Below are 141894 nucleotides of genomic sequence, written 5' to 3'. Positions count from 1 at the left end.
GATTTATTTTCGTGTAAAGGTGTGAGTAGAACTCTTTTATTTTGTTTGTTTTACGTGACTCTACTTATTGAATAACCCATATTTCATCCATTGTTTTTGAATGCTACCTTTATAAAGCTCAAATAGCCATATGTATTTTGTTCTATTTTTGTTTTGTTTTTTATGTTCTATTGATCTCTTCATCTATATTCTAGTATCATACTGTTGTTTAAAAATTGATATACATTATGTATTAGTTACCACAATGAAAAATGGATAGACAATATACATATAGAAAAGTGCACAAATGAAAAGTATACCTCTTGATGAATTTTCAAAAATGAAACACATTTGTGTAACCAATGCCTAGTAGGAGACAGAACATTCTGCACACCTGAAGCCACCCTTGTGTACCTTCCCATTTATTATTCCCTTTAAGAGTAGCCATTCTACTGACTCCTAACAGCAGAAACTAGTTTTGCCTGTTTTTGTTTTTTATTTATTTTATTTTATTTTTTTAATCCTCACCCGAGGACATTTTTCCATTTTCTGTTCAGGTAGAGTGGGAGGGAGAGAGAGGAAGGGAGAGAGAGAGAGAGAAACATCGACGTGAAAGGGACACATCGAGTGGCTGCCACCCGCTCGACCAACCAGGGCCGGGGACAAACTGCAACCGAGGTATATGCCCTTAGCGGGAACCGAACCCGGGTCTCTCTGGACCGCAGGCCGACGCTCTAACCGCTGAGCCAAACCGGCCAGGGCTGTTTTTGTTTTTTATATGAAGAGAATCATACAGTATGTACTGTGTCTGGCTTCTTTTGTACAATGTTATTTTTATGAGATTCAGCCATATTGTTGTTTGTAGTTTTAGTCCATTTATTCGCATTACTGTGTAGTAGTATATTGTGGGAATATACCACAATTTACTTCTCAATGTACTGTTAAGGCTGTTTTGATTGGAACACATATTTTTAGATTACCCACGGAAGAATTATTATATAGAATATTCCTATATACATGTTTAAGTCATTGATGTCCAATCAACAGTGTTTTAAAGATTTTGTCATATAGAATTTACGTATTTCTTAAGATCATTCCTTGGTATTTTTTTATTTAAAAAAAAATATTTTTTTCTTTTTTGATTTTAGAGCGAGAGAAAGGGGGGGGAGAGAGAGAGAAAGAAAGAAACATCAATGAGAGAGAACATCAATTGGCTGCCTCCCACATGCCCCCCTCTGGGGATCGGGCCCACAACCGGGCATGTGCCCTGACTGGGAATCAAACCGGTGACCTCCTGGTGCATGGGTCAGTGCTCATCCACTGAGCCACACCAGCTGGGCCCTTGGTATTTTTTAAAAAATATTTTTTCTTTCTTGAATTTTTAGAAAGAGGAAAAGAGAGGGAGAGAGAGATAGAAACATCGATTAGAGAGAACATCGATGAGAGAGAACGTAGATTGGCTGCCTCTTGCTCGCCCCCTACTAGTAATCAGGCCCACAACCTGGTCATGTGCCCTGACCGGCAGTTGAACCGGTGACCTCTTGGTGCATGGGTCAGCACTCAATCACTGAGCCACACCAGCTGGGCCATTCCTTGGTATTTGAGTGCCTTAATTGCTATAGTTATTTTTACTTTTGAAAGGGTAAAAGACTTTTCAGACCAAGGAAGAATGTCCACTGTTGCTATAAAAAGTACAGACCTGCTTTATGGGCCCATCATCTTCCAGCTCCAATGGGAAATGGTAGGCAAAAAGAGGAAATGAAATGGAAGTCCAAAAAGAGGGATTAAAAGTTAAAAATTAAACCACAGTAGGAACTTCTTAATAAGAGTAGTGTAAAGCAGGTATAATAACCTTTTCCTGGAAATTTTTTGAAGGAGGGTAGATTTCTAATTGGTTGGGTAGGGAGGTTGGGGAAGTGATTCCAAACTCACTTTCAAGCCTCTGTGTATTTGGGATTTGTCATGTAATTCCCCCTCTAAGAGCCCAAATCAGGATTGAAAGATTGAGTTGTGAGAGGCTGGCACTGGATGAATTGTCATTTTTAAATTCTCATCCCTAGTTTCAAGGAGTCCATTCTCTTTCCTTGAAGGATTTTCTGAACAGCGTGCAGGAGGCAACAGGTGAAACTAGTTAACATAAAGTCTGGGTTGCCTTTCAGTGGGCAGGTGTTTCTACTCAACAAGCCAAGTTGTGAAAGTAGACTTAGCTAGAGGGCTGGGCAGTGCGGGGTTCTCAAACACAGCAGCCTGGTTCAGCTTTGGCTGATCAGAGTTCCCTTCCTGGACAACATGCAAACAATCTGTACAAGTGATATTCAGCTGTCTGAGTGTTTTGGAAAAACACTTTGCCCATTTTAGGTGTCAGTCCTTCCTTCCCCATCACTCAAGGCTCTTTACCAGAAACCAGCAACTAGGAGCATGGGCCATATTATCAGAAATTATGCTGGTGCTACTCTTTAGTCTTTAGATTAGATGAATGAATTGTGGCGGGTGTTCTAAGAGAGAGAGAGAGACATTCTCCTCTGCCTTTCTAGCCACAACCATCCAGCTCTAAGTCTTCCACTTAATTCCCCTTACAGAGGAGTTTGGAGGAGGAGGACTCAGGAGTCTCTGACCTCAGTGCTCTCCAGTCTGAATCACCACCACACTCACTTCTTAGAGCAAAAATCTGAGCCAAAGTTGCCTGCCTCTCTCTCTGAGAGATGGGTGCTGATGAGAGAAGGAGAACTGGCAGGGGAGAAGCTGGAAGTAATAGTATATTATAATGGGGTTCATCCTACCATCTGCTCTTACCTGTGTTGACATCTGCTTCACACCGTAGTCCTTCCCAGCCTTTTCCCCTTGCCTCTCGTGGACCCTGAGGAGCACAGGCAGCCTCAGCCTCAGCTTTTCCCCTGCCACTGAGGCTTGTCACAGCAGAGGTTCTTTACCTGTATTCTGTGGGATCTGTGATGGCTTCAGGACGACTGTGGAAAACGTATAAACATTTTGTTCATAGCCTGCATCAGAGGGATCTGTGATTCAAAAAAAGGTGACAATCATTGCCTTGCTAGCTTCTCATTCCTTTTTTTTTTTTTTTTTATCCTCACCCGAGGACATTTTTTCTATTTTTTGTTCAGATAGAGTGTGGGAGGGAGAGAGAGAGAGAGAGAAACATCGACGTGAAAGGGACATGTCGAGTGGCTGCCACCCACACGACCCAACCAGGGCCGGGGACAAACTGCAACCGAGGTACATGCCCTTAGCGGGAACCGAACCTGGGTCTCTCTGGACCGCAGGCCGACGCTCTAACCGCTGAGCCAAACTGGCCAGGGTGGCTTCTCATTCCTTGAGTCAGGGACTCAGCACAGCAAAGGAAGCAGAGAAATTAAAGTATATCAGGGACCAACATGCGGAGTGCTGAAATGCTGCCAGGGTATCTTTGGGTCCCAACATCTCTTAGTTTATATGGCAACCATGTCTGAAATGGAAGAGAGGAGGGGTTGAGGGAGGGTGGACAGAATGACCTCAGAAGGTTCCATCAAGCAGGAGAAGGCAAAAGGTGGGCCGAGTCAAATTGCCCTCAAATCTGAAGCAGCTCACAAATTGTTCCACCATACAAGAAATTCCTGAGCAGCCTCTCTGTAACCTACGAGGATATTGAGGTTAGAACTCAAAAAAGGACCTACGTAATCCGAAGCATCCGTTTTTAATCACGAGAAGCTCTGTTGCTGGCAACCAGGTATTTCAGTTCAGTCCATCTGATCCCTGGACTCTCTGCTGCTTTCTGCTGGGCCCTGGGAAAGAGGCAGCAAGAACATTGGGAGAGAGGACTGAGAAGAAAGAGTAAAAACCAACCAACCCTTCTGGAATCAGTTGCATTAGAGTTACTGAAAAACGGTGAGGATTAACAACTGGCTTCAGTCCCCCTAAAAAACGTTGTTCAGAGCTAGTGGGGTGGAAGAGGACCCCTGGGTTTTACCCTTCACAGGTGAGGTCGTGCAGCTGAGAGGCCCTGGGGAAGGGGCATGCAGTGGCGAGTATAGTGTACAGTGTGGTCGAGGCACTTGGGTTCCGAGTCAGCCCTGAGTTCAGATGCAGCTCCCTCACTAACCAGCCCTGTGTACTCAAGCAAGTTACTTAATCTATGTGATCTTTAGTTCCATGATCAGCTAAGATGCCCTGTGTTATAGGAATGATGGGAGGATTAAATAAGAAAACAAAGATGAAGCCACTGACATAGAATAGACCCTCAATACGTGCTATTTTTCTTCTCTCTCCACCTCTGTTCCACCCTGGAGAGAGCTCCATTGGATTAACCCAAAGAAGAGGACCACGACATCCCTGCACAAGCACCCACGTGCACAGAGCCGCATGTGTTCCTGGTTGCATTTACACACTTGTTCACACACACACACACACACACACACCCCTGCCTGTACAGTCACCTGAGCTGAGGGCAGCCTTCCCAGACAGGTGCATGAGGACTGGCTTGCTGATTGTATAAGCCGTGTATGTGCTCACCTGGGTGACCTTGCTACATTGAGGGGCTTCACTTCTTGGGGGTCTCTGGAAAAGCTCTTCTGGAGAATAAGGGAGGGCGTGGGGGGCAACTCCTTAGGCATTTCCCCTAGCTCCAATGTGCTTCTCGAGGGATACTTTGCCCACCTCTGCCAAGGAGGTCCTGTTTATACCCAGAGTTGTAGTGTCTGGAGCTGTGCTGTCCAATACACTGGCCACTTGAGGCTATTGAGCACTTAAAAGGTGGTTAGTGCTGCTGAGGAGTGGGGTTTTACATTTCTTTCATTTTAATTAATGTAAATGTGAAAACTGATACTTGATTTAGTTATTGGAAAACTTTTAATATGTTTGGAACAGCTTGGATGTGTGAATCAAATTTTTCAACAATGAATTTTATGAAACCTAAATACAGATCAGTGATTTCTGGTGACAATGTAGCAATTGAACTGGAATGTGCTGTAAGTGTGAAATATACACTGGATTCCAAAGACCTAATATGACAAAACACTGTAAAGCATTTCAGTACTCATGTTTATATTGCTAATGTGTTGAAATAATAATAGTTTAGGTACATTAGGTTAAATTAAATAAAATATATACTAGTAAAATAAATTGTGTCTGTTTCCTTTTGCTTTTTAAATGTGGTATTAGAAATTTGAGCTTATATATGTGACTCACATTCTATTTCTATTGGGCTGCCCTGGAGACTCTGGGACACAGGCAGCAGCATCCTCTGCTCCAGACGCGTCATCTGTCATCTGTTCCCCACCGCCTCAGGGGGGCTTCTCAGAGATTTCTCTGAACAGCAGTGCGGCTTCGTCTCTCTTCTGCATTGCAGAGTGAGCAACTCGAGTGAGACACGCTAGCACCTGACCCCCAACTCCCAACCTAGTAAAATGCTGGTGGAGAATTTGGAAAGGAGGGAGAGGGCTGTGACCCACCAGGGAAGTCCTGGTATCTCATAAGCTGCAGAGGGAGGTTGTCAGGATGCGATGAGAATTGTGTGTGTACGGTGGGGGTAGGGTTGGAGGCTACCCGTTCCTCCAGCCTCAATCTCCAAACTTCGGGTTCTCATGTTCACCTCTGGCCCCACGCCCACCTTCCCACCTCTGCCCCACTGAGGAGCTACCCCTGTGGTTAAGTACCCCTGTGTGCTCCTGGTGCCCGCTCCTCTCACTTGTTGGAGACTGTAATGAGTGGTCTCCTCAGAACAAGGACAACAGCAGCAGGAACCAGCCAGGAGGCTCATGGTGCTTGTGTATTGTTGGTGAAGGGTGGGTGGGGGCTCTTGAGGGTGGATGTTTTGCAGATGCTGCTGCAGAGAGGTTTTCCAGGGCCCCTCCCTGCTCCTGTTCCTTCCCTTCACTCCTCCCCTTCTGATGGCATCTAGGCTGCTGTCCCCCGAGCTCTCAGCATCTCTACTTTTTCTGGCTCCACTTTGCCCTTTGTCTGAAGACACTCAGAGGCAGTTAGCATCTTCTCCTCCCACCCTGCCTCTGCATCAGAGGTCTCGGTCAGACAGTGACCTCTCTCCAGAGACAGCTTCCCGCTGGGGCTGCACTAACCCCAGGGCAGGAAACTGGGGAAGGGCAGTGAACTAGGAGGCTTTCCTGCTGCTGCCTCTTGCTCTACTTTCCCCTATACAGCCCGCAGTGCCCGCCTGCCCTGTTCCTCCAAGCCCAGTCTTGCTGTGTTCTGGGTCTCTCTCTTCTGACAAGGGCAGACTCTTGCTTTGTTAGTCGTTTTCTAGGAGTTTCCTTCTTGCCTTCCCTCAAGGACAGTAGGGATCTGTGACACAGGAGTGATAGGGAGATCCCAACAAGAATGAGAAAGGAGGGATGGAGCTGGGTGTCCTGGGTTGGAAGTTGTGCTGGATCTCTTGGCAGGTGGAAGATTGCCCCTCCCACCCCGGAGCTGGAGAGCACGGGAAGGGGTCGAAGCTGAGATAGGCTGGGCGAGCTGCTCTCCCCAGGCCTGGCTGCTCACCTTTTGCATAAAGCCCTGTTTATTAAATTCAGGCAAGGCTACTGGGATACATGCTCAATTTGGCAGAAAGTGTAGGAAGAGGGAGATTTGACAGCAATAAGGGGCAGGAAAAATCTGAAGTAAAGAAAACTCCAGAAATCACGTTTAGTTTGGGCTGCTACGGTCATGGCCTTCGGGCAGCAGGTTTAATAACGTAACAGACAGAGGCAGGTGGTGGAGGCTCATCGGACACAGTTCCGGTGTGTAGTCTGTCCTCCCCCAGCCCACACCCAGATCCTCTTCTTCAGCTTGAGGTCCTTGGCCCCAGTTCCTTGTGCTTGGGGAAGGGGACAGAGTAGAAAGAGAGGGAGACCACCTGATTGAGGAGCAGAGACTCCAAGAAGCAATTGCACTTCCTTCTGAAATAATGTTATAGCTGTGGTTGGCAATTGGTATTGGTTATTAAAGCGTATAAGTATATGTAAAGAAAGCCTGGTGGTTAGATGCGCAGAGTGTACACTTGGTTATATTTCCTGCTTTGTGTATTGGAGGGCAAAGACTGGGCTGACTACAAAGGCTGGGCTGCTAGCTCCCTGGGACCCTCAGGGAAGAGATGACAGTACTGTCCTCAAACTGCCAAAGCATGAGGCAGACTATCAGGACACATCAGAGCTGTGGGTGTGGTGCAAGCAGGTGCGGGAGGCCTGTGCTGTTAGGGACTGGGTTCTGGTTCAAGCGGCCATGGTTCCCTTCCCCTTTGGTATCTGAAGCTGGCTTGGCTGGGTGCCCAACGTGAAAGGAAAGGTCAGAAGAGCTTGGCAGTCACCCGGTTACCCCCAGAGTTCTTATCCCCAGTGGGCCGAGGTGCCACAAAGTCAAAGGTCATGTGATGCTTGACCCGTCCTTTGCCCTTGCTCCAGAGGGCAATGAGGCCAAAGCAGAGCGTCACCGAGGTGAGGAAGGGGAGGAAGCCAACTGCCAGCACCATAGCTACACCTCTGCTGTCCAGGAAGAACGGCCCCGGGACGCCTGGCGTGGTGATGTTGGGGTCAAAGAGCGTGCCATTTGGTGGCTCCACTTGGATTACTTCCAGCCAGGTCCTCAGGGAGTCATTCCCAGCGACATTGCTGACCACACAGACATAGGCCCCTCTATCCCGTAGCTGCACTGAGCGGATCTCCAGTGTCCCATCCTGTAGCACCCTTACTCTCCCAGCCCTTCCCAGCCAAGTCCCCGGAGGCCTCATCCAAGAGACAGTGGGGGCTGGGTCTCCATCCCCAGAGCAGGAGAAAACAGCGCGCCCCCCCTCCTCTGCGATGACCCAACGTGGCCCAGACTTTTGGATCAGGGCTGGTTGACAAGTGAAGTGCCCTGGAGGTAGGATGTCTGAGAACTCCCTCAGGCTCATCCCCTGGACATGCTGAGGGCCAGCGCAGGCAGGGGGGGATGTGCCAAAGTCCAGGTGGCGGCGGAGCCGGAGCAGCCAGAGGAGGCGGCAGTCACAGGTCAGGGGGTTGCCAGACAGCTTCAGAGTGACCAGTTTATCTGGAGAAGGGAAGGCTGTTTCCTCGAGTGTCTGCAGGGCGTTGTCCGCCACATCCAGGAGGTGGAAGGCGGTCAAGCCATGGAAGGCATGGGCGGCGATGGAGGTGAGGCAGGCCCCTGACAGTCGCAGCTCCTGGAGTCGCACCAGGGCACTGAGCCTCCGGGCTGGGATGGCCGAGATGGGGTTCTGAGATAGATCCAGGACCCTGAGGAAGCTCAGGTGGTGCAGCGCCTGGAAGGGCACGGAGCTCAGGTTGCAGCGGGTGATGGCCAGGCTGCTAAGATTGAGCCCAGCCAGGCTCCCAGGCTCTAGGGCCTCCAGAGCTGGCCAGTGGTGGATCTCCAGTTCCTTTAGCTGCCCCAGCCCCTGGAGCGCCCCTGCCGGCAGCCTCCCAATATCCAGTTCTCGAAGCTTTAGAGACACTAGTTCTGGGAGCCGGGCCAGGGCCGGGCCAGGCACTGTGCTGAGGTTGCAGCGCTCCAGGGTAAGGGCGCTCAGCTTGGCCAGCCCTGCAAAGGCCCCCGGAGCCACAAACACCAGGTGGTTGTCCCCAACCTCCAGTTGCTGGAGGCTGCCCAGCTCCCCAAAAGCTCCATCAAGGAAGAGGACAATCTGGTTGAGGCGGAGGTCCAGCAAGGTGAGGGCAGACAGGCCTGAGAAGACCCCAGGCCCCATGATTCGCAGCCGATTGCCCTGCAGTCTCAGGGTGAGTAGGCTTTGTAGGCCGTGGAAGGCCCCCGGCTCCAGTGTGGACAGCTGGTTGTAGCTGAGGTCCAGTTCCTGGAGCAGGCCCAGGCGAGAGAGCATCCCCTGCTGAAGCCCCCACAGGCGGTTCCCACTCAGGTCCAGGAGCTCAGTGTCCAGTGGGAGCCCCCCAGGCACAGCCTCCAGCCGCCGGTGGGCGCAGAGCACGGTCCGGGGCTGGGAGGTGCAGTCACACACAGCAGGGCAGCCGCCACAGCTCCCTCCAGGCAGCAGGAGCAAGAAAAGGAGCCGGGGCCAGGGAGGCCAGGCTTGCTTTGGAGCTACTGTGGCTGCAGCCATCCCCTCTTCAATCCTGGAACAGATGATGACATGGCCCTTTTGGAAAGTGGATTCAGATGATGATGACCCTGGATTCCCTGGGCCTCCTTGGAGCAGAGAGAGAGAGAGACAGAGAGAGAGAGAGAGAGAGAGAGAGAGCGCCACCCATCTCAGCACTGCCGGGAAGTGGGGCACAGACGGGGAGGGATTCTGGTATGTACCTCCCTGCGGCCTCCTGGGGCTCCTCTTGGGAAATCTCTACTTTCTTCCCGACCCTGGGTGCCTGCTGGCCAAGTGAGACTAGCTCATGGAACCCTAGTCAAGCCTGATATCTGTGGGGAAGTTTTGTGGGACTGGGACTGGGACAGAAAGCAGCAGGAGGTAACTTTGAGTCTCCCTGTAATGGGTGTTTCCCTTTATCTGTGAGATCCAAAATGCTTCAGGTCCCTTCTCCCTGATATCCGCTTTCCCCAGCTCTGCTCTGTCCCTTTCTTTCTACCCTCTCCTCCCATATTATCTACCTGTAGCTTTGTTGAAGGCTGGGGGAGGACGGGGAGACGGGGTGGGGGCAGATCATAGCTTTGGAACCTGATTGGAGAGAGGTTTCACCTTGACTCAGTCACCCCAGGCTGGGAACCGTGCAGGCCTCAGCCCCCCAGTCTCCACTTACTGCCTCTCTGCCCTCCTTTAACCTGGCACAGAGCCGGGGGCCCTGAACTAGCGAGAGCCAATCTCCCGAGAATGGCTGTGTGGACGACAGCCAAGCTGCACATTAGCCGTGGCACAGGACACGGGGGCCATTTGAACCCCGTGCAAGAACCCTAAGGGCAACCCCTCCTCCCTGATAGATGATGTTGGGGTATGTGAGGGACCCAAGAGATGCCCAATTTTAGAGTTTTGTTGCTTGGTCTTCAGACAAGATTCTCTTATGTCCCTCCTTCATGGTGTTTTCATGCAAGTCCAGTATGTGAACGGAGGGAAATCTCTTGCCCCTTTTGGCTTCAGCTGCCTGAGCAATACACAGGGACAGACTGTGAGCCAGGGAGGCATAGACGAGTACAGAGGGACACCCCTGATCAGACATGGTGGGTGGGAGCAAGGCAGCCCTTGGCTGGCACAGCAGACCTCTGGGCACAGGCTGTGTGCACAGCTTAGTCACTTAGAGTGGGATTCTGGGTGACAGGGGTCTGGACCAAATCAGGAAGACTGTGATTGCAGTGACCACTGGACACAGACTGAGGTGACAGAGGAGAAAGCTGTGAGAGCCCCTGATTCACCCTGTTCAATGCCAACAGGGACCCCCAGGGAGAGGAGGGTTTGGAATTGGCAGTGGATGGCTAAATGAAGGCAGGATGCCCAGGTTTCTTTCTAGCTGCAGATCCTGATCACCTTTGGGCTGTCAGGCTGCAGGCTTTCTGGGCCCTAACAGGGTTAGCTGGCTGCTACATGCCTGGTTTTCTCCCACAGGGAACTTAGGAGAGCAGTTTAAGGGATGGTATGGTTTATTCTCCTCTCCTTCCCACTCTGCACCCTCCTCTGGGAGGGTCCTGTGGGGGCTATCCGACAGCTACTTCAGAGGCTGTCGGAACTGGAAAACTGAAGGAAGAGGCTGAAACCGTAGAGGGATGTAGGACACTATTCTGAGGCTTGAGCTTGAGAAAGAGTGGCGTGGGCTCTCTGACAGTCTCCTCTCGCCCCTGTCCCAACCTAACAGCTTTCTATGGCATGCTAAGAGTTCTCCAGGGTGACAAATGCCCCAGCCCTCCTTGGTGCCCCGGAGCCTGTTCTGGGAAGTCCACCTGACAGCTAGTCTTTGATCGCCACCGCTGCAGTTTCTGCTTGTCCTTGCTCTGCATTCAGCAGCCCGGCTTCCCCCTTCCCACCGCTGTCCCCTCTTAGTTCCCAGAGCCTCCTGGGCCAGGGGCTGGGCATCTGGGGCCAACCCCTTTCTTTATTTATAAGGTGGCTAATTTAATCACAAACTTCCCTTGCCAATTGCCATGGCTACAGGACTGGCTTCTGGCCACTTTGCAGGAAGAAATAGGTGTCAGAACCACTTTTCTCTCTCCTTAAATGGGCTGGGGTCTGGGGCACCATCCCCTCAAGGAATGGAGTGCTTTCTTCTTGTCTCTCTGTGGCAGTCCAGAGACGCATCTGAACCTAGATATCCTCATTAAAGCAGACCTGATTGAAGCATGAGGACTTGCGTGGGGAGGGGGCTTTCGGAGGAAAGATTTCTGGGATATTCTGGGAGTTGGGTGGGAAGTCCCTTTTCAGAGGTAGAGGGAGCACTGAGGAGATGAAGGGAGGTCTCCTTGGAGTCCTTACCCCCAGGGGCACTTGGGACTTTTTAGTTTTCCCAGAAAAGTCCTGTGGGGTCGGGATCAATGGTCGCTTGGGGGTGGGGTGGGGTCGGGCCACAAATCCTCTAGCCTTGACAGGCGCTCGAGTGGGGCCTTTGCTCTGAAAATGTTATGGAGAAGGGCAACTGCAGCACTGGGACAGGAGGTGGGGGCACTTACCGGAGCCGCTGGAGGGCCGCCTCAAGTTGGGCACTGCATCTGTCCGGGGCTGGGGCCGTCCCATTTGAGCTGCGCTCGCCCACACCTCCCTGGGCGCTCACTCCCACCCCCCTGCCCGCCCGCCCGCCTGTCCGCCTGCTGCTGCTGTTGCTGCTGCGGCCACTGCTGCCAAGACCGAGGTAGAAAAAAGAACCAGAAAGCATTTCTCCTTTTTTTTTTCCTCTCTCTCTTTTTAAACCAGGCGAGAATGAGTCTGCAGCAACCCTGTTGGTGCAAAATAAATAAATAAAGCAACCAGGGAGGGCTGCAGCACGCGCCACTACTGGATGGTGAGTGAGGGGGAGGGGGCATGGGAGGCCGGCTCTGGAGCACCAGGGGTTGGGGTCAGGCAGTAGAAGCAGCTGGGCAGCTCCAAAGTGTCTCTTTGACATCCCGATTCTCTTCTGGGGAGCTCTGGGGCCAAGCACCTTCCTTAGGGTCGTCTTCCCAGAGGCAGGGCACTTCCGTGCAACCTCTCAGTGTAAATGTCCCCTGTGGGTATCATTTGGGGGGAGAGGTCTCAGCCCAGAGAATCCCCTGCAGAGCTGAGTCTGAGCCCCCACCATGGAGGTTCCTGAGGGTCTGCTCCCAAGCTTCCGAGGGGGATGATCAGAGTAGGGGCCAGAGTCCTTACAGCACTGACGGCTGGCAGGGCTGGAAACCTGGGTCCACATAGGAATGAGACTGCAGAGCGGTGTGTAGGTGATCGTATTTAAGGCTCCCCTGACACACACATCTCTTGCCTTTAAAATCGTTTTATAAAGAACGGCACAAGTTGAGGTTTACATTTACCCAACTCACCCCTTCCCTGACAGGCAAACCCCATCCTGGGACCTGCTGCTAATCCCTTAGCAGAGGGCTCGCAGCTGGTTATAAAGCCAAGAGGAATGGTTGGGCTGGAGAAAGGGGCCTCCTGCTCCCTGCTGGAGTCCGTGGTTCCAATGGCTGAGTGGCAGTCCTGCAACTGCGCCTGCTTCCTTTCTCCCTAAAGAGAGCAGGGCTGGGGGATGGGCGGGGGCAGGGCGGGGGCAGGGCGGGGGCAGGGCCCACACGGCCCTCCCCGGGTCTGTCCTTGGCCTTCTGACTGACCAGTGTCCAGTGACCTGCTTCTCTTCGATTTTCTTGTGATGGGAGACAGCTGTGCTGGGACAGAGTTTGGAGTACCCCCGCTCTAAGACTGGTGGATGGGGCATCATGGGAATGCTCTGGGGTCCCTCAGGATTGGTGTTCTTCTTCAGGCCACTGAGCTCCTCTGAGCCGTGACCTCAGGGAAGACAGAGATCGTGTCAGATTAAATGTGTCTATAGAGCTGCATAGTTGCAGGTTGAGTGAGTGTGTGCTTCACCTGGATGTGGACCGGTGTCTCTGATCAGATTTACGCTAACCCTTAACGTCTATTTTCAAAGTGCACATAAGAGGTTTGAGTTCTAACTCTCTCTGTCTATGATGCTCCTGGCTTTCATTGTACCCTATCCTATACCCAAATCTCATAAAAAAAATTCTCCCCTGCCCCTTGTATGCAGTTTTGTTTGTTTGTTTTTCAGACCCCAGGCAAAGGGAAGGATGCCCAAACATTTCCTTGCTGAGCTGGGAGGAAGGGGGAAGGCAGAATATCTAAAGATCCAGATTCAAGTTCTATACAGGTCCTTTTGGGCTCCAGCCACCAGTCTCTGAGTTTGATGCTTCTCCCTCTGCTGAAGCCCACAGGAAAATGCAATGAGGTATTTCAAAGGCCTATGCTTAGCTTCTGAGCCCAGAGTTGAGTTCCATTCGTCCAGGGTGTCCTGAATCCCCCCTGTTGTCCTGAGGACACCTTGGTCCTCCTAGAGATCCTTAGAGTCCCCAGCGCTCTGCTCCAGAGGCTGGGGTGAGGGGCCGGGGAAAGAGGACAGACAAAGCTGAGGCTGGCGATGGGGTTCCTCTCTCCCCACCCCCTGGATCTTGGCCCACTGCCAGGCAGGCCTGTGGGCAGACAACCAGTCTCAGCATTTGCTCCGTCCCAAAGAACGGGCAGGGCCGCCCTCCAGGGGACATGGGACAAGAGAAGGCTGAGGGTGGGAGGGGGTCCAGGGAGGTGGTCCAGCAGGCTGTAGGGAAGGGAAAGGAGCCCCTCTTCCAGGTCACTCGGACAGCCCCGCGGGTGACTCGATTTCAGTGCTGAAGAGTTCCTTGTAGAGTGGGGGGAAAGCAGCTTGGACCACAATGGGGTGGAGATGCTGGAAGGTCTGCAGCTTTTCCACGTGCTGGCTGCACAGGCTCCGAAGCTTCCCCTTGGGTGGCAGCTGGAGACGGGTTAATGGGGAGGGAGGGTCAGTACTTCAGCACTCTCCCCAGAGCAACACAGTCCTCTCCTCTCCTGGCCCAGGGCGACCCTCCGTGCTTCCCTGTGCACTTGGCGGTGGAACAGCCAGCCCCCACTGGTAGGGCTGGGTGCGTGTCCGGGAGGGGAGGCAGGGAACACTGGTGTGGGCAGGCGCACGCTTTCCGGGGGGAACCCTCAACCACGTTCCTGCTCCTCCTAAAGAGGACCCTGTTAAAGCTTTTAATTCACACATTACGCTCTTATAATAGTGAAATTCTGTGACTTTCTGGTTTATATACTGTCACATGGCTCTGCCTTTGCTGATTCTGTTCCCCTCACCTGGAATGCCTTTGCAATTCTTTGCTTGGCTAATTCTTACTTTCAAGGGCCACCTCCTCTGGGAATATTTCTCTAACTAGCCCCTCCACCCCCCAGATTAAGGGTCCTTCCTCTGTGTAGTACTTAAATCCCATCTTGGAAAAATGATCCAATTTATCTGTTTTCCTACCCTAGGTTTAAGCTCCTTAGGTAGGGTTCTCTCTCTTTCGTTCCCTCTCCCCCCCCCCTTCTCCCTTTTCCCCCACCCCCAGCAAATGCTCTAATAACTGTTTGTTTGAACTAAACAATTTCTGAGCAGGTACCCAACACTACCAGGACTCAGCCAGCAAGGGGGGGCGCCCAGAGACCCATGAGGAGACGTTGGGAGGGAGACCTCGTCAGAGAAAGGCTGAGAGAGAGCCATTTGTCTTCTGCTCGTCCCTCTATCAGCAAGTGAGGCTTAAAAAGCCCTCTGGCAGCCACCACCCCGGCCCCTCTGCCAGCTTCACTTCCCAGGAAAGGGGCAGTCAGGGAAGAGCAGGAAGCATGTGACCCTTGATTTATTTTTGTTAATCCTCACCTGAGGATAATTTTCCCATTGATTTTTTAGAGAGTGGAAGGGGGGCGGGGGGAGAGAGAGAGAGAGAGAGAGAGAGAGAGAGAGAGAGAGAGAGAGAGAAACATCGATGTGAGGAGACACATGGATTGGTTGCCTCCCTCATGACCCCAGCTGGGGTGGGGGATTGAACCTGTAATTCAAGTACATGCCCTTGACTGGGATCAAACCCGAGACCCTTGGGTCCATGGGTCAATGCTCTAACTGCTGAGCCTAACATTTCAGGGCTTTTGATATTTCTTGAATTCATTGTCTTTTCATTTGTACTGCTTTACTTTGAGTTTGTCTGGGCTTCTGAAATAGCTTCATTCATTCATTCTACAAGTTGTTGAGAACTTAACCAGATAGGCCCTGGGATGGGCTGTGGTGATACATCAGTAAATAAAATATCTACCTTTATTAAATGTATATTCTAGTGAAGGATCCAGAAAATAAACACATATATATCAGAGAATTTCTTTAAAGAACAATAAAGCAGCGTGAAGGGGTTTCTGTATGAGGAGGTCTGGGAAAACCTTTCCAGAATGAAGGACGGAGCAAGCCGCTTAGAATCCACAGAAGAGCCTCCCAGCAGCTGGAACAACAGGCACCGAAGCTCAGAGATACAGCTGTGGGACGTGTTCGAGGAACAGCACGGAGGCCAGTGTAGCTGGGAGGGCAGTGGAAGGAGAGGTGAGGGGAGCAGTTGGGGGTCATATTGTGAGGCCCGTAGGCCAGTACACAGACTCAGATTTGACCCTCAGCACGATGGGCAGCTATAGGAGGACGGAGAACAGTGCTGCGAGGCTGACAGGACAGACAAGGGGGCAACAGGGGTCCGGTTAGGAGGCCTCTAACAATCCTAGTGAAAACTGGTAAGGGGTGGGTGGCGTGTGTGTGATGACAGTGGGGAGGTGATGTATTCCAAAGGTGGGTCTCTATCTCCTCCTCCTAATATCTATCCTGCCAGACTTGAAGTTCTTTTTTTTTGTTAATCTTCACCCAAGGATATATTTTTTCCATTGATTTTTAGAGAGAGTGGAAGAGAGGGAGGGGTGTGGAGAGAGAGAGAGAGACACACACACAGACAGACAGACATCAACTGTTTGCCTCCTGCACAAGCCCTGACCAGGGCCAGGGATCAAACCTGCAACCCAGGTACGTGCCCTTGACCAGGAATCGAACCTGCGACCCTTTGGTCTGCAGGCTGATGCTCTGACCACTGAGCCACACTGGCCAGGGCCAGACTTGAAGTTCTTTAGGGCAGAGACTGTTGTTTGAGTCATTGCTGTATCCTCAGCGCCGGGCACTGTGCCTGGCACACAGCAAGGCCCGTTGCTTGAATGCTTACATAAGTGGTTCCTTTACACTGGTTCCAAATTAAATTGCCTAAATAATAGCTCTGATGATATCATTCCTTTAGCCCTTGGGGCTCGCCATTGCCTAGAAATAAAGCCTTTGCTCTTTAATATGTCATTTAATGTCCTCTCTGATTTGCTCCCTGACCTAATTTTCAAGCTTGTCCCTGCCTCCATCAATCTATCCTGATCTTACACTTTAGTCAAAATGTATCACAAATTATATTCTCCATATAGGCATTATTTTGTCTCCTTATTTTTGCTGATATTGTTCTCTAAACTTGAAATGCCTGCCCCACCCCCATGGATGTCTGTTAAAATCTTACCTATTTCATGGCCTAGTTTAAACGCTACCTTCTCTAGGAAGCATTTATGACTCACTCCTTTTACCCCCAAATTATTTTTAATCCTGTTCTATGTTCTTGTAACATTTCCCCAATATCTCTTTTTAAAACAAAATTTTTTTCCCTTTATTGCTTTTACAGAGAGAGGAAGTGAGAGGGTGAGAGAGAGAGATAGAAACATGAATGAGAGAGAACATCGATTGGTCGCCTCCTGCATGCCCTCCACTGGGGGTTTGGCCCACAACCTTGTCGTGTGTCCTGACCGGGAATCAAACTGGTGACCTCTTGGTGCGTAGGTGGATGCTCAGCCACTGGGCCACACCGGCCAGACATCCCCAATACCGTTTCTCAAAGTAACGTATCAGGGGCACAGGGATACGCTAAAGAGCACTGGGGCTAAATCTTGCATTTATCACTTACCTATCGTGTGAACTTGGCTAAGTCACTTACATCTCCTTAACCCTACGGGAAGATAGTAATACCTGCCCTGTGGACTGAGCTGCCCAGAGGATGAGAGATCACTTCTGCGACAGACAGCACTTAGTTCATTGCATTATTGTTATATCACAGATCACATTCTACTCTATAGTACAGCTATTGGTGCACGAGTCTCTTCACAACAGATTGAAAACTCATGGTGGGGACAAGGACATGTCTCTGTATCTTTCCATTCTACAGTGCCTTGTACAAGCAGGTGCTGGGTAAAATGTTGGCTATATTAAACTGAATTGCTCCCTGGAGGTCCCTCCCAATTCCAGACTCTCTAACTTTCCATCTTTACACACATAGAAGTGACTGCCTGTTCCCTTAGCTCCTGGGCTGTTGCAAGCTCTCTTATGCATTGTGGCAGATGCTTCTCTGTACCCTCAGACCCGGGGCCTCAGAAGCCCTGATGCCACAGCTCTGGCACTGGGCCTGACCTCTTCCACCCCAGGGAATGCTCCTACCTCTGCCAGGATGCCTTGGCGATGGGTCTTGCAGAGATGATGGTGAAAGGCCAGCTCCAGGTTGGACTGAAGCTGTTCGACTTTTCTTTTCTCCTGGAGCCCCGGCCTGCCTGGAGGAGGGGATGGGACCATAGTGAGAAGAAGAAGAAACATGGACATTAGCTTCCACCAAAAGGGTGTACTGTTTGGGACATCTGTGCTGGATGAGGTTTTTCAGCTGAGTGTGTTGTGTGTGTGTGTGTGTGTGTGTGTGTTGATTTGTTAACGGTTGCTCTGGGGCCTTAGGCTTGGCTAGTTGTCTACAAGGAAAACTAGGGAGAAAGATGAAAGGGATAAGTACTTCCAATCTCCCTGCTCCAAGCTGTCTTCTCAAGGCACCCTGATATTTCTCATAGCCCGTCCAGTGCTAGGCACTAGGCTTCTGCCGTGGGGAAAAATAAAAAGAGATTGGAAGAGAGCCCACTTTGCCGTGGCCAGCGATGACCTCAGATAGGAGATGGCCTTCGCGAAGCCCCCTGGGCCAGCAACAGGCCTCTAGCAGTCTGTAGCAAACTGCCTTTCAGCCTGGCTCATCTTTTAAATCTTTATTTCCAGTTTAAGGAATATTTTTAGGTCTCTACGCATTGGCAGAGCCAGAAGACTGATAATTTTGATCTGTCAACTCAGGTTAGTTGCTTGACCCACTTCCCCAGGTTCTCTGAATACTTGGCATTCTGCTGGCCCGGCCCGGGCCACTCCCTTCGAGTGGAGTGGATGTCCAGAGCCCCGCTGCGTGGCGGGCAGTCTTAAAGTTGGTCCGTACAGAGCGGAGATTCTCAAGTTTGGTGGCACATCATGACTGCCTGCCTGCAGGAGGCTACACCCCAGATGAATAACCTTGGAGTCTCTGGGAGGTAGACCCAGGTAGCAATCCTTTTCAAAGCTCCTCAGGTGATTCCAACCCAGGTGATTCCAGGGTGTAGCCACAAGGGCGTGGCTGACTGGGATGCACAAGAGAAATCCCTGATTTCTCTCAAGGAAGTGGCTCGCTTCCCCTCATCCTCACATTTCCCCCACTTCTCCAACCCCACCTGGGTGTCCTCTTCCCTCTCTCAGGCTCCTCTGAATCTTCGTTTTCACTCATTTTATTTTACAGCAATAGTGGGCCTTAAAGCAATGTCCCAGATTTAACCACATTTGAAGGTCTAGACTCTTCAATACCTGTCGCACCTCCACCAGCTGAATGTCCCTTCCCCCAGCCCAGGGACACTCACTGGCATTGATGAGGACAAGGGCTGTGTAGAGGGCAATCTCGTCCTCGGAAAAGTGCAGCGCACTCAGGGAGCGGGAGAAGTCAAAGATGGAGCTGATGAGCTCACTGCAGCCTGGCCGAGAGAAAAGGACGGTGAGCCAGCTGGGCGGGGCCACGGTGCCCAAGGACGCCCACCCTCTTGATGTTTGGAGCAGAGGGGCAATCTGCCCGGAAGAGAGGGCACCTTGGGTCTTGAAGCTTAGACCCATCCGACTCCTCTCTCTCATTTCCCTCTGCTTCTCACCCAAGGCTCGGAACAGCTCTACACCACCGTATTTGCCTTCAAAGAAGACTGTGTGGTTGTTGGCATTGTAGGCCCGGCACATCCTCACCAGCACCACCTCCATGGCTCCTGGGAGTGGGGAGGAAAACGCAGGTGTAGCGGCACACCAGGCCAGGCATCCCTCAGACCTGCTTCCTGTCTCCCTCGGCGTCCTGGTCCTTGACCACCTCCCTCCACTCAGCCCTGCCCCGGTCCACACTGTCCCCCTTCCCGCCCAGCCTGCCCCCTCCCTGGGCACCTGCTTTGAGCAGCACAATCTGGTCATTCTGGCAGAGCTCCATGAAGCCGGAGAGCCGCTTGGCGAACTCCACAACGTACTGAATGGCCTCGGTGAGGCGGTGGGCACAGCGCTCCCACATCTCCCACATCGACTGCAGGGAAGGACCAGGGTCCCGCTGTAGCCTCTTCATGACCCAGTGACCGCCCCAGGCCCCTGGGAGCCCAGACTGACACATGGCAGGGGTGTTTATGAACCCCCACATGCTCTCAACATGGCTGTTTTAGCCTATTCTTAGTACAAATGCACACTTGGGGTCAGTTCCTATCATTGGGTCCCACTAAGCACCCACCAGCTGTTGGCACGGACCAAGTTCTTGTGGGAGAATTTAAAAAGTCTAGGATACAGCTTTTCCCTTAAAGAGTTTGCATCTTGTTGAAGTGAAAAGGCGATGCTGAACCCCCCGCCCAAAGACATACCCAAAAGTCTTAGTAACCTGGAGAGGCACCAGTTCAGTGCCAAACGAGTGTTTTCAGAGCAGGTGCTATTGTCAGTGCGACAGAGGAGAGAACATAAGCTTTGGAGCCAATGGACCTGGATTTGCCTTTAGCTCCACCACTTTGGGACCTGCAGTGACTCTGTTAACCGCTCTGAGCTCAGTTTCCAGGTCTGTTAAAAATAGAAATATATACCAATCTCGTAGGCTGGTTGTCAGAAGGGTCAAGGATAACTGATATAAAAAAGCATTTAGCACAGTGCCTGGCAGAGAAGGGGTGTTCAACAAGTGGCAGTCAGGGCTCTGACCGTTTGGTTGATAGAGGAGGGAGGGTGCACCAAGGTGGGGTAGTGGAGGCTGAGTAAATGTCACTAGGCAGAGGCTCAGGGAAAGCTCTCATCTGTCTGCTGGGATGTAGACTCCCCCACTTCAAAGTGGGCACACATCTGTGTCTTTCTGTGATGCCCTGCTTTGCCCCAGCCCACAGGGTGTGCAGGTAGCCATTTCTGGGCTCCCCAAGGGTGGGATGTCCTCCCTCCTGGCAGGTCCCCTGGCCTCACCTTCCTCTGGTAGCCAGCCACCTCCTCTCGGGAGAAGAGGTTCGCGCGCTGCCGTAGCAGGTCCTCCAGCCGCAGTTGACAGGTTTCTCGATAGGACTTGCACACATTCTGCACCAAGTGCTCTGGAGCCAGCGGAGAAGGCAAGGGCTCCATCTCAGCCAGCTCCTACCTACACCTACGAAGGGCGCCCTCTGCCTGGCCTGGCCCTTCTCCCCCTCCCCCTCAATCCCTCGCCCAGGACCCGACTCCCTGGGGCTCATGTTTGGTTTACATGGGGTGCCAACTAGGACCTCTCTCTTGGAACCTCCTCCCTCATCTTCCCCAGCCCCTCTGCCTCCTCAGCTGCTCACCAATCTCCATCATGGAGGTATAGGGTGCCTTTGGGGTGCCGCGGAAACTGGGGCTGCAGTAGCTGTCCAGGCGTTGTCCTGGTTCCCCCAGCCCAGGATGCCTGGGATCCTCCAAATGAAGTCCATATCTGTCAGGGGTCAGCTGGCTGCCCGTGCTAGAGAAGCTCTCTCTGCCCTCAGCCTTGCCCCGCTCAGGGCTGTATTCGAGGTGGAACGAAGCCCCGTTGAGCCCGGCCTTGGCCAAGCTGTTGGAATAGGAGGGCCTGGAGCCTGGGGTTCTCAGGAGGCCAGGGGGACAAGCAGAGGCCTCAGGCAGGTCAGGTGAGGCACCCAGCGGCAGCTGCCCATCTGGGAGCCCCAAGGTGCAGGAGAGGGGGTCTGCCCCTCGGCCCCCTGCAGGAGGGGTTCTGGCCACTTGCTCCCGTTGCTGCTGCTGCTGCTGTAGTTGTTTCTGCACCTCAGCGTGTAGGCTGTCCCTTTGCTTCTTGGACATGCGGCCGAACTTGACAGCTAGAAGAGGCCGGGGATCGGGAGTTTTTCAGGCAGGAGCACAAGTACTGGGCAGAGTCAACAGGCATTTTGATTACTGCGGGATTAACTTGCTGCTCCTTGAAGAGCTGACTCCAAGCAGAACTTTTCTGGTCTTGCCTGAGAACCGCCCTTCAGCAGACTTTTGTTCAAGCCCCCTCCCGCCTCTCTCTGGCTTGCTTCAGGGCTCTGTCCAGCCCAGACACTTTGGTCTCCTGAGCACACTCGCGGAGCTTGAAACCAGTTTCTAAATGTGGCAGAAGTTAGGCAATGAGTCTGTACTGAGAGTTCTGGCCTCCTGATTTGGGGGCTGGGGGTGGTCGAGTAGGGGGCCTCAAGCTGTATTGGGGTCACCTCGCCTTTCTAGGAGGGTCGGAGGAAGAGGAGAGCTGAGAACACAGGTCTCCCTGTGGTCAGGCCTGCAGGCTCCCGGGTGACCTAGATACTCACCACAGCCCAACCCAGGCTCCGCGGCTTGTTTCTGAACATCCTCTTCTGCTCTCTCTTTCCTGCCTTTTCACTCCCCCCCACCCCTCCCAGGTGTGGGGGCACAGCCCCTCGCCCCGCCTGCCCCTTGCACCCCTGCGTGTTTCCTTTCACTTTGTTATTTTGGGCGCTGAAAAGTGCTGACAGGCTCCTTCTGGCTCCTCATCACCTCATGCCTCCCCAGCCCGGCCTCGGGTTCCCTCTGTGGTGGGGGTGGGGGTGGGGTGAGGTGGGGGGCGTGAGGAAGGTGGAGCACAGCCAGGAACAGCAGGCCTCCCAGCCTCATGGCCTCTGGGTTATTTTCAGGCCACCATTTCTGCCACAGTCCTGTGTTCAAGGATTGGGATGGGGCGGCTAGGGAGGGAGCCGGGCTAGGACTGGAGTGAGGGGCAGGAGGGAAAGAGGTAGAACCTGGGTGGTACTAGGCCAGGGGGTAGTGGGGTGAGAAGAATCCGTCTCGAAGAGAAAATAAAGACTTGGGCCTTGGGAAAGGAGGGTTTCCTTGCAGAGCCCAAAGTTGGAGACTGTGAAGAGCTATGATGAGCACAGCCTGCCTCCCCCACAATGGACAATGGAAGAGACACGCCTGTCTGGGGGGGCGTTTGTACAGACCAGGCTGCCCCTCAAATCAAGGCTGTCGGGAAAGCTCGGGGGACTGCCCGCTTGGCCTCACCGTCTCGGGACATGCCCAGTGCCAGGCATTTCTGCAGACGGCAGTGCTGGCATCGGTTTCGGCTGGTGCGGTCGATGGGGCAGTTCTGCTGGCGGGTGCAGGAGTAGGCCACGTTACAGTGCTGGCTCCGGCGGAAGAAGCCCTGGGGGAGGCAGGTGGAGACCCGGCTGCTGGTCTTGGCCAGGCCCAGCTCAGTTCGGGGCGCCCCAGCCCACCCACTCTGGCCCCAGCGCTCCCAGATCCTACGGTCAGTCTTCCTCCTCCATTTCTTAGCAGGATTGCAATTTGCCCTCCAGTCACTCCCCCAGCTTAAGACAAGGCCCCACTGTGTGCAGGGCCCTCCAGGTCAGGCCCCATCCTAGGTGCCTCGGGGGCCCATCCCTGGGAGTCAGTGGCCACCAGCCCTCTCTCATCTCTGGGAGACTGTGTACATGTGTACACTCACCTTGCACCCCTCGCAGGTAATAACCCCGTAATGGATCCCAGATGACTTGTCCCCACAGATTTTGCAAGGAATTACTTCAATTTGTGCTGGAAAGGAAAGAGCAGAAGGTCAGCCCAGGAGCCTTTTGTGGCTCCTACCCCGTGTTCCTGGCTGACACGGGGACACGGTGCTCCCCCACCCCCACGGGCTCCAGCTCGCTGTTCCCTCTTGCAAACTGGAAGAAGTGAAGTGCCCAGTGCTGCTCAGCCAAGGGTCTGTGGAGGCCGTTTTTGTTTGTGGGGTGGCTGGGAGTTGTTCCAGCTCTAGGGGGGCACAAAAAGCAGCTGCAGAGAGGCCACCTGCTCAGCCCTTCAAGTTGAAAAGCTCCAGTTGCCTCCCTCCCGCCTGGGGACCTAGGAGTCCTCACCACTTTGCAACACCTGCTTCCCGCCCAGGGGGCTTCCTCTGTGCCACCCTCCCCCACTGGGCCTGGCTCCCATGGCAGAGTGTGCAGTATGGCGGGGACGGGGTGCACCAGGCAGGGGCACCTGGGGGCAGGTAGAGATGCCAACCATCCTCAGCAGGGTAGTGAAGGCTCAGGGAGGGGCAGGGTGCACACAGTGGGGCCCAGAGAGTGTAGGGGAGACCAGGTGCAGCGCAGGAGAGTAGGGCTAACCTAGCCAGCTCTGCTGGGTGCCTGAGGGCAGGGAGAGAATCAAACAGGGCTCCTAGGCCCCTGGCCCCAGAGCAAAGAGAGGGTGGCCCTGTGCGTATGCACATGAGGGCCTCTGTGTTCAGCTGCGTGCCCCAGATCGCGAACTGCAGTGCTGCCTGGGACTCGAGACCATCTCATTCAACCTTTCCTTTCCAGATTAGATGAAGGAAGAGGCCAGGTGAGGAAGATGGTGGGCCCAGGTTCACACAGCTGGTTTGCCCCAGAGCTGGCTCTACCTCCCTGAGCTTTCCATATGCTATTCTGTGTACACGGCTTTTGGGGTGCACATATCAGTGGGCATGTTTGAGTGTGTGTGTGCACACATGAAAGGTACATGTGATTTTTGAGCCAAAGGCGTGTCTGCTTGAGCCAGGGTGCACACGTGTATTTGTGTGTTAGTATTTGTTCACTGGGCAATAAGACCCCCTCCTGCCCACTGAACTTGCTGTAAGCTGTGCCTGCGCCCCCCCCCCCACCAGTGCCGGTCCCAGGCTCATTGCCTCTGCTGTGCCCTTTCCCTGGCAATGCCCACAGCTCTCTACCAAGTTTCAGGGACCAGCAGTTGGCATTCCTCCAGGCCATCTTTGGAGGGGAGCTGGGCACTCCCAAGAGCATATAGGTCTCTTCTCTGCCATTGCTGACCTGCCGCCTCCCCTCTGAGCTCCCTTGGGCCCAGACCTAGACATTGGTCAGGTGTGGAGCCTGCTGGGGGGAGGAGGGAGGGTGACCAGGGCTTGTCTGCCATTCCCTGAAATATCGTTTCCATCAGCCTTGAGGTGAGTTAGAGTAAGCAGCTGCCTCATCAATGGGGACAGGGACATAGGTGTCTGAAACCCTCTGCTGGGACTCTGTTCCCCAGCCCCCCCGCCCCCCAGCCCCCTAGTCCCCCAGCCCCCCGTGCCTGCGCATCACCCACACAGAAAGCTGCCATCCTCCAGGACAGATGGAAAGTGAGCTTTTCAGATTCTTTCCAGTAAATTAAGAGCAGATTGGAATGAATGGAGGGGAAGAGGGAACAAGAGAGGTTTGGGTACTTGGAAAAAGGGCAGAAAATGTGGGGGCACCTGCATGTCAAATCACTTAGATTCTCTAGGCCTCAGTCCCCCATTGTCAAATCAGGAGAAAACAACACTGCCTATCCATGGGGTGGTTGTAGGATAGTTAAGTGATGTTACCTGTGGAAACGCTGGGCTAGAGGGGAAGCCCTGTTTCTGCTGGTTACAGCTGAGCTGAGCTGAGGGCGAAGAGAGCCAGTGGGCACCTGAGGTTGAGGAACATGCCTGCGCCCCATCGAGTCTGCCCTGGCCTCAACACCTTCCCCCAACACTGTGGTATCTCTCTCCTCAGTGGACCTAAGCCCAGAGAGGGGAGAAACCAACATGGGTCACCTAAAAATGTAAGTGGGAGAGAGATTAGGCCAAGCCACAGTGGGAACTCAGGCTTTGGCCCTGCCATCAACCACAGGCCTCCCTGCCTGTTCCCTTCTCCCAGAGCCACATCCGTGTGCGTGTGTGTACTGACCACACGGGTGACCCAGACACATCTCCCTGCCCCACGCCTGACCTGCTGCTGGTCCTGGCCCTAGGAACCTCACAAGAGTGTCACCAAGACCTCGCCTTTCTCATGGGACAATATGGCCAGCCACAGGCCTCCGTCACAAATACTGTTTTGGGGAGATATCTGAGTTTGGACCTCAGCCAGTAGGCCAGCCACTCCCCACATCCCCAAGACAGTGGTACCCAGGGAGACACAGAGTCAGAGGGTCCAAGCTAGAGGGTCAGGTTAATAGAGACTTAGACCCAGAGATGGAGAGACAGCCAAAGAAACAGAAAAACCCTCATGTCCTGGCTCTGTCAGCACTGTCTGGCCCTTCTGTCTTACTCCTGCCTCCCTCCCCTGCCACCTGTGTCCCCTTCCCTGCCCTCTGCCCAACCTCAAAGAGAGCGTCCTGGTGCTCGTGAGTGTGCCCGTGGAGGAGGGGAGGGCAGAGGACGAGGAGGGGAGGGCAGAGGTGGCAGTGGGGCAGCAGGAACTGAAAAACACCTCGAATACCTCACCTTCAACACACCCTGAGCCACTGCCCTGAAGTGGCAGGTGCTGGGAACCCAGATTGGGGAGGGGGAGCTGAGTAATCACAGGATTACTCAAACTGTTGCCCGGGAGCCTGGCCTGCCAGGAACTTACCATCTAAGGGCCTGCCGGTGCCAGGAACTAGAACCAAGCAAAGGTCAGGAACTCGAGGCCAGCCCTGCGGCGGCTCCCACAGCCCTGCCTCTGCCTTGGGAAGATCTGCGCCGCTGCTGTCCCCCAGGGCCCACCAAGGAAGCCTTCTCCAGATGCCACATGTGCATGCTGTCCCTGAAAGCATCTAGCGACTGCACGACCCTAGCCCTTTGTGTCTCGAGTGAGACCGTCTAGGTATCTTGTTCAAACGCAGGTCTGGACCCTGGAGGTCTGCGGTGCGGGGGGGCTGGCTCTGCCTTTGAACAAACTCCCGGTGGGCACCAAGCTTGCTGGGTCTCAGCCTACACTTTGGAGTAGCAAGGATTTTCTCCCTCTTCCTGCCAGGCTGTTCCCACCCGGGACGAGGGCAGTGTTGGTGGTCCCTTCCCCAGCTCACTCTGGTGTCTTCTCCATCATCCAGTGTGACCGCTGACAGTGTCATTCTGATGTATACTAAGGAAAGAAAACGAATCTCTCCTGGATTGCCCTAGACATGGAAGGGTCACCAGGGAGCACATCCTACATGGGGAAACACGGTAGAGACAAAGTAGTCTGTGCTTCCCTCCCTCCGACCTCTAAGCTCTCCCTTCTCACAGCTGTGAGATTCACTGATAGCGCTCTTTGAGTACTGGAGGGCTGGGCCTATGCCGCCCTAGGGAGCCAGCCCTCAGCCCTGTCCAGGTGCCCTATGCCACAGAGAGGAAATGGTAGGTGCAAAGTGGGGGCTTCAATCTTGGGGGATATCTCCCCTCAAACCCCAGAACCACCCAGGCCTGGTGGAGAAGGGATGCAGACAGAGGAACCTGGGGTCCTCCTCTGCTCTTGGTGCTCTGTCAGTCCAGAGGGGGAAGGGGGGACTCCCTCTCTTCTCTTTCCCCTTTTCTTTAATTTAGGAGGAATAATAATGATAGGCATAGCGCTGGCTGAATTCTAGCTCTGTGCAAGGCTTTGTATACATTTTTCATTTCATGATCACACCAACCCTGTGAAGTAGGTACTACTTATATTGTCCCCATTTTACAGATGAGAAATGACCGAGTCCAGGAGACAGTAAATGGCTTGACTGAGGTTACACAGCCAGAGGGGGCAGGTCTGGCATTTGAAGGCAGGTCTCTCTAACTCGAGAGCCAGGTCCTCACCTTTTAGCTATATGCCCTGCAAGAGTGAGCTGCCAAAGCACGGAGGAGGACGGGAGAGGGGGTGGGTTACTACTGGCCGTAGGGAAAGTGGGATGTGGCGGGGGCAGGCTGCGAATGGGATTCAGGGAGGGCCTGGAACTAAAGCCAGGACTCGTGTCTACGGTAAAGCTCCAGAGAGACAATATTCCCTGGGTCCCAGCTCTTCCCCCGTGGTGTGGGTCTTCTCCTGCCTTTACCCATTTCTCAGGGGCAGGCTTCCAAGGTGGAACAGCTTGCCCATCCCGACAGAGCTCCTGACTTGGGACTCCTCTGAAAGACCGCAGCTCCTTTGGGGTGTGGAGTGGCTTTCATACACCTTAGTAGACCTCTCTGCAGACTGCAGACACGAATGAGTGAATGGGAAAGGGGAAGGTGTCTTTTCTTAGCTTAGGCCCCTCTCTCCCCGCAGCCCAAACTCTCAGTCCTTTTCCCCAGGGAGACCACAGCGGGTCCACTCTGTGCCCCAGCCTGCCGCCGGCCTCCCTCCTTCCTCAGCTCTCAGTTCCTGCAGCTTCTGCAAAGCTGGAAACCACGGTGGTGGGTACCACCACAGGGGCAGGGGAGGGGAGGGCTGGGTGGGGGTCAGGAGAGAAGCAGTTCTACCTGGTGAGCCCTCCTCCCAGCCCATGCCCGAGAAATTTCTGCTGATACACCCAGATCCCAGGGCTGAGAAAGTAGCGAAGCTAAAACTCAGGTGGGCGAGGGAGAGTCTGGGGTTTTGAAAAGCCACGAAAGACAGCCAGCCACCTGAAACCCCCTCCTTGTGCCCCCGCCACCCCCGCAGTCTGGGACAGGAGAAAGGAGGGGAAACAAAAGAACTGGGTGAAAACAACCAGCGAGTGGGGGAGGGGATGAATCACCGGGAGGAAGCTCGGAGGAGTGGGAGCCCAGATGTCACACTCAGCTGCCTTCCCAGCCTCCAGGGCTGTGCCTCCTTTCCAGAGGCCTCTGCTGCTCCCAGAGGCCTCTGCTGCTCCCAGAGGCCTCTGCTGCTCCCAGAGGCGCAAGGAGTCAGAAGGTCCCTGGCTCTGGCCCTGAGGCCTGCGCTGTTACCATCCCTCCCCCCAGAGACATTTCTATCCTTTCTGAGCCCAAAGTCCCGGGGAAGGTGCCCTGTCCCAGCAGCAGGAGTGGACCAGCCATGGAGGGCAGGAGACCCCAGAGCTGCCTTCTTTGGAGAGCTCTTCATCAGGGGAAAGCCCCTGTTCCCCGTCTGAGTCAGTGGCACAGAGGCAGGGCAGGGGAGCCCCTGGGAGGACCAGCAACAGCAACACCCCTGTCTCATCGTGCTGGGGCGGCCTGGGAAGCTCCAACCTCCAGAGCCCACAGGGGTGTTTGGGATCCTAGTTAGGAATGGGAGGAGAGGAAAGGGCAAGCCCAGGACTTTTGCAGGGAAGGGGGCGCCCCCGTGTCCAGTCCTCAGCCGGCCCTGGCTCTCAGGGTGAGGCCTGTGGCTCCCTGGGGAGAGGACTTCTTTTTGGCCCAGGCTCCTCAGCATGATCGGACCTGAGAAAGACCAGGCACAGCGAGACAGGCATGCACCTGTGCCCCTGGTCCCCCTGCCTCCCCATCCAGGCCGAATGCCAGTGCCTTATGCCTGTGGGCTCCACAGTGGCCATCGCCTGAGTGAGACAGATGACCGGTCCGCCCTCCCTCTGGGCGCCTGGGGACTTTTTGGCTCATGGACATTTCCTCTACGTAGGAGCAGGGAGCCCATACCATCCTTCCAGAAGCTCCAGAAAACCCATGCCTCCTGCTTTCCACCGTCCTAAACTCCATTGGTGCTCAGAGTCTCCCCGATACTGCCAGCATGCTTCCGCTTCGTCTCTCCGAGTCTGTGTCTCTGCACTCTAGCAACGCTTTGACTCTTCTGGTGTCTCTTCATTTATATCACTATCCGGACATCACTCTGCCCCATGTGCTCCTTGGAATTGGGCTTCTGCATCTCTCTCTATTTCTTTGTAATTTTTCTTTTTAATCCTCACCCAAGGATATTTTTCTAGAGAGAAACATCAAAGTGCAGACTGGACCAGGGCCAGTGAGGAACAGCAACCGAGGTAGGTGCATTTGACCAGAATCTAACCTGCGACTCTGGTCTGCAGGCTGACGCTCTAACTGCTGAGCCAAACCGGCCAGGGCACTCTCTCTATTTCTCAGTCTGCTTCTGCTCCTTGGTCTTTGGAGCAGGAGACTGGTCCAATGTCACAACCCCAAACCTCCAGTGCTCCAACTTGCCCCAGCTGTCATCAGAGGGCATGGTGAAGACTGGCACTCGGGGGGTGGGGGTGGATAGCAGTCAGCTACGCTGGGGCTACGAGGAGATACCCAGAGATGTCCAAGTGAGAAGAATCAGTGTCACAGAGTCCCAACCAGAAGAGACCACCTCTCCTTTCTACCAGCCTGGATGGAGCTGTGGGGGGATATAATGAAGAGGTGCCCCGGAGTCTCCCTCAGCCAGTCCTGGGGACTGGCTGTGAATGGGATTCGGTGCCGGGCACTGAAGCACATCCAGTCATGGGGTTCTAGGACGGACTTGCTAATTTGAGGCCATTTCTGGGAGGATGACTCTGCTAACCTTTGCTGCTAATGGGAAGAAGCTGGAAGGGAGGCTGACACTCCAAGGGATCCTCCATCCTGTGGACGTTTTTGGCTCCTCTCCTGCCCGTCCTGGCCCACCCCAGCTCACAAACCTGCACCGGAGTCCCCACCCAAGCTCGGAAATGGAGCCTTTCCTCTGCTTTCCTCCTTCACTGCCCTTGGGGGTGCCTAACTCAGGGACCAGGGCTCTCTCCTTGGTCCTGGGCCCTCAGAACTGGGAGCCTCTCTAAAACTGGTTTTGTTTTTAAATTCGGCTTCCTTATTTTGCAGATGAGGACACCATGACCCAATGACTTGCCTAAGACTACATGGCTAGTCGGCGACAGAGGTGGCAGCAGAACTTGGTCTTTAGACTCTCGGCCCATGGGTCTTTCCGGGTCCTAAGACAGCCTTCCTTCTGTGTCCTGGGGAAGATGCCAGGTTGAGGCCCGGGCTGCCTCAGGATCCAGGCCTCAGGGGCACGGGACCTTCCTCTCTCTCCTTTTGCCCCCTGCTCTGAGAGGTTCTCTGGCTTTCCTATGTGAACACGGGGACCAGGGGGTCTGCCCACTCTTGCTCTACTAGAAGGCACAGGGACCCCAGGCACCTGCCCACCAACTGTTGGCCCATGGCTCCAAGCCAGAAAGGGGGTGAAGCTGAAAGCTTTCTGCTCCCCTCTCCACTGCCTGATCCCCCTCGTCAAGTGGGTGACCGAACCTGGGGGTACACACACACTCACGGCACTCTGGCTGGATTGCACTTGGTCCTCACGTCCTGGGCTGGGCAGAGAGCATGGTGGCTCTGCGGTGGGTGCTGGGGTTCTGACCCTTCCTGCCTGCTGACCTCACCCGCCTCTCACCGTCCTGCTTCTCCCGGGACAGCAGCTCCTCTGGCCTCCCTTCCCACGCCGTTGGAAGGCAGGCGGAGGCAGAGAGGACAGCACACTGCATGGGAGCTGAGCCGGGAGACTGTGTTCAGGATGCCTGTTAATCACCTTCCATCTACTACCACTGTCTGATCTGGAGTGACGTCCTCGGCCTCTCTGGGTCTCAGTCTCTCTCTGAAATGAGGGGGCAGGGCACCTCAGGTACTCTTGGAGATCCTTTCCAGAGCTTACGACAGAGGAGTCCCTTGGCTATCACTGCTCTAAGAGAAATGCCTGGGAACCAGACTGCCAGCTGCTCCACTCATTTCCCAGCAGACGTCGGCCTCACCCAGGACATGCCCACCAGGGGAGAGCACTCAGCTGTGCTCACTTTGCTCCCAAGACACTTTCTTTCCAGAGGGCCTGGGGATGACGATGGGACCCAGGCTTCCCCGCTCCCAGGTGGCCCCGTTCACTTACTTCTCATGGCTGAGCTGTAGGCTTTGCCACCTTAGCTCCCTTTCTTTCTCAGCAGGGGGTGGTCCAGAGGTGGGCACAGCTGGCAGCAGGGTTGGGGGCGAGGCCTCTCAGCAGAGCCTCAGCCTGCAGCTCTGCACCCAGCTCTCCCCCAGTGCTTCTGGGCAGGGGGGTTTAAGCTAGCACCACACAGGTGGCCGAGTGACAACCCCCCAACTCCGCCACCCCCTACCCCTCCCTAGGGTGCAGCGGGAAGGATGACAGGCGCCCCATGTGGCCAATCTGGGCCTGGGGCAGGGTGTGAGGGGCGGGGCAGCCAATGGCAGGGGGCGTTGGAAAATTCCAAAACCACATGCGACAGCCACACGCGGTAAAAGCTGTTTCCACCTGACAGGGTAGCTCTGGCTGGGGAGCCCGAATGGAGCTCACACGAGCCTGGGGCCAGTTTCCTACTCTCCCTCCCCCTGAAGATTCCCAAGTCTGACCCTCTTTGCCAGGTGACTCCAGGGACAGGGATGTTTCCAGAGGTAAGTCACAGGATGTCTGCCTGGGGTGGTGGCGTGTTCCACCTGAGACCCTCTGGACTGCCAACAGCCGTGCCCACGGAGGTGCAGTCAGAGAGGCTGCCCCACCACCCACCATGCTCATGCCCTCCCTACAGACACGATGTATGCCCTGGGGTAGGAAATAAATGATAATAGTAGCAGTAATAATCATCAGACAAATGCCCACTATCTGTAGGAAGGGTTAGTCCGTCAGAAATTTTCCTCGGGAACAAAACTGCTGAAATGATGATGATAATTATACTATGTGCCAGAAATGGTTCTCAGTGTTTGATGTGGATGATCTAATCTTTACAAAATACTTGATGAGATAGGTACTGTTATCACCATTTCAAAGATGAGGAAAGTGATTCACAGAGAGGTTAAGCAACTTGACCAAGATCACACAGCTTGTAAGTGGTGAAGTCAGGATTCAAACTCAGGTAGTTTGGTCCTGGACCCCACTTGATGAATGGGAGGGTTTCTCTGGTTCAAGACTGCTCTTGAGGGTGTCTCAGCTTGCGAGGGCACCCCTGTGTGTGCCCATAGAGTTTCTTGGACTGGGGGTCCTTCTGCGGGGCCGATCAGTTTTAGAGACCCTCTCAGCTCATATCTGCTCTATGGGGTACCTTCGCCTGGGGGTTCCCTCTTCAGGGCCTCTTAGCAATCAGGTCCCCTCTTGGTCTGGGGGTCCCTCCTGGGTTCCTCCCTTCTTGGCGTTGTCTCAATTCGGAGCCTATTTTCAGGGCCTCTCCGCCTGGGCAAGGTGCTCATCTTTCCTGGCTTCTCTGGGTCAAACTTCCTAAGAGGTCTCTGATCTTGCTGGAGCTGCAGTAGCTCCTCAGCTTGGTACAGAACATTCCCTGCTGGCCTTCCTCAGCTCTCAGGAGCTGGGCAGCAGACGGGGTGAAGGGCTGCCAGCGTGGGTTCTCGGGAAGACACTCATGGGGGGTACAGTTGCACAGGGCCAGTGGGTATCGCAGGGTGTGGCCCTGGCCGAGGTTTCTGTGGTAAGGGGTTAAGGGTAGGATGGAGTTTAGCCTCTTCCAGTTCTAGCTGCTCCGAAACTCCCCCTTTACCCCCCACCCACATATGGTCCCTGGCTCCCTTCCCCCAGCTCACACGTCACTCCTTGACCCGCTTTCCTCCCAGAGCCCTGCTCAGCATTTCCGTGGGGCCCTGTGGCTAAGGGCAGGCGAGGCAGCGATCAGGATTGTGCTGAGCAAAGCAAGCCCCCACCCAGGAAGGTGCAGCATCCCGGAGGGCCCCCAGCCCCTATCTGCCCAGCTCAGGGAGAGAGTGGTGCTCTGCCCTCTGTGATTCCTCTGCCCGGAGCAGGAAGGTTCTAGACAATTTTGGCAGCAGAAGGGGCGGCAGCAAGCTCTCAGGAGGCCATTGAAGGGAGTCTCTCCTGCTCCAGGGTTGTCCTCGTGAAGCCAGGGACCCCTGCTCAAGGAGGCTTGCCCCAGAGTGCCCGCAGGCTGCTAAGGGCACGCGTGGCTCCGAGGGATAGAATAAGCTCTGGGACTGAGGGGAAGTGGATGCATTTTCTGGGAGAGTAGCTTCTCCCACAAACCAGGAGTGGTCCCTAGAGAGGATGCTTACTCCCTCGTATCCATGGGGAAGTCCTTCCTGAGCTCTAGCCCCTTCTCACATGCTGTAGCCTCAGTCTTCCAGGGCCCGGGGACCCAGAATGTCCCTGTCTGTTGTGTTTCCTACAGAGATGAAGGCTCTCCTGCTCTCCAGCCCTGCACAGCCCGGCCCCAGGCTTGTTCACACCTCAGGATGTGTTAACCACAGAGATGAACACCAAACCTGGCTCTGCTGCCACAAAGCCTTGTGCAGGCCACTGAGCCACGCTGCCCCACCCACTTCAGCTCCTGTGTCTCTGTCCAGCATCTCCCCTCCTTTCCCCGCAGCTCCCTTTCCATGGTTCCCCCTGCTTCTTTGCAGTGTCCTCTCTCACTCTTCAGGCTCCTTCCTTATCTCCTCCACTGCCCTGATCTCGAGGTTTCGTCATCCCTCCCCCTCTTTTCCTCCTCTCCCCATCTCCCCTGCTTTTCTAGGCTTCGCCTCTGCTGAGGCCGGGCCACCTCTGCACGGCTCCTCTGTCTCTGTAACCGGTGGTGCCTTTCTTTTACGAGAACCTCCCACAGCCCTGGCTGACTCTGTGCCATCTCTCCACACCCCAGCAACTGCTCTTGCCCCAAGTCTCTACTCACAGGTGTGGGTCTTCTTTGCAGCCAGCAGCTCTGTAAGGAGAAGAGAAGGAGTCAGGCTAACAGTTGAAGACCACAGGAACCAAGAGACGCTCCCCTCACTGACTGGCTCCCATCCCCACCCCATTCCTTCCCAGTGGACCCTGGTGTCTGAGGAGAAGGTGGGACCACCCTCCACAGTACCTCCTTTTCTTCATTCTCTGCCATTCAGTCATACTGGCCATCTTCCAGGTCCTCAAGAGTGCCAGGCACCTCATCAACTCTGGCACTGCCCAAGCTAACCCTTCCCCCCGGAATGCCCTTCCCTCACACCCGCTGTGTCTAGCCAACTTCTCCTTAGTGCTCAAGTTTCCCGTTACATCTCTTCCTTGCAGAAGCTGTACATGCCACTCACCCTGCCCTGGTGCTTACACACTTAGCACCTTGCAGTTGACTTCCTGGCAATGCATCTCATAACTGATTTAATGGTGTCATTATCCGGGAACCAGGCTTTCCTGCTAGATGGTAAGCCCGAGGGAGGCAGGGACTGTGTCTGCCTTGCTCACCCTGTTACTCCCAGAGCCTTCGATAGGCCTGGCCCGTGACAGGTGCACAGTGATATTCTGCAGCCAGAGTTCAGTCTCTACGGGAGTTACATTTTTTGGTTGGTTGTTTGTTCCTTGAAGCACCTGGGCCTCCCAGAGGTATGAGGTTGAGAGTAGGGTGGTGAGGATGTTTGGAGGAAGGGGACAGGAGAGCTGCAAGCACAGAGCCTGCTCTGCCTTCCACAGGCCCGGCTCCCCGGCTCCCCGCCAGCCAGCCTGCACAGGAAGACGCTCTTTCCCACCTGCTGTGTGGCATCTGTCTGGGTGGAGAGCGGGCAGCAGGAAGCACAGGTGGGTTGGCGCAGGGTGAGCAGGGGGCAGCTGCTGCGGGGAAAGCCTTAGCCAGAGCATTTTTGGGGGTTGTTCATTCATGTGGTTAGCATTTTTTAAACATCTACCAAGGGAGCCCCTGAAGGTGCTTACCCCCCACAGACCTGGTTCATTTTCTACGTCTACACAGCAGCTCCGCACAGGGCACAGGGCCAGTCTTTTGTCCCAGAAAACCCTGCAGCCCTGCTTTATGCCCCCTACGGTTTCCCTAACCTCTGAATCTGCTCTCCTGTTATTTTTTCCTTCTGCCGTCTCATCCTGGACACCTCCCTCCCCCAGGCCCCCACTGTCCCTCTGGCAGGCTTCCTCCACTGGGCCAAGTGGAGGTGAGTGGACTTGAAGGCCTGGCCTCTGCTGGGGTGGGGTTGGGGGCAGGACTGCCCAGAGAGGGCGTGGCTCCATCAGCCCCTCCCACCTACCCGCTGATCCTGCCTAGCCCCACCCGGCTTCCTCCCTGACGTGGCACCCTGGCACTGCTCTCTGGCTCCAGCCTTGCACCTCAGAGCAGTCCTGGGGTGGGGGTGTCCCCTTGTGTCTGGCAGCGGTGTTCTTCCTCCACCAGGTGGTCCTGGAGCTTGGCAGCTCTGGCCTTCAGGCTTCCCCCTCAGTGTTCACAGCTGACCAAGCATGTGGCCATGGGATCTAGTCTGAGAGGGTCTCTGAGTAAAATCGTTGGTGGAACAAGGACTGCCTGACTCTGTCCCCCGCCGCACTGGGTTCGGTACCCCACCTAATCTGCAGAAATGAAACCCCACGCCCCCGGGCCAGCGGGAGCAAGGTGCCAGGCTCGCGGGCATGGGGAATTTGCTCTCTCCCCCACCCTTGACTGTATTCCTCAAAGGCAGGGCAGGTTTCTCCACTGGTAAATGAATAGGATTGAAGTGGCCAGCTTGCCAGTTGTTGCTGTGGTGTTCTAGCCAGCTGAGCCGTACAGCAGTGTCCCCACGGCTCCCAGGGGGTGCTGACACTTGGGGGGCCGGCCCACCTTCTCATCCTTCCCTTGATCTAGCTTCCCTGCCTGTGCCCCTCTCCCTCCTCGGCTCCTCCTTCCTCATTTCTCCCTTTTTTCCCTCCATGCATTTCCTGTTTCTCCCCTTTCCTAGTTCTCCTCCTCTGTCACGTCCCCAGCCCCTCCTCCTGTGTCTCCTCCAGTTTCTATCAAGACTTGTCCTGCCTCACCTGCCTGCAGTCCCCTGACAATTCATCTCTCTCTTTCTCTCTTCTCTTGTCCCCCCTTTCCGCCTCGTCTCTTGCCAGTCCCATCTCTCCCTCTCCTCTGAAGCTCCTGGCAGTCCTTCCACCTGCCTGCAGGCCTAGGGCCTCTTACCCTGGGAGGCTCGGTGGTGTTTCTGTGGGGCCCTGTCCATGGGGCAACTCCCTGGTGCCGTCCTTGCTGCCCTGGCTGCCCAGGAGGGCAGGGAGCAGAGCCCAGGGAGGGTGGGTGGAGGGAGGGAGCACCTGGCCTGTCAGCAGGCAGGGGAAAGGAGTGGCTGGCAGAGCGTCCTGGCACCAGAAGGGGACAAGGGGAGGGACGGAAGGAACAGACTTTCGGAACTTTGAGGAGAAATGGGATAGGTGAAGGGAAGGGACCCGGAGGGGACTAGCTAGCATTTACTGACCACCTACTGTGTGCTGGGCCCTTTGCCAGGCACTTTATGTAAATCCATGATTTTCTTTGATCCTGACAGCATCCACCGTGAGGCAAATATAATGATTCCATATTTACGCACAAGCTAAGTGATGCTCAGATGTATAAATTACCTAGGGACTTGTACAAGGATAATAAGTGGTCCAGCTGTGATTTGAACCCAGGTCTTTGTGACTTCAAAATCATGTACTTTCTCCCTGATAGAAGACAGGGGAAGGGGAGATGGGGAGAGAGAAGTAGGTTTATTTGGGGGGGTTGTGCTTCTTCTCCAGGGTGTGGTCAGACATCCCAGTGGTTTCTTAGTTCCTTGAGGCCTCTGCCTACTTAGCCTCTGACCCTTACTGCGCTTCCCTAGAATACCCTGACTCCCGATGCCTCCATTCCTCCTGGTCTTCTGGGGGCTGGGGGCTGGCCTGGAGGAGTGTGTGTGGGGGGCTGAGGAGCAGTGGGAGGGGAGAGGAGGTGCTGCACCTACTAGTTGGGGGAAGGAGAGCCCCAGGCTGCGTGGGCCGCACTGGCCTGCACAGGGGGAGGGCTCCGGAGGGGGAGGGCTGCGGGATGAGGCTTCAGCGGGTTCTGGATGCCACTTCTCTCCTGCACTGCCCTGGCCTAGAGTTTGATTAGCTGGGCCTGGCTCTCCTGGTTACCCAACAGGCCAGCTGGCTAGGGGCCAGGCTGCAGTGGGGAGGCTCCCTGGCACCTCCTCCTGCTCTCCCTCCCAGCTGGTAAACAGCAGAGCAGAAGCCAGCCATGCCACAGCCTCGTGACTCGCCCACTCCCCCCCACCTCACGCACGTGGCACCGGGCGTGGAGAGGGCAGGCAGCTGCCCCTTCCCTCTGGGCCCTCCCACCTAGGCATCCTCCACTCCTGCCAGGCCCTGGAGCGTCACGCTCTGCTGCCCTCAGCACCTCTGTTCCTGGGTAGCTCCGGAGTCTCCCGATGGCCGCAGCTTGAGGGACAAAGTTAGAAGTAGAGGATGACTTTCCAACTCCCTAGATGGCTGACAAGGAGATGGGAAGTGAGGAAGGGTGAAGTGGAAACTTTGGGAGACCTTGTTGGATGGCGAGCCTGAGGGTTGTGTTCGTGCCTCTGAGCCTCTGACGTGGGGTCCTTTTGGTAAATGTGTGGCCCACGTGTCTATGTGCACTTTTCTGCACAGAACAGGATGTTGGTCTGTTTTGGGGCTCTGTCCTGGGGCAGGGTGGGAGTGAGAAGCAAAGCTCTCCAAAATACCACCCCACCCAGCACCCGCCAGCAGATAAAGAGAGCCAGCAAAAGGCAGCGGGATGGGGTTCAGGACAGTGCTGGGGTGTGATGTCCTGCTCTCCCTTCCCTCAAATGACGGTGTGCTTCCCCTCAGTGTCCTCTCTTTGTCTCTCCCTGCAGACTCTCCCTGTGTATGGCACTTTCGTTTTCTGTCTTCTCCAGCTCTTCCTTCTCTGTCTCTTCTCCTCTTTGAGCCCCTCTTCTTCAGTGACTCTGGGTCTCCCAGGCCTTCCCTGACTTCCCAATCCTGGACACAGAGTGAGACCATGCCGAGTGTCTGGGATGGGCACTTGATCCTGCCACTGTGCCAGGCAGCCCTGCCTGCCCCAGATATCAGGTAGGGCTGCCTCTCCCAGCTGTGCCACTTTGTACCATTGTGTGGGATGGGGAGGAAGTGAGGAGGGAGACAGGGGGTTGGAAGACAAGGTCCTGGCCTCTAGGCCTAAGTGAGTCACATGCTTAGACATTCTCATGTCTCTACTCCTTTCCTGCCTTAAGCATGGGTGACTGGGTTCTTTCTCTCCGGGGCAAAAAGGTACCTTGGTCATCCTTTTGGGAAGTCCCCCTTCAGGCCTAACATTTCTCCCTCCTGCTCCAAATCACAGCCCTTTCAAAAGAGGGCAGTTGGTATTTCCTTCTCAAATATATTCTTATATTCTTATGCAAGGAGGAGGGCGATAGGGATCAAGAGAATCATTTCACCACCACCCCCAAAGTGCCCAGGTCCCCTTATCAGGTTGGGGCATCTCAACGCAGGGGATAAGCAGACTGGAGGGGGTGGAGAGTGTTGGTGTGGCTTGGAACTGGGGAGCAGTCACCAACTTCTCTTTCCCTTCCTCCCCACCCCCTAAACCACAGAAACCACATAAAGCTCAATGCAAGCCTGGCCTTCTAGGGAGGGCCTGGGGCTGTGAAGGTGAACAGTATGTAGGTCCTGGACAACCATCCTTTGAGGGCCACCCTCTCTGGGAAGCCTGATCCAGTGATTAGGGACTAGCTTTCTTGGGGTTTTCTCTAGGAGGTGCATGTCTGGAAAGATCTTAACCAACTGGAATGACTCAAAGAGGGGATGGCACCCCCTCTCCCCTCATCCATTAAAAAAAGGACAACCAAATCTCTATAAACATCTATAGATCTCACAGCCTCTACCCCACCCCCTTCCTGTCACAAAGGCCACTGTGGGTGAAGAACTGGCTGGAGTTTGACCCCAGCTCTTGGCCCTGAACTTACCATGATAACCCTGCCTATACCACTCATCTATTAATTCACATCTGTGGTCAGTTAGGCTTGGACACAGCAAAGAGGGTCGAAAAGCAGGGGCCAAAAGACTTGGGTAAGAATGTGTCCCCCACTTATTAGTCCTCAGTTACAAAACAGTTCTGACTTGTGTTTGTGAAAGTGTTTGAGCTTGGAGGCCAGAGCAGTCAACACAGGAGGTGTTCTTAGGACCTTGTGTGGCCCCAGGGCATGTTTCTGTGGCTAGCTAGCCAGGAAGTTCTCCAGGAACATTGTGGCTCCCATCACAGGGGGACAGTTCACAGCTATGAGTACTGAGTGAAGTGCTCCTTAATGGGGTGGACTTGAATTCTACCTCACGGTCTCCTGAGTAGAGGGGTCAGTGGGGGTTCTGGATGGAGCTATAGTCCTAAATTTTCCCTGCAGCTAGGCTGATCCCCAGGCAAATTTATGTCATCTCTCTGATCTAGCTCCTGGGTAAAATGGGGATACATCTACCTCACTGAGTGGATGTGACAATTAACTGGGCTGACACAGGTGAATACATGACCTCCTCCCCCTCCATTCCTGTAATCTTCCTTTCTTCTCTTTATCTGACTCCCCTTTCTTATGCCCCCTTTCCGGTTTATTTTTCTCTATAACGTATCACCCAGGGACTTTTTTTTTTTTTTTTTTAAATCCTCACCCGAGGACATTTTTCAACATTTTGTTGAGATAGAGTGGGAGGAAGAGAGAGAGAGAGAAACATCGATGTGAAAGGGACACATCGAGTGGCTGCCACCCACACGACCAACCAGGGCCGGGGACAAACTGCAACCGAGGTACATGCCCTTAGCGGGAACCGAACCCGGATCTCTCTGGACCACAGGCCGATGATCTAACCGCTGAGCCAAACCGGCCAGGGCCAGGGACGTTTTTTACATTTAACTTATTTATTTTGTATCTTGTCTGATCTCCACATTTAATTTGACTATTGCCATACCCTATGCCAATTACCTCATAGGTCCTCCCTAAGTATTTGTTGAAGAATGCCTGAGTGAAGGTTGAATGTCTTCGATATTTTTTTCCAGTTATTTTTAAATGGTTGTTACAAGAAGATTTGGGGCTGAAGCAGCGGACAGTACCAGGGATGGGGTTCGGTTGGAAGGTTGGAAGCAGGAGACCCCTTTCAGAGTGACCTGATGGGGAAGCGGCAGCAGCCAGACTCTCTGAGTTTGAATCTTAATTCCTCACTAGAAGAGTCCAAGGTCACATTGAACTCAATAGTACTTAGCCCTCAAGGGAGTTGCCAGTAGGAATAAATGACTTTACAAGTTGTTGGAACAGTAGTTCTTTGCCTGGTGATAATCTTGTTGGTGAATGCTACCACCTGCTGGACACCTGGAGCAAGCCATGCCCCTGGCCTAGGAGGCCTAGGGCTAGGCGCCGGGGTGGGGGATGCTAATCAGAGGAGGAAGGAGGAACTGGGGAGCAATCTGAATGGAGAGGTGTGTGTGTTGTGTTAGCATTATACATGCTGAAGTTTATCAGGATCCAGCAGGCTCAGCCCTGGTTTAGGGCACTGTGGAAAATGAGGAAGGGCCTGGCAGTGTGCCTCAGTGGACTGAGAGGTCCAGGTTCAATTCCCAGTCAGGGTACATGCCTGGATTTCGGGTTTGATCCCCAATAGGGGACATGCAGGAGGCAGCCGATCAGTGTTTCTCACATCAATGTTTCTCTCTCTCTAAAAAATCAATTGGAAAAAAAAAAAAAAAAAGAGAGAGAGAATGGGCCCAAGTAGGAGGGCAAAAGAAGCTCAATTGGCTCAGTGCCTCCCTCCTCTCCTCCTCCTCTCCTCCCCCCCTCCCCTCCTCCAAGCCTGGCCTGAGCCAAGAGGAACCAGCTCCAGGAAAGGTAGAGAGACAGAGAAGAAGGTCAGTGCTAACGTCAGAGACATTCAGATAGGGGGTAAACACAATCTGACCTACATTCATTCATCTATCTTCCACACCCTCCCTCTTCTCACTGGGGTGCCCTTTTCTGGGCATCCCCCAGCTCTCACACTCAGGTAGGACTCCCTTTTCTCCCCCATGATCTCAATTCCTGGGACAGTATATCTTAGTCATTCCCAAATGCTGCTCCAGTTCTGAGCTCTGGCTTTGCCCCGCCCAGGGTGGCACAGGTGTGGAAGGGACAGGCAAGAGAGAGGACACCTTAAAGGCACTCCCAAGCCACATTTCTTTCTTTCTTTTTTTTTTTTTATCCTCACCCGAGGACATTTTTCCATTTTTTGTTCAGGTAGAGTGGGAGGGAGAGAGAGGAACAGAGAGAGAGAAACATCGATGTGAAGGGACACATCGAGTGGTTGCCACCGCACAACCAACCAGGGCCGGGGACAAACTGCAACCGAGGTACGTGCCCTTAGCGGGAACCGAACCTGGGTCTCTCAGGACCGCAGGCCGACGCTCTAACCGCTGAGCCAAACCGGCTAGGGCCCAAGTCACATTTCATCTCTCTTCAGGACAGATGTGGCTGGAGAAGGGAGGTGGGTGGGTGAGGGAGGGTTGATCTCCCTTGTACAGCCCAAAGGAGCCCCCAGGGGAAGGTGACTTACGTTGGTTTCAGTAACAGAACGTTTTCTGGAGTGACTCAGTGATTTGGGTGCGGGCCTTGTTCAGTGACCCTAGCTCCTCCTTAGCCCAGACCTATGAAACTAGTTAGCGGCAGCAGCAGCGTTTTCTGGGGTTGGAGCCCAGGACTCTGCATATTTAACAAGGTACTTCAGGGTTTTTGATGTCTGGTTATTCGGATGCTCTTTTAAGTTTGAGAACCACTACTTCAGGTCTGCTCCAACTAAGACAAGCTGAATGAGCTTCTCCCATACCTGTACGGCCAGAGCAGAGGGAGGAGGGCAGGCTGCAGGCCTGAGTGTGTGTAGGGTGCCAAAAAGTGGAGCTATCCCACTAACGGATAAAATTTATTTTATCAGCAAAAATAAATACATGCAGGGGAGATGGAGACTGCAGACCCGCTGGAGAGCTCCCGAGGAAGAGGTCTGCGTCTAGAGGCTGAGATGAGCAGGCGCCAGAGAGGCCCCTGGACCTAGCCCCCCACCCACGGGGGGCAGCAGGGCAATCAGGGGCGTCTCACACTCCCCCAGCAGCACGTCCCTGCGCAGCCCTGCGCCGCGGTCCAGCACCTTGGCCCTGAGGCTGCGGGCGGCCAGGTCTGGCGGGCCGAGCCCGTCGAAGAAGAAGTCCTCGTTAAAGATGGGGTTGGCGCTGCGCCTGACCACGCGGCTCCGCTGGCCCCGCGGCTGCACGCGCGGCCGCAGCCCCAGCACCACGAAGCAGCCGCCGCCGTTCCCGGCGCCGGCTCGCGAGCGGGGCAGGCCCTCGGCGCTGACCAGGCGCAGCCGCAGCCGCCCGGGCCCGGCCGGGTACTCGGCGGAGAGCCGCAGCTGCCCGCCGCGGGGCCCGAGGCGCAGCACGCTCTCCTTGGTCGGCGGCAGCCGGCAGCACAGGAAGTCCAGGTGGAAGAGCGGCGGCGGCTCCGCGCGGCGCGGGGCGTACGGGCTGGTGTCGGCCGAGCTCGCCTCCTCTGGGGACAACGAGTGCGGCCTGGACGGCCGGGCCCGGGCCTGGCCGGGCCGCGGCGAGCTGAAGGGCGACGAGTCGGGCGACGAGGCCGTGTCGCTGTCGGGGGCCCAGCAGAGGCGCAGGTCCGGGGTGGAGACGTGCAGCCGGGCCGGCGCCGGGCGAAGCCTCTCGGCCGGGGTGGGCGGCGGCGAGTGGAACAGGGACTCGCGCCGGCGCGTGTGCGGGCTCTCCGGCAGGAAGGCCCAGCCTTCGCGGCCCGCCAGGTGCGGCAGGGAGCAGGCCGCAGGGAGGCCGCGCCCGCCCGCCTCGCGCCGGGGCTGGGGCTGGGGCTGGGCGCCCCCCGGGTCCGGGAGCCGGGGCGGAATGAAGAATTGCGGGATGCGGTCGGGGGTGAGGACGTTCGGGCAGGCGCGTGCGGGCGGGCCCGGGGTGCGGCGCTTCGGGAACAGGCTGCCGGGCGTCCACCGGCCCCTGGGCTCCGCGGTCCCCACCCTGTAGCCAGCTTTCTCCAAGAGCCACATGCGGGGGTGATGAAAGTGCGAATTCTGAGGCCAAAGGTTCCGAATGCAGCGTCTTCGTGGAGGCCTGGGGAGTTGGGCTGGACTAGGAGAGAAGAGAGAGCTGGGTGTGATGCTGCGAAAGTACACCAGGCCGTCGGCCGCCGCGGCCTCTCCCCGGGCCCATGGCCAGCGCGGGCCTCTATTTGAGCAGGAGAATCAAGGGCGGCGAAGTCTGGGGGCCCGTGGAGAAATGGAGGGAGCCCTGGGCTAGACACATTTTCAGATGCAAGCCTTGGGACTTCCAAGTGCACAGACTCGCCCGTTGGTACTAAAGATGTCACCCACTTCAGAGTTAGAAGGCCCAACAACCCACTGGAGTCCTAGACTCCTATTAGGAGAGGAGAGTAACACCCGCTTAGGGCCTGTCATTGTAAACAGGGACCCAGGTCCTGAACCCCATTCATACACACACTCCCCCTGGAGGGACACAGACCCTTGGCCGGCCTCCTCTCTCCCGCCCATTCCGAATACTCGGGGTCTCCTCCAAGGTCTAATCTGGAGGCCCTTGGGATCCCGCAGGCTGCCATCCCCTGTCCACCGAAAGCTTCTCCAGGCTGAGCCATCCTTCGGCCGCAGCCCCACCTGCCCCCTCTTGCTCCTCCCTCTCCTTCCCCAGTTGCTCCAGCCAAAAGCTGACTTGCTGCACACCTGGCTGTTGTCCCGCTGGTCCAAGGAGATTCCCGCCCCCGGGGGCGGGGTGGGGGCGCACAGACTCCCACCCGCCTTTAGCCCTGAAGGTCCCTCTCCCGCCCGCCAGCCCCACCACATCCAAAGTTCGCGGGGCGGAGCCGGGCCGCTGGACCGCCCCTCCCACTCTCCATTCTTTTCTCCCTAGGAAACCACTGAGCACAAAGGCGGTATTGATTCTCCGCCACCCCCAGCTGGCTCCCCGAGGCTCCGCCACCTCGCACTCACCCCCGTTGTTCCGACGCTGCCTGGGAGTCTGAGCCCACCGCGGGCTCGGTCGGGTGCCCAGACTGCAGGCCTCACCTCTGGGCCGCCGTTGGGTCTTGGCCTCTGGCCCGGAGGCGTTCAGAGCCCCGGGGAGTAGCTTCCTCTTCGGTTTACTCCCCCAGACCAGTCCTTCTGGGAGGAGCTGGCAGGGGCCTTCGTTGCCTACGTACGACCTCTTTTCCTGGATAAACACCAATCTGTCTCTGTGGCCATCAGCCTGGCCTTCTTAACTCCTTCCTCCAGCCAGGTTTCTCACAGCAAGCCAGCCCTGTGCCCCCGCCTCCTCTGCGAGGCCCGGGCTCCGTGGGGCTTGGGGAGGGCTTCAGGGAAGGGGGAGATGGCCTCCATCCCTCTGTGCTGCGCTGGTGAAGCCCATAGCCACGACCACACAAATCACATCTCTAAAACCCTCCTTGTTGGAATCTGTCTTGGCCTCCATTGTCTCTTTCTGCAGCTATCCCAACAGCTCCAAGACAGAGTGACTTGTAGTGACTAGATCTCTGAATTATACCCGCCGGAGGAAAGGTGACCAGGTTCAAGATTTCTGGACACAGACACTGAGGACAGAGCTGGTTCCATCAGTAGTCCAGGTCAGGCTTGTCTGCGCCCGCCATCCTTGGCAAAAGGTTGTTAAATTGTAAACATGGAGGATGTCCCCTTCTTCCCTCCTATCCCCGCAGGCAGATCCCAGGAAGAACAGGCCATTGCTGACAAAATGAGACCATCACCTGCATACTGGGCAAACCCACCATCCTTTAGTCTCTCAAAGGCATCAAGCTAATTTCTTCCTTAGGACCTTTGCATAGGCTCTCTCCTCTCCTAGGACCTGGAGGTCCTCTCTGACACCCTGCCATCTAAAGTCGGGGCTTCTGTTGTATGTATAGTGTCACAGCACCCCATACTTTTCTTTTATGGTATTGATCACATTTATTCCCCCATGATTTATACAATTATTTCATATCTTGCTAGACTGTAAGCATCATGAGGACAGTGCTTAGAACAGGCAGGTATTCAGTCAGGATTTGTTGAATGAATTAATGATATTAAGCAGAATTGTATCTGAATCAGTTCCTTCCTGCATTCACTGTACTAAATGCAGGGGATAGGTAGAAAGGGGAGGAGTCTAAGGGGAGAGGCAGACAATAATTGTGCAAACAACAACAATAAAGATTATGAAATGCAGGAAATAAGATGATTATTTTGACATCTGATATTTGATGGTTTTGAGGAAGCAAGCATTTCTTTTCTTTTTTAACCCTCACCAGAGGATATTTTTCCACTAACTTTTCAGATAGCAGGGGAGAGAGAGAGAGAAACATTGATGTGAGAGAGATACATCAATTGGTTGCCTCCCACACAACCCCAACCAGGGCTGGGGACCAAACCACAACCGAGGTATGAGGTCCGTGCCCTTAACTGGAATTGAACCCGAGACTCTTTGGTTCACGGGCTGACACTCTAATGGTTGAGCCAAACTGGCCAAGGTGCAAGCATTTCTTTTGTGAAGATTAATGGCAACCCCCAGGCCCTCCATTCCTGTGGCTCCTGACTCAGTTCAGCTCTGGTGTAGTGTCTGGGGAGGGTGGTCTACATACAGAGCTGCAGCCTCTTAGAACTCATGGCTTTGGCACCAGTTGACAGGCTGGGGATCTGGGCTCTGTGACATGCTATCTGTGCTGTGTGACCTCTGGTAGGTAACTTCATCTCTCTGGGGTTCACCTTACCCATCTGGAAAATGGAGAGACGATACTTAATTCTCAGAGCTGGCATGAGGATTACATGAGATCGTATGGGCATCAATTAGGCTGACTTCTGCTAAAGTACAAGAAAACAGAGAACCCAACTCTGTCTGACCTGACAAAAAGCACATTTTTGACTTCTATAATAAGCCCAGAGGTTGGTAGGATTCAGGGGAGTTTGATTCTCTGGCTTTATTCATTCATTTATTCATTCATGTTCTTTACTATGACAAGCACTGTGCTGGACTCTGGGGACATAGCAATGAGAAAACAGATAAATCTCCTGGCCAGATGGAGTTTATACTTTAGTGAGGAAAGAAAGACAATAGACCAAAATAATAAAAAATAATTTATTAGATGGAAATCAGTGTTGGGGAGAAAATTAGAGTAGGGAAAGCTCATAGAGGGTGTCAGGAGACGACACAATTTTAAATAGAGTGGTCAGAGTGGCCACCTTGAGAATATAACATTTCAGAGATGATATGGCGGAGGGAGGGAGGATATGTAAGGGAAAAAACATTCTATGCAGAAAAAAATTGCAAAAGCAAAGGCTCTGAGTTAGAAGCATGCCTGGAGTGTTCAAGGAGGCAAAGAGGCCAGTGTAACTGGAACAGAATAAATGAGGGGGAGATGAGGTCAGACTTTGTTGGGGCTTGTAGCCACTGTGACAATTTTAGCTTTTAGTTGTAGTGAGCTGAGGAGTGGTATGACGTGACATGTGTTAGAGGGTTGCTCTGGTGGCTATGTTGAGGCTAGAATGAAAGAGGATAAGGATATAAGTAGGGAGACCAGATAGACTATTGAAATAATCTTTGCACGAGATGATTAGGGCATGGATGAAGGTTGTAGTAGTCAGTTTCTGGATATATTCTGAAGATAGAGTCAATAGGATTTCCTGATGGATCTACCCCTGTCTGAAGGTGAAGTATTAGGAGCTCAGTTTTGGATTTATTAAATTTGAGATGCCTATTAGCTGTCTAACTAGAGATATTGAGTAAGCAGTTGAATATAAGAACCTGGAGCTCAGAGGAGAGATCCAGACAGGAAGTATAAATGTGGGCACCAAGCGAAATGTAGATGGAATTTAAAGTCATGAGACTTGATGAAGTGTAGGTAGAAAAGAGAAAGGATCCAAAGATCGAGTCCTGGATGCTCCAACATTTAGCGGTGAAGAGAAGGAGGAACCCGTTACACCAGATGCTGCGGAAGGTCTGGTAAGATGAGGACTGAGAACCGACCATCGGATTTAGCAATGCAAAGTCATTGGTGACTTTGACAAGAGTGGTTTCAGTAGAATGGTGGAGGCAAACGCCAGGTGGCGTGGCCTTGAAAAAGAATAGGAGGAAGAGAGAGAGCAAAGACAACTCTCTTGAAGTTTGCTGAAAGAGAAGAGAGAAGTAAGAGGGCAGTGTAATCAAGAGAGAATTTTTTAAATGACAAATAATGGTGTGCTGATGGGAAAGACCTAATAGAAAGGGGAAAATTGATAGTGCAGAAGAGAGAAAAGAGAATTTTTGGAGCCATATTCCCGAGTAGACAAGAATAGGTGTCATGCATAAGAAATAGATCTTGCCTGTTGTGTGGACCTTTCACCCCCAGTTACTGGAGAGAAGGTAGAATAAATGGGTGGAGGTTGTAGGTGGAGAGATGTGGTGGTGGGAGCTTATTCTCTCTGGATGCTTCCAATTTCTCAGTGAAACAGGAAGCAAGGTCACTAGCTGAGAGTGATGATGGAGAGGAGGTGGTATGAGGGGTTTAAGTAGAGAAGACCAGGATTGGAACAGTCACCTAGGAGAGCAGGTGAGCGAATGGTGTAGGGAACTGCAGGATGACTGCCGGGCAGCATTGTGATCCCACTGTAAGATAGTGATCATGACTTTGAAGTGAGACTGGACAACATGGTTGTGTTTCTTCTCTAGCTGGGTTCAGCCGTGCAGTGTGCAGGGGGACATGGGCAGAGATTTGGATTTAGCCAAATTTTTGACAGTTCACTTTCCTGCTCCCTCTCTCCTCCCATTTTCTTCTCTTGGTGGATATTAAATTTAAGGTGCATACAAGAGTGCTCACCACCTGGGCTGTACAGCAGTGGGATTGAAAACCTGCTACAGATAATCCACAGCTGCTACTAGGGTCCAGTCAGGAAATCAGGTAGGTGGTTCAATAGATGGAGTATAGTTTTTTATTTTTATTTATTTCCTTATTTTTAATCCTCACCTGAGGATATTTTTTTCCCATTTATCTTCAGATAGAGTGGGAGGGAGGGAGAGAGAAAGAGAAACATCGATGTGAGAGAGACACATCGATTGACTGCCTCTTGCACGACCCAGACCAGGGCTGGGGACCAAACTGTAACCAAAGTACATGCCCTTGATTGGAATCGAACCCGCGACTCTTTGGTCCACGGGCTGACGCTGTAACCGCTGAGCCAAACTGGCCAGGACAACAGAAGGGGTTTAACTTGTTATAAAGGTGTTGGAAGAGCTAAAAAGGCAAATAGGATGGTGAGGGCTGTCTAGCAGGATCTGTAACCATGGAGACACAGCCACTACTTGAATTGCTTCCCAAAGCAAAGAGAAGGGGAGAAATACCCTGACTTCTCCCTACCTCCCATCTTCCCATCTGCCACCAGAGCCTTCCAAAGCCAGATGACAAAAGAGGCTGGGAAATGTGGTTTGTGGGCACTGGCCCTCTGCAGTCTCAGGCAGAGTAGGGAAAGGGTGGGGGAACAATCAAGCAAACAACTGGCACACCAAGTAGCCAAACGTTGACATAATTAGGGCAATAAGATGTCAGACCTGGAAGAAACTTGGAAGTCGCCTTATCTAACCTCTTATTTTTATAGAGCCAGAAAGAAATAATGTGCCAAACAGTGGCAGAGCCACAACTAGGCTCCAGATCTTCTAACTCAAAGAGCATTATTCTTTCTTATACCCTAGGGGTCTTCATATTGAGTGGAGTTGATCCCTTGAATGAGGACTCAGAGTGCCACCTTCTCACTTCTTCCAGAACCATTGCTGCCACACCTCAAGAACTTCACCGGTGACTCAAGGGCCCTGACCTATATTTTTTCTGGTATTAAAGGACACTTGGAGGACTGGGCATTACAGAGTGCTTTCCTGAGTTCAAGACAAATGAAGGGGCAGAGGGGGGACAGGTCTTTCCTCTAGGTAGTCAGGCAACTGCTACATGATTCCCTGGCCTGTTGGGTTTCGCTAAGCTGTCTGTCCCATGGCCTTGTGTGGTGGGTGGTCTCAGGCAGCATGGCGGCCACCAGTGCTCACAGGTGCTGGCAGTTGATGGTGTTGCTGATATATTGTATCTTGAAGCTCTGGTTCCTCACCCAGGACCTGTGCTAAATGACCTAGCTTTATGGTCTCCAATCCAGGAAGAGCTGGTATCAGCTACTGATGTCTCCTGCTTTCTTGAACTGGTCTTTCTTTAAAAAATTTTTTTTTTCTTTATTGATTTTAGAGAGAGAGAGGAAGAGAGAGATAAAAACATCAATGAGGCCCTGGCCGGTTTGGCTCAGCGGTTAGAGCGTCGGCCTGCGGTCCAGAGAGACCCGGGTTCGGTTCCCGCTAAGGGCACGTACTTCGGTTGCAGTTTGTCCCCGGCCCTGGTTGGTCGTGCGGGTGGCAGCCACTCGATGTGTCCCTTCACGTCGATGTTTCTCTCTCTCTCCCTTCCTCTCTCTCCCTCCCACTCTATCTGTACAAAAAAAAAAAAAAAAAAAAAAAACATCAATGAGAGAGAACACTGATTGGCCGCCTCCTGCATGCCCCCACTGGGGATTTGGCCAACAACCTGGGCATGTGCCCTGGCCAGGAATTGAACTAGTGACCTCTTGGTGCATGGGTCATTGCTCAACCACGGAGCCACCAGCTAGGCTTGAACTGGTTTTTCTTACAATTGCAATATTCACTCTGGTTTCTCCCACCACTTGACTCAGGCATCTGAAGAACACATAGCCTCTGCTTCAAGCAGAATAAGCTGGCATCTTGGCCTGGATGGCCTGTTGGATTCCAACTCATCTACCGCGGCAGTAGTTGCTTGCATTCCAGATGAATGCACTACACACGGGAATTGAGTTTTGAAGTGTGGAGGCAGCAACTCCCTTTGTTTCTGCCTAGAAAGCTGCAATACTTGGCCTCTTGGGAGAGAAGAGGCATCTGTCAAAGCCCTAGACACTAAGAAGTGTTCCAGTAGCTGATGACCTTATTTTCCTTACCAAGATCCCTGCCTGTCCACCTGGCTTTATCCAGTCAAGGCTGTCTGTCACTCACTGCCTGGCTGAGCCTTGCCTGAGAGCCTCGGTAGATTTCCAGCTCCTGCCTGTTTCTCTCAGAAACTGGCCTCAGCAGAGAAGTGCCAGGATGCATTCAACCTGTTTTAATATGGAAACTTAAGTATAACGGTTTTCTTTTTCTTCAATGCATAAGAAGGATGGAATATATTTCCCTTCTTTTCTTGGAGTGTTTAAATGAAGATTAGGCACTTCTTGACCACAAATAAAGGATAATCAGGTATTTGGTATATAATGCTTTAAACTCTGGGTTTGCAGATTATCAAGGGCAACTGTGAAAGCACAAAAGGAGAAAGGGGCCTGGCTGGTGTGGCTCAGTGGTTGAGCATCGACCCATGCAGCAAGAGGTCACCAGTTTGATTTCCGGTCAGGGCACGTGCCCAGGTTGTGAGCCCGACCCCCAGTGTGGGGCATGCAGCAGGTGGCCAATCGAAGTTCTCTCTCATTGATGTTTCTATCTCTCGCTCCCTCTCCCTTACTCTCTCTCAGAAAAAAAATGTGCAAAAAAGGAGAAAGGGGTTTTTATGTGAGTTTATAGGGGAGGGGATAGTTTTTTGCCACAAGAGCTTTGGCTATGGCCTGTGATAATGTCTCTAGCTTTTGGAGGGCACTAGATTAAGGCCCTTCAAGTTCATGTTCAGCAATCCTTTGCTTGTTATTCAAAATTAATGGCTTTGGAAGCCTGTGGTCTAGTTTGCCATCTCTTGGCCTGCCAGGATCGGGGCAACACAATGAACTACAAGCACATGCTGGTTGGAGTGAGGGGGAGCTTTGCAAGGGAGTAAATGCTCCAGATCTTTGGACGCAGTCCCATTTATTTGCAGATTGGTGTGCCACACCAGCCAGGCCCCTTTTTCCTTTTGTGCTTTCACAGTTGCTCTTGATAATCTGTAAACCCAGAGTTTAAAGCATTATATATCAAATACCTGATTATCCTTTATTTGTGGTCAAGAAGTGCCTAATCTTCATTAAACACTCCAAGGTTCCCCCAGGTTACAAGTGTATTTATGTAAATTATTTCCTTGAGATGGCATCTCTGCAAACCATACAGCCTAGCCTTGTCTCTTGCTTTTCACGGTAGAAAGAAACTTTGAAGCTAAAAAATAACAAACCCAGACATTCCTGAGTCCTATGACCCATTTGTCCACTTGAGGCGGTCTCTAGCCATTGTCATGCAAACCTTATCTTATTCACATGCAAAAGAAGCAAGCAAGGCAGTCTTCCTGTCTATCCACACAGTTGGGACAGTCAAATTTGTCTGTCCACACACACACTTTGATCCTAGACTGGCCAGGCTGTGAGAATGCATATCACAAGGTTACAAATCATCCATCTACCAAAACCTTGATCCACCTGCCTGATCCACATGCCTCCCCGCCACTCCTGAATTTGTGCACAGCTCTCCCACCCTGCTGCACGCCACAAAGGACTTCATCCTCTCAGATCCACTGACTCCCTAGCCCCAGTCCCAGATCCTAGAACCTCAGTTTAGGCCTGAACTTGAATTCTGCACTTGACAGAATAAGGGTTTAGGCATAGACTCTTCCTTCTTCTGCTGAGCCTCCTCTCAAACTGAGGCAGTGGCTGCTAGCTACTCGCCAAACCTTTCTTCTGTATTTGACCATATTTTCCAGCCAACCTCCCTTGCAGTTTCGTGGGGCCTCGTGACTGAGTTCTGGCCAATGGAAACACTCTGACACCCAAACACCTTCCTTGTGATTCTATCTTTTCTCTGGATGTCAGTACCCAGGATGAAGATGGCAGAGCTTTTGTTTAGCCCGATTTCTGAATGACTCCTAGACACCACCCACTGGACTTTCGTGAATGAGAAGCACATTCTATTTAAGACACAAGTTAGGCTATGGATATGTAAAGATTTCTCTGTTTCAACATTTGGCCTTACCAGATCTAATAAAATCCTTTATGAGATGTCCCTGGGAGCTCTCAGTCTTTGGTAATACTTCTCTAGTCCTTGCCATCTTCCTGGACATCACCTCCACCTACTGGCCTTGGTGGAATCCTGCCTGTCCCTGTGAAAGCTGCTGTTTTCCGCTCTGTCCTCCATAGGTACCGCTGTTCTGACGTATCCCACCAATGCCCCTGGGTCTTGCCAGTTGGCTCACACCTTCCTTTTACCCCAGGTTGGTGCCACTCCAGTCACCTGTTTTCCACCAGCAGCTGGGCCTTCAGCATGCTCGACCCACATGTATTTAGTCAATTTGTTTTCCTGATCCTCACAGTGACTTATCCAATTCACTATCCCTCCAGACCTCTTTCCTTTCTGCTGGTCTTGCCTGCTACTTCACTGAGTAAGCCGAGGAGCTCTTGGGTGAATCCCTCCACTTCCTGTCCTGCTCTGCACATGCTCCTCCTTCCTTTTGGCCTGAGAATCGTGCGATGCTCTCCTGTGACTCCTGTCTCCAATGTGCTCTTGATCCATCTCTAAGACCAGATAGCTCTTTTGTTGGATGGCACCTTTATCTCTGAGTTTCAGCTTCTTTCAAAAGAATTTATAAATATACCTAAAGCTTTTTCTTTAAATAACATTATAACAACAAAATTCCTAGAAAGAATCATCTCAATTCAATTTGTCATTTCCACTCATTTTTTAATCCACCATAATCTGGAATTTGCTCCCACCTCCTAGCAAAGGAGACGACCACCTTCCTCATGGCCAAACCCTAAAGCCTCTATGTCTTGCCTTCTCATTAGCATTTGATATGGCTGAACTCACCCTTGTAAGGACGGTCACTGCCATCCTGCTTCCAGCCTCCTTAGCAGGCCTTTGGTCCCCTGGCTCCAATGTTAAGCCTTAGTCTAAGCAGTGGTTCTATCTCTGACCCCTTTCCCTGTCCTTTCTCTCTCTCCTCCTCTTACCATTGCTTCCCTCACCTACTCCTCACTTTCATTCTGCATAATCCACTCCCAGGAGTCGCCTGTGCTATATATTGGTGATTTACAAATGAACTCAGTTGCTCATCAGTCTTGAGCTCCAAATCACAACATCCAGGTGCCTCCTGGCGCTCGCCACGTGGTCAAAGTTCCATGGGCACTTCAAGCTCAGTGCATGTGACACTGAACTTCTCATCTCCTCAAACCTACTCCTCTATATTCCCAATCACGCCACCTGGAACCACCAAGCCTGAAGGCTCCCCTTCACAGGTCCACTGCACCCAAGCAGTGGCAAAGTCCTGTGTGGAATTGTTTGTGGCATTTCCCATGTCTCATCTCCACAGCTCTGAGCCTCTCAGGCCCTTACAATCTCTAGTTCGGAGCCCTGCAGGGGTCTCCTAACCAGAGCCCCCACCTTCAACCTTGCTGACCTCTTACTGCAACCAGAGTTATCTTTCTGAGAAAATAAAACATGTCATTCTCCAGCCCAAGCTCAGTGAAGGCATCCCATTGCTTACGAGACAAAGTTCAAGCTCCACAGCAGGGTTTGTGAAGCCTTCCATGGCCTGCCTTTGTCCCCGCCCCCTTCTCTTTCTGGACACACCTGCCCCACTCAGCCCCTTGCTGTTCTCCAAGGTCACTGTGCCCTTTCACCCTTCAGTGCCTTTGCTCTTACTATTCCCTCTGCCTGGAGTACCCTTTGCCCTGCCTGCCTGAAGAACACTGCTTGATTTTTTAGACTCTGTTTAAGAATAGCTTCCTGCTTTCATAGAATAAAATCAACCCATCTCCCTGTCTGCACTGCACCCAGGAGAGAAGCCGGGGTGAGGGGGAGCTGGTGGGGCGCTCTATGCTTTCAGCTCCTGGCCAGTGGTTGTGCATCTCAAGGCCGGGGTCCTGCCTTTTCATTGCTGTGTGCTGGGTGCCTCACTCAGCGCCCGGTGCTTGGCAGGGCTCAGTACATCTCTTCTGTTGGTGTCGACTGGGAAGGTGGGCATGTGGGAGGCCCTGGAAGGATTTTAATTCCCAACTACAGAGGGGTCATGGGCTGAGAATGGAGCTGTGAGACTTTATTTGCTCAGAGAAAAGTGCCCTCTCCTCCACCTCATCAGCCGCTCCCCTGGGGAGCCCTCCTCCCTGCGGTGGGTCCCAGGCAAGCAGGACTGTCAGAGGCAGGCTCTCCTGAAGGCAGAGGGACTGTTACTCCTGTTCCAGCTGCAGCTGAAGGAAAACACCTGCAAGACAAGGGCGCGCCGGGTGGCAGGAGTGAGCAGAGATGGCAAGAGCTTGGTGGGGTGCTCTGGGCATCTGCCCCCAGTTACCCAGTACCTGGATCCTGGTCTGGGGTACAGGCTGGGCAACTCACACATAGAAAAAAATCCTAGTTGATCTTGCTCTCACTTCACCTGTGTCTACAGCAGTGCCAATCCCAGGCTGAAGAGCTGGGCCCAGGTTGGGACTGGATCTGTAGCATTCGTTCTCCTGTCTGTCCTGGGGCTGGTGGTGGCAGGACAAGGCCTGGGCTGAAAGACCTCTTACCTGAGGACTTGGCATAGACTGTCTTCTGGTCTCTGCTCTGGGTGACGCAGGACATGTAAAGCTTCTGGTCCTCAATCTTGTCCACGTCAACGTTTAGCACCGCCAGAGAGCCCACGGGGATCAAGCTGGGAGAGCCGGTGGCTTAGCCCATCCCTCACAGGAACCCCTGGCCCTCATCCCTTCACCCCATCCTGCCTCAAGGACTTCAGTGGCTCTGGGCCCACCTGCCAGCTCCCAGAGTTGGATGGCAGAGGTTTTCTGGCACCAGGCCACGGAAGGAGAGTGACAGACTCCTGCACCCCAACTGCCAAGCATGGCCACCCCCCCAGTAACGAAAAGGGCACGATTTTGGCCAACGCCGTGAGGATCCTACTTACTTTTTGAACCTGATGCTGAGGCTTAGTGTGAAGAGTCCCTCTCCAGCCAGGTAGGCAGTTTTAGAAAAGGTCTCGTCCATCATGGCTGCCAGGGACCCTCCGTGGGCAAACCTGGGGCGGGGGCAGGAAGCAAGGCTGGGCTGCGGCACTGGGCAGACGGCGCCCTGGGCCTTCCCGTAACCCTGAGGTGGACCCACTGCGCCTCCACCTTTCCCAGGAAGGAAAGGAAACAGCTGGATCCCATCTGATCAAACCAGTCAAAATCAGCTGCTGCTTCAGCATGTACTAGCAGCCACTGGTACAATTACTTATTTCACCAGGAAAAAAGATTTTTTTAAACAGAGTTAATAGAAAAACATTTATGTGATTCATCACCTAATTGCTGGCAGTAACTGACAGAATTTGAAAAGGTGCACAGGGTGGACAGGCCCCCAGACGATCTGGTTTAGTCTCTGAGGAATGGGCCAACCCTCCCCTTTGCAGTCACCAAGGCCCAAGCGTCCACATTTTCAAGTCAGGTAACTGTGACCCAGAAAGTAACTTATGACCCCTAAACTTCCGATAAAATGGACTCCCGCGCGCTGCCTGGGAAAGGCCGGGGCCCCTTCAGCAGGCTTGGCAAGCGGCTGCTGGATTTGAAGGGTGTGAAACTCTCCTTCTCGCTGGGTAAGCCGACCTTTATGCCAAAGCTTCTTCATTGTGGGTTAAGTTGGGGAAAACAAAAAGGTACCCGACTTTAGAATATAGATAACACAAACCAGATTTAAGTTTCTGATTTTCAAAAGTACAATTCCAATTCTCTCTGGACCGGGTCACCTGTCCCTGCTGTACCGCAAGGGTTACCCACCGCCCTGCCACCAGCAGGCTTCCCAGAGCCGGGCCATGGGCCTGCACCCGTCTGGTGGGACTCCTTGCACTGCCTGTTTGATCTTGAGCAAGTTGCGAAACACTTCTGAGCCCTAGTTTTCCACTATGATTGTGAATAAAAATAATCTCTATCTTATTGGAGTACTGAGGTAATGTTTTACAAAACCTCACGCACACTTCTAGTCACTTCACGAGAACTTAAACCGGCTGCTCTTCCCTCACTGTCCTCACTGGCCAGGCAGGGACCATCGGCCAAGTGTGTCGATTCCGGGGGGTAGCTCTTGGCCAGCCTACGAAACTCTCTGACTTCTCTTAAACTACAGTTGAGTCCTTCTCAGACCTTGGGACCCTAAAGCTGCTTCTTATCCCTCCTTTCTCTCTCTCCCTTACAGGAACTCCAGCACCACCAACAGCCTTTAGTGATTGTCCAAGGAGGAACAGGGGTGGAGGAGAAGGCAGACAGCTACGGACTTGGTGGTCCAGGGGCCTCAGGCAAGAGGCTCAGGGCCAGCCTGATTTCCCTTGGGGTGTATGTGTGTCTGGGGAAGTTCTTTCCTGGCTCTCTTCCGGGTTTGGAGGCAGCAGAGTACAGCGGGGAGAGCGATGGACTTGGAGCCCCAATTCCTGGACTAGAGTGCTGACTCTGAGCTTGATTGCCAAATTACCTTGGGCAAGTTACCTTACCTCTGTGTCTCGGTTTGCCCATGGGTAAAACGTGAAGTGTGGATAAATGGTGTGCGATAGCTATATTGTGCTTTATGGTTCATGAGCACATACACATAGGCCCATAATATACCTCTTAGCCAGTCTGGCCGGTAGATATTATTGCCTCGGGTTTTAGGTAAGGAGACTGAAAGCCAGAGGTTAAATTGCTTGTTTGGGGGCCCAAGGTCAGCAGCAGAGCAGGACTGGAAGCGGGCTCCTCATTCCAGATCTTGTCCTCTTTCAAGTTCACCACATCCCTCTCAAAGGGGCCTCTAAAACCCCTTCTTTAAAAAAAATTTTTTTCTTTATTGATTTTAGAGAGAGAGGAAGGGAGAGGAAGAGAGAGATAGAAACATTGATGAGAGAGAACATTGATTAGCTGCCTCCTGCAAGCCCCCCACTGGGGATCGGGCCCACAAGCCTGGGCATGTGTCCTGGCCGGGAATTGAACTGGCAGCCTCTTGGTGCATGGGTCTACGCTCAACCACTGAGCCACACTGGCTGGGCTAAAACCCCTTCTTCACAATGGGACTGGATCAGATGGCCCGATGTCCTTCCAGTCCAGTGCAACTCCCACCCAGCTCCTCAGGGAGAGGTCCAGTCCCCCATCCACCTGCTGAGCCGAGCCTAGAAAGCGGCCAATGATGTCCACCTTGGCTCTCCCTGTGGTCTTACCCGGGGGCCCCCTCCAAGTAGGGTCCTGGTTGGAAAAGACAGACAGACCTCTTCTTGGATGGGTGAAAAAAGATGACATACTCATAGCCTTGTCCTTCCACTTGGATGCACCTGGTGAAGATGCGCCAGTCCCTTTCGTCTGGGGAGAGATGAGCAGTGTCACAGCTGGAGAGGAGAGTGCATGAGGCGCGGACCCGCTCAGGATGCGGCGCCATCATTCAGCACATGGGTTGAGCCCTGAGTCGGCCCAGGGTCAAGGAGAGAACCAGAGGGCACCCACATTCCACCCTCAGGGGCCTTCAGTCGAGGCTAGAGGCAGAGCGCTAGCCCCAGGGAACCTGGGCCCGAGGGAGAAACACTCAGGAAGTTCCCTGGCTGAGGGTGGGGACAGGGTCAGTGTCAGATCAAGACTCTAACAGACTTTAAACATTAAAAAAATTTAAAAATGCAACTCTTGTAATTCACATATAGTAATTCAAAATAACAATACCAAACAGCAAAGCAAGTGCAGAAAAGTCCACCAAAATTCTTTTTTTTTTTCCCGAAGACGACTACAACTAGATCCTTTTTGGATGGATACCAAGTTTTTAAAAAAATTATTTTGGTGCTTCTGCCTTGTTCCATAAACCCAGGGGTAGTCTGTGTACTGTACCACCCATTCATTACTGGGCAGGAAAACCATAATATGAATGAATGAGAGAAAACACAACCCCCCTCCACCCCCCCGCACGTACAAGAAAGATAGAGGTAAAAAGCTCTATCAATCTGATCGGTGGGTGTTTCAGGAAAGCCGGTCTGGGCCTAGCAGAGCGTGGATGGTGGGCCAGGCCTGCCCTGGGAGAGGGGGCCCAAAAGCCTGTCCGGCTGGGGGAGGGGGATTTGGGACGCGGCAGGGCAGAGGGCTGAGCTGGCAGTTCTCCAGTGAGGCCGCTAGGGCGCGCTCTCCTTTCAGATAAGCGGAGAGGATGCTCGCTCGCCTGCCTGCGGTGGAGTTAGACAGCGGAAAGAGCTTCTGGCGGAGAACTGGATAGGAGCTTGTGAGTTTCCTTCCCCAGCATCTTTGAACGCAGGGAAAGGGGCTGGCTGAACCGATTCCGGTGGGCTGGGACACCTGTGCTGATGTGACCTCTCAGGCCAGTCCTTACCCGAGGTAACTGCTAATCCAGATGGGAGCTTGAGCCCCTGGATGTGGTCTCTGTTGGACTTGAAAGAGGGCAGTTTGATCCAGCCATCGGCCTTGGTCTTCTCCAGAAATTCCTGGTACAGGCTCAGCATGTCTGGACACCAGCTAGCATTGGGAAGGGCATAATCCTTTAAGTCTGTCTCCTTTGGGCAGAATCTTGAGACCTGGGTAAGAAAAATCAGGGAGACTAGACAGTTTTCTGGGGGTGGGGTGGGATGAGGACTGTTGCTTGGGCTGTGGGACTTCTAGGTCATGTGCTCCTGCATTCTTGGGTTCCTCAATCCCTTCCACCAGCGCTGGCTTGAGGGAAATGGCCTATCTTCCTTGCAGAGGGTTTGGGGACCCCTGTGGGTGACTGGGCAAGGGGACCCTAAAGCACAGTGTAAGGGAAGGAAAGGAATTAGGGGTGACAATTAGGGGCATGCTGCTTGTGGTTGTGCCTTCCAATTGTCCTGTTTTAGGGGAGAGATAAACCACAGAACTTATATGCATGTATGTGTAACCAATGGACATAGACAACAATGCTGGGGACAGAGATGGGGACCGGGGCGGGGTGGATCGAGAGGAGGGTGTCCAGGGGGGAAAAAGAAGAAACATCTGTAACAAAAATAAATTAATAAAAATAATTAAAAAAACCCTAAAACCTGTGAGCTGTTCTTTGAGGCTATGAATTGCTGGTATTAGCCCCACAGTAGAGATGGGGAAACAGGGAATATGGCTAAGGCTGCCCAGCTTGTGAGTGTGAGAGCTGATGGTCAGACAAGAGCAGTTCTGAGAGACTGCCTTCCCTGGGGGGTTGAACACAGTTGGTGAGGACGATGGTTACCACCTCTCTCCTCAGGGGCTTCTTCAGCTCTGCTCACAGCTGTGGGGCTGCCCCAGCAGGGTGCAGCTTTGAAACCTGTTCGGGTGCCTGGAGAGGTGTGGCACAACCTGTGGATGAGGAGTCCCCTGATGCCTAGGCACCAGTCAGAGCTGGGGGCAGTAAGCCAGGGGCTTGCCAGGACTACACACAGGATCCTCTGTCTAGGGACGCCTCAACTCAGCTGCAGCAGTCTGAGTCCCCCTGGAGGACAGGGATTACTCCGGTGGCCACACAAAATTGAGACCAGGACAGAAGTGTCCTGGTGGTCTGTTTTGGATCTAGGCTACTTGGTATCCCAAAAGCACCTTCCCTTTGCCAAATCAAATAGCTCCCCAACACACTGCCCACCTGCTCAAACCACAGCCTGAGAAAAGGAGATTGGGAGTGTTCCTTATGCCCTACGCCTCCAGGAGAAAGGCTGTCTATCTGGCTGAGATGGGAACTCACCAGGGAATCTGTGGAGGATCCGAATGCCGAGGTGGGGTTGAGTCTGGGCAGGATGCAGGAGGCACCAAGAAGGGCTCTGTGGTGGCTGAGTCTTGCTGCCCCTTGGAAGCCTCTCCTTAGCATGGCTGAGCACTGGGATCCAGTCGGCAGGGCTGCTGGCTGACTCTGATGAAGCAACAAGGTGAGAGCACTTTTCAGCTGCACCTTGGGGCTGTCGGTGCAGTCCCCTGTCAGGCCTCTCCATTCTGTCACAAGCTTTCATCAGCAAGCTTCCACTGCAGGTGATCCAACAAGACCAGGCTGGTTTGAGACAGCACTCATAGGTGTTTGGAGCCTTAGCTGGTCCCGAGCCCCACCCAGTGCTTGGGGAGGGGCAGATGATGCTTGAGCAAGAATGCATAGCAGGACTGACTTGAGTTCAGAAAGAAGTATTTGTTAAAAAACCAAAAGTATATAAAAGTACATAAAAATGCATAAAATAATGGAGGCTTGGAGAGCTGCCCTGGAGTTGGGGGTGGGGGACCCAAGAGAATTCCCAGAAAGATAAGGGAAGGCTGTGTCTTGATTGTAGTGTTTGGTGGTGTGTCTGTGTATGCTGGTGTGTTTGTGGCGTGTGCTCTTAAAGCTCTGCTGTCATTCCGGGACTCAGGGAACCAACACACAGCCCTTAGCCCCTTATTTTATCCCAGACAAGGGGTAGCAAGCACAGGGAAGCCTCCACCTGCTGGTCCTGGGCAGGGATAGGTGGAAAAGAGGTGGCTTTGAGTGGGGGAGGGGGAGTGCTCAGCCCGCCTCTGCAAGTGCTCAGCCAGGACTTTTTGGGTGGTGTTTCTTCTTTTGTGTGAAAACTGCCAGTTTTCAAGTAAAAGTCCCAGTTTCTAGTTCACTAGAACAGAGCATGTTTAAAGGTCAGAACTGTGCAAAGGTGGAATGATAATAATGATGATGATGATGATATTTTGGTAGGTTCTGAAAGATCAGACGGATGTAATATGGAAGTGTAGAGGTTTTGTCCCACCGTCAGAAGACCAGAATGTAAATGCTTTCCTCATCTCTGAAACATCCTCAAGGACTGGGGAACCAGCTATTTTGATCGATTCAGGTTCTGCCAGCCTACGTGTGTGAAGCCTCAGGGGAGAAAAGGGGACTCTTAGAAAGGGTAGATGGACTGAAGAGGTGTCTGAGGAAAAGGGCGTGGGCAGAGCAGGGGCTCCAGGGGGCCCCCTAGAGGCAGGGAACTGACCCCAGAAAGGTTTCCAGGGGGGAATGCAAGGGCCGTTCTCAAGAAGATTCAGTAGCTGTTCTCCGGAAATTCTTGTTTCATTGCCTCACAGCTGCTTAGGGGCTGGGTTATCGCCCTTGCACAACCAGACCTTCTCTGCAGGTCGTACATCTTAGTGCATCTCTTGGTGCCTGACTAGAGGAGTCACACCCTCTGTGAAATGAAAAAAAAAAAAAAAAAATTGGTGTTTGCCCCTCCTTCCTGGCACAGAACTCCTAAATCCCTAGGAACTCTCTAGGTGATAGGAGTGTCTTTTGTTCTAATGAGGGGACTCTGGGTGGGCTCCTGGATATAGCTGATCACCAGAAAGACCAAGTCATAATTGGAAACTGGGAATTTCCTTTCCTTCGGGAAGGGGAGAGGGGCTGGAAATTGAATTAATAATTGCTCACGCCTCTGAGAGGAAGCCTCCGTAAAATCCCCAAAGTATGGGGTTTGCAGAGCTTCCAGGTTGGCATACCCCAACTCCTTGGAGACGCGCTCCCGTGCTTGGGACACTCCCACACAGCAGTCTCTGTACCGCTTCGTCTGGATGTTCATCTGTATCCTCTATTGTAACCTTTATTATATAATAAACTGGTAAATATAAGTAAGTGCTTCCCTGAGTTCTGTGAGCTATTCTAGCAAATGATTGAATCCAAGGAGAAGGATGGTGGACACCCCTGATTTGTAGGCAACCTGGGGACCTTTCAGTTGGCATCTGAAATGAGAGGCAGGGCTGTGGAACTGAGCTCTTATCCTGCGTGGTCTGCACCAACTCTGGTTAGTGTCAGAATTGAATTGTAGGGCATCGATTCAGCTGATATCTGCAGGGTTGGGGGTTTGGTGGAAGAACAAAATGGAACCTTGAGGTATGCATTCTGCAGCCTGGCTAGCTGAGGTCAAAGTATGCAAAAGAGCGAGTGTGTAAGAATCTTAGAAATGGGTGGGAAAACCGCTCAAGGGAGTGACTGTGTTTGTTGCTGAAGACAGCCAGGTGCAGCTGCAACAGTAAGAATGCTGGGCTTGGCTGAAAGGTCAGCAGAGATGCTATCTTAAGGATATAACTACCTAAAACACAGTGTAACCTAAGGAACTGCTAAGAAAATAAATTGGGCTGCATCCAGAGATCAGGAGTATTTGCCCCTTGCGATGCTCCCCCTCACTCCAAGCAGTGTCTGCTTGTAGTTCATTATGTTGTGACGACCCCCAGCAGGCCAAGAGTCAGCCGTATCACAGAGAATTCCTGGGTGTGGGGAGTAGCCCACACATCTGGTGTCAGAAGTGTTGTGTGGGGAGTGAAGGAGGGAATTCTTCTTCTTCTTTTTTTTTCCTCACCTGAGGACATTTTTGCATTCATCTTCTGATAGAGCAGGAAGGAGAGAGGGAGGAAGAGAGAGAGAGAGAAACATTGATGTGAGAGAGACACTGACTGGCTGCCATTCACACGACTTGGGGACAAATTGCAACTGAGGTATGTGCCCCTAGCGGGAACCGAACCCGGGACTCTCTGGTCCTCAGGCCAACACTCAACTGCAGAGCCAAACTGGCCAGGGCCCGGGTCTCTCTTGACCACAGGCCAATGCTCTAACCGCTGAGCCAAACCGGCCAGGGCGAGGGAATTCTTTTTATAGATACCCTACCACTCTAGTTATTTCACAATTTTTGGTTAAATCAACTTTCAAATATTTACATCATTATGATTATATAAATTTTGCTCTCGACCTTACCACATATTCTAGTTTTATGTCCTTTATTTTATAACTCTTATTTTCCTTGAGTTGATAATTATGAAGGTTTGGCTGGATGCTGTAGTCCAGGGGAACACAGGGGTATTGAGGGAGTTGAACAGTGGTTGACATGATTAACCATTATATCCCAGCTAGGAGGAAAGACAGTCTGAAAGAAAAGACAAGAAATGAAGATCTGGCCAGGTCTGTGATATTTAAGAGCAGACATACTGAAGGTAATTAGAAAGAAAGAAAGGTAATTAGAAGGCAAGGTATCTGAGAAGAACACTGATGGTGACGGCAGAGCCATGGGCAAAGCCCTCAATGTGGGTGGCTGGAGTAGAATGAGGAGGCTGGCCATCTTGGAAGAGAAACATTAGGATTATGAACAAATTTCTTCTTTCTTCCTTTCTGACTCTCTTCCCACTGTTTCATACATCTTGTGGCTTCTTCCTGCAACACGGAGCCCTTTCTAGATGTGGGCTGGGAGGTCAGCTATCCAGAGAGGTGGGAGAGTGCTTGGATAGTGCCTTGATCAGGTTTTGTTACATGAGCTTTGGCCCCAGTCCTCCTTCTGTGAACTCAGCTTAGAGAGATCAAAGAAAACCAGGTCACAGAAAAGAAAGCATCTCCCCAGACCTGACTCTCTGCAGGAGCAATTAGAAAAGAGGAAAGCCAGTCTTGTTGCCTGCCTGGTCCATTTCCAGTTTGGGATCCATGGGGCAATAGAGTTTGGGGGCTTCTCTTGCCGAGGTATTACCTGTCTCCAGAAGCGCATCCTGGACCTGACCTGCCAGGTGGGACACAGGAGAACCAGCAGTGATATGCTGATGAATGATTAACAACCAGCTCTTGGCAGAGAGGCAGCTCTATTTGATAGCATTTTCCAATTTCTGTGGTGTAAATATTCCTACAATGGCTGATTTCAAGCTACCAATTTGAAGCCACTGACCCTGACTGTGAAGTTGGGAAGAGAAATGCACAATTGGCTCCTGCAAGCTAGTAGAAACTGGCTCTAGCACACCACTGAGCTAGAAAGTTCTTTGGCGTGGAGCAAAGCAGCAGGAGTAACCAAGGCCTTGGTAGGTTCGGCAATCACTTCTTGGTCTCAGGCCCTTTCTTCCTTGTATGAGGCTCCCAGATCTAAAGTCACACCACTTCTTTCCTTGGTGTTTCCTTCCCTCACAAGGCTGGCTGTGCTGTAGCACTTAGTCTTCCCAGGTTGTTCTGGAGATGTGGCGCCCCCGGGGTGGGCTGGCCTCCCTGATGTGATGGTGGGATTCCCAGCACTTCGAGGTGGGCTTTTCTAGATGCTGTTGCTAGTTAGTCCTCTATGAATCAATCCGTTCTGAAGACTTGGCCTTGTGGGTTCACCCAGGGTGATTTCTGGAGGGCTCCCAGACTACCCATTTCCCTCTTAGTCCGTGGCTGACCTTTAAACTCTGCCCAGGTTGGCCCTGCCCTCAGGGATGCTCAGTTTCTTGATCTTCTGAGCTCAGGGTGAGGGGTCAGGCTGGTCAGGGGCAACTGTGCACAACAGAAAGTGAAGGGCAAACCAGGGGGCTATGCAGAGTGGGTTACCCTGGCTTCCCTTCACTTAGGAGCTGCCTTGATGGAATGCAGACCCAATGCCAGCTCTTCTCATGTTTAAAAAGTAATTTTAGAGGGAGAGAAAGAGAGAGAGAGAGACATCAATTTGTTATTTCACTTATTATTATTATTATTATTTTTTATCCTCACCGAGGATTTTTCATTTATCTTTAAATAGAGAAGGAGGAAGAGAGAGGGAGGGGAAGAGAGAAAGAGAAACATCAATGCGAGAGAGACACATCGAGTGGTCGCCACCCACATGACCCCAACCAGGGCCGGGACAAACTGTAACCGAGGTATGTGCCTGAGGAGCAGGAACCGAACCCGGGCCTCTCTGGTCCACAGGCCGACGCTCTAACCACTGAGTCAAACCAGCCAGGGCATTATTCCACTTATTTATACATTTATTTGTTGCTTATTGTATGTGCTGTCTTGACTGGGAATTGAACCTGCAACCTTGGCTTATCGGAATGATGCTCTAACCAGTTGATCTCTCTGGCTAGGGCTAGTTTTTCAAGAAAAGCCAGCACAAATCCAGACTTTTATGTGAATACTTCTGAGTTTTAAATGTTGCAACCGATTTATAAAAACATGTTTCATGAGCCACGCCAAACATCTCTGGATCTTGTCCTGCAGGCTGCTGAGGTGCCACACAGTCCTAGGCTCATGGCTGGGTCCTTCCCTCTTATCACTCCTCCTGGAGTCTTTTGCTAGTCTGCCCAGATCTAGTCTCTCTGCTCCCAAATCAGCCGTCTTTTCCTGGTTCCCTCTGAGATTCATTGTATAGCTTCAGTGCCCACAGTGGACCCTTCAGAAAGGAAATAACTCTCATGTGTTGAAGCCAATGAATCAGTTGCTTCAGGGATTTTAAAAAATTTTTTATTCCTTACCTGAGGATATTTTTCTACTTATTATTAGAGTGGGAGGGAGGGAGAGAGAAGGAAACATTCACGTGATTGAGCCACATCGACTGGTTGCCCCCCGAACGACCTGACCAGGGCCAGGGACAAACCGCAACCAAGGTACGTGCCCTTGACCGGAATCGAACCCGTGACTCATTGGTCTGCGGGCCAGTGCTCTAACCACTGAACAAAACTGGTTAGGGCAGGGATAATTTTTGTTTAATCCTCACCTGAGAATATGTTTTTATTGATTTTAGAAATAGAGGAAGGGAGGGGGTGAGGGAGAGAGAGAAACATTGATCGGTTGCCTCCTGTACGTACCCCGACTAGGAATCCAACCTGCAACCTGGGTATGTGCCCTGACCGGGAATCAACCCCCAACCTTTCAGTGTACCAGACGACACTCCAACCAACTGAGCAACACTGGCCAGGGCTGCCTCAGGGCTTTTGCTTCATCCACTTTCTAAGGTTTTGTGTCTTGGTCTCAGGTGAGAAATATTAGTGGGGAAGCTTGAGGAAGGATGGAAGTTCAGCCTCAGCCTAGCCAACAGGGAGAAGGCTGTCCTCACCCAGCCTGGGGCACAGGGTGGGGGTAAGAGATGTGGCTGCTGCGTGCTCTGCTCAGAGAGGCCCTGGGCGGCTGGCCGGTCAGGGCGCCCCCTGGGAGGGCAGGGCCGTGGCAGAGGGCCCTGTGTGGGGGGAGCAGGGAGCTGACAAGCAGGTGCTAGCTCCAGGTGCCAATGGAGAGGGACCCAGCAGAGCACAGGGACAGAGACTATGCTGGGAAGGAGGGAACCTGAGCTCCCCCTGGAAATGGGAGAGCCCCTACCACTGCTCACTGGGGCCGAGTTCCTATCTGTGAAACACTACGAGGCAGAGACAGGACCTCTAAGCTCAGAAGGTGACAAATCCTGAAGTGTGTGTGTGTGCGCGTGTGCGTGTGTGTGTGTGAGCGTGCACACACCCTAGCCAGGCCTGAAATCCCCTTTCCCTCAAACCCAGATGATCACTTGAGAGGTGGTTTCTCCAAACTGATGGGAGGGCCACATGGTGCCACTGGCACATCTGCTTTATCAGCTCGGGGGACACAAAGTAAGGTCACAATCATTTTATTTATTTTCTGTTATTGATTTTAGAGAGAGAGGAAGTGAGAGGGAGAGAGAGATAGAAACATCAATGAGAGAGAACATCGACTGGCTGCCTCCTGCATGCCCCCCACTGGGGACCAGGCCCACAACCTGGGCATGTGTCCTGCCAGGGAATCAACTGGCGACCTCTTGGTGCATGGGCCGATGCTCAACCACGGAGCCACACCAGCTGGACTGGTCGCAATCATTTTAAAAGCATATTAAATAATGAACACCCACCCCCATAATATCCTGAGCCTCTTTATCTCCTGAAAACTCTGAAACAGGGGTGTTACTGTTAAACCAAATCAGAGGCCTCACTCATGAGCCCTCCAAGGATGGTGACGGTGACCCTGTGCCCTTTCCTCAGGGTCATCGGCATCCTAGGGGTGGAGCATGTGTCCACACAGGATAATCAGATGGGTACTGAGCCAAGTCCTGTGGCCCCGATGGATCATCAGTTCTGCAGAGAATCATGGGAGGGGCCGGGGTGTGGTGAGGGCCTGTGAAGGCAAGTCCTCGACAGGCCCCAGGAGGTACCACCACCAGGCCTTGGGAGCAGGTGGAGGGAGAGGCTCCCAAGTGATTCCTGGAGGATCTCCTGAACCGTCTCTCACAGAGGAGCCACCCAAGCTCTCCCACCTCCAGCCCCCACCTCTGTGCGTCCCAGACTAGGAGCCCTCTCCTTTTTGGGGCAGTTTTCCCTGCTAACCACCCTGTAGCCACACTTCTCCACCTCTGGTCTCCTCACCACTACTTAGATGGGGTGGGAAAGGCCCCTTTTCTTTTCCAAGTTCTTCTCATCTTTTCAAAGGATTCCTAGAGCCCCAACCAAACACAGGTCGGAATGGTTAGCATCTGAAAAACTGGTTCTTGCCCTGGCCGGTTTGGCTCAGCGGTTAGAGCGTCGGACTGCGGTCTGGAGAGACCTGGGTTCGGTTCCCGCTAAGGGCATGTACCTCGGTTGCAGTTTGTCCCCGGCCCTGGTTGGGTCGTGTGGGTGGTGACCACTCAATGTGTCCCTTTCATGTCAATGTTTCCCTCTCTCTCTCTCTCCCTCCCATTCTATCTGAACAAAATATCAAAAAAAAAAGAAAGAAAGAAAGAAAGAAAGAAAGAAAGAAAGAAAGAAAGAAAAACCGGTTCTTCCTCCCTGGCGGCTGGTAGGCTCTATCTTCATACCTCTAGGGAATGAGGGAACATTTTAGCATTCTATTTTTTGAGTGCCATGGCAAGATTAAATTTCATATTAAACTGCCTGCCCATGGATTCCTTCTTGGAAGCCAAGCTATTCAGGGATGTCTGGCTCTGGGGCTCTGCCTTAGGCTGTGTCTATGAAGACAGAGAAAGAACCCACTGGGAGGGCCCTTCCTCCTTGAGGCTCTGGCTCCTGGCCTTCAGCAGGGCAGGGAAGATGTGGCTTGCTTGGAGGTAAGGCCTTCTGTCCATGGCTGGGCACTGGGCACATGGCATCGTCGCTGTGCATTGGCAGCAAAGAACAATGCCATAGCTGCTCTGGTGTAAAGTTCCTTGGTGCAGAGAAAGTCTTGCTCCCTCCCTGGTGCCCTGTATTAGGCTGAGCTGGCCTGGCTCCTGTACGCTGCAACCCCAGTGCTTTACTCCCAGCCTTCACCTCTGCCGCTGACGCTCCAGAGCTCCCTGGCTCTCGTAATGCATGTACAGGTGCATGTGTGCACACATGGGCATGTGCAGTGCATGCACTCACATACTATGCATAGCCACACACACTCATATATGCATTCACACACAATCACGTACTCAAACAGACACACTCTACAGTCACACATACCCAGATGTGGATGTACACATACAGAAACATACACATGTGATACTGTCATAATTAATCTAGTTATTAAAACAGGAAAGGAGCAAAGGGAAGGACAAATATCATAGACATGTCATTTGGACAGCTTCACCAGGAAGCTAAACTTTACGTTCCTCAGGGAGTCCCTGGTCTATTCCCCATTGACCAATGGAGAATAGACACATGCCCAGTAAAGCTGGGGTGATGTTGGGAAGGTACTTGCCTGTCAGTCACACCTGGGAACAGGTCATTGGCCACTGCAGGGGCTCAAAATATGGAATATTTAATCCCCTACTGAGAAACTTACCGCCTTGGTTGCCCTTGGTTCCTCTTGTGCTCTTGGGACTCTTGTTGCACGGGGTGTGCTTTCCTGGCTCCCCTGCATTTGCTCACATATCCCACAGCCATGTCGACCCCCACACACTGGGCTAATGGACTGTAACCAGCCTGATGCTTAACTGGAACCGGCTGCAACGCGAAATGGAAACTCTGGACACTGGCTTTGCTTCAAGCTCTACTGAATCCTCAGCTACACTACTTCCAGGACTGGATTAAGGGAAATGGGATTTGGAAACCCAGGGATGTAATTTCATGCAAATGAAAATCACTCATCCCCCTGTGTGAGTCTCAGAAATTATTTTTCTGGAGATATCATAAGGACTCCTCCCCCAACACTTGTTGGGGAAATGGGTACCCCAATATTCCTGATAACACATGCATATACATGTACAAACACACACATGGTTCTATGTGCATTTGTTTATACACTCACACACACATGCATGTGTACTCACATGCATGTATATATAGTATACACAAAGGCGTACTCACATATTCTTACAAACACACATAGTATGGGCACATGCATATATACACACACAGAGACACAGATGAACTTGCATATACATGCATGGCAGGCGTACACATATTCACAATATATATGCTTACTGAGTAACAAATACAACACATGTGTAAACATATTTACATATGCACACAATCACCTGTTTTCATATTGTGATATAGAGAGTTATGGCATCATGCATTAATCATCATAGTTTATAGTTTTGCTTATCTTTTAAAGTGTAAATATTCCCCCAAAGTGTCACAATGTAAGTTATTCATTATGAGACAGAGACAGAGAGAGGGAGAGAAACATCGATAAGAGAGAACATTGATTGGCTGCCTCCTGCATGCTCTCCACTGGGGATCAGGCCCACAACCTGGGCATGTGCCCTGACAGGGGATTGAACCAGCGACCTCTTGGTGCATGGGTTGATGCTCAACCACTAAACCACACTGGCTGGGTTGTATATGTGTTTTTTGGTTAGTCTCTTCACCTTCTTTCATCCAGTTCCCCAACCTCCATACCCTCTGACAGTTGTCAGTCTCTTCCATGTGTTCATGCCTCTGCTTCTATTTTGTTCATGTTTATTTTGTTCATTAGATTCTACATGTAAGTGAGATCATACAGCATTTGTCTTTCTCTGACTGGCTTATTTTGCTTGACATAATAAATCTCCAGGTCTATCCATGCTGTTGTAAAATGTAAGATTTTATTTTATTTTCTTTATCGATTTTATTGTTGGAGCATCACCCTGTACACCAAAAGGTGGTGACTTTGAATCCCAGTCATGGCACACAACACATACCCAGGTTGTCGGGTAGATGTCTCTCCCTTGCACCGATGTTCCTTTCTCTCTCTCAGATAGATGGAAATGTGTCCTTGGTTGAGGATTAAAAAAAAAGAAGATAAACTCTGCATCTGGTATTTTGGTTGCTTCCATTTAATTTGATTCTTTTTCTGGGGATTTCTCTTGTTCTTTCACTTGGGGCATATTTCTTTGTCTCCTCTTTTTGTCTCTGTGTTTGGACTCCCGAACTTGTTATAATGACTATAATGAAGCGTCTTGTGCTCAGTGGCACAATCTTCCCTATTACTTGAGCTCTGTGCTCCAGGAATGCTTCTCGTGTGCACCCTCCTGTTGCAGTTGAGTCTTGAATGCTGCTGGTCCTTTGTGGGTGGAGTTAAGCCTTCAGGCTGGCTGACTATAAGGATAAACCTTGATCACCATGTATGAGTTACTGTGCAGCACTGATCTTTTGAGGTGGACTTTTTTCCAGAAGGGTCTGCCGGAATCCCCTTTTGGGTGTGCCATTTGTGTGGCTAGTTGGGTCGAGCTCTGGTATGGTCTGAAGCCCACCACTGATTGTGTTGGTTCTGGGTCCACTTGGGCAGGATTTAGGTACAGATTGATGTCAAATGTGTGTAATGGCCTTGGGCCACCTGTCTGGAGCTACCACACTATTCACTGTTTGTGGTTGCATCTACTGTGCATGGGAGGGAGCAATCTGTGTACAAGGGTTGGCTTCCTCCAGCTTAGAGCTGGGGGCAGATCTGTAAAAGTTTCAAGGCTCCCTAAGGTCCTTTCCACATGTCCGCCACTCCACCATCAGTGAAGTTGCCTGGTCTTCCTCCAGAGCCTTCTGAAGAAAATCTGGATAGTGGGCGCAGGCTGGTTACAACCCACAGACCCTTTCTCATATTTTGAGCTCAGTAGAGTTGGGTAACTGGGGTCGGGAGGACAGGGCTAGTCTGTCCCCTACATGGGGATCACGTGGCCAGGCACTCAATGAGGGGAAAGTGGCCCTTACTTGAGAGGCAAAACACTCAGTGTCTGTCAGTCACCAACTCTAGCTCCCCCAGGAGGGGATGCACTGGAGGTTCATGCTGGGTGCAGCCTAACATCCCTCTGCAGGAGCAAGCTCAGCTGAGCAGAGCCACTGGTCTCAGGAGGACAGATCAAAAGAGTCTTGCATTGGGGGTGATTCTGGCTCAGCCTGCTGGAGGAGGCCAAGTACTTCACAGTGCCATACAATAGCCTCCAAGGGACACACCCTCTGAATGTCACAGCAGCAGTTCTCCCTTCCCCAGCAGAGCTGAGCTTAGCAGGGTTGGGTATCTGGGACTTGGAAGGGCAGTTCCAAACAGTCTCAGTGGGGGTGGTGCCCTCATGCCTGTAGATGGTGGAACACTTTTCCCCCTTCCCAGGATAGCATGAGCTGAGCTCGCAGGGGAGATAGGTGTGACCCCCTGCAATGTAGCCACACAACTCAGCACCTGTCCATCTGATTCCCAGACAAAGCCTCCCCAGGAGACTTGCTCTGAAAGTCCCAGCTCTGTGTGGCACTCTGCTCCCCCTGTAAAACTGAATGCAGCAGAACAGGGCCAGCCAAGTGATTCAACATGGGGAGTTCGGGGGCGGAGGGTGCGCCAGCTGTGTGCTCGGGGTGCAGGAAACTGGTCTCCTTTCCAGTGACACAGTTCGGTCACCGAGTCTCCACCAAGAGCCTCCTCAGAAAAACAGCACCCCAAAGGCCACTACTGGGTGCAGCCAGCAGATCCCTTCACAGGAGCTGAACATGGCAGAGTGGCCCTGCCGGCAGCTGGGGGACTGGGCAGTGCACGCCCCAGGTGGGTGCTGTAACACAGGAGGGCTCATCCCTGGGAGGGTGGCATCTGGGTCTGCAGCAGATTCTCTTCTCTCCCGGGTGGACGGAATCCCCAGTGATTTTCACCACAAGATGCTATATGGGCTCCTTTTCCCGTCTGTTGCTCTGTGTTGGGGATCTCTGCATGGGTTGAAACCCCAAGCTCCTTGGGGGAGGGAGTTTTGCAGCTGAGATATTCCTCTGGCTTTCAGCCTCCATTCATGGGTGCAGGGGCCAGCCCTGTCTGCATCTCAGTTCTTACTAGACTCTATGTGGCTTCTTCTGTAAATCCTTGGTTATAATATTTCAGTTCAGCTAGGCTTCAGTTGGTTATTCAGACTGATTGATTTATAATTTAGCCATGAATCTGATTTGGGGCCAGGAGCAGGCTACTCTGCAGCCATCCTGGGTCCCTCCAGAATATCTGTACTGTAGTAGGTGTGATCAGCTCTAGAGAAGCCTTATGGGCCAATTCATCTTTGTTTCACTCATAAAAGAATACAGCCTCGTCATAAACAGCCTCTGTATGTCCTATTTTACGCTGTTTCTCCCCTACGGCAACTGAAGACACCACTGGCTGAGGAGGGCCAAAGCCTTGCTTTAAAATCTATCACACACCTATTCATTAAGAAGATTCCTTAAGGTTAGTGTAAATCACTGCCACCTGAGGCTGACAGCCCCCAGCTGTTGGCCCTCTTCCTTCCCTCTCCCCTTCTGCACTCGGCTAGGCTGCCATGTTCTGGAAGCAGAAGGCTGAGGCCATGGAAGGGCTTGTAGGAGGTGGTGAGTGAACTGCCACAGCTCTAGGCTGGCTATGGCTCCCAGGGGTATTACTGGTTCAAGGTCCATGTACTGGTTCAAGCCCATCTTAAGAGAGCCCATAATTCAGGCTTCTTTTATGTTAGGGGAAGGGAGAATGGGTGAGGCAAGAGGTGTGTGACATGTAGGTGCCAACAGGGATCCAAAAAAAAGCTTAAAATCTCTAAATCTCTTTGTTCTCTGGTCTGTTGACCTCTGCTGATTGAGTCTGGTCTTGAGGCTCCTGCGCAGGCAGGCGAGTCCTATTTTACCCTGCCCCAGGATTGCCTCTCCTGTCCTCCTGCAGGAAGTCCAAGAGGCCAGGAGCCACCTAAAACTCAGGGTGCAGTTCCCGTTCCTCATATGGAAACATCAGGGAAGGGTGCCAAGGGACCCAATCTCTGTGGCTGCCACTCTGCTACTTGCAGAGGACACTTAGTTCACTGTGGCAACTGAGACGTGTTCCCTCTGAAGCTGTCTTTCTTCCACAGTCACTGTGGCCACACAGGCACACCCTTGCTTCCATGATGACAGCCACCACGGGGAATGGGGCCAGAAGAGGCAGATCCTCTCAAGAGTGAGGCTCATCTCTGGGTGCTGCCATGAGATGGCCCTGGGTGCCTGCTGTACAGATGCAGTTCTTAGCTGTGGTCACTCACATGGCCACACTGGGCATGCAGATTCTGTCACCCAAAGGGCTAAAAGGGACCAATTTTGGAGTCCAGCCAACGAATGGCCTTGACTCCACAAACCCTTCCCCTTCCTCCTCTTGCCCTCTGCTCCTGACTCTGTCTGCCCTCCTCTCTCCCACAGCACCTCCACCCATGCCACCTGGGGACTTCCTTGTGAAAATTACCCACCCTTCCTCCACATTGACTCTCTGGGCTCTGTGGATCAATAGAGGGGCAGGAGTGTGAAGGTGTGGGGGACAGGGTGATTTAGCTCTACCCGTCCCTTTGCTGGCCTGACACGATTCCACTAGTGGAGACGGAAAGGCGGGTGATACATAAACCCGAACTGGCTACTTTTCTTGGAAAAAATGTTTTGCTGTAATAACCCACCAGGCACTTCTCTGCTGAGCTTATCTCCTGTTGGCTTATAAGTTCCTTGACTACAGCTGTTTAATTTTTTTTTTTTTCTCCGTAGAGACCGTCAAAAATTGCCAATGCTGACTATATTCAAGTCGTCATGGCGGGGTATTGGGAAGTTTTCAATTAGCAATAATTGCGCCTCGGATAAACCTCATTGGCTACGATACTGCCACTGCGCAAAGTTCTGTTTATTTAATATTTAAGCTCCAAACACTTAATGCATTGCTGTGTCTTGTGGGCCCAAAAGTATGCTGACACAGTTCCCAGCCAATGTGGGCAAAGATAAGAGTGACAACCACAGAAAACATGCATTTACTCGGTTAATCCACGCCAGTCTGGAAAATAAGGACTACATTACCTCCATTTCACAGATGAGAAATGGGGGCACTCAGGCTAATTCACTTGCCCAAAGTCACAGACAGAACTTCAACCCAGAGACCTCAGCTCCGGCCAGGCTCCGCCTTCCTTTCACTGTGACAGATCAGGGGCTGCCAGAGGACTTCCCTGGCGAGGCAGCCTGGGCAGAAGGGGAGCTGCCAGGGAAAGGACCTCTAGCTACCAAGCTCTCCCACCAGCCAGAGGCTGCGATGTCGTGGCTTCAGTGTCTCCTTAGACGAGCAGAGCCCGCCCTGATCAACAGAAGCCAAATTTCAGCAAGTTTTGTCTTCTCTGTCAGGACAAGGGCGTCATAGTCAGATCACTTCCCTCTTTCCCTGGGGATATGTCACAGATTGGCCGAACACCTCCGCACTGTCCCTAGTGTTGTGTGGACTTCCTCTTTTAAGCCCCGCATCCCTATGAGGTATTTATTATTTTAAAATTTTAGTTTGCCCTGGCCAGTTTTGCTCAGTGGTTAGAGCGCTGGCCCGCGGACCAGAGAGTCCCGGGTTTGGTTCCCGTTAAGGGCATGTACCTTGGTTGTGGTTTGTCCCCATCCCTGGTTGGGGACGTGCAGGTGGTAGCCACTCAATGTATTTCTCTCTCTCTCCCTCCCGCTCTGTCTGAAGATAAATACAAAAATGTCCTCAGATGAGGATAAAAAAAAAATTCGGTTTTTATTTTATCAAAGTAATTTCTTGCACAGAGTTTAGATCAAGCCTAGCAGAAGCAAAGTTTATTATCAAAGACAGTGTATTCCCTCTACTTGACTCCATTTCCACTTCCATAGGTTCAACCACTTTGAACTATTATAGTTGTTTCTTTGGTATTTTCAGCTTGACAAAGTACTCTGGTTTCATTTCCCTTAGTAACATGTCCATATTTTATTTTGAATTAAAAGCTATGACACACACACACACATTTCTATGCTACATTTTTAATAGGAACTTTGTAAGAACCAGTGTATTTAGTGATTAAATGCTGATATTTCTATTAAATTCTGTCTTAAGAAACAAAATAAAAAAAAACCAATTCTGGCATTGGGAACCTTCAACCTGGCTTATTTTATTTTTTAAAATCCTCACCCAAGGACATTTTTCTATTTATCTTCAGATAGCATGGGAGGGAGGGACAGAGAGAAACATCAATGTGAGAGAGACACATCGACTGGTTGCTTCCTGCATGACCCCGACCGGGGCTGGGGATGAACCGCAACAGAGGTACATGCCCTTGACTGGAATCGAACCCACGACTCTTTGGTCCATGGGCCGATGCTCTAACCTCTGAACCAAACTGGCCATGGCTGGTTTATTTTATTTAGAAAAATATCACAAGCCCTTGGTCTTCCATGGTGTGATTTATTTGCTGCCAGTTTTTAACCTGATGGCTTTGTTTCAACAGCACTCTGAGGCTTTGATCACAAATAAATACAGTGCACCTGAGGAAGATCGAATCACTCCTAATATCTAAGAATTAGGCTTGCAAACCTGCTACATACAAATATTCAAGTACGACCTCCTCATCACCTACAATAGGATTATGTAGTTTGGGATTATCTGGGTTACTTGCATTTAAATCACCTAATCTGAGGATTTCAAAATGGCAGCAGAGTGAATGGAAGCTATACAAACCATCTCCCAGGACCAAACTGGAATCACAACAAAAATAAAGACAAATCGTCAGGAAAAAGCAACACAAAAGCAGCTTGGAGGACCATATAATCAGGAGGACTCGATCCTGGTAGGATTGCAGAGGCGTGAGAGGGGGGCTGGAAGTCACAGATAGCAGTGGCCTTAGCTGGGAGCAGCGCCCTTGGGTTACACTCCCAAGTGGTTCCACAGCCCAGAGCCCAGACGCTAAAATAGCCACAGCCACTCACCTGGGGTTCCGGCAGAGGGAGGGCGGACTGGACTGGAACTGAGTAGGGACACTCGGAATTTGGAGAGCACTCAGAGCTTTTGCTGAGATGCAGCCACGAAGGGCAATGGTCACCTTACTCCTTCCCAAAGACTCCATCAAAAATTTACTAGACTTAATAAATGAATTTGGCAAAGTAGCAGGATACAAAATTAATGTCAAAAAATCTGCCCTGGCCAGTTTGGCTCAGCGGTTGGAGCGTCGGCCTGCGGTACAGAGAGACCCGGGTTCGGTTCCCGCTAAGGGCACATATCTCGGTTGCAGTGCATCCCCGGCCCTGGTTGGTTGTGCGGGTGGCAGCTACTCGATGTGTCCCTTCACATCGATGTTTCTCTCTTCCTCTCCCTCCCTCCCGCTCTATCTGAACAAAAAATGGAAAAATGTCTCGGGTGAGGTTAAAAAAAAAAAAAGAAAGAAAGAAATCGATGGCATTCTTATACACCAATGATGAACTCACAGAAAGAGAAACTAAGAAAATCATCTCATTTCCATTGTGGCAAAAAAAATAAGATACCTAGGAATAAACTTAACCAAAGAAATAAAGGACCTATTAGCAGAAAATGACAGGTCATTGAAAAAAGATATAGAGATATCTATAAATGACAGGTCATTGAAAAAAGATATAAAAAAGTGGAAGCACATACCTTATTCATAGATTGGAAGAATTAACATCATTAAAATGTCCATACTACTCAAAGCAATCTATAGAGTCAATGCAATCCCCATCAAAATACCAACAACATACTTCACAGAACTAGAACAAATACTTCAAAAGTTCATATAGAACCAAAAAAAGACCTTGAATAGCCACAGCAATCTTAAAAAAAAAGAACAAAGTAGGAGGGATCACATTATCAGATTTCAGGTTATACTACAAAGCCACAGTAATCAAAACAGCCTGGTACTGGCACAAGAACAGGTATATAGACCAATGGAACAGAACAGAGAACCCAGAAGTGGACCCAAGGCAATATGCTCAATTAATATTTGACAAAGGTGGCAAGAGCATACAGTGGAGTAAAGACAGCCTCTTTAATAAATGAGGTTGGGAAAATTGGACAGCTACATGCAAAAAAAAGAAACTAGACCATCAACTTACACCACACACAAGAATAAACTCAAAATGGATAAAAGACTTAAATGTGACTCACGAATCCATAAAAATCCTAGAAGAAAATGTAGGCAACAAAATTTCAGACATCAAACACAGCAGAATTTTCACTGATACATCACCTAAGGCAATAGAAACAAAGGAGAAAATGAACACATGGGACTACATCAAACTCAAAAGCTTCTGCACAGCAAAAGAAACAATCATCAAAATGGAAAGGCAACCCACTGTATGGGAGAGCATAACTGTCAATGATATCAGATAAGGGGTTAATTTCCAATATATATAGAGTGCTCATACAACTCAACAAAAGGAAGACAAAGAACCCAATTAAAAAATGGGCAGAGGAACTAGACACCTCTCCAAACAGGACATACAAATGGCTAAGAGACATATGAAGAAATGCTCAACATCACTAATCATCAGAGAGATGCAAATTTAAACAACGAGGTATCACCTCACACCTGTCAGAATGGCCACCATCAACAAATCATCAAACAACAAGTGTTGATGAGGGTGTGGAGAAAAGGGGACTCTAGTACACTTCTGGTGGGAATGCAGACTGGTGCAGCCACTGTGGAAAACAATATGGTGTTACCTCAAAAATTAAAAATCGAACTGCCATTTGACCCAGTGATCTCACTTCTAGGAATATACCCTATGAAGACTGAAACACCAGTCAGAAAGAATATATGTACCCCCATTTTTGTAGCAGCACTGTTTTACAATAGCTAAGATCTGGAAACAGCCCAAATGTCCATCAGTAGATGAATGGATAAAAAGCTCTGGTACGTATACACAATGGAGTACTATGCAGCTGTAAGAGAGAAAGATCTCTTATCCTTTGAGACTACGTGGAGGGACCTAGAAAGTATTATCCTAAGTGAAACAAGCCAAGCAGAGAAAGACAGGTATCATATGATCTCACTTATTTGTGGAATATAATGAACGTAACAGTATGAGGAATAGGGTAGTCCCAGAGATGTGGAAGTGGGGTACAGACTGACAACCCCCAGAAGAGGGGGTGGTGGGGGAGAGATAAACCATAGAACTCATATGCATGTGCGCATGAACAATGGACATGGACAACGAAGCTGGGGACAGGGCAGGGAGGGATGGGAAGGAGGAATCAGTGGGGGAAAAAGGAGAAACATCTGTAACAAAAATAAATAAATTAATTAAATATAAAAAAATAAATAAATCACCTAATCCTCTTTACTAATTATTTATTACTACATTACCTCAAATGTTAGCAGTTTAAGATAACATTTATTATTTCACACCATCTATGAGTGTCAAGCATCTGGGAGTATGTTAATTGGGTAGTTTTGGCTCAGGGTCTCTCATGAAGTTGCAGTCAAGTTGGTGACTGGGGCTGGAAACTTTAGTTCCTCAACATGTAGACCTATTCATTGGGCTGCTCTTGACATAGGTTTCCTCAAAAGTGAATGATGAGGAAGGGAGGGAGGGAAGAAGAGAGGGGGGTGTGGGGAGAGAGAGAGAGAAGGAGGAGGAGGAGGAGGAGGAGGAGGCAGAGAAGGAGGAGGAGAAAGAAGTATTAAAACTTTGCTGAATTTATTTATAGTTCTAGTAATTTTTTGGTGAATTCTTTGACTATCTATATATAGAATTATGTTATCTGCAAATACTTTTACTCATTCTTTTCCAATTTGAATGGCTTTTATTTTTTTCTTGCTCAATTGCTCTGTCTGGAACTTCTAGTATTATGTTGAACAGCAGTAGTAATAATAAAGCCTTGTTTTCTTCCTGATATTAGGGGGACAGCTTTCAACCTTTCACCTTTGAGTGTGATATTAGCTGTGGGTTTTTCTAGATGCCCAATAGTACGTTAAGAAAGTTCTTTTCTATTCCTATTTTGAGTGTTTCTGTCATGAAAGAGTATTGGATTTTGTCAAATGCCTTTCCTGTATCTATTGAGATTATTGTGTGGTTTTATTTCTTTGTTCTATTAATGTGGCATATTACATTGATTAATTTCCTTATGTCGAACTACTCTTGTATTCCTGGGAAAAATCCCACTTGGTCGTGATGTATAGTCTTTTAAATGTGCTGTTAGATCCGTTTGCTAGTATATTGTTAAGGATTTTTGTATCTATATTTATAAAGGATATTACTCTGTAGTTTTTTTTTTCTTTTTCTTCCTTGTAGTATCTTTGTCTGCAGTCCACTTAATTTTAAACCTATAATAAAGATGAGGAATAAGCCAGTTCTGTAATTCTGAGCTGATCATAGTAATGCCAGACCAAGAATACTATTAAAAGAAAATTTAAACCTTCCTGAGACATAGAATCCATGATTTAGTTTTGGTGACTTAAATTAGAAAGAGATTGCCTCATTGTCTCTACTATAGAAAATGTTGTATACTTGGCACTAAAAAATATGTTTGGCTAGGGTTCCATGATGGCTAGTTATTAGGCAGGACAATAATTTGGCCTCACAACTCTCTGGGATAGAGAAGAGGCCAGGGTCCAGGAAGGTAATGGAGTGGGGAACATAGGAATATGGGGGACATGAGCTTCCTTAATACAGAACAAAAAGGTTTTCCTGACTTCCTTTTGTTTCATTCTGCCTTCTTATTAGAAATACATTGCTAGAGGAATAAAAAATAATAATAAACAAATTACTCTCATAGGAAGTGTTTCTGTGTTTAAAAATGTAGAAGGTGGAAACAGCTCCTGGAGCTGTGTTCAGACTGTTCAGGAAGGCCGTGTCAGCAGGTGTCACCAGAAGGGGGCGCAACAGCAGGTAAGCAGAGCAGGACTGGGGACGACAGCTTCTCGTGGAGGACAATGAGCCTTATGCATATGGAGTGGAATTCAGCAGAAGCTCTTTTACGTTAAACTTGTTTTTCAGGATCCAACTTTATAAATAAACCTAAATGAAAAAACAAAAAAAAACAGAAGATGATTATAAGTCAACTGACTTCAACCTGATGGGACTTCTCTAATTAGAAATATATAGTCAAAGAAAGGTATTTAAATTCATATCTGTACCTTCAGTCTATCTCTCATTTTTCAGACAAATTAAGAATCAACTTAAAATTTTTTTCCCCTTTTCTTTATTGATTTTAGAGAGAGAGAAAGGGAGAGAGAGAGAGAGAGAGATAGAAACATCAATGGGAGAGAACATTGACTGGCCCCCTCCTGCATGCCCCCCACTGGGGGTTGGGCCCACAACCTGGGCATGTGCCCTGACCAGAAATTGAACCTGAGACCTCTTGGTTCATGGGTCGATGCTCAACCACTGAGCCACACCAGCTGGGTAAGAATCAACTTTTGACTATCTCAGTACTGTATTATCTTCCCTAGGTAATCAATTCTGTACCACTTGGTTTTTCCATGGCTCATTGCCACTTCTGTTAGAAATAGCCAGGGAAATGAAAGGAAGTGAAATTTCAACTGAGCCATCCGGTTCCTTTATGATACTGAAAGGTTTAGTGAGATGGGAGGTATAAACCGTAGACTGGAACGGAGTTTTTAAATTAGGTTCAAATTATTCATGATATTCCTCCTGTTTCTTTCATCCATCATTCCTTCAAACAGCTGATGCTTAGGGGAAACATGAATTTCTTAAATAAAACATAAAAAGCATTAACCATAAAGGAAAAAAATTAATAAATGTGACTATACTAACATTACAAATTTTTGTTCATAAAAATGCTTCTTAAAGAAAATAAAAGACAACTTACATACTGAAAGGAGATATGTGCAGTTTATGTATCCAAAAATGATTAGTTTAATATAACTATAAATAAAAAAAATGAGAAAAAACAATAAAAGAGGCTGAACAAACAGGAATGTCACAGAATGGGAAACAAATATGGTCAATAAATACATGAAGAGATGCTCAACTCCCTATGTGATCAGGAAAATGCAAATCAAAATCACACTGAGATACAATTTTATAACCATCCATTTGGCAAAAATGCAGAAGTCCGATTTTACCAATTACTAGAGAAGATAGGGATCAACAGAATCTCATACTTTGCTGGTGGGAGTGTAAACTGGGACAGCTTTAGAAACAATCAGACATTCCCGTGAAGCTGAACCCTCTCATACTCTACATCCCAGAAATGCTCCTAAGTACATGCCAAGTGCTTGCATGCACATCACCAGGAGACATGACCAAGAATGTTTGTAGCAGCCCCATTCATAATAGTCAGAGGCCCACCATCAGAAGAGGAGATAAGTGCATTGTGACATAGTCACAGTGGAATATGATACAGCAGTAAAACTGAGCAAACTACACAGCCAGCAACATGGTGAACCTCAGTACCATGAAGCTGAGTGACAAAAAATCAAGTCCCAGACAAGCATATGCGGCACAAAATCTTTTCTACAAAAACAAACACTAAGCAATGCATGCCGTAGGTACACTTATATCCTTGCTAAAACAAAACAAACAAACAAACAAACAATAATAAGGTTAACAGGAATAAAAACCGCAAAATTCTAGTGCAGAGTTACTTCTGGGGGAAAAGCAGGAGAATGAGATGGCAGAGATAGAATATTATTAAGATTCTGGTTCATGTTCAATACTAAGTTCCAGGGTATTTATTACACAATTTAAAAAATAGATACATTAGTGAATGACTAAATGAAGACGACCACTCATGTACCAGTGATGGCTGTGAGTCCTAAACCAAATATTATGATTAACCCAAACCTGTGCTTCTGAGGTTCATTACAATAAAAAACACAAACAAACAAAAACACTGGGTATCTAAATTAACTCGTGTACAGCTGAAGTGAACACAGGTGAGGCCTCCAGGGGCTCCCCGGCAGAGGTGAGAGTGGGAGCTGTGAGGTGCTCAGGATGCAGCTGGGAAGCATTTCCGTGAGCATTTCTAGTGACTACTATAGAGAACGCAGGGGGAAGGACCTGTGTTTCCAGCGGTAATATGTTGTGGTTCCTTTTCTCATTTAAAACAAACATTTACTTTTGTAGCCAAGTTTGTGTTCTTTTCCTTAAATCTGGCTTCTTAAATTGTATAGACTTTAGGTCCCACAAAACCTAGCTCCTCTCCTGGTAATCCATTTACAGAACAACTTTCACAAGGTACAAAAAGGCACCCAGGGGAATCTCCCTCACAATCTACCTGGCCCCCTTCCCAGTGGCAACCAATGTTAATGTGTGCGACTTTCCTGAAATAGTCTATGTAAAACAACTATATACAGATCTTTTCTATTCCTTCCCATTTCTTTTTATTTTAAAATAATTTCAAGCTTACAGAAAAACTGTGAGACTAGTGCAAAGAACAGTATCCTCCTGAACCACTGGAGAGTAATTTGCCAACATTTGTGCAAAGCGACAATATACAAAGTTCCTCAATACAACATTATTTGCAAGAGCAAAAGACTGGGAAAGCACACGCGTCCAACATCTCCAATTCCAACCAACACCACAGAGTTCATTCTCATTTTCTCTCTTTCCATATCTGGAACCTCCTTCTTTGACAGCGAGAAACCTGGCTCTCAGCACGACTGCCGGCCCATATGGGTGTCACCCTCACTCTGGGCTCTGACAACCATACCACTCTCCACTGAGACATTCTGCTTACCTTACTTGGCTCTGACACCTTGTGCTGGGCCAATCCCATGGGGACACATCCCCTCCTCACTGCACTCAGGATCCGGCGGTGCTGGGCCACTGCGGCTGCCTCCCCCTTGGTCTCCCCTCACACTGAGCCTACCATACCTAGTTCTACATGGCCTTTGGAATAAATTACTCAGGAACGAAGGACAGGTGAAAGGGAAAGAGGAAGAACTCTTAATTTTTCTACACTAATGATAACATCTGTACCTTGTATTTTTCATTAAAATAGCTCCATGTCATGCATAAAGTGTCCTTATTCTTATTTATGGCACCACAGTATTTCACAGTACTTACCTCACCAACAAAAACAGACCCAGAAAAAAAACAAAAAACCCCAAACAAACCCCCAAAGGAAAAAACTCCAAACCAAACTACACCAAAGGAAAAAGGGAGTGGCCCTTCGTACTTGTTGCCTCTGTGTACAGGGTCTTCTCATCAACACTTTGAACGTTACAGGAAATAAACAGTTTTCTTCCTTCAATTTTATCAAGTTGGCTATTAATCAAAACAACAGAACAAAGGGGGACAGGTCTGCAGAGGAAAAAAAAAATTAAATCAGTTTTTATCAGATTTATGTAACATTGAGAGATGATCAAATGTATGGCAAAATGGGGCAGATTATGATACCTGATGGCAGTGGTGCTGACTGTCCTAGATAAAACATTTCTTAAAGAGGCTGACACCAGCAGCCACTCACACCCACTTCCTCCCAAGCACCACTGCTCTCAGGTGGCTCCTAAGCATCGGGTCCTTGACTGTCCATCTGTGTTAGGTTCGAAGGATTACCAGGGATCCCAGCTCTGATGGCACAGACTGTCCCTTCTGACGATACAGAGCAAAGTCTGAAGGGAGATAAAATCCTTTAAAGAAATGAAAACAGAACCATGGGGTGATCATAGCTTCCTTCATTTTCTCTGTCATAATCAAAACTTCTCACCCAATCCCTTTAGAGTAACTTTCATTGGAAAGACACCTAATAACAACAGATTTCTGGTAATAGCTCGATGTGCACCGTCCAATAGAACTTGCAGTGGTGACAGAAATGTTCCGTCTCTAAGCTGTCCAGTATGGTAGTCACAGGTGACTGAGCATTCAAAATGTGGCTATTTGTGAATGAGAAACTGAATCTTTACATTTAATTTTAATTAATTCATATTTAAATTTAAACAGCTACATGTGATTAGTGGCTACAGTCAGAGATATAGTACCATAAAGAAAAAGACATTCCTTTTAAGGTGAAATTACAGCTGGCAGAACAACCTAGAGCGGGGAGGTGTGTTTTGTGCTCTTATGAGTACCACCATGTTTTTGAAGGAACTACTCCAGGTGGACAGGAAGTTATCACCGTGATTACCCCTCTGCCAACTCTTCCCTCCCATTTGCTTTTCCTGAACCTCTCGATGGAACAACCCAGTTTTACTCGTTTCTCAGGCCAATTCAAGATTTACTAATACACAGGGGACATGAGGTATTCTTGACTGCCCAGATCTCCTTTTCTACTAAACACTGCTCTCCTTTTTTCCATCTGTCTTACCTGTCACCTCATTCTGTCATTCACACACACCAACAATCTCCCTTCTTTGGGGAATCACCCCCATTCTTACTCGATATAGGTTGACTAGAGTTGACAGTTGACTCTCATCAGCCCCATACACAGTGACTGGCTGTGGGGGTGGACACAGACCAAAATGGTCCGTCCTGGAACTTGCACTGGAGCCCGAGGCTGGTTCTTTTTCTGCTGGAGTTGCTGGACTTGTGAGATACAAGCCTGCCTGGTGGCCACTGTGACACTACACTGGTAAAGGTAGTTGAAGATCAAACACACCCAGAGGAAAGTGTGGCTGAGGCACTAATGGCATCATTGAACACCTGCACCCAGCCACACCTGTCTTCTCAACCACACAAGCCAATGGGTTCCTTTCTTTCCTTATGCTAGTGTGAGGTTAAGAGTTCCATCTCTTGCATTGGAAAGAGTCCTTGATTAATAAGAGAGGCTAAGAGGAAGGATCTCAGAAATTATAAAACAATATAACAATTATGTTCACAGAATATGATTTTGTAAATCTAAGTAATATTTAGGCACAGATTAGTTTGGTTGGCATAGGAAACAGGCTTCAGATCATTTTTCTTAATCCAGTTTTGCTAGATAACTTACTGAGACAGTATTAGAGGCAGAAAAGAGATAATAAAGACAGAAGCAAAATTTAAAAATAAAAGAAAACACATATATACAATAGAGAGGCATACAAATCCAAAAGATAGCTTTTGGAAAAACTAATAATCTCTGGCAAGATAGATCAAGAAAAATGAGAGCATAAATAAATACTATTAAGACCAAAAGGACACAACTATAGATTTAGCTGAGATTTAAATAAAAAGAGAGAGAATACTATGAATAACTTCATGTCAATAAATTTTAAAACTTAGATGGAATGGAAAACTTGCAGAATAATATATCAAAATTGAAGACAAAGATTAGGAAGCCTGAATAGCTGAATGAAGAAGGTATTGAGGCCCCAAGAAGATAGGAAGAGTCCTGGCCTCTGAATCATTTCAGGGTTAAGTCTCTCACTGACCGGAATAACCATCCAACACTAAAGGTAAACAGAAAGAGTCTTTTGATTTAAGTAAGTAAAATGTTGGGGTTGTAACAGTAGTTAGTATTTCCCTAACTACCAGATTTTTTAAACTTTTTATTTTATGTTTTTATCCTCACCCGAGGACATTTTTGCATTCATCCTCACATAGAGTGGGAGGGAGAGAGGGAGGAAGAGAGAAGGAGAAACATTGACGTGAGAGAGACACATCAACTGGCTGCCACCCACACTGACCCCACTGGGGCTGGGGATGAACTGCAACTGCAGTACGTGCCCTTAGCGGGAACCGAACCCGGGACTCTCTGGTCTGCAGGCCAATGCTCTAACTGCTGAGCCAAACCGGCCAGGGCCTAACTACCAGATTTTTAAGAAATTCCTTTAGTTTTGACTTCTAATTTAATGTGGCCAGAGAACTTAGCATATAAGATTCCAATTCTTCAAAATTTATTGAGATTTGATTTATAGACCAATACATGATCACTTTTTGTAAATGTCCCATATGTGCTTGGGAAGAAAGTGTATTTTTCTCTAATTTTTTTTTTTTTTTTTGTCTGCTAGGTCTATCACTAATTGAGAACAGTGTTGAAATCTCCCATTATGAAAGTAAATTAATCAATTTCTCCCTATGATTCTACTAGTTTTCTTTATATACTTTGCAGTTAATTCAGTAGGTACATACTGATTTAGAATTGTTACTATCAATCAGCTATTGAATGGAATCTTTTATTGTAAAGGAGGCTTCTCCATCCCTAATATTACTTTTTAAACAATTTATTACATTTTTTTCTGATATCCCAGCCCTCTTCTGGTTAGCTTTTTCCTTGCATATTTTTCTTTCCTTTTAAACTTTCCTGTGCCCTGTTTTAGATGTCTCATATAAACAGTTTACAGCTTTTTACATTTTAAAACTCAATTTTATAATCTCTTTCTTTGAAGTAATGGTTTGGTCCATTTATATATTCAGTGCAATTGCTGATTTATTTAGACTTACTTCTTACTTTGGCACTCTACTTGACTCACTTTTCCTGATCCTCTTTTTTTTCTCTTTCTTACATTTTTAACAATGGAATTTTATTTATTTACCTTGCTTTTACTTTTCTACTGTTTTAGACTTTAGTCATTCACCCTCTCCAGTAAAAAATATAAAGATGTTTGAACACTAATTATGTTCACCCCCTCCCAAACTAAATGCTATTTTTGCCCAGTATTTTGGCTGTCCTTTTTATAATTCTCAGAATTTAGACATTATTATTACTTATTTGGACACTGTTTGGATTTATGTTATTTATATGTTTACTGATATATTTGCTCACTATTCCGTTTTTCATCCTGCCTCATAGGATTACTTTCCTTCTCTCTGAGGTACATTCTTTAGAAGTCTCCCAGGTACTATCCTGTTGTTTGTAAACTTTCTCCATTTTGTTTAAATGAAAATGCCTTTATTTTGCTTTAATTTTTAAACTTGCAGCTGGCTAGCCACCATTAATCATTAGCTGCGTTGTCTATTTATCTTAATGTGCTAAGCACAAGGAAATAAATCAACATAATAGAGGCCATATATGAAAAGCCCACAGCTAACATCACCACCCTCAATGATGAAAGACTGAAAGCTTTTCCTCTAAGAAGAGGAACAAAGCAATTATACCCACTTTTGCTCTTTCTCTTCAACACAGTCCTGTAAGTCCCAGCTAGAGCAATCAGGCAAGGAAAAAGGGCATCCAAATGGAAAAGGAAGAACATTATCTCTGTTCACAGATGACATATACACTGAAAACTACAAAACACTGCTAAAAGAAATAAAAATACAAAGAAATGGAAAGACATCCTGTGTTTACAGATTAAAAGATTTAATATTGTTAAGATGTCAAGAGTACCCAAAGAGATCTATAGCAGTCAGGTCACCCTGCCCATCATGAGAACACATGCGGAACAATCTAATGTTCTTCTGATCTTTAGCACTATTCTCTATTAATAGGAACCAGGGATCTTGGTAGCTATTCCTTGTCTTGCCACAGATGTTGCTGGAAGTAAAAGTAATAACAACAATAATGTTAATAATAATAATAATAATATTAAGTTGCAAACACTTTCTGAGTTCTTGTTATGTCCTCGGTGTTTACATGGATTGATTCATGTACTGCTCACAATAAGAAGTGCCTGGGAATTTATGGTCCCCAGGACAGGATTTTCCTATGACTTATCCTACGACCTATGTGTGAGATATGAAGTCTCCAGTTCCCTCGCCTGAGGTATGGGCAATTCTGAGGCACACGTTTCACTCCAGAGTTCCATGTATGATCAGGCTGAAGCTCCCCTTTGAGGGGCTTTGAGCCCAGCCTTGGCTGGCTTCTTCCCCTCCCCCGCCCTGCCCTTCTCACTGCCTTGCTAGTTTCCTCTGGGAGCACTCCCTTCCTTGCACGCACATCTTTGTCTCAGAGTCCATTGCTGGGGAACCTGACCTATGACATCTAAGTAGAGAATATCCATGATTTTACCTTTTAAAATTGATGTTGAGATTGGCAGTCATGACAATTCCTTCAGCTATCATCGCAGACGTACCAACAGTAGCATCAATCATGGTTGCAATGGCACCTCCGTGAAGGCATCTAGTTATAACAGGAGAAAAAGAGAAATGTTTCCAAAGTCTGCAAGAGAGAGCCTCTCAAAAATCATCCAAGCTTCTCCATATAATTTGCTTATAGAAGGTTCACTTAGTACACGCTTAGCGTACTGATTGTCAAATATTTATGTCCCCAACTTGACTTTGTTCATACCACAATAGTGTAGTATTTGTAATAAACCAGGTAATCAGATCATAAGCAAGCAAAAAATTAAAATATCATTTAGAAAATTTATAACATGTTTTCATTAAACTAACTATACACATCACTGTGTAAAGATTTAGGAAATGCAGATAAACAGAAGACAAAGGAAAATAAACAAAATAGTATAAGGCCCTCTAGTGACTAACCACTCTTAACATGTCAATGATACTCTTTCAAATTAACCTCTATTGCCTTATGTCCTATGCTTTTGTGATTTATTATAAACATCTTTCCATGTCAGTAAACACATCTACATTACCATTTTAATGCCTTCTTTCTCGTGCATGGATACATAGGGATAGTATAAGATAATCTCAGACCACATTTCCAGGCTGTCATTCTTACCCGGGCATTCCTTGCAGGTAAGGACCTCCTTCAAACACACAGACTACCCTTTTCTCAACATCATTATAGAACATCACATATTCAAAGCCCAGGCCATCCTCAAAGTTTCTGGTGAAGATCTTGGCCTGTAACAGTTTTTCTTCGTTTATAAGCTTTGAGGCTGTAGGCAAATAAGCTGGATGGGCACATGAGAAACGGGTATGAGAAAGAAGCCATGACGGAGCTAAACATCTGTACCCTGCTAGAATAACAGGTCAATGGATGATTAATTAAAATGTCAACCAGGTATAAAATGGAAGGGAAGGGGAGGGTCCCAAAGAAACAGAATATAAGATCTTTGCCCTTGTGGAATTAACAGCCTACCCGGGGACATAGCAAACATAAATAAAATCAAAACAAAGTACTTACACATGGCAATCAGGAAATATTGTATATAAATGCTGAGGATATACTAAATAAATACTAAGGTGTACACAGAAACCCTTCATGGAATAAATGTGGTTTAAATGAGATTTAAAGAAAATGAATAAGGTTTTCTTTGCCAACATGAGTTTAGACTGAGCAGAAGATAGTTATCATACTGGATCAGAAACCAGTCTAGTTCAGTCTAATATTCCACGTGATTACAACTCTAAGTCCCCAAACATGGGGTAAGAACCATTCGGGTTCATGAAATCAAATTAATGAGTTATAATCAGACTTTAAAAAGAAACATAATGCTTCACATACATCCTGGGAAAACACACACACACACATACACACACGTTTAATTTGGCCTTTCAACTTGTTCAGAGCCCTGAACAAGGGGCCCCCACCACCCCCTTGTATTCCCTCTTACCCCTCTTTGGGGGAACATTCAAGGTACAATGCCATGTGTTTCTGGAGTTCTTGGCCCTTTTCCTGCCTGACATACCCCTCCACTCCCCTGCACTGAGAAGGGGAGGCGTGTGAGAAGGTAGGGGGTCGAAAGAGTTGGATCAGAATGGTACATGCTCTGACAACAGCATCCACTGCCACCAGCCTGGGGATGAGACCCAGGAGAGGCTGGCAGTGAGGGGGGTGGGGGTGGGTTTATTGTGGGTGGCAGGCTCTTGCTTTAGGAATCGTCCCATCTCAGCCTGGGACCACCTGACTTTCTGCTTACCTGACCTTCTGAGGATACACCTCACCCCTCCCCTGAGTCCCCCTCCCTTATGTTTTTTCAATTAAAAAACTGTATAAGTTGTATGTATTGGGTTGTGAGTCAAAATGAAGGTCACTTCCAAAAAACGACTGCTCTAAGGAAGAATATGTCTGCCCTTTCATCTCTCTCAAAACTCTTGGCTTTCTTTCACAGCTTGTTATGACTGCCATGCATAACGTTGTTTAAGTTTCTTTTGTTGCTACTGAATTACTGACATTTACTAACTTGGAAAAAGGTATCAGATGAGAAGATCTGGAACAAGTGGGGAGAAATTCAGGAAGGGTGCCTTTTATTTAGGAGGGCAGGCACTCTGTCTTTTAGATTTTGTATGCTCAACAACCGGAATAGACGTGCACTCTATGTACTCTAGCAGTTGTTGAGAAGATTAACAATTTAGAGAGCCAATGAAACTTAAAACTGAGGATCAGTATCATAGTATAGTGAAATGAACTTTGTCCTGGGAATTGGGAAAATTAAGTTCTAGGCCTGGCTTTGGATCTAGAACTTGCTCCTTTCTTCATATTTTACCCACATAACGAGGAGATAAACCTTAATGACTTCTAAGATCTCTTCCAACTCTAACATTCCGGAATTTCAAGATAAGATAAGCATTAAACTTTTCCAATTTTTACTTATAAGTTCAAAATTTCTGGTCTAGATGATCAAACCCTGAGGTTATCTCATAAAAATGAGAAAAATAAAACTGGTGGAATGAATTTGTTAGAAATGCAGAATCTTAGGCTCTACCCCTGACCTGCTGAAGTACAACCTGCATTTTCACAAGGTTCCCAGGTGCTTTATATTCATATTCAAATCTGAGAGGCACTGGTCTTTTAAGACTGGGATAACACTGAAGGAGTGACATGATCAGATCTGCATTTTGAATTACTCTGCCAGCTGGATAAAAGCAGGCATTTGAGTGGGATAAGATAAAGGAGAGGACCACTGAAACACTGTAAAATCACAATTACCAAAGTTATCTGCTAGGTGGGGTAATTTTCTCCAGCAATGCTCAGTTATATGAGGACCTGTATAAAAAAAGAGATGGCAGATGGTTCGACTCACCTAGGGCTAGGGTTTTGCTAGATATGTAGGCTAGAGAGGCTGAGATACAAGATGGCTATAGGGACAGTGAGAGAGTACTCAATGAGCTGAAGGTTTTAACGAGGTCAAAGGATTGTTTCTGTGGGGCCCTTCAACAAGTAACCTGGAAGGAAAAAAGAATATGGTAAGAAAACAGTATGTCTAAATGCATGGATTTGGAAGTTGTGCACAAGATGGTAAGGCTCAAGATGTCCATGGGAGTATGTGGCTGGGGCTGGGTAAAAAGGTCCATAGTTGATGGGAAAACAAATGAACTGAGGAGCCATGGTGTAGATGCTGGAGTTTCCGAGAATAGTGAATGGAATCGGGTAGACAAAAAATGTTTAACCAGTTGAAATACTCAACATACAAGAGAGAGGTTGGTAGATAACAGCAAGGAGAGGAAGAAGAGGAGGGTGATAAAGTCAGATGGTATAAACCTCAAAGGAATGGGGCTTTTCTCAAAGGAAGGGGAAGTAATGGTTTGAAAGCAAATGTGGGTAGCAAAGAGGACCTCAAATTCCTCCCTGTTCTGAGGGTCAACTTTCAGGCATGAGAAGGTGAGTAGACTGGATGAGGGAATGAGCAGAACCATGTGGGAATAAAACTCTGGAAAACACTGACATTTAAGGAGCAGGTAGAAGGAAAGAGGGAAGATTGGTTAGAGAGGTTATGAAAGTCTTCTCATAAGAGAAGTTTCTTATAAGAGAGAAGTTTCAAGGAGAATGACATCAATAGTTAGGGCTGAGAAATGTCCACCAAATTTGGCACTTAGGTCACTAGTGGTGTAAGTGAAGAAATTTCTGTAGAGCTGTTTAGAGCAGAAGCCAGACTGCACTGGGTTAAGTTCATTTAAGTAATTGTGTAATAGGGTAAATAGTTAGAATGGAATTAATAATATAGATTACTAATTTTTTTCTCTTCATTTGTAAAATAGGGTAATTCTTCTCTCTCTCCTTTGGAGGTTCTATAAAGAAACTTATAAACCCCACCATTTTTCTTGGTTAAGGGAGTTTTTTGTTTGTTTCATTAATTCATTCAGCAAATATTAAAGTTTCTACCATGAGGAAACAAAGGCAAGGAAAGGTAAAAAAAAAAAAACAAAAAAAAAAAACTCGCCTGAGGTCACACAACTTTAAACAGTGGAACCAGAATTTGAACCCACACACTAAATTTCAACCATTAAATTAGGAAGTTGCCAGCTTTTGGATGACTTCTAAAGCTATGAGAATGGCCCTGGCCAGTTTGGCTCAGCGGTTGAACATTGACCATGTGGACCTGAGAGTCCTGGGTTTGGTTCCCGCTAGGGGCACATACCACAAAAATAAATAAATAAATAAATAAATAAATAAATAAATAAAGAAAGAAAGAAAGAAAGAAAGAAAGAGCCATGAGAATGAATGAGATTACCAATGGAGTACTGAGAAGGAGGACTAAGGAATGAGACATGGGGCACCCTAAATTAACAGTTTGAGGATAATGAGGAATTGGCAAAAGAAACTAAAAAGGAGGGACCAGTGGAATGCAGTGTCCTGGAAGCCAAATTCAAGAAGAAAGGTATCACCAGCTTTGCCAAAAGCTGAGAGAGGTCATTGGTTAGCAACATGAAGGTCACTGGTGCCCTTGGCAAGAGTAGTTTTGATGGAGTGGTGGGAGTGACAGTCTGACTACAGTGGGTTCAAGAGAGACTGGGAAGAGAGAAACGCAGTTGTGGCATGTTTGTATGTTGACGAGAAAGCTCTGTCAGAAGGGGGTGGCCTTACGCTGACCAAAGGGATAGAATGCAGTGCACAACCGGAAGGCTTGGCCTCTCCTAGGTGTATGGACAGTTCATTCCTAACAGGAAAAAGCAGAGCATCAGGTACATATGCAGGGAGGAGAAGTGAGGCAGTGGGAGCCTGGAAGTTTTCTTCTGATCGCTTTTATTGTTCTCTTACTGAAACAGGAGGCAAGGTCAGCTGAGAGTGAGGCGTGAGGAGAAGGAGGAAATAGGCATCCAGGATAGCGGGAGAGGGAACAGATGAGGGAAAAATGAAATATGACTATTAGGCAACATTAAGGGTCTACTTGAGATCATTTTTTATAAAACCACCACAGTCCCCAAACTACTTCATAAAGATGTGTTTGGATTAAAAGATAATGAGTAAATTAAGAAATGTCTGTATAAGATCCATGAGGTCAGGGACTCTATTTGTGTAACTCAGACCTATTTCAGGAACACAATGTTTGGCAGAGCAAAGAAGCTCAATACTGGATGTTGCAAATAAAAAAATCAAAAAAGGTATTTATAGCTGAGTTTAAAAATGAAGAGACTGTCAGTCAACAGTGTGACATGGCTATGTACCTAGTGCTAATGCTTTATTCTGCATGGAAAGACCATAATTTGAATTCAAGCTTAGTTCTGAAAGGTAGACACTAGGACTCTGAGAAACTAAACCATGTCTGGAAAAGCAACCAAGAATGAAGCTGAAATATCCTCTGAGAGAAATGTCCGAAAACAACAGAGAAGGTTGGCATGGCAATGAGAAATGGCAGGTGCACAGGAAAGAGATGCATGTACCTAGTTCCTACACTTGAAAGGACACCAAGTGAAAGGATTATTCTTAGTGTGTTCCTAGATGGTAGAACTCAATACATGGGTGAAAGTCACAAGAGATTATAGCTCAATACAGGTCTAAGGAAGAAATCACTAAATATTAGAACTGTCCAAAATGGAAAAAGCCCCTTTGTCCCAAGTACCTCATGATTGGAGGGGTTCGGGTTAAGTATGGAGGTCTGGCTGTAAAGGTTAATGTAGAAAGCAAGAGAAGACAGAAAAGGTTAGATTACAGTAGTGGCTCCTAGCCTTTCTTTCATTCTGAAGCAACTGAGGGAGCCACTGTCCTCTCTTCAATAGAAGTGGATTAATGAGAATGCTGGATCATGAGCTCCACGAGGGTGGGCATCTCATGTTTTCTTCATTTCTATACTTCATTGCCAACCACGGTGTCTGCCACACAGTAGGTACACAATAAATATTTGTAGAAGAAAGAAGGCTAGAGATCCTTAAACGAGAAAAGGAGGAAATAGGAGTGGAGACCAAGTATCCTCCCTACGTGACTCTGATGATCCCCTTGTATCCCCAGTCTAGATGATCTTCTAGGTTCCAACGCTCAGGTTCTGTTTATCTATTTATCCTGATTTTATGTATCTATTTATTTATTTCAATAGTTACTTACATTTGTAAAAATGTCTCTAACATTCCTTTTTTTTTTTTTGGTATATGCCCCTAGCGGGAACTGAACCCGGGACTCCCTGGTCCACAGGCCGACGCTCCAAATGCTGAGCCAAACCGGCCAGGGCAGTGGTTCCTAACATTTCTAGGTCACAAACTCCTTTGAGAATCTTATGAAGGTCACCAATCTCTCCCTGAAAAACTGGACATTCTGCCCTGGCCAGGTAGCTCAGCTGGCTGGAGCATCGTCCTGATATATTAAGGTTGTGGGTTCAATCCCTGGTCGGGTGCATGCAAGGGTCAACCATTGAATGCATGGATAGGTGGAACAATGGATCAATATTTCTCTCTCTCAAATCAATAAAATAAAAAAATTAAAAAAAGGACATTCTTTGGGGGGGAGGGGAGACCATTATTTTCTGAGTCTATCTGAACAGTGTACTTCTTGTATTCTCATAGTGAAAGATACTGCAAGTTTTTATTTTAAATGCAAGTCTAATTTAAAAGCCTAATTAGGCATTATAGAATCTCCTAAAATGGTAAAGATGGGTGTTATCTCCACTTAAAGGAAGATCAAAATCAAAGATGAGCACTATAAGATTGCCTTTTGCAGTGTGAAGAGAAAACCAGTTTAAAGACTTTTCCATTTTTTGTTAGTTGTTATCATCCCAGAAATCAGTAATTCCAAAATTCCAGGACTCACCTGCATCCAAACCATCTGGAAGGTTGTTAAAAATACAGATTCTCACCCTGGCCAGTATGTCTCAGTTGAATGGAGCATCGATCTCTACACCAAAAGGTGGCAGGCACATACCCAGGCTGCAGGTTCACTCCTGATTGGAGTGTGGTTGGGGTGTGTATGAGAGGCAACTGACTGATGTTTCTCTCTCTCTAAAATCAATAAAAACATATCCTTGGGTGAGGATTTAAAAAAAACCACACAGATTCTCAGGCTCTACACTGGAAGGGTCTAGGTAATTTGGATCAAGAGAAACACTGACAAACAACAGTTTAACTCTTCAATTAGTGCAAAGTTGAAAGCCAATGAAGACTTGGAAGCAAAATTTTCCAAGTTTTTCAATGTGCCCCTTTAAAACACGACAGCTGACCTGATTACGGTTTTTACTCCTACCAGACCCAAGAAAGGAGATGAAGAAAGCAATGGACAGGAGGAGTTACTCATTTTTCCCTGGGTATCTCCCATGTATACATGAAATATACATGTTAATAAACTTATGCTTCTTTTTTTTTGTGTGTGTTAATCTGTCTTATAGGAGTTTCAGCCAAGAACTCAGAAGGGTAGAAGGAAAACTATTTTCCTCTCCTATAGTTTCTGGTAACTCAGGTGGGACCTGCTGGGACATTCCACTTGCTCCAGAGCCTGCAGATGGGATCCTGGGAAAACACAGAAGTTGGCAAAGGGTAAGAATTCTTACCAAAATCCACTCTCCCAGATCTCTCTCTAGTGCCGGGTCGAGATAGAAAGGTAAACATTTTATGTTGTTCTGTCTTTTCCAAATTCAACTTGGCAGCAGAAAAACATGTGTAAGAAGTAGTTCTTTAAATTGTGGCCGATGAATTAATTAGCTTTCAGGTATCCTTTCCCTCTCAGGGACAGTTACTGCTTTCCCGTGTGTCTTGTTTCGTGGACTTGGACTTCTGTCTGCTGGGGCATGCAGGTTGTCAGTTCTCATGTGTTAAGTGGCCCAACTGTCAGGTTGAGGCCCCTAAAATATGGCTGGAGAGAAATGTGGGTTGTACCCCACTTGTGGCTGTCATCCATCCTACCAACTGTCACCAGCTCTCAGGGGGTGGCCTAAGTCTTTCTTTTGGCAACTTTTGGGAGTACTTTTGGATCTTGAAAGGACTGCATCTTTTGTACCCTCTGAGGACTCCTCTTGTGTCCGCATTAAGCCACACAGCTCATTAGTTTTAGTGTTTGTCACTTGATAGGTATACCTTTGGTTTAAAAGAAAAGGCAACAAAATTTAAAAAGGAGTTCAATACTGTCAGGAAAATGTATTGTTTGTTCCAGCTGAAACTTGATAAATTATTTGAAAGGATTTTTGTTAAAGATCTATGGTCAGAAGGAGGCCTATTTGGAGGCTTGATATTCAGAGCCTGATGAGACTATTTTTTAAAATTTTCTTTAAATTTTTATTTATTGATTTGAGAGAGAGGAAGGGAGAGAGAGAGAAAAACAATGATTTGTTGTTCCAGTTATTCATGCATTCATTGGTTGATTCTTGTATGTGCCCTGACCTGGGATTGAACCTGAAACCTTGGCCTATTGGGATGATGATCTAACCAACTGAGCTACCTGGCCAGGGCGTAACTATTTTTTTTAAAGGCCTCTCTGTTCTCTCTATTTGATCCCTCTCCTCCCATGGAAACGTCTGTCGACTGAAACCCCTTTCTCAAAACCCTGCTGACTATATGCCAAATCAACTCTGTCCACCTTCTTGTTGGCACAATTTTGCTGAGGATAACTTGAAACTTCATTGGCTTCTTTGGGAAACTTATGATCTCCTCAAATTGGCTCCTCTAAAACCTCTTCCTTCCACTGCTCTGCTCTTCCTTCCTCCTTTTGCTACCTTTAATCTTCCATTCAGTTCCCTTGAATCCTTTGATATGTCCCCATTCAAACTCCTACCTCTTCTACCCCTCATCCACTCCTCCCAGACTCTTCCCTTCCCACTTCAGCTCCCTACAGTCACTTGAACTTGAGGTCCCCCATCCTCCATCCAGGGCTCTAAAGGGACCTATGGACCCCCAAAAGCAACTACCTAAAAAGAAAAAAGGAGCTATTTGGAAACTGGGTAAATAAAAAATTCTTAAAAGCCTTCTCTTCAAAAGTAGTTAAAAGCTTTAGCCACCTTAACTTATTCCTCCATCTCTAACCACAATTTAGAGTCAATCAACAGATTTTTCTTTTTAATCCTCCCCCGAGGATATGTTTTTCATTGATTCGAGAGAGAGGAAGGGAGAGGGAGAGAGAGAAACATCGATGTGACATCAACTGGATGCCTCACACACACACACACCGACAGGGGATTAAACTCATAACCTGGGTATGTGCCCTGATTGAGAATTGAATCTGTGACGCTTTGATGCCCAGAACAACACTATAACCACTGAGCCATACTGGCCAGGGCAAGTCAACTGTTCTTTTGTAGACTAGTGAGTTTTGTATTACTGTACCTAACACTTGGCTCAAATTTAAAAGTGAAAGCTATAAAATCTGTTTATGCCTGTCTGTATGTTTATGTATACCTTTATACATATGTCCTAGATATGTGATTTTTCTACAAGAACCCACATACTACAGGCCAGCCTGAGGCAGACCTGCTCCAGCCCATTCCCTTTCTGTTGACAACTGCAGAGAGAAAAATTGTTTCAGTAGTACACCTTTGTGGATATCAGATCCTAGTGCTGTTCTCTTTGAGGTTTTGTAATTTACCTGCGAACTGGCTGGGATCCTAAATTCTTCTAGTTTTCTCCAATAGTTGGCCATGACTCTCCAAACTAATGTTTCCAATTTTTTCCCACATTTTTTATTTGGAATCACTAACAAAAACTGCTTTTCCTGAAGCCATGCAAACTGAAGCTAGACAGCATGATATAAACTTCAGAGAAATCTCCACAACAGCTCATATATAGGCAACCAATTTGCCTGTTGCTGTGTGGGCTACTCAGAGTTCACTGGAACACCCGACAATATCACTAGGGACATTCAACTGCACACTGGGAAAATCTGTCAGTGCCACTGCCTGCCCTCACTCCATCTGAAGACACTCGCCATCTAGAAATCTCCTTGATTAACTGCCCTCTGAATTAAAAAAACAAGTTTAGTTTATTCTAACTATTAACCTTTGTTTTCATAGAAGTGAGTCTTATGAAATACACAGTTACACTCATTTAGAGCCTACTTGCAATACTGCATCCTGAAATGAGACACACTGTTTAACTGGACTGACTGACCTATTCTGAGGACAAGAAAACTGGTTCAGTGACTTCGACCAACTCAGCTTCTGGAATGTAAAACTTCTTGGAGACGCTTCCAAGGCAGGGAATGAAGGGTAAGCTGTCCCCAAAATCTGGCTCTTTGGCATCAGGATTATTTTGAGAAACAACAGATACAAGAGAAGCTCTGAAAACAGAGAAGTTAACCTTTTGTGAGGGAAATTTACATTTATGAACAAAATCTCCATTTGTAAGGGTGTCTCCCTCTCTGTACCAGAAAGAGAAGGATAACTCTAAATCAGAAGACTCTTGTCAGTGGAGAAAGCATCTATTTAAATCTGCCTAGCACCCAGCCGGTGTGGCTCAGTGGTTGCGCATCCAATTATGCACTAAGAGGTTGCCAGTTCAATTCCCGGTCACGCACACGCCCAGGTGATGGGCCTGATCCCCAGAGGGGGCATGCAGGAGGCGGCCAATCAGTGTTCTCTCTCATCGATGTTTCTATCTCGATGTTTCTATCTCTCTCTCTTCTTCTCTCTCTAAAATCAATAAAGAAAAATAAATAAATCTGCCTAGCAAACCTTACCCTTGCTTAAGCACTTTTCCTGGTAACCTCCCCACAACTACACCCCTCCCATGCCTTTCTTTTGTTGTTAGCTAAAGATAGTAAGTGATACCTCGGTTCTCGAACGCCTCGGATTTCGACCAAATCGGTATTCGACCAGGAGATTCGAGAAACTTTTGTCTTGGAATCCGAACAAATATTTGGAACTCGAACTTCCGAGATGAGCCGAGTTGAGCCGAATGGCGTTCATTCGGCCCAGCGCGCCTTGCTCGCGGCATCAGTGTGAGTGCAGAGAGAGAGTCACGCTTTGTGGAGAGAGTCACGCTTTACACTGAATTTAACCCTTAGACATACTGTACACTTTTATTTCTTGTTGAGACTTATGTTTTTCTACATATTATATACAAATTAGGCCAGTAAATAGGCATTTTCTGGGGCTTGGAACGAATTAATCCAGTTTCCATTATTTCCTATTGGGTTTCATTGCTTCGGTTCTTGAACAATTTGGTTCTCGACCGTCCTCCTGGAACGAATTATGTTCGAGAACCGAGGTATCACTGTATTTAAACTGATGGCTTAGACAACGTTGGGGAGTTACTCACTTTTCTCTGGGCATGTTCCAAATATACATGTATACATGTGAAAATTCTATTTTTTGCCGGGTGGTATGGCTCAGTGGACTGAGCATCGTCCCATGAACTGAGAGGTCCTGGTTCGAATCCCAGTCAGGGCACATGCCTGGTTGCAGGCTCGATCCCCAGTAGGGGGCATGCAAGAGGCAGCCGAGCAATGTTTCTCTCTCACATCGATGTTTCTATCTCTCTCTCCCTTTCTCTCTTTCTAAAAAAAAAAAATCAATAAAAACATATTAAAAGCCCTGGCCAGTTTGGGTCAATGGTTAGAGCGTCAGCCTGCAGACCAGAGAGACCCGTGTTGGTTCCCACTAAGGGTGCGTGCCTCAGTTGTGGTTTGTCCCCGGCCCTGGTTGGTTCGTGCAGGTGGCAACCACTTGATTTGTCCCTTTCACATCGATGTTTCTCTCTCTCTCTCCCCCTCCCACTCTATCTGAACAAAAAATGGAAAAATATCCTCAGGTGAGGATAAAAAAAAAAAAATATGGGCTTTAGTTAATAATAACATAACAAACATAACAAATGCAGTACTATACCAATGCAAGGTGTTAATAATAGGGGAAGCTTGGGTGGAATGGTAAGGGTATATGGGAACTCTACTTTCCACTCACTTTTCTGTAAACTTGAAACTGATAAACAACAACAAAAAAGCCTTAATTAAAAAGATCACTCACACAGAACAGGAAGTATAATGTGTGTGTGTCACCTTGAGAGTCATGAGTCTGGGAGACGAGGGGTGACCTAAGCATCCTAAGCTTCTTAGGGTGGCAGAACCATATAGTGAGATAAATGGTAAGATGAGATTACTGATGGCGCCTCAAGACAGAGAAGTGATGAGGCTGTGGGAGGGAAGGGGGAGGCTCTCTGGGGCCCTCTGTTCACTCCTGCTGGTGGTGATGAGGATGTGAGGATGGGAGGCAGTTTTATTCTTGGCAAAGGCTTTATGCCCTCCCACAATCTATAAAATTCATTGAGATTTCTGGCCTATAAAACTGGAGAATATAGAAACCCCTGCACTATACTCCTTCCCTTTTCAAGTTGTAAGCTAGTGCTTCAACCTGTTCTTAGTTTTATATTTGATATTTAAATATTCTTTTTAAAAATAGTTTTAAATGTTTTTATTGAGTTTAGAGAGGGAGGAAAGGAAGAGGGAGGGGTCTTGTGGGGTGAGGGGGAGAGAAACATCGAAGTGAGAAATATCAGTTGGCTGCCTTCCACATGACTCCTACTGGGGATGAAACTCAGGGCACATGCTCTGACCAGGAATAGAACTGGTGACCTTTTGGTGCATGGAATGATGCTCAAGCAACTGAGTCACACTGTCCAGGGCGATATTTAAATATTCTTTGTGGGAGAATCGCTGTTCCTACCATGAATAAAGGCTGATATGTCTTGACTCCTTTGAAATAATGTATAGTTATATGAAGGCAAATGTATCCAGGAGCCATCTTCACATTTCTTCATGAACTGGTCAAAGAGGAGTCTCATGTCCTTGCTCCAGCTGGGTTTGGGGAGAGAATGGTCCTCATGAAAGAATTCCTCAAAAGAAAGAGAGAAGAAAAAGAAGAGTAATGGAGGTGCATTCTATGTCATAACAAATTCTCCTATTTTAAAGACTATTTTGCTGCTTTTCCTCTTTGCAGAAGCTTGTCATTTCAGAATGGAAGCACATTTCAAGGATTATCTGGTCCAACCTCCTTGGGAAAAATGGGAGATTGAGAAGGGGGAAATGATGCAGAGCCAGCATCAAGTGCCCCCCTCTTCATTTTTTCAAACCTTAATCAAACACAGGTGAGCTAGGTACTAACAATAAAGAGAGATGAAGGGCAGACATTTTCCTCTATGTAAAAAGAGCTACCAGTGGGGTATGTACAGGAAGCCAGAGCACAGCGGAGAGGTATTCATCTCAGATTGAATATTGATTACGCAAGCAGAAACTGGGCAGCTAGAAAGAGCACTGTAGGCAAAGAAACAACGTGCAAAATCAAGAAGGTGTGAACTAGTTTTGAGAGGCCGTGCTATAGCCCTGTGAAATTAGGTACTTATTATTATCCCCATTTAACAGACGATGAGACTAAGTCCTACAAGAATCTCGATGTTGTTTTGGTGCAAGAGAAGAAACAGCTGCAGAGATGTAGGCAAGCCTTCACACTAAGCTAACTGGGTTGAATTGTCTGCAGTGCTCTGAAGGATTTTAAACAGGGAGAGACATGCTCAGATCTGGCCATGATATACAAGATGGTGGGAGTGACTGAGATTGGGTCAGAGGGCCATATTTGTAGGCTACTGGGGTAGTCCAGGTGGAAAATTACAACTGCAAGAAGCAGAACATGGTGACTATTTGGATAAAGAGGAAAAACACAAGAGCCAATTCCAGGTTTCTGAACTGTGCAACAGGGTGGGTGACAGAGCCAATTACTGAGAAAGAATATAAAGAGGAAGAGCTGGGCTGGTTGAGCATCGACCCATGTACCAAGAGGTCACTGGTTCAATTCCCGGTCAGGGCACATGCCCAGGTTGTGGGCCTGATCCCCAGTGGGGGGCGTGCAGCAGGTGGCCTATTAATGTTCTCTCTCATCGATGTTTCTATTTTTCTCACTCTCCCTTCCTCTCCTTCAAAAATCAATAAAGAGCCCTGGCCGGTTTGGTTCAGCGGTTAGAGCGTCGGACTGCGGTCCTGAGAGGCCCGGGTTCGGTTCCCGCTAAGGGCGCGTACCTCGGTTGCAGTTTGTCCCCAGCCCTGGTTGGTTGTGCGGGTGGCAGCCACTCGATGTGTCCCTTCACATCGATGTTTCTCTCTCTCTCTCTGTTCCTCTCTCTCCCTCCCACTCTACCTGAACAAAAAATGGAAAAATGTCCTCGGGTGAGGATAAAAAAAAATAATAATAAAAAATAAATAAAATGATGAACTTTAAAAAAAAAATCAATAAAGAAAAAAAATAAAAAAAGAAAAAGAAAGAGGAAGAGAAGGTTGGGGGGACAAGTGCTTGGTTACAGTAACCGGGGTTTCCGCTCATGCAACTTCTCTATTGCACTGAGCACTGCTACCACTACTGCGCCCTGGAGGAGCAGGACAAAGCGAATATTCACAGGCACCAGAGAGGAATCTCAATAAGAAATATAATTTTTCTTTCTGTTTCATCACTTAAAATTTAGTGTTTATATTTTCACATCCTTAATTTCAATTATGATAATTTTCAACAGCAGAGAAACAGTCCTTTAACTTATGTACTATAATTTACTTAACCATCTAAGGTTAAGTATAGGTTAAGGTTATAATTTATTTAATCATTTAAGGTGGACATTTAAATTGTTTCTGATATTTTGCTGCTTTAAATAAAAATGTTCATCAGGCCCTGGCCGGTATGGCTCAGCAGTTGGAGCGTTGGCCTGTGGACCAGAGAGTCCAGGGTTTGGTTCCAACATGCTAGGGGCACGTACCAAAAAAAAAAAAAAAAAGGGGTTCATCAGGCCTGGCTGGTATGGCTTGTTTGTTTGGGCATCATCCCACATACCAGGAGGTCACGGTTCAATTCTGGTCAGGGCACATGCCCAGGTTGCAGACTTAATCCCCAGTAGGGGGTGTGTGGGAGGCAGCTGATTGATGTTTCTCTGACATCGATGTTTCTGTCTTTCTCTCTCCCTTCCTCTCTCTGAAATTAATACAAATGTATTTTAAAAAAATGTTCATCAGAATATTATAGTTTTTCTCTATTTTGGATTATTTCTTTAGAATCCAGTTTCAGTTGTGTAGCCTTTAAAGTACATGAATTCTGGAAGTAACAGACACGATTAGTCACAAAACAATATGCATCAATCAACCCTTGTCAATAGAGGTAGAAAACAATGTGTGGGCTTTGAGTTAGGGCTCATGTCATCCATAGGTCTCATCTTAAATAGACAACTCTAGGGCCGATCAGTTCCATTGTTCTTTATGGGCCAGTGCAACAGAAATAAATGGAAGACTTTTAGGAATTACAATGACTCTGTTGACTGTGGGCTCTCCTACTTGGTTTTAACTTTGAAAGTTTGGTATTCAGCTAACTTTTAAAACTCTGCTATGTGCCCTGGTTCTGTGCCAAGAACAGGTAACACAAAGACAGAAGACTTAGGCCTTACCTTCAAGTGCTTGCAGCCCTGAGTGTGAAAAAGGCTACAACAGAAGTAGATAAGACACGGGAATTAGTGACTTTCAAGGAAAACTTCAAAAAGAGGAGTGATTTCTAAAGGAGAAAAAGTTCACTAAGGAGAGAATGGGATGGCTGCTCTAAGCAAAGACATAGAAAGATGAAATAACCGAATGACATTTTGGAGAACTGCTAGGATTTCATTTTCAGGATGCAAGGTGCAAAGAGAACAGCAGCCAGACGTGGCTGGCAAAGTAGCAGGGGCATCACACTGCAGAGGCTCTCTGGCCTTAATAAAGGGCTAGATTTCATTTTTTAGGTCATGTTTCCAAAGGCCAATATGAAAGATGATTTTAGATGGCACGAGGACGACATATTTTAAAATGCATATTATAAAAGGACACAGGTAACACATCACACCTGTGATTTCACAAATGTTATCACTTAGGATGAAGCTAATTGAAGAAAGGGAGTCTTTAGAGAATCATGAAGGTGGGACTTGAGTGATAAAATACTTTTTTCCAATATGTGGAGACTTAAGGAGCTTTAAACAAAGCAGTAACAAACTTATAACTGCAGAACCATGGTCCTATAATGTTTAATGAGATACTAAGTTGCTTTACAGAGGTAACAGACCAAAATCTAAAGTCATGAAGCCAAAGCATGGACAGAGGAGAAAACTTTGACCTCCAATTATACCTGGAACCAAAATTTTACTCCCTACCACGTCCATGGAACCAAAGAACCAGGAGATAACCAAACTTGAACACTGGAACCCTTTCAGAAGCAAAGGGTCCATTGTCCAAGAAGATCTGGTGTTGAAACCTCTTGAGCATAAATGGCCAAATTCCAAGTTCCTGTGATTAAAACTTGTCCCACCAGCACTTCCACACCCTAACCCCTTAAAAACCCTCCCTCATCCAGCAAGTAAGATGGATTTGAAGCACTGATGGGTCGCCTGTCTTCTCCGTTGGTGCCTTCTATACCAATAAGCATTTCCTTACTCCAAACTCTGACACTTTAAATTTTGGCCTTTCAAAGTGTAGGACATTCTAACTTGGGTTTGGTAACAATTTGGTGAGCCAGCAAGGAGCTGGTGTCCATAGAAAGGCCAGTTCAGCTGGTTCCCTTCTGTGAGTGCTGAGCAGCTGTCAAAGCTGTTTTGCCTTGAGGACTCAGGAGGGCCTTTCCCTGGCAGGTGCTGGCTACCCTAGGCACACAACTTATTTGGAATAAGAAAATATCTTTGGACTTCAGTCTACAGTAGATTTTATTTCTGGGGTTGGTTGCTCTGGTGTGAACAGCTGGGAATTCTTCCTCTGTCTGGGCTTTCTCTCCCTTGGGACAAAGCCATCTGGGTTTTGAATTTAGTAGAGGACCTCTGTCTGAGGGTAGGATCAGGATTGTACTTTACCCATGTGTCTATTTGTTTTTGGTAGACCATGTTAAATGTGTTTGTTGTGTCTATATTTCTGTGTCTGCATAAGAAAATAGGAAATCCCAGTACAGTTCCTCAGGATGGCCCATTGGGATGCATCCTTCAGAACTAGGCTGCCTCTAAGATGATTCAAAAGAAATTTGAGCTCATGGTATAGCTGGAAGAACCTAAGAAGTGGCCTGTGTTGCCAGAATCTAAGCAAACTATGGAAAGAGAAGATGATGTTATTAATTCAGACTAACTCTCCCACTGCATCACCACTGCCTCCTTATGAGGGCTCTCGGCTGCCGACCAGAGGCACTACAGCCCTTGGCAGGGTGTGAATTTTAACAAACCTGAGTGGCCACTGAGATTGGTTTGTCTAGAGGCTCAGCTGCTGGGAGCCTGCTTCTCCTAAGTGCTCCAAGCTCCATTTTTTTTTTTTTACCTTCTAAGAGAATAAATAGCCTCGTTATCTGAGGTTTAGATAGGAGAGTACCCTATAGTCTTATTTGTGTGTCAATTTTGTTTTGTGTGTACTTTATTGACTCAGAAGTAAAAAGAAAAATGTAATATGAGGCTTCTTCTTCTCCCCTCCCATCTTCATCTCCAGACACCTGGCAGCAGCCATCCTGTGCTCACTCTCCCTCCCAGCGCCGTCTTCCTCTAGGAAAAGCTGTCACTTTAAATCAGGTGTTCTGAAGCTGCTCTTTTTACTTTCTGAGTTTTTCACCTTTATTGTGCACACTCGCTTTCTATTTTCTGTTGTGTTTGTCAACAGTCCACATTAAGGGGGTACCCTTAAAGGAGAGGATCCCAGGCCTCTCAAAGATGACAGACAGCATTCTTTGATTGATTATAAATTAATTTTAAAATGGCTTTTAAGGAATTCTTACAGCATGCAAAGCTTTGGTCATCTGAGTAAAGTCTTAACTTAGTTCATCTGCCAGAAACATAATTTGGTTCTAGTTTTCCCTCTGAGTTTTGCATTGTACCTGGGACACAAACACTAGCATTTTAAAATGACAGCTATGAGATCTCTATGCTTATCTGTGTGTTTATGTATGTCTATATGTTGTTGACATAGCACATTTCTACTGCTGAATGGTACTGCTAATTTGTAATATTACACTGGCATAAGCAAGCACTTATATGACAATTCTCAAAAATATAACAGAAACTAACCCAAATGCTTTTCAGAATCACATGATCTGAGAAAATAGTCTACATTTAAGCAGGTTTTGAATTTGGTTTGGTTAAATAGGCATATCTTTAGAATCATCAACATTAAATAATACTTTTGTTCTACCTGGGTTTATTAGTCAAATAGGTTCATGTTATCTTTGTTGCAAAACTTGTCGGCAAGAAAAATAACTTGGTATGATAAAATTTTCTTACGTAGCCTAGCCGGTGTGACTCAGCGGATTGAGCATCTTCCTATGGACTGAGAGGTCCCAGTTCGATTCCCAGTGTGGGCAAGTGCCTGGGTTGGGGGCTGATGCCCAGTAGGGGGCGTGCAGGAGGTAGCCGATTGATGTTTCTTTCTCACATCTATGTTTCTGTCACTCTCTCCCTTCCTCTTTCTCTAAAAAAATCAATAAAAACATATTAAATTTTTTTTTTTCATAAGTAATCAAAACCTAATTGTTAGGAGCAAATAAATTAAGTAAATATAAGTAGTATAAAATATTTCTTTCTGGTTAACTCTTTAGCAATAATTATACTATATATGTACACTTCAAAATGGTTTTCTAAATCTCTTTGGTGACTAAAAACTTTAAAGTTTTGCTAGCTAAATTAAATGATGGATATTCATTGACTATCTAAGTCATTACCAAATCAGAATATTAATTGCTTACTTTTTAGCTGTAGCTAGAAATTAAAATTTCTAGGGGTTAAGAATTCAAATTAACATGGAAGAAAATATGTTTTCAATAAAGACGGCATAAGATGGAGACACATTTTTTTTAAAGTTTTTTTTTTTTTTCTTTATTGATTTTAGAGAGAGAGGAAGTGAGAAGGAGAGATAGAAACATCAATGAGAGAAATCATCGATTGGCCGCCTCCTGCATGTTCCCCACTGGAGATTTGGCTCACAACCTGGGCATGTGTCCTGACCGGGAACCGGACCTGTGACCTCTTGGTGGATGGATTGATGCTCAGCCACTGAGCCACAGCAGCCGGACTGGAGACACATTTTTTGATGGAAAGAAAAATAATTTTGTTCTGAAGTAAGGCTGGTTGTTTCAGAATGGGGGTGGGGGGGGAGATAGAGAGAGCACAAAATCCAAATGTAAAAAGAAAAACTGTAGAAGGTTTGTGGAAAAGGAATCATGAGAAAATAAATTTTATGTGAGGTCAAGCTGAATAAGATTGAAATAAATTTAATCAAGTTAAGTGAATTTAAATATCAAAAGTAAGCTGATACAAAATTAGAGTTAAGTTTTCTTTTTCTGCTAAAAAGGACCATTGGTTTCCTACTGATACTGTGAAAAGGGTTTCTGCTTAGAAAACAGATTCTGTGTTTTATCTAAATAATTTTGTTTTATATTGTCTTAACTAGGTACTTGATTACATAAGAAAACTGAATCTCCTCAATAGTAAGAACTAAATTTTGCTAAGAATTATGCAAATTCTGGATTTGTCTTTAAAATCTTTTATTGTCACTTTGCTTAAATGGATAATTAAATATTGCTTCATAATAACTTATGATCCCATTTAGTCAAATGTTCAAAACTTGTGATATATTTTGACAAATTTCCCAGGATTCAGGGTTTAAAAGGAGACTTTTCTTTACCTGGAAATGGCTTTGGGTTATTCCACTGGGTACCTGGAAAACCTCAAAAATTTGTTCTCTCTTTATAAAAGATAAAATTTAAACTAATTAGGCCTATTTTATATATTAACATTACATGAGAAAGCTTGTAAAATAAAGAAATTATGTCATATTTGTATGCATATATTCTTATCAGTAAAATGAGTTTCTGGAGATTATAATCTCCAAGAGTCTACAGTGTCCTAATATAATATTTTCACATGTAATTCTATTTGTTATCTTAAAATATTATGCTACAGAGAAGAGCAAATTTCTTTATCAATTGCATTATAATCAGATCTATAACCATGCCATTTGCAGTTTTTATTTTTTATCATTTACAGACAGTCATTCTTTTACTCTGATATATTTGCAAATATGTTTCTTCTCCAGAAAGATTCATGAAGAGGACTCTAACATTCTAAAATACTGGTCTCTGAGAATAAACTTTCAGGTCATACCTTTAAAATGGATACTACCTATGACTAAAAGCAATTTGGTAAAATTATATATATATTTAATTATATATTTGTAAACAGAATTGACCCCTCCAGAATTCAGAAACTCTTAACGAGTATTTTTACTTTCATGGCAATGTGATTATTTGCATAAGTTTCATAAAATCTGTTCTCTTAATAACAGGACATAATAGAAAACTGGTTTTATTACCAAGGTCCTGAATGAAATGTCATGTTTCAGAGAGAGATGCATGGACTCAAATATGACCAGAAAACTATCTTCCAAACTAAATTAATATTAATTGAATACATCAGTGAAATAAAGCATAGAGGTATAAGAACAGTGATATAAGAATATTTACTTACTGCTAACACCAGGCACTGTGTTAAACACTTTACTAGCATTATCTCCTTTAACTCTTGTTAATCCTTACCCAAGGATATTTTTCCGTTAACTTTTAGATAGAGTGGAAGGGAGAGAGGGAGGGAGAGGAAGAAGGGGAGGGAGAGACATCAATGTGAGAGACACATGGATTGGTTGCCTCCCACACAACCCCAGACCTGCCAGGGATAGAACCTGCAACCCAGGTACGTGCCCTTGACCAGAAATTAAACCCAAGACCCTTCAGTCCACGGGCTAAGCAAAATCTTTTAACAACCTTTAAAGGTGAGAAAACTGGCTTAGAGAGGTGATGATTATCTGACAAACAGAAAATTAGGATTAAATCTGTGGAGGCGATAGTGCTCTTTTCCTACAGTTAATGTAATGGTAGTGAGCCAGCCTGCAGAGGTTCCCACCCAACCCTACCACGTGTCTCCTGTGTGACCTTGTTTGAATAACTTAACATCAGTCGTAGGGTCAGTCCTTTACCTACTGGCCAGAGTCATATAGCTGCACGCTTTCAAAACGGAGTGAGTGAGTCACTTCCTACGCAGTCTTTTGGTTTCAATCTCAGGACTGAAAGATTCTGTGGCCCAATTAACACTGATGCCTTCCGGAGCTGCTGTTAGTTAGCTCTGTTAGGACTTACAGAGCAATGTCATGCCTACTGGCCATTTTGTAAGCCTCCAGGCCCTAGGAGAACAAAGTCAAACTTTCCGCAAGAGAACTGGCCCACAAGAAATGCCACCAGCAACAGGAACCAAAGGAGCACCCAATCGCACATCCACATTCCTATAGACCCACCCCCCTGCCCAAACCCACCAACCAAGGCCCCCAAACCCACTGACCGGCAAATAGCTTCCCGCCAGTGGACGCATATGAGGACCAAATTCCAGCTCCTAGGGGCTGCCCAGTACTTCATGGCTCTGTCACCTGTAGCCCTTCCCTTTGGCCATCCCCATCCCTAAAATAAACCCAATTTTTCTTGATTCACTGGCTAAAATTACTATTCAGCATGCCTGTGCACCTGGAAGCCCCGACCGGAACCTTTCCCTCTTCGATTCTGAGATGAGTTGCTTGAGGTGACAAGTAACAGTTTAACGTATCTGTAGGCATGCTCTCGACAGAAAGTCACGCCCACTGCCCTCGCTCTGCGGGAGGCACTCACCGGCGCGGGTCCGGAGCTCCTGGCCCAGGGGCGCGCGCACCCCCGGAGGCCGCGCAGAGCCCCCACCGCGTGCAGGCGCGCGGCGCAGCTCCTCAGCATGGTTCCAAGGGCGCGCGAGCACCCAGGCCGCGGCGACCGCCGACTCACCAACCTAACCCGCTCATCCTCCAACCCAAGGAGAGGAGGGCGGAGCCTGACGCAGGCCCAGTGCTCGTGAGGGGCGGTGGGCGGGGCCGGGAGGGGAAGGCCTCTGGGAAGCGAGGTGGAGGGCGAGGGCCCGCCCCACCCCGGGCCCGCCCCACCCCTCGGCCCTGGCGCCTGCGCGCCGCGAGTGCTGGAGTCGCTGTCTTCCCTCTCCTGCCGCGCCCGCCGAGCCCGACGCTGTTTAGTTCTCCCGCGGCTGTCCCTCCAGCAGAAGGCTTAAGGCCCTGGGGCGGGTAGGAGTGCACACAGTGAATTGTAGGAATAGTATTTCCTTGTACGCCATAGTCAAGACCCTGGGATCAGGTTGGTAGTGATTTACAGAGAGCTTTCTGGGTGCAAATAGTATATGCTGAAAATGCTCCCTGGTCTATCCCTTCACGCCCCATCCCTCCCACACACCCTTAAAACTTTCCACAGAGCTAAACGTCCTTAAGTCAGGCTTTTTCAAATAGAAATAGAAATCATAAGAACATTGGAAGGATGTGTTATCTCTGGCATTGGAGAGAGACCTGAGCTCAAACTTCCCCTCCACCCCTTAACACCTTGTATAAATTCTTTAACCGTACCTGACTTCTGGTTCCTCACCTGTTTTGAGAACTAAAAAGAAATGTACGGTATATCGAGTTTTACTATTGCCAGGACCTTCTCTTCTAGTAGGAATCACGAAGTTAGAAGTCACTTGGCCTTGTATGCTATATCTCCTAAAAGAACGTGTGCCCAGAAGCTTGTACAGGTTATGGGAACTGATTATTAAAATTTCAAGAATTTGGCTAGCCAGTTCTTTAACAGTGCCATTATTAAAATTTAAATTATGTGAGCTTACAATTAAATTATATTAAAAAAGAAGGTATTAGATACCAAAACTGTAATTTCTAATTATTTTATATTTACCTGTGCTCTCTCTTTTTTTTTTTAAATCCTCACCTGAGGATATTTTTTTCATTTATCTTCAGATAGATCAGGAGGGAGAGAAAGGGATAGAGAGAGAAACATTGATGTGAGAGGGACATGTTGACTGGTTGCCTGCTGTACGACCCGGACCAAGACTGGGATGAGCCAACAACCGAGGTACCTGCCCTTGACCGGAATTGAACGTGCCCTTGACCAGAATCGAATCCAAAATTCATTGGTCCTCTGGCCAACGCTCTATCCACTGAGCCAAACCGGCCAGGGCTTATCTGTGCTCTTGAGGTTATTTATCTCTTATTTGGATGGTGGAAATACTAGGAACATGTCTTTCAATATTCACAATCACAGTGGTAGCTTGAAATAGACTGGGAGTAGTTATTTCAGACACTGCAAATGAGGGCCTTCTTGTCTCTCTTTTTTATTAAACAGCCAATATACTACAGTCCAAGTCCATTCTGAGGTGAAGTTTTAAGACTCTAGTAATGGGTTACTAGAATTGCTTACCTCAGCACATCGTTACACAATCTTTTCCCACCAACACAGCTCTGTAACCACTCACATAGTAAAGATGGGACTGAAGGGACCATTTTCAGTAAAGATTTACAAGAGATAAATAAACTTGGCTTTGGGCTTGGGTCTAAGTTCAGAGAGCCTCATTTTATCGTGTGTGTGTGTGAGCAATCACTATCTATGAAACTAACTTCCAATTATTGCAACACTCTTGAAAGCGTCTCTTTTCTCAATTCAGTTGTTTTTCATCTGGATCAAAAATTGGTTATCTATATAGGTATGGATCTATTTTGGACTCTCTATTCTGTGCCATTGAGCTACTTATCTTTTTTCTTTTTTTTTTTAACTTATCTTTATTGTTGAATGTATTACAGATGTTCCTCCTTTTCCCCCTATTGACCCCCTTCTTCCCGCTCCTGCCCCTCTCCTGCCTTTCCCCACACTGTTGTCTGTTATGCATATAAGTTCTTTAGTTTATTTCTTCCCACCCCCCACCCCCTTCCCTTTGAGGTTTGTCAGTCTAGCAACCAATTTGTACTTCTTAATCCCTTCACTTTTTCACTCATTCCCCCAATCCCCCTCCCATCTGGCAACCAACAAAATATTCTCTGTATCTATGAAAATGTTTCTGTTCTGCTTGTTCATTTTGTTTGTAGATTCAATTGTCAATAGATATGTATTTATTGCCATTTGTTTGTTCATATTTGTTATCTTTTTCTTCAAGAAGACCCTTCAACATTTTATATAATAATGGTTTGATGAACTCCTTTAGCTTTTCCTTGTCTGGGAAACTCTTTATATGTCCATCGATTCTAAATGCCAGCTTTGCAGGATAGAGTAATCTTGGTTGTAGGTTCTTGCTTTTCATCACTCTGAATATTTCTTGCCACTTCCTTCTGGCCTGCAAAGTTTTTTGAGAAATCAGCTGACAGTCTTATGGTAACTCCCTTGTAAGTAACTAACTGCTTTTAAGATTCTCTCTTTGTCTTGAACCTTTTGCATTTTGATGATGATGTGTCTTGGTGTGGGCCTCTTGGGGTTCATCTTGTTTGGGACTCTCTGTGCTTCCTGGACTTGTATATCTGTTTCCTTCATCAAGTTAGGGACGTTTTCTGTCATTATTGTTTCAAATAGGTTTTTAATTTCTTGTTCTCTCTCTTCTCCTTCTGGCACCCCCAAGATGCAAATGTTGGAACGCTTGAAGTTGTCCCAGAGGCTCTTTACACTATCCTCATTTTTTTGGATTCTCCTTTCTTTTTGCTGTTCTGATTGGGTGTTTTTGCTTCCTTATATTCCAAATCCAGGGTTTGCTTCTTGGCTTTACCTACTCTACTATTGAATATGTGTAAATTATTCTTTATTTCAGTTAAAACCTCCTTCGTTTCTAACTGGTCTTTTTTTATGCTCTTGAGGCCCTCTCTAAGTTCATTGAAGTTCTCACCAAGTTCACTGAGTATCCTTATAAGCAGTGTTTTGAACTCTGCATCTGTTAGGTTGCTTATCTCTATTTCGCTTAGTTGTTTTCCTGGAGTTCTGTTCTTTCATTTGGGACCTGTTTCTTTGTCTCCTCATTTTGGCTGCCTCCCTGTGTTTGCTTTTATGAATTAGGTAGAGTTGCTATGTCTCCTGCGCTTCCTAGGGTGGCCTGTTGTGGTAGGTGTCCTGTAGGGTCCAGTGGCACAGCCTCCCTGATCTCCCAGCTGGGCCCTCAAGGTGCACCCCTCGTGTGGACTTTACACCCTTCTGTTGTAATTGAGTCTTGATTGCTGTTGGCACATCAATGAGAGGGTTTTACTCAGGCTGATCAACTGTAAGGACTGGCTGTGCCCACTATCCACCGACCTCTGACAACCTTGGATGATCAGCTGTGCAGGGGCCACCACACAGAGCAAGACTTACTTCAGCAAGGCTCTGGTACTCACGGAGTCCATTCCTTGAGTGTGTCACTTGTGGAGGTGGTTGGGTGGTGGTGGTTCATAGTGTTCTGAATCTGTCTGTGGGTGTGCTGGCTCTGGGGCAAGGTCAGCCACTGCCTGTGTTCTACCTGGGGCCACCCGGCATAAGCTACAAAGTGATCTGTATACGGCTTCTTCTTGTGCTGGGCTTGGAGGTGCCCAGGAAAAGCCAAGTTGTGAACCAACACTGGCTGCTTCTAGTGCCAGGCCTGGGGCCACTTAACGAGAGGTATGGGCTCGCTGAGACCAGATGCTGCTTGTTTGAAAGAGCCTGGCTGGCGTGGCTCAGTGGTTGAGCATCGACTAATGCGCCAAGAGATTGCTGGTTCAGATCCCAGTCAGGGCAACTGGCAACAGCTTGGGTGGGCCTGAAAGTTGGGTGGGGCAGGGCCTCAGGAAATCACCAGGTCAGGGCAAACAGTTTGAGCCAAGTTTCTGGAGTCCCAGATATGGCAGCTGTATGCCACCCCAGGGAAGGGCTCACCAAAGGAACAAAGGCCTCTGACAGCACGTCTGTCCAGGAGAAAGCTGCCTCTCCAGCCCTCACCCCAATGTCAAACAACTCAGTTCTTCTCCATATGTCTCTGGTACCTTTCAAGCTGCCTCCCTCAATGCTGGAGCCTGGAGGATGCGACCGAGTAAATCTGTGCATGGGCCCTTTAAGAGGAGCTCCCTGGGGTTCCAGCAGCCTTAGCCTCAATTCCCGCTGGCTTTTCCAGCCAGAAGTAACGGGGACTCCTCTCATGGCACTGGAACCCTGAGCTGGGCGCCTGGTGTGTGATGAGAACCCCTCAGTCCTCAGGGAGGACCTTCCCAGCTGAGGTGTCCTCCTGATTTTTATCCACCACACGTGGGTGTGGGACCAGCCGGTCCACGTCTCCGCCCCTCCTACCAGTCTCATGTGGCTGCTTCTTTAATTTCGTAGTTGTAGGACTTCCATTCAGCTGGATTTCAGGCAGTTTTGAATGACGGTTGTTCGGTAGTTTAGTTGTAACTCTGATGTGGTTGTGGGAGGATGTGATACCACGTTTACCTATGCCACCATCTTGACCAGAAGTCTCTATAGTTATCTTTCCTGATGCTTTCTTGTGGCATCTTGAATCCTGTAGTCTTGAATTTATTTTCAGCTTTTGCAGCAACCTGCACAGCTAGTTGAACCAGACCTGAGGAGGGGCGACAGGAAAAAGACAGAGACTAATAGAGAGAAAAGCTGGGGCCAGGTGGGACACTGCTCTCTGATGGAGAAACAGTGACCCTGAGCTAGCTCAGCATGTTTATTATATAGCAATAATGAAGGGGGGAAGGGGTTCAAAAGCTTCATTATCTTCAAACACCAGATGTTTCCACCAGCCTCTGAGTTCAAGGTAGAGACTTTCCATACATTCTTGTCGAGGCTCAGAATGCTCCTGCATGGGCCTTGGCAGCACACAGGATCAACAAGTGACCTTGGACAGAATGCTCCTGGGTGAGCCTTGCAAACGCCACAGGGTCCTGTTCCTGGGTGAGCCTTGCAAACGCCACAGGGTCCTGTTCCTGGGTGAGCTTTGCAAACGCCACAGGGTCCTGTTCCTGGGTGAGCTTTGCAAACGCCACAGGGTCCCGTTCCTGGGTGAGCTTTGCAAACACCACAGAAACAACAAGAGACACTGACTCAGCCACCCTCCACAAACTTTGTTCTTTTTCAAAGTTGTTTTGCCTATTCTAGATATTTTACACTTACATGTGAATTTTAGAATGAGCTTGTCAGTGTCTACAAAAAAACCTGCTGGGATTTTGAATCCGCATCTTAGTAAATGGAATCTTTTCTTGAAAAAATTCTCTTTCTCCATTTATTTACATTTGCTGTACTTTCTCTCAACAATGTTTTGTAGTACAGGTCTTTTACATCTTTTGCCATATTTCTTATTAAGTACTTCATATGTATTGGTATTATTGTCAATATTATTTATATTTCAATTCCTGGTTTTTATCGCTAGTATATAGAAATATAATTTCTTTTTATATACAGAAATACCTCATTTTATTGTGTTTCCCTTTACTGAGTTTCAGACATGTTGCATTTTTTACAAATTAAAGGCAAAACCCCCCACCAACAAAAAGTTTATGATTTTTATTTATTGCGATACTTGCTTTATTGTGGTGGTCTGGAAGCCACAATATCTCCCAGGAATGTCTGTATTAGTTACAGTAACTTTTAAATAAATTTCTTAGATTTTCTACATAGATGATCATATTATGTTTTACTTCTTTCCGACCTGGACATCTTTTATTTCTTATTTTACCTTATTACACTATCTAGATTCTTTAGTACAATATTGAATAGTAGTGATGAAAGTGGACATCTTTATGTCTTGTTGCTGATCTTAGGGGGAAAGTATTCAGTCTTTCATCATTAAGTATGATACTAACTGTAGGGTTTTTGTAGGCGCTCTTTAACAGGTGGAGAAGTCCCACTGATTCCTAGTTTGCTGAGTTTATTAGGAATGGGTGTTGGATTTGAAAGGGTTAGTAATGTTTTAAAGAGTAAAGGTAAACACTTGCAAAAGGCAGAAACTGAAAAATTGTGTTGCTTGCATGACCTTTGCTCAGTCTTAAGTCAGCCCCAGACATTAGGAGAAAGTTACAAAAACTTGAAGATGGCCCTCAAACCCCTCAATGGGAACTTCTAAATCTAGTCTTTAAGGTTTTTAATAATCATGATGAAGAGGCTAAACAGCAAAGAACAGCAGAATTTCAAATGCTTGCTCCTGTCATCAGAGGCCTCACTAATCAAGGGATCAGCAAACCCCCTTCAGGGGACAGAAGAAGGGCACCCACTAGGATCAGCAGAGTGGACCCCCAGGTCCCTGCTTTAAATGCAATCAGACCACAGAGTCAGTCCTCATCCCTTCCTTTGGCTAGCAGAATGGGTAATCCAGGCCTTGATCTGATTGGCCTTGCCGCTGAAGACGAAGGTGCCCAGGAACGGACGCCCCAACCGACTGTCATCTCAAACTCCAAGCCTCGGGTAACTCTGATGGCAGCAGGTAGGCCAATTTCATTTTTAATATCTGCCATGACGAAGTAACCACTTGAGCTAAAGCTGACCCCCCAATTTCATTTTTAATTGATACCAGGGCAACCTACTCTGCCCTCCCCGAGTTCAGGGGACCTCCTTGACACTCTGGGGTTTCAGTTGTGGGAATTGACGGCCAAATATCTCAACTCAGGGCAACCCAGATACTCACTTGTTCTTTAGGCCCTTATATGTTTCTCCACTCTTTTTAGTGTTACCAGCCTGCCCTACTCCCTTGTTAGGGCGGGACATTCTATCTAAACTCCATGCTACTTTAACCTTTACTCCTACCCTCCCCACCAAGCCCTCTCATTTTTCGCTCCAAGAATCTGCTTCATCTCCTAACACAAACCCATCCCCACTCGTCCTCCCCAGTGCCCTTGAGGGGGCGAGGCAGGGCAGGGTCCACTGTTGTGGCCCTGGGTGAACTACCACTACTCTTATTGTTTTGTTCACTGACCCAGTGAGGCAGGAGTAGGGGTGGGGTGGGGGCGAGTGGGAGTTGGGGGGGGTGAGCCCTGAGGGGCTCTCGCATCTGGCGCCAAGTCCTCAGCTGTGCCAGCTGGGCACAACCTGCTCTGGGGACAGTGCTAGGTGGGGAGTTTGACTGGGATAGTACACCTGTCAATCAGTAACACAGATGTACTAAATTAATCTCAGGGAGGACAGAAACCTCCAGTGGAGCAGAAGGGCAAAAGCTCACTTGATCTTGATTCTCAGTATGAATACAGACCGTGAAAGTGGGCACCATGTATATCATCTCTCACTATAACCTTATGAGGGGGAGGGGCACCTATAATCTAACTACTCATGATGTGTCTAACCCCTGCAATGGAGTTTATATGTGCAAGCTCAGAGGGACTTGACGCAATACCAAAAAAATCATACCAGGGAAATTAGTCACTATCCAGGGTGCAGTTCTGCCGGCGGCACTAGCCCTCTCCTCCCTCTATCGTGGTTTAATCATTCGAGCCTTACTGTGTGTCTATCAAATACCTCCCTAGGCCCAAATATGACTGGACTACTTTGTTTACCAGCGGGAATGATGTTTGTAGGTGCACTAAACATTTCTGCCTCCAGGAGAGGAATTGCTATTCAATGCCTAAACCCAGAAAAACAGGGTAGCTTATGGGCAGTGGGGTATGTCACCCCAGCCAATACCTTAATCCATTCCTTCATCCCTAATTCAACCTCATCAAGCCCTGAGCCCAGAAGCCATCATAGGGCAAAAAGGGGAGTCAAACTCTTCATAGCAGGAGTCATAGCTGCAATTACCACTGCGGGCCTCATGGGAGGAGTTACTTATAATGCTATAACAGCAAAAAACATAACCACCACCATGGCAAATATAGGTAGAGATACAGGTGAAAATGTCAAACTTCTTTCAAAATCCCTTGACTCTCTTGCCTGCATGGTAATAGATGATCACATTGCACTAGACTATTTATTGGTCAAAGAAGGAGGTCTATGCATGACAGCAAATTCATCTTGTTGCTTCTGTGTTAACTCAACTGGCCAGGTCGAAGAGAGGACACGATGAATTCTAGATAATGCCCAGTGGCTAGAAGAATTCTGTCAGGATCATCTAGCCCAATCTATCTGGACAAATATAGAGGCAGCCTTGCCTAAACTAAACTGGCTACTCCCCTTCATAGGGTCTCTAGGATTAGCCTTCTTATTATTGCATTTTGGACCCTGCCTCTTGTGCCTGATTGCTAGGTTTGTACAAAATCGACTGCAAATTTTAGTTAACCAGAAAGTTGGACAATTTGTTCCAGCACAGGTAAAAGGACCCTATCACCCCATTCTCCAAGAAGTTATCTAACACATTCTTTTTAGGAGTCCATAACAACCCCACACCTGCAGGAAGTAGACAAAGAGAAACTTTGCCCCTTTTCCCTTTTTTATCATCATTATAAGATGTGAATGAAAGGGTTAGTAATGTTTTAACGGGTAAAGGTAAATGCTTGCAAAAGGCAGAAACTGTGAAAAATTATGTTGCTTGCATGACCTTTGCTCAGCCTTCTGTTGAGTACGAATGATTATCGGATTATCCACAAGACAATGTATCACCCAGCAGATACAGGACGAGATACAAGACCAATCCAACTGCAAAGTGGACAATGAGCCAGGCAGAGTACATCAGCAGGAACTGCTGGAAGCTACAGGTAGAGTATATTACCTATACCCCAACTGTTATTTGAGGCTGAACCTTTTTCAGCTCAGCCCGCCTGCACCCAGGCACATGCAATAAACCCAGGCTCTACATTGGCCTTGTATTGTGGATGTGATCTCCTTCTGGCTCAGACCTTTTAGGATTTAGTCAAGTGCTTTTTATACATCTATTGAGATGATCATGTGCTTTCCTTTTATTTTTATTTATTTTAAATTTTTTTTTTTTTTGTACGTGCCCCTAGCGGGAACCGAACCTGGGACTCTCTGGTCCACAGGCTGATGCTCCAACTGCTGAGCCAAACTGGCCAGGGCTATGTGCTTTTCTTTTAAAAATTTTTCAATATTGTGAACTATACTCACTGATTAATTTTAACATTTTTTGTTTTAATAGTTGACATACAATAGTATATTAGTTTCAGGTGTACATCATAGTGATTAGATACTTATATGCCTTATGAAGTGATTACCATGATAAGTCTGGTGTTCATCTGACACTATATATAGTTATGACAATATTATTGACTATATTTATGATGCTGCATATAAACAATGGTATACAATGGAATATTACTCTGCCATAAAGAAGAATAAAATCTTGCCATTTCCAACAACGTAAATGGACCTAGAGGGCATTATGTTAAGTGAAATAAGTCAGACAGAGAAAGGCAAACACTGTATGATTTATCTTTTATGTGGAATCTGGTTGGTTATTGAAAGTGAAACTGACCTTGCTTTCCTGGGATAAACCACATGAAGGATATACTTTTCTTGTAATATTTTTTCTGGTTGTGATATTAGGATAAAGCCAGCCTCATAGAAATAGATGAGAGGTATTCCCTTCTGATCAATTTTCTGGAAGAGTTTGTGTAGAATGGTCACTTTTTCAACTTCCACTATCATTTATTTTTTCTAGAATCTGGGTACAATCAACTGTAGCAAGGCAGTGCTCAATATTATTTAAGGTTCAATATTATTTAAGGTATCATTTTAGGTTCTTTAAAATACCTCTGTATTTGTAAAGGTGAGAATTCACATTCCAGTAAAACTGGAAAACTAAAATTTAAAAAACCAACAAATTTACTCAACATGATGTAATTACACAGAATTTTATATGCAACACATGGACTTTAATATAACAGAATTGGCCTTTATGAACTATTATAATCCTATAACAGCAAAAAACATAACCTCCACCACGGCAAATATAGGTAGAGATACAGGTGAAAATGTCAAACTTCTTTCAAAATCCCTTGACTTTCTTGCCTGTATAGTAATAGATGATCACATTGCACTAGACTCTTTATTGGTCAAAGAAGGAGGTCTATGCATGACAGCAAATACAGCTCTGACCGGTTTGGCTCAACGGTTGGAGCATCAGCCTGCAGACTGAAGAGTCTTGGGTTTAATTCCTGGTCCAGGGAATGTATCTGGGTTGCAGGTTCGATCCTTGACCTGGTCAGGGTCATGCAGGAGGCAGCCAATTAATGTGTCTCTCTCACATCAATGTTTTTCTCTCTCTTTCTCTCCCTTCCACCCTCCCTTCTACCCTATCTAAAAAAATCAATGCAAAAAATGTCCTCTGGTAAGGACTAACAACAAAAAATAAAAATGTAAATAAACTAGCTTGCACATAAACAAAGTTACTCTTTACTTATTGGTCCCAACCTATTTCATTTTGCATCAACAGACCCCCTTCCATGGCTTTTTACTGTGTAAACAGATTATTCCTCCCCTTAAGACAAGGTGAAAAAAAACCAAAGTTCCCACCCAGAAAAAAAGCATTAACAGAATTGTTAAATTATGAAGTTTCAGCTGATGTAACACCAGAAATAGGTTATAGGCAACTCTTACTTAAGTCTTTTACCTAAGTAGTACTATAGGAAGTTACAGTGTTGACCAAAAGAACACACAGATTTCTCAATAAACTTTGTATTAATGGGTCTCAGAATTCTGTGACAAATTTTTGGTCAAGTTGTTTCCATTAAAAAGTACTAATTTTAAAAATGAATAACTTAAAAACTGCCACACACAAAAAATCCCAAATGGTCCACAAAACATTCTTTCCTTCTGAAGGTTTTACAATGCATTGTAATCATCAATAACCAGTCTTACTATTAAACTTAAGTGGCCAATTGAGACAAATAGTTCTGAGACAGTTTTTCTACCACTGATTAAGATGGAGGTGGCAGGTATTGGGGATAATATTTATTTAACCTTCTGACTTGGTGACTTGGCCAGTTCCAGCTGCCTTCTTGTCTGCTGCTTTGATGACACTCACAGCAACTGTCTGTCTCATGTCGAGAACAGCAAAATGGCTCAGAGGGAGATAGACAGAGAAGCTCTCAACACACATGGAACCATATCAATGAAGGAAGCATCACCAGATTTCAAAAACTTTGGGCCATCTTCCAGCTTTTTCCCAGAACAAAGATTAATCTTCTTCAGCCCAGCAAATTTGTAGGAAATGTGAGCTGTGTGACAGTCCAGCACAGGTGCATATCTGACACTGATTTGGCATGGGTGATTCAGGATAATTACCTGAGCTGTGAAGCCAGCTGCTTCCATTGGTGGGTCATTTTTGCTGTCACCAGTCACATTGCCACAATGAACATCTTTGATGGACACGTTCTTGACATTGAAGCCCACATTGTCCCCAGAAAAAGCTTCACTCGATGCTTCATGGTGCATTTCAATAGACTTAACTGAAGCAAACACCAGTCTCTACTCAGCCCACAGGACAGTACCAACACTATCAATTTTGTAGACATCCTGAAGGGACAGAGGCAGGAACTTGTCAGTTGAACCAGAGCTTCAAGCAGCATGGTTCCACTAGCACTGCCATCTTCACAGATAACTTTTCATCCCTTGAACCAAGGCATGTTATCACTTGGCTCCAGCATGTTGTTGCCATTCCAATCAGAAATTAGCACAAATTATACTGTGTCAGGGTTATAGCCAATTTTGTTAATGAGGCGCTGACTTCTTTAATAATGTCCTTGTATCTCTTCTGGCTGTAGGGTGGCTGTGTGGTCTGTGAGAACATGGGCCCCTTCCCAAGCTCCAACTCCACTGTGGGAATATGATGAAGACCACCAGTAAGCAGACTCTGAGACCTTAGGAGCCTGACCAGCTCCTTGGTCAAGAAACAGTCAAATAGAAACTGCTTCTAGATGTAAATCTGGGCTATAAACAACTGAAGAAAAACAGCCAGTGTTTTGATTTCACACAGCTTGTGCACAAATACCTGCACCCCACCCCCAAACACAGCATGCCCTATTTGCTTTGTTTTCTGTGCCCTGTGCTGGAGAATTCTGTGCTGTGGAGAACTTCAGCAGCTGGCCAGTGAGCATGTAAGTCATAATAAACACATATCTTTCACAGCTAGTCCTCTGGGCTATTTTTTTTGGAATTGGCAAGCAACACGGTGAAGTTCTCTCAGACCTCAGACCTTTGCATAGCAGTGGCTCAGTGGAATCCATTTTGTTAACACCAACAATCAGTTGTTTTACATCCAGTGTATCAGCATGAAGGACATGCTCATGGGTCTGCCTATTCTTGGACATACCTGCTTCAAATTCACCAATACCCGCAGAAACAGTCAGGACAGTACAGTCATCCTGAGATGTGCCTGTAATCATGTTTTTGATAAAGTCTCTGTGTTCTGGAGCACAAATTATGGTCACATAATACTTGCTGGTCTTGAATTTCCACAGGGAGATATCAATGGCAATACCATGCTCATGTTCAGCTTTCAGTTGAAACCGAAAGTATGCCAAGACCCAGGCATACTTTTTTTTTGAATATTCTTAAAAAATTTTTTTCTTTATTGATTTTAGAGAGAGAAGAAGGGAGAGGGAGAGAAAGATAGAAACATCGATGAGAGAGAATATCGATTGGCTGCCTCCTGCATGTCCCCTACTGGGGATTGGGCCCACAACCTAGGCATGTGCCCTGACTGGGAATCAAACAGGCAACCTCTTGGTGCATGGGTGGATGCTCAAGCACTGAGTGACACCAGCAGGGCTTAGTGGTGGTTTTCACAAAACCTGTGTTCTGGTGACAAATTCATTGCAGAAAAAAGCCCCACCCCCTTATACGTTTGAGAGAACTAATTAGTGGAGCCATCTGCGCACGGAGTGTACTTTGTGGAAAGGCTTTTTTTTTTAATCCTTACCCAAGGACATCTTTCCATTTTTTTTGTTCAGATAGAGTGGGAGGGGGAGAGAGAGAGAGAAACATCAATGTGAAAGAGACACATCGAGTGGTTGCCACCCGCACGACCCAACCAGGGCCGGGGACAAACTGCAACCGAGGTACGTGCCCTTAGCGGGAACCGAACCCCGGTCTCTCTGGACAGCAGGCTGACATTCTAACCGCTGAGCCAAACTGGCCAGGGCTGTGGAAAGGCTTTTAACCACACTTTCAATTTCTTGATAGATGCAAGGCTATTCTACTTATATATTTCTTCTTTAGAGTTTGTACTTAGAGTTTATACTTTAGAGTTTAACTTCCAGTCTACCGTCAAGTGACATTAAACCTCTGCATGCATACTGTAAGAACCTTGCTATAGTGTACTTTCAATTTTTCCCTTCTGGCCTTTATGCTTTTTTTTATCATGCACTTTACTTCTGTAAATGTTAAAAATACTACAGTACATTATTATTATTTTTGTTTAGGCAATCATTGATGTTTTTAGAGAGAGGGAGAGAGAGAGAGAGAGAGAGAGAGAGAGAGAGAGAGAGAGAAAAGAGAGAGATCAATGTGAGAAACATTGATTGGTTGCCTCCCACATGTGCCCTTACTGTGGATGGAACCAAACTGAGCCACGTCAGGCCCTCCAGGTCAAGGGGAGTGGGGGGACACAAAAGAGGACATCTGTATTATTTTCAACCATAAAGATAAATTAAAAAAAAAAAAAGGCCCAATCCTCCTTCCAAATGTTTCCCATTCACTTGTTCATTCACCAAGCACTTTTTGAGTGTCTATGATCTGCCAGTTACTGTGCTAGGCACTAGGGTTGCAGAGAGATGGAGAAAGTTAAGGCCAAATTATTAAAGTAATTAAAGCAAGCAAATTTATTTATTTATTTATTTATTTTATTTTAATTTTTATTTTTTAAATTTATTTTTATTAATTTTTGTTACAGACGTTTCTCCTTTTTCCCCCACTGATTTCCCCCTCCCCCTCCCTGCCCTGTCCCCAGCTTTGTGTCCATGTCTATTGTTCATGCAAGCAAGTTTATTAAAGAAGCAAGGCAAGCAAATCTGTCATCTGGCTTGTGAAGTGCAGACGGGCTCTCAGCTAATTTGAAGAGTGAGTTGAGTGGGGGGTTGAGGCTTTATATACCCTTCTGTCTACAAGTTTCAGAATTCCTCTGCTGAATATCTTGGTGTAGATTAATTCTCAAGGTCCCTTTTACTTTGTTGTGGCCTTACTAGAATTAATGGGAAATACTTGGCAATTTTATCTTGCCAAGCTTTGAGATTGCTGGCTTCTCTATTTGGGGAGTAAAAAAAAAAAAAAGTATAAATCAGATGTTGCTCCTCTGCTAATAGTCCTCCTATGTCTCCCCACTAATAGTAAACCTCAAGCACATTAGTAATAATAGGATGGTAATAATCTTTCAGGATACTGAAGGCTCTGCCCGCTTCTCCAGCCCCACAGAAACTTTTGGTAGTTCCCTGGACTTGCCAAGTGATTTCCATGCTCCCCTCCTCATTTGCTGGGTCAATTCCTGTCATCCTCAAGACTTAACTCAGACTTCACCTGCTTAGGGACTTAGCAACTCATACAAGAACAGTTTCATTAGGAATTTTTGTTCTTCATTGATTTTTCTTAGAGAGGAAAGGAGAGAGAGAGAGATAAAAACATCGGTGGCCAATGAGAGAACATCGATTGGCCACCTCCTGCATGCCCCCCACTGGGGATTTGGCCCACAACCTGGGCATGTGCCCTGACCAGGAATTGAACTGGTTACTTCTTGGTGCATGGGTCAGTGCTCAACCACTGAGCCACACCAGCCGGGTTCACTATGAATCTATAGTAGCTCTCTTATTCAAGTCTGTTAAGGCATTTGAATTAGTGTCTAATCCTAAATGGTTTTATACAATAGTAAAGGCAGTATGGCGTACAGTAATGCCACAACTACAGAAAAGGTCTTGTTTCTTTAGTCACATATTAATGCCTTAAAATCTGTATTGAACATTTATAAGTATTTATAAATGATACTGTTATTACTCATGGCATACTAAGGGTCCAGTAATCACTTGGTTTTCTCAACACCAGCTCATTCAAGTTCAATTCCTATGTTTCTGGAAATTTGCTTTTAGTGGAATCATCTATTTTCTCATTAAATCTTGGAATCTGTCCTCTTTTCTTTTTATGTCATATGATCTGCCAACTTTAGTTACGCTTTATATTCTGGTAAAAATATTTGGGTTCAAATCAGGCTTTGTCCCTCTTGGTTGAGTCACTGTTTTTTCCCCACAAAACTGATACCTTTGTAATGAACCCAGTTATTAATTAACTGGAGAGGAGCAAAGGGAAGGCCAGATAATATAGACATGACATTTGTACAGCTTTGCCAGAAAGCTGAAGTTGAACATTCTCCAGGTCTGTACCCTGCAGATTGATGGGGAAAGGGACCCCACCCCAGCACCCAGTGGGGAAAGGGATCCCCCACTTCTACCAATAAAAAAACAACAACCAATTCTCCAGTTATCTGTCCCAATAGGGTATTCTATAATTTAATTATAACATTATATGGAGTCAATTCAGACCCTATGGATTAAGGGCTCTATCCCACAAGCCCCCTCTTCAGATGCCAGGAGCAAATGGGGTACCCAAGCTACCTTCACTTCCCCCCAGCTGACTATAAATTCAGTGTTTCTCTCCTTGCACTCCCTTGCCCCTGCCCCACCCCCAGTTCAATAATTTACAAAAGGCAGGAAAGTGTATACTTACCATATCAATTTTATTGTAAAGAATGTAACCCAGAAACAGCCAGATGCAAGGAAGGGGAGGGTGGATGAGTGGACAGAGAGGGGTTGGTGCATAGCTTCATGGGTACCACCCTCCAACTAGCACATAAAGTTCACCAAACCTGGTAAGACATTTTTATTGAGGTTTCATTATGTGGGCATGATGGACTGAATCATTGGCCATTGAGGTCAGGGAATGGACTGAAAGTTCTAACCCACTAATCACATGATTGGTTTCTCAATCAGGAAGAAATCTAGAAGCCCTGCCAGAAATCACTTCATTACTACAAACTCAGATATAGTTAAAAGGGGCTTGTTATTAATAACAAAAGACACCAAATCACTCAGGAAACTCCCTTTGTGTCTGGGGTATTAGACTCTCTTAATTATCTTTCCATCTCCTTGGCTCTTTCTTCTCAGTCCCCTTTGAAGGAAGGTTCGTCCTCTTTTACTAAGCCATTAAATGTTGGGGATCTTCAAGACGTGCTTGGTTAATTCCTTCATTTATTGAGTTTATTCAATAACATGTTTATTGGATAGCTACTATGTAATAAGGTTCTTGTCTAAGTGCTGGGGATATAGCAGTGAACAGAATATACAAAAAAATTTTAAAAAGTCATTTATGGATGTTGGATGCATTCCTCAGTTCTGCTGTATGGTTCTCCTTACAGAGTACTGTCTTGGTCTTTCTCAACATTTGCTTTTGTTGAGTTCAGAGTTAAAAGGTGGTCAGAAATAAGAAAAAAAATAAAGCAGGAAAAGTAAATAGGAAGTACTACTAGGATGGGGGTTGGGTTTCAATTTAAATAGGGTAGTCAGGGTACATCATCCCTAAAAAAGATGATATTTGAGATAAGACTTGCTGAAAATGAGGCAGCTTGAAATGGGTGTCTTGGAAAATGAGAAGTACAAAAACCATGAGGTGGAAATTTGCCTGGTTGTTGAAGGAACAGGAAAGAGGTCATTGTGACTGCATCAAAGTGAATAAAGGAGAGAATAATATGAAAAAGGCTAATGAAAACCAAATCACTTAGAGTTTTGTAGGTCATTGTAAAGATTTTGACTTTTGCCCTGGGCGGTTTGGCTCAGCAGAGTGTTGGCCCGAGGACCAGAGATTCCCGGGTTCGGTTCCCGCCAAGGGCATGTACCTCGGTTGCAGTTTGTCCCCGGCCCTGGTTGGGGTCCTATGGGTAGCAGCCAGTAGATGTGTCTCTCTCACGTCAATGTTTCTCTCTCTTGCTTCCTCCTTCTCTCCCTCCTGCTCTATCTAAAGATAAATGCAAAAAAAAAAAAAAGTCCTCGGGTGAGAATTAAAAAAAAAAAGATTTTGTTTTTTTGTTTGTTTGTTTTTTATCCTCACCCGAGGACATTTTTCCATTTTTTGTACAGATAGAGTGGGAGGGAGAGAGAGGAAAGGAGAGAGAGAGAGAAACATCGACGTGAAGGGACACATCGAGTGGCTGCCACCCGCACGACCAACCAGAGCCGGGGACAAACCGCAACCGAAGCACGTGCCCTTAGCGGGAACCGAACCCGGGTCTCTCCGGACCGCAGGCCGACGCTCTAACCGCTGAGCCAAACTGGCCAGGGCAAGATTTTGATTTTTTACTTTAGTCTGAGAGAGATGAGTATCACTGGGGGGTTTTCAGTAGAGCAGGAACATTATCTGACTTACATGAGCTAACTTAACAGTGTTACTCTGGCTGTTAGGTAGAAGAGACTGAAGTGGGGCTTTCTTCCCTCTATCCCCAAACTAATTTCTTCCCTATCCCATTCTGGAAAACAGTCTCCACCATCCAAGCCCAGAAACTTAAATGGCATCCTAACTCCCCTCCTTTTCTGGGCCTCACATCCAGTCAGTTACCACTAATGAGGGAGACTAGTTAGGAGCCCTACAAGTCTCAGTTCTGTGGGGGTGCATCTCCATCCATGTTGGCCAGGCTGGTGTCCAGATCCACAATGCCTGCTGGGAGCTCTACTGTGGAACACGGTGTCCAGCCCGATGGCCAGATGCCAAGCGACAAGACCACTGAGGGTGGTGGGGAGATGGCTCCTCAACACATTTTCTGTGAGACAGGTGCTGGCAAGCATGTGCCCAGGGCAGTGTTTGTAGACCTGGAACCCACAGTCATTGATGAAGTTTGCACTGGTACCTACCGCCAGCTCTTCCACCCTGAGCAGCTGATCACAGGCAAGGAAGATGATGCCAATAACTATGCCCATGGACACTCCGCCATTGACAAGAAGATCATTGACCTCGCCCTGGACTGAATTAGGAAACTGGCTGACCAGTGCACAGGTCTTCAAGGCTTCTTGGTTTTCTACAGCTTGGGTAGAGGAATTGGCTCTGGGTTCACCTCCCTGCTGATGGAACATCTCTCTGTCATTTATGGCAAGAAGTCCAAGCTGGAGTTCTCCATTTACCCAGTCTTCCAGGTTTCCACAGCTGGAGTTCCACCCTATAACTCCATCCTCACCACCCATACCACCCTGGTGCACTCTAATTGTGCCTTCATGGTTTACAATGTGGCCATCTATGACATCTGTCATAGAAACTCAATATTGAGCTCTCATCCTATACTAACTTTAACTGCCTTATTTGCCAGATTGTGTCCTCCACCACAGCTTACCTCAGGTTTGAGGGAGCCCTGAATGTTGATCTGACTGAATTCCAGACCAGCCTGGTGCCCTAACCCCGCATCCACTTCCCTCTGGCCATATAGGCCCTGCCATCTCTGCTGAGAAAGCCCACCGTGAACAGCTTTCTGTAGCAGAGATCACCAACACATGCTTTGAGCCAGCCAACCAGATGGTGCAATGTGCCCCTCACCATGGTAAAGACATGGCTTACGGCCTGCTGTACTGTGGTTCCCAAAGATGTCAATGCTGCCATTGCCACCATCAAGACCAAGTGTAGCATTCAGTTTGTGGTCTGGTGCTCCACTGGCTTCAAAGTTGGCATTAATTACTAGCCTCCCACCGTGGTACCTGATGAAGACCTAGCCAGAGTACAGCGAGCTGTGTGTATGCTGAGCAACACCACAGCTATTGTGAGGGCATAGAGGAAGGAGAGTTTTCTGAGGCCCGTACGTAAGGACGTGTCTGCCCTTGAGAAGGCTTATGAGGAGGTTGAAAGATAGTGTTGAGGGTAAAGAGTATTAACCTGTCTGCTGCAATGTTACACTCTGGTGTCTAGGGTCTATCTTATTTTTGTTGTTCTGTGAAGTCCATTATGTCCTAAATTTTGCAATAAAGATGATATTTTAATTTGCATGTAAAAAAAAGAGTTAAAAAAAAGAATGACCATCTGCTTAGAAGCAGCTTATCTAATTCTGATACTGAGACGTTAAGTCTTGGATTTATGAGGGGATTCTGTTTAATACAGTGAGTAACACCCCTAATGATATCCTTACTGTAACAGCAAGTCTCACAGGGCTCTACCATGTAATACTTTTCTTTTCTTTTTTTTTTATCCTCATCCGAGGACATTTTTCCATTTTTTGTACAGACAGAGTGGGAGGGAGAGAGAGGAAGAGAGAGAGAGGGAAACATCGATGTGAAAGGGACACATCGAGTGGTTGCCACCCGCACGACCAACCAGGGCCGGGGACAAAGTGCAACCAAGGTACAGGCCCTTAGCGGGAACCGAACCCAGGTCTCTCTGGACCGCAGGTGGACGCTCTAACCGCTGAGCCAAACCGGCCAGGGCTTCTTTTTTCTTTTTTATCTTCACCTGAGAATATATATATTTTTGCATTTATCTTCAGATAGAGTGGGAGGGAGAGAGGGAAGAAGAGAGAGAGAGAAACATGGAAGTGAGAGAGACACATCAATTAGTTGCCACCTGCACTACCCCAACCAGGACCGGGGATGAACTGCAACCGAGGTACGTGCCCTTAGCTGGAATCAAACTTGGGACATGTAATGTCTTTCAGTATAAGCTGATGGCACCAAAGTCCAGTGACATTCAAGAGGATGGAAGAGACACAGTGAAGCAGGCAAAAACAATATAGTACAAGTATACAGCTTCCTGACAATTTGGCCTAATCCAGAGAAAAATGTACTGTGATTCATACATACTTCAGATAATCCTACATGAACATTTTGATAGATATTGAGAAGCAACTCCAGCCCTGGCTGGTTTCCCAGTGGTTAGAGCATTGGCTCATGGACCAATGAATCACGGGTTCAATTCCGGTCAAGGGGACGTACCTCCGTTGCAGTTTGTCCCTGGTTGGGGTTGTGTAGGAGGCAGCTAGTCAATGTGTCTCTCACACATTGATCTCTCTCTCTCTCTCTCTCTCTTTTTCTCTCCCCCTCCCCTTTCCTCCCTCCTACTCTATCTGAAGATAAATAAAAATATCCTCAGGTGAGGATTTAAAAAAAGAGAGAGAAGCAGCACCAACATTATAAATCTGTTTGCTTATAAGACATTCTTTCTCAAATGTATGCCATTATTTTTTGCTAGAGAAACTGTAAATATGGGGGTTTTGGTGGGTATTATATATGAGGAGAGGTGAGCTTTAAGCATGGTTAAAAGTCCATAGAGCCCTGGCCGGTTTGGCTCAGCGGTTGGAGCATCGGCCTACGGTACAGAGAGACCCGGGTTTGGTTCCCGCTAAGGGCATGTACCTCGGTTGCAGTTTGTCCCCGGCCCTGGTTGGTCGTGCGGGTGGCAGCCACTCGATGTGTCCCTTCACATTGATGTTTCTCTCTCTCTCTCTTCCTCTCTCTCCCTCCCGCTCTATCTGAATAAAAAATGGAAAAATGTCCTTGGGTGAGGATAAAAAAAAAAAAAAAAAAAAAAAAGTCCATAGACATTGGTGACATCTTACCAGCTTGTGCCAGATTCCTTGTGGCTTTTTAATTATCCCCACTTTGTGTCTCTGTGTGAAGCTGTTTGAAGTTATATGTTTCATAAAGTTGGTGGCTTTAATCCTTCCAGTTAAATTGTAGTAACTCTGACTTCCATTTCTTTCCTTAAAAATTCTTTCCCTTTTACCAAAAAAGACCCCAAATAGCCACAGCGATCTTGAAAAAGAAGGACAAAGTAGGTGGAATCACAACACCGAATATCAGGTTAAACTACAAAGCTACTGTAATCAAGACAGCCTGGTACTGGCACAAGAACAGGTATATAGACCAGTGGAACAGAACAGACAACCCAGATATGGACCCAAGACATGCTCAATTAATATTTGACAAAGGTGGCAAGAGCGTACAATGGAGTAAAGACAGACTCTTTAATAAATGATGTTGGGAAAATTGAACAGTTACATGTAAAAAAATGAAACTAGACCATCAACTTACACCACACACAAGAATAAACTCAAAATGGATAAGAGACTTAAATGTGACCCGTGAATCCATAAAAATCCTAGAAGAAAATATAGGCAACAATATTTTGACATCAAACATAGCAGAATTTTCACTGATACATCACCTAAGGCAATAGAAACAAAGGTGAAAATGAACACATGGGACTACATCAAACTAAAAAGCTTCTGCACAGCAAAAGAAACAATCATCAAAATGGAAAGGCAACCCACTGTATGGGAGAACATCATTGCCAATGATGTATCAGATAAGGGGTTAATTTCCAATATATATAGAGTGCTCCTACAACTCCACAAAAGGAAGACAAAGAACCCAATTAAAAAATGGGCAGAGGAGCTGAATAGACACCTCTCCAAACAGGACATACAAATGGCCAAGAAACATATGAAGAAATGCTCAACATCACTAATCATCAGAGAGATGCAAATTAAAACAACAATGAGGTTTCACCTCACACCTGTCAGAATGGCCGCCATCAACAAATCATCAAACAACAAGTGTTGGCGAGGGTGTGGAGAAAAGGGGACTCTAATACACTGCTGGTGGGAATGCAGACTGGTGCAGCCACTATGGAAAACGCTATGGTGTTACCTCAAAAAATTAAAATTGAACTTCTATTTGACCCAGTGATCCCACTTCTAGGAATATACCCTAAGAAGCCTGAAACACCAATCAGAAAGAATATATGTACCCCCATGTTCATAGCAGCACTATTTACAATAGCTAAGATCTGGAAACAGCCCAAGTGTCCATTAGTAGATGAATAGATAAAAAGCTGTGGTACATATACACAATGGAGTACTATGCAGTTGTAAGAAAGAAAGATCTCTTATCCTTTGAGACGACATGGAGGGACCTGGAGAGTATCATCCTAAGTGAAACAAGCCAAGCAGAGGAAGACAAATATCACATGATCTCACTTATTTGTGGAATATAATGAACATAACAGTCTGAGGAACAGGGTAGACCCAGAGATGTGGAAGTAGGGTACAGACTGAAGAGGGGGTGAGGGGGAGGGAAGAGATAAACCACAGAACTTATATGCACGTACCCATAACCAATGGACATGGACAACAAAGCTGGGGAAGGGGTGGGGGGAATGGGGAGGAGGTCGTCAATGGGGAAAAAAGAAGAAACTTCTGTAACAAAAATAAATTAATAACAAATAAATAAATAAAAAAGAAAAAAATTCTTTTCCTTTTGTTTCTTTTGAAATTTCTTTTTTTTTTTTATCCTCACCTGAGGATATCCTTTTGTTTTTTTTTTCAGATATAGTGGGAGGGAGAGAGGAAGAGAGAGAGAGAGAGAGAGAGAGAGAAACATCGACATGAAAGGGACACATCGAGTGGCTGCCACCCGCACGACCCAACCAGGGCTGGGGACAAACTGCAACCAAAGTACATGCCCTTAGTGGGAACCAAACCCGAGTCTCCTTGGACCGCAGACCAATGCTCTAACCGCTGAGCCAAACCGGCCAGGGCTGAAATTTCTTTATATTATCACTGAGCACACACACAAAAAATCACAGAATTTGTTGACAATTTCAATCAATATGTTTTGATCAAAACTCCTTATTAACCTGAAATAGTCAAAATAGTGTGTATCAGTGTTTTATTTCTTCAGTAACAAATTACCACAAACTTAGTGGCTTAAAATAACACAGATGTACTAGAGCTCTGGAAGTTGAAATTTTGAAATGGGTTTCATGGGGCTAATATCCAGGTGTCAGCAGGCTGGAGGATTTAGGGGACAGCCTGTGTCCTTACCTTTTTTTTGGCCTCTAGAGGGTGTCCTCATCCCTTGGCTGGCAGTTGTATCACTCCAACCTCTTTTTTAAAAAACTCTTTATTGTTGAAAGTATTACAGACATCCCCCTTTCCCCCCCAGTCACCCCCATGCTCCCTGCTTCCACCCCAACCTCTATTTCTGTCATCACATCTCCTTTGCCTTTTCTGCCTCCCTCTTCCACACTTAAGAACTGTTGTGATTACACTGGGTCCACCAGATAATCCAGGATAATCCCCTCATTTCAAGATGCCTAACTCTGGCAAGGTCCATTTTGCCATGTGAGGTAACATGTGCATAAATTCTGGGGATTAAGCTGTGATCATCTATGGGGACCAATTATTCTGCCCACCACAAGTGTGTTTAGATAATTATTTATTCCATTTACTTTTTTTTTTAATTCTCACCCGAGGATATTTTTCTATTTATCTGCAGACAGAGTGGGAGGGAAATAGAGGGAGAGAGAGAGAAACATCGACGTGAGAGGGACACACCTACTGGTTGCCTCCCACACAATCCTGACCAGAGCCGGGGACTAACTGCAACCGAAGTTTGTGCCCTTGGTCAGAATTGAACCCGAGATTCATTGGTCCGCGGGCCGACGCTCTACCGCTGAGCCAAACCGACCAGGGTTAACCATTTACATTTATCCTGAAATTTTGGCTATTTTATATATCCTTTGAGTAATTAGGGAGATTTTATACATTTCTATTTCTTGATATAATTTTAGGTTAATTTGCCTCAGTAAGCTAATATGTATCTCAATACCTGATATTTTGTACCTTTAACTGATGACTAATGTCTTATTTGAGGCTTAGAAGAACTTCAAAACTTGGTCCTCTGGGCCTTTCACAGATTTAGATTGCTTTATTATTTAACCTTCTTGGTTTCCAACTTGGGTATAAAAGAGACAACAAATATATACAATGCGATATTGGGGACTCTTTTCTCTACTGTAAAAAGAGGAGTAAGGTACTCCGCTCCTTTTTCTCTAGCTTTTGACATCCGTGGCAGGACTAAATGTACCTAGAGACAATGAAGTATGTTTAGTGATTCAGACCAGCTCAAAAATTGACTCCAGAAGGACACATCCCAGCTCCCCTGGAAACCTGGACCACAATGCTTGTCACCGTCACATCTTATGAACTAGCAGAGGTGACAGATCTTGAATTGTTGCTGTTTGGTGGCACCATACAGGTGGTACTGCAGGTGCTTGTGCAGCAGACACACAGAGTGGCTAGTGAGCAGTGTCTTGTCCTTCCCTGAGTGGGATTAAGGTCGGAGAAAGCAAGTTCCAAGGCATAGAAATCTGCTGTGTGAAAAGTGTGTAGGTGACTGCTCTATCACACTTCTAGGGCTGAAAGAAAAAAGTATTTAAGTTCCAGTGGTCCTGGAAAATGAAATGTGAATCACCTTGAGGGTAGCACTTTTCACAGGGGAGTTGGCGGCTGTGGGAAACATGGGCTCCACCTATAAAATTTCTCATTCCAGAGCAGAAACTGCAACCATCTTCACACGAGAGAGAGGGAGAGCGAGAGAATAAATTATATAACTTGGCTTCTGGTATTACAAGTTGTATAGAGCTATAGCGCTCTTAACAATATACTTTTCTCTTTGGACTAAAGTAATAGAAACTACTACTTACTGGGGAGCTACCAGGTACTAGATTCAAATGAAGCCCTTTATAACCATATCTAATTGAATTTTCACTAAGGTCTATCTTGATATCTCCCTTTTAAAGTTGAGGACACTGCTCTGAAAGATTAATAAACTTTCCCAGGGTCACACAGATAGTGTTATGGAGCAGAAATTCAAAGCCAGGTCTTTCTGACAAGGTTCATGCTTTTTAACTAAATCAAAGCAAACTACACTACCAGTTTTTTATAAACCATGATGAAATCTTTCATGTCATTAATACGGGGACAGCCAAAGCATAATATGAAAATAATCCTCAGAACCATAGACTGTTGAAATCTGCAGTTGCTCTAGCTCATTGCTTGGACCTAGGTTTCTACACAAAAATTAAGTATGGTCTGATGTCACGTTAAGAAAAGAAAGAGCAAGTTGCCTTGAGCACCCTGCAGGGGGCATCAGAGGCCATTGAACCTGGTTCTCATTGGTCTTTCGCACAATTCAAAAAGAAGCCAAAGGGCACTGGGACAGGGGTGTCACTCTGTGGGGGAAGTGGAACAGGAATGAAACAGAAGTGACGCTTACAGCTGGGAAGAAGAGACGTCTCACTTTCCTCTTGGCTGTTTTCCTACCACATTTCTCTTTCTTTTCTTTAAATTTTTTTGTTTGTCTTTAAACTTTCTTCCTAATCCTGTTCACCATAACTACATTTTGCTTCCTACATTAATTTAGCTTCTTTATTCCTTATAAGTCACTCTCCTCCCTACTCTTTCTCCCTCTCCCTTTAGATTATTTCTCTTATTTTTAAGAACTTCAAATTTGTCTTAAAATATACTCATTTAAAATAGTCTCTATACATAGTAGCACTGATGTTATAAAATAATAATTACTATCAAAAGAAAAGAGTGATAGTAGGTACTCACTGGTTTTTTGGAGGGGGTTGAGGAAGGGCACTGAATGAAATTTATGAAAATTAAATGAAATTGAACATAATAGCAATATTTACACCTCAGTTTGGAGAAAAAGGAAAGTTGAAGAGATGTTTCGAATTGAGAAAAATTCAGATCGCAATTTCCTGTACTGTTTTATAGAAACCTTTCAGTGCTCGAACTTCACATGACTGCTTCCTGCAACCTAAAACATTTATGAACTCAGGCAACCTCACACACATTCATAAAGTAGTCACACACATTCATTAAATTATATTTAGACTCATGGACTCAGACTGTTAAAGCAGAAGGAAACCTCAGACAGCATCTAGTCACCCCCTTTCTCTCTACCAGAGTGACTGAGAATCTCCTTGAGACCAAGGCACAGTGACCCATTCTTTGACTCCATAAAGCCCAGCCCAGACCCTGGTCAGTAGTAGGTGTTTTGTAAATATTGTTTATTTGAATAAGAAAAGTTGAGGTCCAGGGAATGATTCTTAAGAATCTTAAGTACTGCCCTGGCCGGTTTGGCTCAGCGGTTAGGGCATTGGCCTGCAGTCCAGAGAGACCCGGGTTCAGTTCCCGCTAAGGGCACGTACCTCGGTTGCAGTTTGTCCCTGGCCCTGGTTGGGTTGTGCGGGTGGCAGCTACTCGATGTGTCCCTTTCACGTCGATGTTTCTCTCTCTCTCTCCCTCTCTTTCCCTCCCACTCTATCTGAACAAAAAATGGAAAAATGTCCTCCGGTGAGGATAAAAGAAAAAAAAAAAAAAGAATCTTAAGTACTTCATACAGCAAGTCTGATGTGGAGGTAGACCTGAGTCCAGGGTCCCTGACCTGTGTTTGCTGGTCTAACTGGTCCATGTTGAGTTACTGAAGAATGAGCTCGGCATTCTTGATCTGCCCATCGAGATTTAAACCCAGCTGCAGACAATGTGTGTGTGTGTGTGTGTGTGTGTGTGTGTGTGTGTGTGCGCATGCATGCGCATATATTCTGAATTCTGTGTGTTTCATTTAATAATATTTTGTATTTTCAGATATACTGTACGGGTTTTCTATTGCTGCTTTAACAAATCACCACACATTTAGCAGTTTAAACAACACAAATGTATCATTATCTTACAGATCTGTAGATTAGAAGTCTAACCCAGATTCTGATGGACTAGAATCCATGTGTCAGTGGGGTTTTTTTCTTTCTGGAAGCTCCAGGGGAGAATGTGTTTCTTTGCCCTTTCTAGCAGTTAGGGATGATCCCTTTCTTCCACTTCTAAAGCCAACAATGTTGAACCTCTCTGTACCTTTCTTTCATAATCACATCTTCCTCTAACTCTCACTCCTTTGCCTTTCCTTGGACTTTTAAGGACTCTTGTGACTATATTGACATACCTGGATAATTCCTAGCTTAAGGTCAGCCATTTTATCTATCTCATAAATTCTGGGGATTAGGACATGAATATCTTTAGTAGGGGGTACATTATTCTGCCTATCACATTAGGTACCAACATAGTTGACATATTAAACATCTATTTGACTAGTTAAAGAATTTATTTGCATAATCTGAAAGTTAATGAATTCCCTTTTATTGTGGGTTCTCTGAGTATGGTTCTTTCATTACTTATGGTCTAAATCCCCTTTCAAAAAATTTTTTGTAATGCTTTCTTTGCTCTTCTGAAACAAAATTCATAGATAATATAACATCTGTACCCATAATTAAAAAAAACCCAATCTAATGCCCAAGTAGTCATGTAAAGGAAAAATAACTTATAATGAAACACTTGTTCAGGCATAGCTACCTTAGAAGACACAGTGATGGAATAAGGATCTTGCAAGTACACATAGAATCACTGTGATTGCAATAGTTATAGATACTGGCTGATATGGGTATGTTCATGACTTCAATTTATTGTTAGTCATCTAACTTCACAAAATATGAATAATTCTTGGGAAGTTTCAGAATAACATGACATTTAGCTTCCCTTGATTTACATGACAGTTAAATTCCTGGAAAATTCAGTAGTATTCAAGCTGTGCAAAAAATACCCTACACTTATATAAAAATTGAAAATAGACTACAGGTTCAGATAATCATAACCAAAGTTTTTACCTACACGAAGACTGGAAGGATATATAAAATTATGTAGGACATGGGGGCAGTTCACCATTGTACTGACCCTTGGATTATAGAATATCTAGTATCTAATCCTAATCCTAACCCTAACCCACCCACTGAAGGCTAGCAGTGCCTGCCAATCACTGTGACAACCAAAAACAAAACAAAACAAAAAACTCACACTTGTAAATTTCCCAGACACTTTCTTGCTGAAAATCACTGGTTAATGGGTCAGCAGTTTTGAATTACCTGTGATTTGTATTGGGAGAGATGATAATAATAAAGTTGACATTTGTTGAGTACTAATTAGGTGCCATTCACAGTTCTAAATATTTAATCTATTTTGACTCAATTCTCCCAATGATATAGGGCCCATTATCATCCCCAATTTATAGATGGGGAAATTGAAGTTTATCAAGGTTAGGCAACTCATTCAAGAAAACATAGCTAGCAAATAAAGAAATTAGAATTAAAATTGAGGCATTCTGGTGCCAGAGCCCCTGTGAGTAACCCACGGCACCCCACCACCTTATAGTAGAAGCCAGTCAGTCCTGAATCAGTTCTCTCAAAATACAGGATGGTTCCATTAAAATTTATAAGCATGTCCTAAACTAATCTGACTAAGCCTGCTGCTGGGGAGATTAATCAAGATCATCTGACTTCCTATCTATCCCTGCCCCCCTCCTCTCTCTCTCTCTCTCTCTCTCTCTCTCACACACACACACACACACACACACACACACACACACACACACACAATTTCTTTCCCTCTGGCTCTCTGGAGGAAATGATGATATCATAGCTCCTGTGGATCTGTGAACAGTGGTATGCAGGACTGGTAAAAATGAGTCAGGGGCCATTCACTGGAAAGATCAGTATTGTGTATGTGTGTTGTATTTTCACCACTGATGTAGTAACTTGGTTACAGTTGCTTGGTAACAATATGGCATTCTAAGGAGTTAAAAAAATGGTAACCAGCCCTGGCCGGTTTGGCTCAGCGGTTAGAACGTCGGCCTGCGGTCTGGAGAGACCTGGGTTCGGTTCCCGCTAAGGGCACGTACCTCGGTTGCAGTTTGTCCCCGGCCCTGGTTGGTCGTGCAGGTGGCAGCCACTCTATGTGTCCCTTCACATCGATGTTTCTCTCCTCTCTCTCTGTTCCTCTCTCTCCCTCCCACTCTACCTGAACAAAAAAACAAAAACAAAACAAAACAAACAAACAAACAAACAAAAAAAATGGTAACCAGCTCTGGTAAAAATCTATACAGATGTTTCCACTCCCTTTACAGTCTCTAGATCTCACTACTATCATGGGAAAACAAAAATCAATAGTCCTCCATGCTTTACCTTTTCCCTTATGTTTGGCATCACTCATTACACTCTTATGTTTGTTTTTTGCCAAATTTTGCAAGTTCAGACATTTGAATCCGTGGCATGGAATTGCTTCATGGTGGCTTTTAAAATCACTATTTTTAGATACTTGTTGGCCGAAGTCTAACACTGCTGTCCGTCACTAAAGAAAAATTAAGTAAATTTTATGTTTTGAATGGTTGACATCTGACTGCACTGAATTTGAATATGCTAGTACCCCTGGTCTGAGAGGGTGAGCTCCATGGAATCCCAGGACCTTAGGGCAAAGGCGCTAGTGGAGTCCTGTCCCTCAGCTAGAGTGTATGACTGCCCCAGGAAAAATCCTTACCATGTAAACTAATCTGACAGCCTGCTGCTGGGGAGATTAATCAAGATCATCTGACTTGTTCTGTGCCCTACGGTAAGTTATTCAAACTCTTCCAGACTCCCTTTTCTTATCTGTAGATGGAGATAGTAGTATAGTCCTTAACTCTGTTGTGTTGTTGTGGGAGATAAAATGAGATGATGGGTGTAAAACAACCAGGCCAGTGGGCAACAAAGGCAAATAATAGCATGGACATAAACTTGATATCATAAATGCCATATTGTTGCCAAGCAACATGCTCCAAGGCCATGTGCAGGGGGCGTCATTAGTGGCCAGAGATTTTGAATGTGTAGCCTGTACATTTTTGGTCATCCATACAGTTCTTTAAAAATATTTAGTTGGTAAATTAAGAATTTTCTAATCTTAAAAATCAGATTTCTGCCCTGGCCGGTTAGGCTCAGCGGTCAGAGCGTCAGCCTGCGGTCCATAGAGACCCGGGTTCGGTTCCCGCTAAGAGCACGTACCTCGGTTGCAGTTTGTCCCTGGCCCTGGTTGGGTCATGTGGGTGGCGGCCACTCGATGTGTCCCTTTCACACCGATGTTTCTCTCTCTCTCTCTCCCCTACTCTATCTGAACAAAAAATGGAAAAAAAATGTCCTTGGGTGAGGATAAAAAAATAAAATAAAATTAGATTTCCTATAACAACTTCAATTTCTGGATTCTCTTAAAAATATGGGAACATTTGAAAACCCCCTGCCCTCTTTTCTACCTGGCAGCAATAGGCTGGAACTGAGGTAGTGTTGATTCCATGGGGACTGTCCCTTCATTTACTTGTGATCTGCCAGCTCCAAGGCACTTGAGCTAACTGCTGCCTGGCGTGCAGAACATCTTACCCAGTGCCGTTCCTAGTAGCAGTGATAGCCAGTGTGTGCAGCCCTTCCCATGAGGAGAAGCTGGGAAGCAAGAACCCAGTAAAGCAAAGTTACTAAAAGTCACATCATCTAAGAGCTCCTGTAACTGAACTAGAGAGTCAATAATATTATCAGTTTTAGCAGCTTCAAGCCCATTCTTCAGAAACATTTCAAGCTAGTGGACAAGAATGTATTTACATGCTTGTCATGTTGGGGCAACTGAAAATTCAAAAGGAAGTTCTTAGATCAGGAAAATGGCTCTGGCCAAACAGCCTTTCTAGGGCTTGTCTTCTCCCTTTTCTTTTTTTATTTATTTATTTATTTTTTTAATCCTCACCCGAGGACATTTTTCCATTTTTTGCACAGATAGAGTGGGAGGGAGAGAGAGGAAGAGAGAGAGAGAGAGAGGGAAACATCGATGTGAAAGGGACACATCGAGTGGCTGCCACCCGCATGACCAACCAGGGCCGGGGACAAACTGCAACGGAGGTACATGCCCTTAGCGGGAACCGAACCCGGGTCTCTCCGGACCGCAGGCGGATGCTCTAACCGCTGAGCCAAACCGGCCAGGGCTCCCTTTTCTAATACATCCAGACAAAGCCTGGTTTTGAAACAGTCCAGGGTGCCTCACTGATCTCACTGGGGAAGGGAAGAGTGAGGATATAAGAAATTCTCAAAATACTCTTGCAATGTAGTTAATGTCAATCCTTGATGGAACTGAACACTCCCGCCACTGAGTGGGGAATGAGGGAAGTGGCAGTAACCGAGGGGCAATTTGGCGACTTGAGTCCCTCATTCTCCTCAAAAGTACCTCCCACAAAGACCTGCCCCAAGTAAATATGCAACTAAATAAAATCATGCTTTTTGCTATCACAATGAAGCTGTAAGATAAATACCCATGCCCTCTCTCTCTCCCAGACAGTTGTTACCCCTAGACTCTTCCTTTTTAGAAATTCCTGAGGGAATATGGGAAGGTTGGTGGCAACCCGCCCCCCTCTCTCTGAAGGGTGTTGTGAATTCAAACAGTAGGAATTGAGTCTCATTCCTCAGAGCTGGCCATCCTGCATTAGTGGATTCGTACCAAACAAAGCGGCTGTATGGTTTGTTCTCTGAAATCCATCTGACCCCCTTGTTGAACTTGATCCAGGTACTTGGCTGGTTCTGTGATCAGAATTACTTTAACAAAGTGATTGTGCCTGACTTCACCCTCTTAGAGATCTAACATTCTGATGAGGTCCCTTCGTCTGTAAATACTTTAGAAAAAGGAACAGGAACAAAATAGAGATGAATTAGATAAATAAGGTTTTATATAGAGTTGTCTCGCTTAGCAAGCAAGTGGGCCTCCCCACACGCCATATTTTAGCAGGCAGGCTGAGTTCATGAGGAAATACGGTAAGCCTAACTAAATGGCAGAATTTTAAACCCAAGATTGAAATGTGTGGCAGGTTGTCCCAGGAACTGTTATAAGCCCTTGGCATGAATTCGTTCCGTAGATCCTCACAACTACGGAACGAACTCACGCCAAGGGCGTATCAATGTAAAGAGGTAAGAACTCTTACTAACCCTTTTATGAGTAAGGAACCCGAAGCACAGAGAAGTGAATTACCTCGTCCAGTCCCACAGCTAGTCAACAGGCAGCCCAGCTGCAGGGGCTGCACTCTGATAATGAGAGGACTTTCTGGCAATCCGTTTGCGGACTTCTCTGAGGCAGGCCTAACACGGGGATGTGCCTAGCACACTTGGTTATTGTGGCACAGTGGTTTTGCATCATGGCACAACATAATGCAAGCCCAGAAGAACATCATGTTACCCTAATCAGACCTAAGAACTTGCTAGCCAACAATGACAGAACACTTCAATTACTTCAGTGCCTAAAAAAGTGGTTTCATATAATTTTCAGTTTGCTTTTGCATTGAGGTTCAACCACACCTACACTCTGAATTATGCATTAAATGAATGTGGTCATTGCCTCCTTTTTCATCTCAAGTCTCCAATAACAGCTCTGGACCCAGAGCTAATAGCCCTTCTGAATCCAAGCAGCCTGGGCATCCTGGCAAATGAGGACAGTTCTTCAGGACCTAAGGCTGTCCTGCACGTCCCTGGTGGCCTTCTGTCTGTAGGACAGGGTCTGTGAATTGTTTCCAGTAATGGCAATGGATCTGTCCCCAGCAGAGCCCCCTTGTGATCATGGGTGGGATTTGGGGGATGCGTGACCAAAGTGGGCAGAATCTGTGGCTGTGAAAGAGGCGGAAGCTGCCAGGTATAAGAAGGAATTTATCCTGATTGGCACCAAACACAGACCTTTTCTCCATGTATCTGTGAGTGGAGCATAACTATCCTGGCAGCAGAGTCTCTACCACACCGCTTCTTCACTTTTTGCTTACTTAGCAGTTTACTCTCAAATTAGAAATCCATCCTGTTTTAGTCTTTAAAGCCTTGATATAATTGAACCTCAGCTGGCAAAAACAAACAGAATCCCAACCAAACAACGTGTGAAGATCTTCCTCTCTTATAGCCTGAGATCATTAGATAGAGGTGAAGAGTATGGGTCTTTGCAATCAGATTGTCTGAATTTGAATCCTGGCTGTTACTTACCAGTTGTGTAACCTTAAGCTCTGTGTCTCAGTTTCTTCATCTGTAAAATGGGAATAATAATAAATGATGCTGTGAGGATTAGGGTGCCTCATAGTCAGGCCTCAGTAATTATCATTATCTTTGTTTTCCAACATCCTCAGGTGGTTCATGGTGGTCTATAACTAAGTCACAGCAGAGACATCTACCGAATAGTAGCTGTTAACAAAAGTTAATTGCGTTATTTTTGGATCTCCCCTT

The 141894-nt window shown here is 47.3% G+C and overlaps 5 protein-coding genes, 1 non-coding gene and 2 pseudogenes across 7 annotated transcripts; 1 reads left to right on the top strand and 7 right to left on the bottom strand.

Moving 5' to 3' along the window:
- Positions 1–6639: 6639 nt before the first annotated feature.
- On the bottom strand, positions 6640–11566 carry LINGO4 (leucine rich repeat and Ig domain containing 4). Its single transcript, XM_036273421.1, has 2 exons — positions 11536–11566; positions 6640–9047 (listed from the first exon to the last, which is right to left on the bottom strand). The coding sequence occupies exon 2, from the start codon at positions 9032–9034 to the stop codon at positions 7250–7252; it is 1785 nt and encodes a 594-aa protein (XP_036129314.1). The 5' UTR covers positions 9035–9047; positions 11536–11566; the 3' UTR covers positions 6640–7249.
- A 1104-nt stretch (positions 11567–12670) lies between these two features.
- On the bottom strand, positions 12671–35875 carry RORC (RAR related orphan receptor C). Of its 2 annotated transcripts, XM_036272525.1 has the most exons (11): positions 35784–35875; positions 33546–33575; positions 22768–22853; positions 22323–22464; positions 20636–21145; positions 20286–20407; positions 19251–19383; positions 18974–19081; positions 18692–18802; positions 17439–17548; positions 13190–13856 (listed from the first exon to the last, which is right to left on the bottom strand). In XM_036272525.1, the coding sequence occupies exons 1-11, from the start codon at positions 35821–35823 to the stop codon at positions 13695–13697; spliced, it is 1554 nt and encodes a 517-aa protein (XP_036128418.1). In that variant the 5' UTR covers positions 35824–35875; the 3' UTR covers positions 13190–13694. The 2 variants fall into 2 exon arrangements, with proteins under 2 accessions (XP_036128419.1, XP_036128418.1); XM_036272526.1 differs by lacking the exons at positions 33546–33575; positions 35784–35875 and adding an exon at positions 30785–30945 and having other exon boundaries at positions 12671–13856.
- Positions 35876–41647: 5772 nt separating this feature from the next.
- C2CD4D (C2 calcium dependent domain containing 4D) lies at positions 41648–42706 on the bottom strand. The gene has a single exon (XM_036271965.1). It carries the CDS (start codon positions 42704–42706, stop codon positions 41648–41650), a length of 1059 nt encoding a protein of 352 aa, XP_036127858.1.
- An 11025-nt stretch (positions 42707–53731) lies between these two features.
- THEM5 (thioesterase superfamily member 5) lies at positions 53732–59443 on the bottom strand. The gene is made up of 6 exons (XM_036273337.1): positions 59292–59443; positions 57942–58143; positions 56797–56935; positions 54550–54660; positions 54173–54297; positions 53732–53868 (listed from the first exon to the last, which is right to left on the bottom strand). Exons 1-6 carry the CDS (start codon positions 59412–59414, stop codon positions 53834–53836), a joined length of 735 nt encoding a protein of 244 aa, XP_036129230.1. The 5' UTR covers positions 59415–59443; the 3' UTR covers positions 53732–53833.
- A 13707-nt stretch (positions 59444–73150) lies between these two features.
- LOC118638085 lies at positions 73151–73288 on the bottom strand. Its single transcript, XR_004961043.1, has one exon. It is a non-coding gene; the product is annotated as a U4 spliceosomal RNA (small nuclear RNA).
- Positions 73289–78652: 5364 nt separating this feature from the next.
- THEM4 (thioesterase superfamily member 4) lies at positions 78653–115535 on the bottom strand. The gene is made up of 6 exons (XM_036273240.1): positions 115461–115535; positions 108901–109051; positions 87894–88068; positions 87219–87329; positions 82533–82657; positions 78653–79405 (listed from the first exon to the last, which is right to left on the bottom strand). The coding sequence occupies exons 1-6, from the start codon at positions 115533–115535 to the stop codon at positions 79368–79370; spliced, it is 675 nt and encodes a 224-aa protein (XP_036129133.1). The 3' UTR covers positions 78653–79367.
- A 4344-nt stretch (positions 115536–119879) lies between these two features.
- On the bottom strand, positions 119880–123449 carry LOC118637683 (annotated as a pseudogene).
- A 3234-nt stretch (positions 123450–126683) lies between these two features.
- Positions 126684–127828, top strand: LOC118637682 (annotated as a pseudogene).
- The last annotated feature ends 14066 nt before the right edge of the window (positions 127829–141894 follow it).

The sequence above is a fragment of the Molossus molossus genome, unplaced genomic scaffold (genome assembly GCF_014108415.1).
Source record: "Molossus molossus isolate mMolMol1 unplaced genomic scaffold, mMolMol1.p scaffold_m16_p_20, whole genome shotgun sequence".
NCBI lineage: Eukaryota > Metazoa > Chordata > Mammalia > Chiroptera > Molossidae > Molossus > Molossus molossus.
Note: the sequence above shows the minus strand (reverse complement) of the source record. Positions and strands in the feature narration are given on the sequence as shown.

Bases quoted from the DNA above. Each gene is read 5' to 3' on its own strand.
- THEM5 (XM_036273337.1), bottom strand. From the start codon at position 59,414: ATGCTAAGGAGAGGCTTCCAAGGGGCAGCAAGACTCAGCCACCACAGA. The intron at 58,144-59,291 runs GTGAGTTCCCAT...TTTCTTACCCAG, and splicing joins GATCCTCCACAGATTCCCTG to GTCTCAAGATTCTGCCCAAA. The intron at 56,936-57,941 runs GTAAGGACTGGC...ATCTCTCCCCAG, and splicing joins TGGATTAGCAGTTACCTCGG to ACGAAAGGGACTGGCGCATC.
- RORC (XM_036272525.1), bottom strand. From the start codon at position 35,823: ATGGACAGGGCCCCACAGAAACACCACCGAGCCTCCCAGG. The intron at 21,146-22,322 runs GTGAGGCCAAGC...GGCCTCTTCTAG, and splicing joins ACTGGGCATGTCCCGAGACG to CTGTCAAGTTCGGCCGCATG. The intron at 17,549-18,691 runs GTGAGTGTCCCT...CCCCTCCTCCAG, and splicing joins CCTTGTCCTCATCAATGCCA to GCAGGCCGGGGCTCCAGGAG.
- LINGO4 (XM_036273421.1), bottom strand. From the start codon at position 9,034: ATGGCTGCAGCCACAGTAGCTCCAAAGCAAGCCTGGCCTCCCTGGCCC.
- THEM4 (XM_036273240.1), bottom strand. From the start codon at position 115,535: ATGGCAGATATTAAAAATGAAATTGGCCTACCTGCTGCCATCAGAGTT. The intron at 87,330-87,893 runs GTAAGAATGACA...TGTTATAACTAG, and splicing joins TACCTGCAAGGAATGCCCGG to ATGCCTTCACGGAGGTGCCA. The intron at 79,406-82,532 runs GTACGAAGGGCC...TTTTTCATTTAG, and splicing joins CCTGTACACAGAGGCAACAA to GTTTATTTATAAAGTTGGAT.
- C2CD4D (XM_036271965.1), bottom strand. From the start codon at position 42,706: ATGTGGCTCTTGGAGAAAGCTGGCTACAGGGTGGGGACCGCGGAGCCC.